Source organism: Rhea pennata, chromosome 3, assembly GCF_028389875.1.
Source record: "Rhea pennata isolate bPtePen1 chromosome 3, bPtePen1.pri, whole genome shotgun sequence".
Lineage (NCBI taxonomy): Eukaryota > Metazoa > Chordata > Aves > Rheiformes > Rheidae > Rhea > Rhea pennata.
The window spans coordinates 13,001,609-13,145,787 of NC_084665.1; the positions used below are offsets into that span (position 1 = coordinate 13,001,609).

The 144,179-nt window shown below is 38.1% G+C and overlaps 2 protein-coding genes across 8 annotated transcripts in view; one reads left to right on the plus strand and one right to left on the minus strand.

The window, feature by feature from the left end:
- Positions 1-7,133: 7,133 nt before the first annotated feature.
- ENAH (ENAH actin regulator) lies at positions 7,134-108,907 on the minus strand. 7 transcript variants are annotated; one of them, XM_062571592.1, is made up of 15 exons: positions 108,580-108,907; positions 57,886-58,051; positions 56,196-56,373; positions 43,793-43,877; positions 27,678-27,997; positions 25,688-25,798; positions 23,566-23,870; positions 23,169-23,302; positions 22,744-22,798; positions 22,563-22,611; positions 18,665-18,731; positions 16,667-16,729; positions 12,215-12,293; positions 9,448-9,505; positions 7,134-8,044 (listed from the first exon to the last, which is right to left on the minus strand). In XM_062571592.1, exons 1-15 carry the CDS (start codon positions 108,582-108,584, stop codon positions 8,007-8,009), a joined length of 1,713 nt encoding a protein of 570 aa, XP_062427576.1. In that variant the 5' UTR covers positions 108,585-108,907; the 3' UTR covers positions 7,134-8,006. The 7 variants fall into 7 exon arrangements, with proteins under 7 accessions (XP_062427576.1, XP_062427573.1, XP_062427578.1 ...); XM_062571589.1 differs by having other exon boundaries at positions 25,688-26,488; XM_062571594.1 differs by lacking the exon at positions 25,688-25,798.
- A 33,285-nt stretch (positions 108,908-142,192) lies between these two features.
- SRP9 (signal recognition particle 9) overlaps positions 142,193-144,179 on the plus strand; it is an 8,541-nt gene continuing 6,554 nt past the window's right edge. Inside the window, exon 1 of the mRNA XM_062571596.1 lies at positions 142,193-142,316. Coding sequence (XP_062427580.1) covers positions 142,245-142,316 — 72 coding nt within the window. The 5' untranslated portion in view covers positions 142,193-142,244. The remainder of the gene's footprint in view (positions 142,317-144,179) is intronic.

The following is a 144,179-nucleotide window of genomic DNA, read 5'->3' on the forward strand; positions in this document are numbered from 1 at the left end:
ACAACATTATGACTCAAAATACAACAAATAACTCCAAATAGAGAAACTGAATATTTTCAGTTTGCAAATTGACATTAAAAAAATCCTTTTTTAAAGAAGGCTTTATTTTTATTTAAGGAGAACTTGAAAACTGTCTCTAGTGTATAACCCTTATGTTCACCTTTCATGCAGTTTGAACTCTGCATCACATTTGCAGGAGTGTGACCTTGTGAGGACTTGGTGTGCCAATTTGTCATTGGATCACAACTACTTGCTTGAGACTGCAGAATATTTGAGAGCAGAACTCAAGTTTTCGAAGGATATTTTTATGCAGGAATCAAGACATGACAACTAAAGCAGACCTGGGGGCACAGTCAAGCTGCCTCTCTGAATGACTCAATCACTCATTAACCAGCCATGTTAGAGAGAGATGCTGTTCTACTTTGCCATACTGTTTTAATTCTTCTTAATAAAAATTATTTTTATAAAAAATAAAAAGCATATTGTTTCTTTTTACTCTTGGAATAAGGCCTCCCAGTAATCAGATAAAAGCTGAACTTCTGCATACCTAGCTAATTACAGCCTCCCTTCAGATGCACAGTACTTAGGCACAGCAGCTCTGATGCATCTGAATTCCTAGTATCCGACAGGATTGCACTCATCAGCTAGCATAATGCCCACTGCTACTGAGCACTGTGGTCATCTCTTCCCTATGCACACTCAAATCACATTAACAGTGTTAATTTCTTTTTTTTTTTTTGACTAATTCCTACTTAAAGAACAAATCTTTAGCAAGAAGAACAAATAAACTGGCTTCTGTTTATCTTCCACAGCTGAGAGAGAGAATTCTACAAATAGCAAAGGTTCTCACCTTTTTATATACTAGTGTTATCTCTGACAACCCCAAAACTCTGGTAAACATTTGAATGAAAGAAATACAGTTCAAGCTAAATCCTTAACATAGTCCTTCTTTTCCTCTTCTGAACAGTTCACAACATCCACTCACAAACACCAGCTGACAAAAGCTTGAATTTACACACACAGCTAAAGACTTACACAGCAGGTTAAGAGTTGAAAAACTGAATCCAGATGATGGCTAGCACATAGTCCCAAAGCCTTACTGACCAGATTCTTCAACACCACAGGGCATAAGGATCAAAGACATTCCTCACTATTTCTTACCAAATTTAAAAGTTTTCTACTTTCACTGGCAAAAAGCTTAAAATTCCCCATGAAGATAGGCGGTTTTGATGATTAATACTGAAAGACTAAGCTTTGCCCTTCAGATCAGGTCAAAAGGAGAGTTGCACTAAAGCAGACTGTTCTAGTAGCTTAAAAGATAATCTGTTAACAAAATCAGTGTATGTGCCAACAGCCCTTTAGGAATGCCAGAGTCCTCCTAGCATCCTGCACTACCAGCTAGTCCTTAGGACTATACTTCTGCAATCAGAAGTCATTCTGAAGAAAGGAAAGGATTTTAACTTACCCCATGAAATCCCATGATGGAAGAACTTCATAAGGACTGGAGTTCTCCTGTGCTTCTTACACTTTAGCAGGTTGCCAGCCTGTGGGACTGAGAGGGGTGGAGAGCTTTTTTTCATTAGTAAAGCAAAGGTTACTGGGCAGAGATCATAAGGCACGTTCTTGGCCACCTTTGTTTCAAATAGGAGTCTCATTCACTGGCAGAGATGAACTCCCAGCCAAAGAGCCAAATACAATAGTGTTTCTCATCTGCTGCAGCCTCAGAGCTTCATGGTAGCAACAGACTTCTCTAGATCCAATGTCCCAGCAAAATGAGAGAAGGAAAGTGAGAGCATTGCACAAACCCCAAGACACTACAGAATCTCTGTAAATATTCATTTTGCAGCATAGAGGAAGCAAAAAAAGGTATTCAATCTCTCAAGTTAACAAAATATATTACCTTTCAAGAGCGACTTGAGTCTTCATTTTTTGGAGACACGTTTGTGATACTTATCCTGATTTATGGCAGGAGGAGGAGTGCCTGCATTCCTCCTTTCTTCAGGGACTCATTTCAGTACATGGGACTGGGGAGTGACACAAAGAAAGGCCTTTCACAAAGTTTTGTCTGGTGGTCCTGCAGCATCACAGAACTTACTCTTGAAATACGTAGAGCCCCACTGGTTTTACATAGGAGTCTGTGTACTGCCAGCTGGGAGAAAAAGTGTCAAGCAGGACAATCCTTAACAACCAGGTCATGTTCGTCTGTTGTAGGCCTACAGTGTTGGAAAAGCAGCCAGAAGATCTCCCAGAAAGCCACCTCCACTGGTTATTTAAATTTGCAGATTACAAGTGTACAGCCTCAGTGTGAAAGCTCTGAGTTTCCAGGGCTCTTACAGGCCTACTCACCTCTAGCTGCATCCTTCCCTGTGGGTGTCTCCTACAGGGAGACTCCGAACTTCAAGCATAATAATCCCCAAACTCCCTTCTACTTTGAGTCTTCTTGCACCCTCTTCCTCACTAGTGTTTTCTCTGGCTGTGTTGCAGACTAACTCCTAGAGCCTCTGTAAAGAAAACCAAGATATAATTCAGCACACTGATAGTATAGTTAGCATGGATCACTTTTATTGCTAAACTGGCAGTTACTCAAGGAGTAGGGACTTGTGTGGGTCCAGTTGACTGATGATATTGATAAAAAAATTACTCTTAGGATTTAATATGATAAACATCAGATGATCATGGGATATCACTTCCAGTTTCACTTGCTTGAGTATTTGCTGAAGAGACCTGCAGCAGTAGAGGCAAGAGAAAGTATCACTCTGACAACAGCTCTAATATAGATTAGAAAGGAAGGAAGGAAGCCCTACATAACAAAAATGATGGTAAAAATAGCTTATCAGCAGAAGAAACTATCAGCTTGCTTCATTTTATGAAGATCATTAATCCTTAACTGAAAGGCATGGCTTACTCTCAGTCTTCAATAACCTTAGCCTATCCCCAAATTCTATTAGTTTACTAGCAACAAAGAGCCAAAGCAGCAACACGATTCACCCCTAGTAGCTCCTCATTATCTCTGTCATTTAACAGTTTATCAAGATAGCACACCAGATGCAGAATATTCACTGAGTAAAATTCAGGATACCATGCTCAAAATAAACCACAGAAAAGGCATTTCTGTATGATCAGGAGTACATCAGTCACCAAAACAGACGTTATTTTACAAAAATAGAGCTTATTTACAAAGCTCTTTGACTTTCAGCATCACTGCGATGACCAATCATCTGAAGAAAAAGGAATGAAAGTGCTGATTACCAGATAACATGCAGATACTATTTAAGGTTTTGCTGAGCCTTCTTAAGATGTGGGACTACATAGCCATTTCCATATCTGAGGCAATTACACTAAGTTATATTAATATGTTCTTATTACAATTTTAAACCTAAATCAAGACTAATACATCTTCTGATACTACCTATCAACTTCAACAGTCTTAGATAACCATTCTCTAAGAATTGAGGTGATTACTTAATTCCTGCAGGCATTCATATGGACTTACTTAAAGAAATACTCTTTAATATATAAGAGCAATACATACTGTGACTGTTGTTATCCGCTTCTCTCTTCATTAAGGCTCTCCTGGATCGTATGTAAATTAAGATTACTTAATCCTCAATATTTCCCCTTAAGACAAATGATTTACACAAAATTTAGTTTGTTCTTTAAGTACTATGCACTGGCCCAGTTTCACTGAATTTATTTGCTCTTTTTCTTTTCACCTACTCTCCAGCAAAACCAAAAAACATCAAAATCAAACAAATCAAAAAAAAAAAAATCAAAACTCCCCAAACCCAAACAAAAACAACCAAAAAAACCCAGCACACCCCCCCCCACACACACACACAGTGACAGACTACATTTAAAATAATAACTAGGAAAATTTACAGACTCTCAAGAACTGTTTCAGGTGCACAGCCAGTGCTGGAAACCTTTTACCTGCTCCCCATCAGACTGGGGATGGATGTTCACCTTCTGAAAACAGAGAGCATCTTACCCTGATTTTGCATCCTTTTTACATGCTTCGTTGTAAAAGACAGTCTGGCAAGCAATATTCAGCATTGCAATTGAGACTATTTAAACATTTTCAGAAGAGAATATTTAATGTTTTGACATTCACAAGTCTGATCAGCCATAGATGCCACTTTCCTACTTTTGTAATATACAATCTTAAAAAAAAAGATATCTTATCTCTCGACACATCAAGAGACAGACCCCAGCTCCCCCAGAGCCAGAGAACAGGGAACAAAGTTCACCGGCAGCGGAGAGGCTAGGCATCTTCCTGGGCATTTTGAAGCACAGCTTCAAGCATTGCTTTGTAATGTGGGTCAAATGTTGTGAACTGATACCTGGTCACTTCGGCTAGAGTCAAAATGATTCAGTATGGTGCTGGTTCACATCATTACTTTGCAGGCTACAGAAACTGGCATGCATTAACCACAGTAGTCTGGTTGGTTACATTGACGTTTCTCATTGCAGTAACAGTTTTTGATAGCCACTGGTTAAGAGCTGCCACAGTTTATACGTGATCATGCAATCGTTGTACACCGAAGCACAAGAAACTGTCATAGTGAACACAAACGGACTGCCTCTTTGATGACTGCGCAGAAACATCAAGCCTATAAAAGCAAGGCAAGTGAGCAAGAAACGGGAGTACAAAACAATATAGATTAAGATGCACTGGGCAAATTAGAAGAGGATTAAAAAAAAAAGTCTTAAAAAAACAACAGTAGGGAAGCACAGCTTTCAGGATTCTAATGTCAAGAATATTTAAATTGCTATTTTCAATATTCTGCTTGAAATAAAACTGAGCAAAACTGTTCTTAGTGTACAGAAAGCTACATCAATCACTTATGGTAGGTTTTCTTTGTAAGGTGAGTACTTAATTTTTTCTATCAAATCTTCCAAAGAAAAACAAAACATGAGTGATGAAATCAAGGATTAAGAAGTTATCACATTCATTAAAACTTTCTTAGAATTTTAGCAGCAAACTTGGGAGATTCTTCTATGAAGTTTCATAAATAAATGGTGGCAACATGTATATATTGCAATTTTATTTCATTCGCTCAAACAAAATGTTAGCATGTAAGAAATTTAAAAGGACACAATATGGTAAAAATAGCAGAGAATGAACTGAGAAACTAAAAAGAAGGTAAATCTAAATGCATGAAAATTCAACATTCATTAGTGATCATCTTCAGTTTTGATTGACACTTGATGCTTGATAACTTTTTAAAACAATGAACTGGAAATCATTATGACTGTCTGAAGAGATTTCAGCACCAGCACTAAGATTTTTACATTCAGTTTGTTCGCAGTTGACTTGTTAGCCACTTGTATATAGTACAGACTTATCACAGATCAGATCACAGTGTTGAGGAAAGCAGTGCTTTCCCGGAATTAGAAAGGATCCCCCAGACTGTACTCAGCTTAAGACATCCATTGTACAAAAGCACAGAACCACCACAATATGGTTTTTAAAGAACTTAAGTTACCAGTAAGCAAAATAATCTTAGCTCCTGTAGCTCATTTTAAATACTGAAATCTCTGGAAATGGTGCAACTGTCAGTATGACAGGAAATGTTTACAGTAATCTTTAATTCAATCAGACTATTTTGGAAAGAACCAATTCAGCAATTTAAGATTACAGAAAGTATGTATGTAGAAGCAGCACAAAAGAAGACATCCGATCCATTTTCTTTTAAACAGAAATCATGTTAATTTTAGACCAAGGCACAAAACGTTTAGTGCATAAGCCAGTTCCTTGCACAATCTAGTAGTTCATCATTTAATTTTGGACCACTGATACCCATCACACTATTCCACTATACTACTCCTGAACTTTCCTAACAAACAAATAAAATATGATTTCTGACGAGGGTAAACTTCCTTACAGCTGAAAATGCTTTTGTAAAACAAAAAGTTACATTAACGAAGATGAAAATGCCTCCTCTTATTTTGAGAAAAAACAGTACTTTACAAGCTTACTACAGATTTTCTTAATGCCTTCAACAAATGCATGCAGAAAAATGGTTTTTGTTTTTGTTTTTTTTAGAAAGGATTAATAAATTCAATTAGGCAGTATTTCCACTGTAGTCTTACCTTGGACTTTGGATCTATAGAAACAGGAAATATTAACTGAAGAAAAAATTCTGATTCAAGCCTTTCTGAAGCAGTAAGTGCTGTTTTGCTTTGGTGTTCAGCACTTAAGAGGGTATGTTATTGAAAGCATTTGTTCTACAAATGGAGCTGCATATATTTTTAAGCTGAAACATTAAACTCTTCAAAAGTCATAAGTAAACTTTCCTTTTGGATCAGCACAGATCACAAAGCAAACATGGCACTGTTACAGCTCAGAAAAATTGACAGTGCAAAGGAAAAGGGAAGATTTTCATCCACATTTTTTCCAAAGCACTACAGATCCGATTTACCAGATTTCTATCTGCTGAATTGTACTGCATCAAAAAAATTTCTACTAGTGTTAAATACGAAAACCCCAGGAAGAAGGGTTTCTTCTCCCTTGAAAATGATTCTCAAATTACTGACCAAAGCCAATTGCAAACCACTGTTATTTTTCAGGATTTGGGTTGTTTGTGGGGTTAGGGCTTTTTTGTTTTTTGATTTTTTTTTTGGGGGGGGGGGGAGGGGGAAGAGGGGAGGAGGGAGGGTGGTAGATTGGTTGGTGGGGGAAAAGGGGACAATTACTGCGACCTGATGCTCCATCATTCTAATGTAACTGCTGTCCTGTTTCATCAGGCAATCAAAAAAGGACTCTCAGAAAACAGTGAAGCAAGGGGGTATGGTAGAAATGTGGACAGTGCACTTACACAGGTGCATCTTCAGTAATTTGAAAGTCCAGATGTTTGTTTTCTCAATTAAACTTGCATGAGATTTTCAGAATTTTTATGAAAGTATTAGTGAATTTCAAATATAAAACTGAACAAAAATGATACAAAAAGGATTAAGTACCTGGTTCCATTAACATGGTTACTGATAAAAGTCACGTTTTCCTCATTATTACACATGCATGTAATATGAAGAAAAAGTGTAGAAAGTAATAAAAATGTGTCACCTTTCCCCTCCCTTATCCCACATTTTTCTGGGCATAAATTAAGCCTTAAAAATGAAAAGGCTACTTAATATTTGTGACATGCAGTTTTTCTTTTAATTAAAAAGCTGACTCTGTTGTGTTACATTACAAAAATGTCCACATGCATAAATCTATAAAAAGCCCAAAAATCTACTGTAAATCTACAACATACTAATGATTTACATTTGACTGCTGATTCGCATTATGTAGAAGTCTTAGATTTGGTAAAGCATTATAACAATGTAGGAAGGCATCTACATCTTTAATCTCTGGACTGTGTTTGCTTTTTTTCTCTCCTATAAAATTGCATGAAGGCTAACTAGAGAGGCTTCCTATCATAAATTCCAAAATCTTGATATGTCATCACTGTCTACATCACTCACTTACAAACATTGCCCTTCAAAAGCACACATTTCTAATTGTTCCACATTTTGTGATCTGAACTTATACCTGTCTGATCTTTTAAATTGTTCACGAAAATATCAGATATGATAGGAAGACAAACCTGAGATACATTAGAAATACAACAGTATAACTTGCTAAATCCTTCATTAATAAAGAAAACCTCTCTGAAAAGCCTTCCCAAACTTTTCTGTTTTTTTTAAACAACAAATTCTGAAACATGTGCAATTTTATCTTGACATGAGAGTATTTCAAAGCACTGTGATCTTGTCTGATAGGTGTAGGAATTTCTGCATATTCGTTACAGTAACTTTAAGACTCTTTTCTACCCTGCTGTAAAGGTCAGAAAAAAGCTGCAAACTAGGAGGGAAATAGCATATCACCAGAGTGATGCATCTGAAGCTTTTCAGAAGATGTTTCTCCCTCCTTCCAAGTGTCTGTCTCCATTTTCTTCTAACAGCTCACAAAATGTAGTCGGTTTTATATCAAGTTAAAGAGTCACATCAGCTTAGTACTAGTCTTTCTATGCAGTATTCGACTTGCTCAGTTCTTGCCTGATAGCTGGGGGTTGGGGGGGGGGAAAAAGGGGGGGGGAGAGAGGGGGAGAGAGAGGGAATAACAAATCAAACATCCTAAATCAAGAAAGAAAGCCATAATACACAGGTAACCTTTTAAAGAAAACTCATACCCCTAAAAACTATCTTATAAAAGGAATAAGCTATATGTAAGATAGCTTGATGCAATTTAACACCATGTCATTCTCAAACAGGCAGCATCTCTTTTCCTATAGTAAAGTTTGTTTTTAGTTCCACATCTCCAGTAAATCCAATACCTTACTTGATGACAATCATTACCCACTGAGATACCAGTATTCCTTCTGTTGGTGTGGGTTTTTTTCTTTCTTTCTTTCTCTCTCTCTTTTTTTTTTTTTTTTTTTTTTTTTAATAAAGAGTCTCAGGGCCTTACATTGTTTGCATCATGATATTCTAAAGGGCTGTGGCGCACAGCACAGTCCAAATACTAAAAAGAAAGAAAAAAGAAGAAAAACCGTGCTTAGCATTGTGTTCTCTGTAACGCAGGGCCAGCTGACTCCTCCTACCAGATCAGCTGCATCATCAGCTATTTTACCAGTAGCAGTAACAGTTTTAACAAGGCCTTTTTTCATACTTCATTCTGGCCTCTTTCCACAAAGATTAAAAAAGAAAAAAAGAAAGAAAAAACCTACACACAAAACACATATGACATGGTTTCTTCCCTAAGGACCTTCTCCCCTACCCCCCCCCCCCACCCCGAAAAAAAGCACACCAAAGTAGCAGTAAACAAGACAACCAAACCACCATACACATATATCTATATATAATATGAGTATGTGTGTTTTATTAACTTCTGATTCTTGGACCTTTATGATTCTTTTTTTCTTAATAATTTCCCATATTTACAGAAGATCATTTTATGTTAAAATGAAGAAGATTATGTTAACAGGAAAACCAATAATTGTGAAAAATCTTTTTCTTCAAATCTTATGTTTAAGATAAAATATGAGAAGACTGAAAACTGGAAGCAACAAGCATAGTCTGAACACTAATAATTTAGAAATATGCATCCTAACAGCTCTGAATTAATCACGAAAATAACCCACCTACAACCACATGATATTAAGAATAATTACAAATCATTCAACAGGCACACAGCCAACCACTTTTAGAAGACACTACAATGCACTATCAAAGAAAAAAAACACTCACTGTCCATATAGACAACATTAGAGGAAATAAAACTTATTTACACAAGCACATCAACTAGAATGGGTTTGACACAAACAAAAATTTGATGACAAGCAAAACTTCTATCAGTCTGTCATTCTTAGATTAGAAATTTTAAATTTACATTTTTTTGTGCATCTTCAGCTACTTAAAAATTACTTACTCTATGACTCAAAAAAATGCAAACAAATTGATACTTACCATCAATGAGTTCTTCCTTTAATTTTGTTAACTCCTTCCTCATTTCATCTAAAATATCCTATGGTGTCAGAGTGCAAGCAATAAATTAATTTTGCAACATTTAGTTTTCAACTAAGAAGTCCAAAATTACTTTAACCTTTAAATAACCTTTAACCCTTTTGAAATTTAAAATCCACCTTTTATCTTCAAAATGAATCCCCAAGATCTAGAATATCCTTACTGCAGGCACAATTTAAAAAAAGATAAATATCACTATAGAAGTCCCATAAATTGATTCCTGCAGTATTTATTACAGGTGAAGGGACATACTTAAGTTAGAACACTGCACTAAGGCGATTGTTAAATACAGAAGACAGAGCCACACAGACAAATAAGTGGAATTTGACCTAATGGAAACGACCAAGTTAAATGCTCTCACGCATACACTATTTTCTACAGCCTTTTCTATCACTGACTTGGTATTTTAGATTTTTTTTTTTCAAAAAAAAGTATTTAAAATCAAAGCAGAGAAAAGTATCATTCGTTCCTCTAAAGCATACTGTCAAATCCCAGCACAAGTGTAATCAGTGGGAGCAATAAACTCATTCAGAAGATTGTGTTCTTGATAATAACATTCAGCTTTTTTTTTTTTTTTTTTTAGCTTTTCAGTTCAGTTGCTGTTAGAACATTAATGTGCAGGTTATCTGCTCTACTATTAGATTCTCTCCCCTCCCTTTTTTTGATAAGGGCATCTATCAAAGTCTAAGTGACCTCTCTCAAATTATACTCCTGCTTGACAGAGCAGGAACAGAGCAATGCTCCCCTCAGAGCAGGGATCTGCAAGACGTTACTGCGAAGCGCGCCGACTAGGAACGGGCAGCATGTCCCACACGTCACAGCAGCCGCCTGTTTTGTCCTAAACCGAGACAACCCACGCAGAGGGCGAGGCTTAGCCTGCAGGAAGCTTGAGATAGCTGAGTTTTGTGTGCTTATAGGAGCTACACAGAATTCAATTCCAAAGAACCACAAACAACATAGTAAAAATCATCCACACAGGCATCTGTGAGTTGTAGCATCACTACCAAAAAACTTCCTGAGATCACAGAAAGTGTAGTATCTCCTCAACAGATACTAGAATCCCAAGCTTGGAGCCTGAGCTGGCAGGTAAAGCCCAGGCCTGCAGGCTAGCTGCCCAACCCCAACAAGCACAAGGCTTTCTTGCAGAATTAAAGTACTCGTCTCATTTTTAAAAATGCAAAGGCATTGTAGAGACTTGGATGGAAGTCAATGGAAAAGATACAGTTCATCCAATGAGCAAGAATATGCTGCATTATCTGTGTTGATATTCTCTGCAATAAAGTAACTGGGACATTGAAAAGGCCACATGTACCCCCAAAACAGTCTGCAGAAGCCAAATATATCTTTCTGCATAACAGCACAAAAATGAAAGAATGCACTGAGTGTGCGTGTAGGTCTTTCTCCCCTCTGAAAGCAATAGAGATTGGAAAATAGAAAATTGCCTTATTTCGTAGAGCATTCAAAAGTTTCCAGGGCAATAATTGTGGAATAATCAGGAATAGTTTTTCTGATCCAGAAAGAATATATGTAAATAAGCCATCAGAAACACTTATTGTGATGACAAAAAGCAATTAAGTATCAGTGATATCAATATTGCTTTTGGCCATCATATTTTCTTGGTGTAGGTTTCCCTCTCATTTCCTGAACACCCTACATATTAGTAGGGGGAGCATGAAGCGTGATAGGAAGGGAAAAAAACAGCAGTATTATCTGAGATGGAGAACATAAAAACACCTTACTCAAGCACTCCAGGATCAACATCATCTCAATGTCCCAGATATCAACTACTTTCAAAAGCATACCTTGAGACACTACAATCACCCAGATTTATCATCAAGACCCTATTATAACCTCACCAAAGGCAGACTTTTTAGTAGCCTGGAAGAGAGCAATGAATTGTATACATTTGCTAATGAGGGATTCCTTCCCTTCTAGCAAGGAAGGTCAAGTCTCTAAGTATCAGTGATGCTGCTAACTGAAATCTCCTGCCTTGATACAAGTGACAGGAGACCTGTTCCCGAGCCTGTTGGCACACAGATTATGGCACACTTGCCAGTTCTGTATAGGTAATTGTTACTAAAAAAAAGTTTCATAGCATGCTATAACATTTTTTTCTACTCTAAAGGCTTCCTACTTCACACAAATATCTACTCTACTGATAGCCAGTGCATCTCCAGAAAAGGTGGATTCATCATATCATTGGATGCTGTTTTGCCACCAAACTCATTACCACAAGTGTCCAAGTCTGATTTATTTTTATGTGTGTGTGTATGTATATACATATGTATATATATGTGTGTGTGTGTGTGTATATGTGTGTGTGTGTGTATATATATATATATATATATATATATATATATATATATATATATAGTGATTCTTATTCTGCTGGAACGGCTCTGTTGGATATTTGTTTGTTTTGGGAGAGAGGAGAAGGAAAAGCTTTCAAACAATAACTTCCAAATTCCATTCATGGTACTGTCTTTTGTATGTTGTATAATACAAAAGCAGGAGCAAGGATCGAGGAGAATGTAACGGGGCTGCGTAGGCAGATATAGCTCCTAACAATATTGAAATAAATTTGAGGAGAAATTACTGATAACTACTAAATAAGTATCTAAGTTTAGAACTAGTTAATAAAACAGTTCAAAACAGGTATTTGACAGCTACAAGTTCTAATGGTTTTTCATTCAAAGTATTATATATGTACCTGCTTCAATCTGTCATAATCTAGACCTTCTGACTGTACTCCGTTGGCACTGGGTTGCCCTGTTGGTGTAGATTTTGGTCTGTAGTAGAAAAACAAATTAATGAATTACTGGTCACTTGTTATTACAGTATACACAGACTTCTCCAATTTGCTAACATTCATCAAAATTATATTAAAGAATCAGAATGTTAATTAAAAAAAAAGTCGGACCCAAAATACCACACAGAATGAAAACCAACAACCAAGAACATTTTCCACACCCTGAAAATATTAATTACCATGAGATATTAGTTCAAAACAAGAACTATTCAGCCAAGAGACGTATTTCAGTCAGTGGTTTCTAATATTTTTCATAAAGTTCACAGAAAATTAAACTCCTTCAAATGTCAAATATTTTCCCTCTTAAACTACTCGCTCATTTTAAAAGAGGTTTTCTCAAAGAAATATTCCTTCTGACTAATGACTACACTCATCCTGCAACTAAAAAATGTTGAAGAATCATCCTGGGAGATGTTCAAAACTTGATGGAGCAGGACGTTGGAATAGTCTGCCCTAGAGGTCCCTTCCAATGCAAATTATTCCATGAATTCTTTCCTAAAGCTACTGAAAGCATAAATATTGTAACAATAGCAAGATTTATAGATAACACTCGAGTGGAAGTTCTAATGTTTGGGACTACATAGTGTTCAACGTTTTGGTTACATAATACTCTAAGACACCTAAGATGTTCTTACAAACAAATTGGTTTGCACTTCTTAAAAACTTCCCAGAATAAGAATGTTTTCAATCTTCTCATTTCTCTCTTCTGGCCTTTGCCATATATTTAACGCGTAACTCTGTCTCATATACTTACTATACTTCCACAGGACTTACATATGCACAGCTATAAGCACAGAGAGAAGCTAAACACTAAGAACTGGAAGGCAAAAATGGTTCTCTAAAGCACGGAAGGATGGGTGGTGTGTAACAGAGTAAAAGGGGATAGTAACTCGTATGAAAAATATTCTGGAGAATGAAACTCTTGATAGCATCCATGCCAGTTATGCGGCACCTACGTTAGATACACATCTAACTTACAAAACTCCATGCACATTTGAGACTAAAAGATAAATGCCAGGTAACATACACCACGCACTGCAAGCTCTGCAGGCCCAGAAATAAAGTTGGTTCACAGAGGCCTTCAAAAACATAGTATCATTTCAAAGGGCTCTAAGAGGAGGCTGACACTCATAAGAATTTATCTGATCACCTAGCTCTAAATCACTTACCCACCATGGTTCAAAACATCCACATTATGTTCTTAATTACTCTTCACACCTTGCATAACATTCTTTCTCTCAGTGTTTCAACAAAATGTTAGAACAACAAAAAACTGTTTATAAAACTGCTGTCAGTTCATTCCAAGATAAATTCCTCTTACATAAGAATTTGAGTGAGAAACAAAATTTTGGGCAGGCTTTTTGTTCAGTGATGCTGCATGCAGGAACAAAGAAGTGTGACCCAGTTTATTTCACCTGCTATCCTACCCTTCCTTAAGTTAACATGCCACAATAATTCTAACAGAGGGGAAACGCTACATTTTCTTTCTAGATGTTTTTTTTACCTTAAGTTGTGTGTTCTTACTTAAGATGGGAGGTGACCAGGAATAGGAAAAGGGTAAACCAGCTGGAATGGTACAACTTTGTGATTTATGTTCTTTCAAATATATATGATAAAACTGTTTTTATTCGGAATAAATCAGAACATGTGAGGAATATAGGTAGGTCTATCACTTGAATTTTTCTGTTTATTTTGATATTTTCAATTTAGCTAACAAAAGCTGTGCTTTCCCTCAAAGAATAATGACCTCTCCCATTTTTAAAAAAGGCACAAAATACATTATCTTCAGATTTAATCCATCTTTCCTTACAAGACTGCAGTTCGTTCAGGAAGAAATTAAGATCTGTCCAATTACACTATATGTTCAGTACTAGCTGGAGTTTATAGAAGGGGTTTATAAATTGACAGATCTATTTTCTTATTTTCTGAGGGGGAAAAAACACCTGAAATGTGACTTTTAACAGGAAGGAGACAGATTAAACTGTCTCTTTGATACTACAAAAACTTTCTTAGGTTTGTACTCTCAGGCAGATACTTCTACCTATTTCTCAGCATGAAAAATATTAAGAAACAGCATGGGACACAAGTGTTGCATATTTTCTTTTCCATCCAACCTATGCAGGTCACATTTGCCTCACCTGAAAGCCTGGCAACTTTCTAATACACATTTATAGCTACCAAGTAATTCTGGTGACAAAATATTTTAAATTAGCACACCTGAATCCATTCCTCCTTTTTAAAAGGCAAGAACTCCAGTGCAGGTGGTAGAAACCATTCTTTTAAATATTTCACAATTATTTCCAGGCACAGACAAATTAATTTTGTCAAGTCTAGCGGCAGCAATTTAGGAAAAAACTGCCAGCAGATAAGCATGCAAAACAGTCAGCCACCAGGAATGTATAACTGTGCCTTTGGTGCTGGACTTTGCATCAAGGCAGACAGGTGCAGGAACATCCTGTATTCTAGGAGCTCTGTTAGGCACCTGGGATCAGAAGTACTGTATTGCTAGAGCTTTTTAGACAATTTAAATACAAGTTCTGAAAGTGATATTACTAACATCATTTGACCTGAAACACACTGAAATGAAATATACAATCCACTGATTTTAAGATAGAACACAAAAATATTGAATAATTTAATAGTGGAAGCAGCTGGAAAATAGAGTTCACCCTGCAACCCACAGAAGAACTAGAGTATGTGCTAATGCTATGAAGACAAACCACAATTTGGGATCCTCTATAAGAAACATTTAGACACTGATCTACTAGTTCCTTATGAAATGCCATGAAAGAATTATTTGCTCAAAAACGTATAAAGCTGTGAGCTTCAACAATTATTGCTTCATCAAACGTCTCATATTAAAAATGCTATTTGCAGTTCTCCCCTGAAAGTATAAACACTGACTTCTTTCTAAGCAAAGCACCAAGAGTTTTTCCAGAGTCTCCATACCGAGTTTCACTCTGATCACTTCCATTAACTATCACTTTGGTCCCATACACTATGGCATTATGGCATTTACCCAACGTGATTTAAAAAAGGGATTGATCTCCAAAAGGTGATTCCTCATAAGTTGTAAGAGGAACCAGCTATATGCTGTAATGGAACAATTCAAAGAAGTATACACTTAATGTCTTAATAAAAAGAACTTACACTTTAAAGAACTGATCTCTACAAATAGGCTGATACTTCTTTCTTTTGTTTCAGATCTTTAAAATAAGATCATATGCTATATTCTCCATCAGAATAATTATCTGTCAAAGTTCAACAGGAAAGCATCTTTATTATAAACTCTACCACTTCGTCTTAAGAATCTATTCAACTTTTTCTTTCAGATATGTCTTCCAAGAAATACTTCTTTCGGACAAATCCAAAAGACTGTAATCTGCAGACTGGGGAACGTCTTATCTCTGTCAAATCTAGCTTTCTCCCTTGCTAAATTGTTCTTTTTTTCTTCTTCAGTTTGCTCAGAAAAAAAAAAAGAATAAAGGTGACTGTAGCTGCCATTAAAGAGGTCAGCTATTGAAAAAGCCAGTATAACCACCCAGCCATGAGGTCCTGAGATGGCTGCAGAGCTCTCCCCATGTGGTTTTTCATAGCATTGCCTACTAGGACAGTGAGGCAATGTTGATACTCCCATAAACAGCTTAAATCAAACATGCAATATACAGATTTTATTCGTGCCAACATGCAAAATACACCACCCAAGATAAGCAGCTAATAGGGGAACTTTTTATACAAAAGAATAAGTAGTCACCACAGTGTGTGCTTTGATATAAAACAAAGCTAGAATTTGAAAGTCCTTTTCAAATCTGAAGGCTTTGAATGTCAGTATTTTGACTACCGCTAGAGTGAAACTGAAACCTGCAGCTTAAAATACAGCATTAATCCTAACTTTGCAAATTTGTCCAAAACCAAAAACTTAAATTCCGTATTTAATAAGTCCTTTTTTTTTTCTTTTGCATTTTTAAATTAGGCTTGTTATCTTGTGACAAAAGTGAAAACTCAACTGGACAGATAATTGCCTTTCCTGTGTGTCTAAACTTAAACCTTTGAAGGTCTACTTCTCAAGACACTGTAGATGGTTCAGTAATTCTTGGCAGATCTGAGAGGTATTTGTACCTTTGCAGGTGGTGATGATCAAAAATCCAGTATTTAATACCAATTCAATGCTAGTTTTTAAACCATCTCAGATTGCCAGTGGAACCATATGCTCTTAACCACTCCAAAAACAGGCTCAACTGGACAAATAAAATGTTAGGAGGAACCTGATCACCTGTGTGTGGTGATTACTAATCCACGTAGAAAAAGTCCAACCCTGGACTGGTTATTACAGAGTCTCAAACAGGATGATACCTGTTCAATGAATCATAGAACCTGTTTTCAGAAACAATCAGATTTTTCCATGGAGATTCCCGTCTATGAAGGGGAGGAAACACTACCTTAACAAGCTACAATAGAGCTTAATTATATTCAATTCTAGAACCTTAAATACATTAATACTTTAGTTTCACCAATTATGTTCTGAGAATTCTATTGTGAATGTATCAGGAAATACTAAAAGCCAGGAGCTCCAGTCTTTTAAAGTCTATGCTGCAAGAGAAAGGTCTTTTAAATAGGACAGTAGTTATTTTAAAATATTTGAACATTCATTCTGAACAACATGCCCTTTACCGTGTCCTTGTTTGGAAGCTCTAAAGAGATTTTTGCTTACTTGCTTACATGCTTTTCTAAAGCATGCTTTAATTCCCCAAAATGACTCATATCCTCTCTGCACAGGTCAGAGGCAGGTTCTCTAGGCTTAGCAGACGAAAGATCTCCCCTGACTGATGAATAATGAGCAAGCCTCAATGTCTGTACTTTTTACAAAACCTTTGTTAAGCACCTCAGTACCTCCAAATTTAACCAGCTGAAATAGTATCAGTGAAATATGTCTATGAAAAATCATGGGTGCAGAGACAGGCAGAACCAAGGCTTAAGGACAACCTAGACTCCACAAAGGAGTCTGATAGGGAAAGCTGCCCGTTATTTATCCCTTCACTTTTCCTTCAATTGCTTCTACACAGGAGATCGATATCCAAATGGTCAGTTCAGTGAATATGAAATCTGAAGCCCACTTCAGGATTCTCTATATAAATTATTTCTTTGACAAATTTCTGCTCAATGCCACATATTAATACCTTGATCTGCCTGAAAACAGAGACCTCTATTAACGCATGTAAGATCTACTTGGTGGAGAAGGTAGAGAAGGATAAGGGGGGAAAAAAAAAGGTCAAGACTGGTAAAGCAGAATTTTCCTAAGAACTTTGCCAAAATGACATTAACAGAGAGGATACGACCATCAATGTCACTAGGTTTTTGATGGGGGTTTGGGGTAAAAATCAGTTAGAATCCAAGCTAGAGAAATTTTAAGCTACTGACCTGGTTATTTTTGAAACTAAGAAAAGGATACCAATATGCTGATGCTGTTCTGTGCTACATTTCAAGAGTGGAAGAGCTCAACCACAAGTAATGCCACTTGCAGAATAGTTATTTTCTTCTCTAATCAAACCTCACATAGCTGTTCCCAAAATATCAGAATTTTAATGCAAATTCAGTTATTTCAAACAAATTATTCTCAAAATTATTATTATTATTGTTATTTTATCTTTCAAGAAATTCAGATAACTTGTTCAGATTATCACAGGTAAGATAAGAATCACTAACTCTGTATGCAGAATATACAGGAATTCTAAAATGAACCGTAAGCCTTCTCCTTAATATAAATGGTAATTAAATATACCTCAAAATGAAAAAAATTGATAAAGCACTTATTTTGTGCCTTTGTATTATCTACTAAAATTCTGGTTGGCAGGTTACACGTCCTTCATTGCGCTAACTAATCTTTGCTTTAATATTTCTTTAGGATGGACAACTTTGGATTGGTTGGAAAAATGTCACAGAACTGAGTTTCACCAAGATGGCTTGAATATCTACATATACATTCTATATTTAGCATAGTAATACAAAGGAGAAGAGACTTTTAAGTTTAAAGAAATATGTATTGAGAGAATTAAATACTGCTGTAGCCAAAAATACATAACAATTATTTAAGTTATACACCAATAATGAAAGATTCTTTTTGCTTTGTACTTTTATTATCAAAATTTCATTTACTAGTCCTCTTCAAAAAACAAATTCATTCTTAATAAAATCTGCCAAAAAGTTTCACAACAGCACTTTAAAATCATAAAGTTAAAATTTTGCTTTTACAACTGTTTAGATAATTTTGCTATTTTAGGCCAGTATCTTTAGCAGCATGAACATCAGCAGCAAACATGTGGAAAAGACACCTAATAATACTAAAGGGAGTACCTGGAGATAACAGGTGACTTGCTTCCATTCACTGTATTTGTTCTTTCCCAAGGTTTTCTCGTTAATTCTGTCAAACAACAAAAAGATTAAGAACTTTTCTATTCATTGTATAATTACGTGAGGAAACTTGAAGTACCTGGAAACTTAAGTCAGCTTTTTTTATTATTATTTTTTTTAATTAACACAACCTTGCATTAGGCTCTTTCATAGTAAACCAACCACCTCTTGTAGTATTCATCTTACTTTTAGTCATGTATAAATGATAATTCATATTGTGATAGCATCTAGAAATCTCAGATTTTCATAAACACCATTCGAATCTTAAACCAGCCAGGAAAAGGTCTGCTTACACCTTTGTATTTTATTTCTTCAGTTGCAAACTACAGAATTCTGAAACAATAATCAGAGAGTCAACTTCAAGCAGTGGGGGGTATGTTTTTAAACTGCTAAAGAACTATGTAAAAATAATTTGATGTCAATTTCCATGAAGCAACAGTAGGGATGACATGACTTCATGCAACTAAAATATTTCTCAGCAACAAAGTATTTGTTTTCCAAAGTTCTGGCCCCAAAATGATGCTTCTAAAGCTGACATATATCACTTCCCCTTTCAAAACAATACAGACTGAAGACTAAAGGTAAACAGCACTTGGATCCAAAAGGGATTCTAGTTTACTTACTGCAGCATGATACTAGACAAAATTTTATTATGTGTCTCTTCTCCTGTTTAGTTAGTTTATAATCTGAAGGGTAAGCACTGTAGAAGGCAACTTTGGGGCCTGGTTTATACAGGTAAGTTTAATTTGTATTCAAGTTTAAAAATAAATCCAAACCCACCTTTACGCTCATGCCTCACTTTCCACTGTGGAACATGTTTTCAGTTCCGCTTAGAATCTCCTCCAAGAAGCTCTAACTCAGAATCTTGAGTTTATTACAGCAATCTCAAGTCAGGTGTGAAAACTACCTTTATTGCGTACCTTTGTCTGTCAACTAAAGGCGGACATAAATCATTGCCAAAATAGAGCAAATAATTCAGTTTAGGACTGTTCATTTTGTGTACTTGCATGGTGAATGAATTCTTTTCCTTCTTGTGGTCTCACCTAGTCCTTCCTCATGACATACCTATCGCCACAAAGGTGATTATCATTCCTTATGGATCAGATTTTCATTCCTTACAACCTGCATAATCTAAAATATTCTTTTTATACTGCAAATTGTTACTTATTTTTCCCCCTCAGGGCTTACTTTATTTATGACTGATTGTATTTGCCTTTATTTCTATTTTTTGGTTTTGTCCCCTTTTTATTGCCCAGCTCTAAGTTGAGTAAGCTGAGAGGTAGAAATGTTTTCAGAACCTCACAGTAAACAAGAAGTTCTCTGACATGCAGCAAGATACAGAGATGAATTCCAGAAGTTTACCAGCACATCCTATGACCCAACGAATTTCATGTTTCCAGTGCTAGTAGCTGCTAGTGCCAGTGCCGCCATGCAGCAGGTCTCAGGCTTTATTACAATAATTTGCTACACCACGCTTCAAAATTTTTCCAGCCTTAGAGTTTTATTTTAAGCATGATTTTAGCCGTATTTGCAAAATTATTTAAGAACTTATTACTATCATTGCAATTTACTCAAGGATCCCATGACTATCATCTAGCTGAAACAGCAAAATCCTGCAGGAGTTAGTTGTCTGTTACCTATCCCATGGTTTTGAGCTTGCTTTGGTTATAGTATTACCTAACATGTTTTAATTTAGATTTTACTTAGCTTTATACAATTACAGAATCAGTAAGGTTGGAAGGGACCCCTGGAGATCACCTAGTCCAACCTCCCTGCCCAAGCAGGGTCACCTAGAGCATGTTAAGACAGGATCATGTCCAGGTGGGTTTTGAATATCTCCAGAGAAGGAGACTCCACAACCTCTCTGGGCAACCTGTTCCAGTGCTCTGTCACTCTCACAGTGAAGAAATTCCTCCTCATATTCAGGCAGAACTTCCTGTGTTTCAGTTTATGCCCATTGCCTCTTGTCCTATCGCATGGCTTACCTACTTCTTTCCCCTTTTTCTCTGTACATTATACAGAGAAGGACTAATAAGTCTTAAATAATCACGATGTAACTCCCGCAGTAAGTCACTGGGGCAGAAAAAGAGTGCAGTCCCTTAGAAGAGTTGAAATACATAAAAATAAGCCTAAGCAGCCCTAAGCCCAAGCAGGAAGAAATGCACCCACAATATCATACTCCTTCTGGCAAAGGACTTGGAACACTGATGATTCACCCTTCCTACATGCTATTATGGCAAGTGTAACACTGAAGTAGAGGTACAACGCTAACAAGTTTGCATAAAACAATTTTAATTATATTTCTAATTAGAATCAGCCTTAATTACACAAATTGGACTACATGTAATATACTGTGAACAAAAGTAACTGCTCAATATTTTAGCAGCTTGATTAAAATAAAGCAATTAGGCAAATAAGGGATTTACTATTTATAAGGTGTGTTCTTTTCGTTGCCAAAGTTGTGCCCATAACACTAGAAGTGCTTTCATGATAGATTCACCATCCAGACTGCTCAGCATACTTTTACAAAACCAACCACCTCTAGCCTGACCTCAGAAATAATCCTATGCAACTCTGAAATACAGCATAGTTTGCAGCTAACCACTTCTCATTCAAAGATACAGAATTCAAAAGAGAATGCTACTCTATGAATATATCAAGCAGGACTGAGAAAGGATTCATCTTCATTTCAGTGTTTGTATACATCAGACTCACTATCTGAATCCTAACAATTCTGCTCTTACTCGGTAAGTCCAGACCAGCCAATTTTGATCAGTTCTTCTCAAATCTCTAGAAAGTTAACCCAAAAAAACAAATTTCTTCCTTATGTGTACTACCTCTTATTACATTCCTACTTTGACAGCAACCTGACTAGTTTTTTTCCATTCCTGGTCTATCACATCCTCAGACAATTGGTTCCTCCAAAAGGTAACTCGTAATACCAAGATCATCTCTGTGATTTTGAAACTAAGTAAACTCAGAAGATAATGTAAAACAGGTTTTCCATCTTTTTAAAGTCATTTATTGCCTTGCAGTCTAATTTCTCCAGGCTATCTACTATATCTCAATGTTCGCAGTTTTTTCCATTATTTCCATCAAGACACATTTGGCTCCCATCTCTCCTTTTCATTCAGCAGTCTGCAGAGTGCAGATTACATGGCACATCCTCAGCCTCATACAGAAGTATGCACACAGGGTGAGGTAGTCAGGGATGCTAAAGCTGTAAGGAAGGTACTACTAAAGATGAGGAAAAAAGTCCCTCATTCAAGTCCTTGTAATACAAGCATTTACTGTATGAATATACATACTGACAATGCATCTTCACCAACTACTGAGTTTGATATAAATGTCTGTTACAGTCACATATCAGCAGAAGACCTATGCTTGAAGAATTTCTACTCCATATACTTACAAATTGGAATAGACACTTGTATTTGAGTAAACTCTACTGAAGTACCTACAGATGATAGTTTTCTATGCCAGCCCTGAAGGAAAACAAACTACTGTTCCAATTCATGTCCTGCAATAACTGAAACACAATGTGCTTTCACATTCCCTGCCAATCACTTTCTATGCATTAACCCCACAGATTCAACACTGGATTTTCCTACACTATTACTATAGCAATACTATACTAGTATTCTAATGAGAGTTCTTTCATCTGCTTTCTTCCAAGACACTTCTGAACCAGGAACCATTTGAAAGCAAAATGCCAGGTTGTAACGATGGGATAAGAGCCAAACTCCAAAATTCAGCACAGCTGACCGAGATTCATCATCAGATTTCAGCATTAATATAAATGGATTTACAGAGTCATAGCTCACAAACCTATGCTACTTACCAGGTGTGCTTGTTGAAGAAACCTTAGAAGCTGAAGACTCTGATTCTTCCTGATTAAAAGGGAGGAAAGGAGAAAAGGAGAGAGAGAGAAAAAAAACAATAACAACATATCATTTGCACCATTAGAATCATCTGCATGAACTACTATTGAATAATTTTAAACAGATAACTAGTCAACTCACAGTTTTATCTTCTTTCTGCTCTGGTTCTGTTGATCCCTTTTCAGCAATTCTTCTCCTATAAGCAGAGAAAAAGGTTATCAAGTTCATGCCTTAAGATGGGAAGTTGCTGTTCAGCGCAATTAAGAATATACTCATCTCAATATCTAGACAATAGAAAATTAGTATTAAAAAAAAGTTAGTGTAAAAGAAAGTTATTGTTAAAATACACTTCCAAGGACAAAGCCCTACTGTATCCTCTACTGCTGCACAAAGACTTGCACAAAAGTACTCAATTATACTTTAGCGAAAATGGCTATGGACAAGGCATTATTGACTTCCCAGAACAACATGAGCAAGCAGATGCCAGCTGGAGGGAGATGTTAAAAAAACAACAACAACACACATACCTCTACGTTAACCATGCTGGCTATAATACAGCTACTTACCTTCTGGCCAGCAGGGCACTCATTTCTTCCATTAATCCACTGCCTCCCAAGGGAAGCGGCCCATTTCCACGGCCGCCATCAGTTTTAGATGAAGCAGAGCTTCCTCCTCCACTTGAGCTGGAGGAGTCTTCACCCTTTGTAACACACAAAACAGTATATATGCAAATAAATGTATAACTGACTTAATCAAAGAAACTAAATTCATATACTAGAAAAAAAGAATCACATAAAGAATGTGATGGGATAGTAGTACATCTTTTAATGCTTTAATAAAGAATTAAGTCTACGCAAAATGTCTTTTATACTGCTATTTACCTTAAATAAAAAAATTACAACCAGTTCAGGGGCACAGAATTTATAAATATGAACCAGAAAGGAAAAGAACAGTTGCATTTACCCGTGACACTTTCCTAAGTTTGGCTCCAGCAAGTGCAGCAGCTAGTCCAGTTAAAGGGCGATTTTCTTCAGACATAAATCCCACAGAAAATCCAGAGGCAGGGAGGGGTGGGGCAGGAGGTGGAAGAGGAACAGGAGGAACTTGGCTAGGAAGTGGAGGAGGTGGTGGCGGCGGTGGTGGCCCTGAGGGTGGAAGTGGAGGTGGTGGTGGTGGGCCAGGAGGAGGTGGGACTGCTACTGAAGACTGAGCTGGGCCAGGGGGCAATGGGGGTGGGGGAGGAGGTGCAGGTGGTCCTTGGACAACACCTAACATCAAAGAGAAAAAAAAGAGACTACATTAATGATTTAGAATAGAAAGATATTTCCATATAAATACTGGCTCTTTTTTTTCAGTGTATGAAAAGTTTACTAGCATTAACTTTTGCCTTTCTACAGGCAAGAAACACCATTGCAGTTTTCAGCAGGGGAGAACATTCTTAAAGGCTATGGACATTCATCACATGCTATGGGAGAACAGAAACTGCAGAGATATTTGAATACAATAACCCTCCCATCAGGTTCTATGCTGCAGCTAAGAAGAATGTGACACAGAGAAACAGGCAAAGCTTTCAGAGAGAGTCACGTGAAGTACGAGTATCATAGTGCATAAGAGAAAACTGTAAGTCAAAACCTCACTGAACAAAAGAGAATTCTCACCGTAAAACAAGCATTTAAAAACAGTCAAACATGTGAACACTTGCAATGCTGGAGTTCCAACACCAATTGCTAAGCTTGTATAAAAAACATCATTTGGAAACATTTCAGGAATCAATTTTAATAATCAAATAAAAACATTAATTAGTGAGTTAGAAGACTGACATATTTAAGCTAACGAGGACAAGCTCTTCCAGCCTTAGATTTATGATTCCTTTAATTCTTTAAATTCACATTGACATGCAATATAAAGCATTTTTTTGAAGAAAAGAGTATTCTCATTACTGCAGCTTAGAAGTGTTTATATGATAGGAACAGTTTAAGAAATTGTATCTAAAGAACATTCCCACACCCACCCACCCACCTGTGACTACAGAACAGCCTTGAGCTCCTAAAAGTGGTGAGAAACCACCTTAAGCTCTCTCTAACGGTCTGGACTTCACACACAAGTCTTCCTGGTATTCTATTATGCTAATGCCACTGTGTAAAAGGTAAAAGCATTTTAAACTCTTGTGGTCATTCAGTGTCCATGTGCATACTCCTATTCCGTAACAAAAATGGGATCACTTACTCTACTTCCACTCAGAGCAGCTCGCACCTCAATGCACCATATGAGTGTATACACACGATCTACTCTGCATGGCTTGAGCACTAGGAATTTATATTCTACCTTATCCCCTAGAAACCCTTTGCAAGCCCATACCCTTAATAGAGCTAGTTCACGCTAATATACAAAGAACTAAATCTATTAAATCAACATAAAACAGATGATTCATATAAAGATATTTACATCCATGTAAAATACACTTATAAAACATTGGTAGAGTCTCCATTAGGATTGCATTTGCTTAACCAAAGTTTTTTCTAAAACATTTTAAACTTAACTGGTAGAATACCACAGGAAGACTCAGTCTTAAATACGCGTGCATAATACCCATACATTGAAATATAAGCACAATCCAGAAAGAAATGCTGTAGTAGTTACATACTGCTTTCTAAACTTTAAACCACATTCATGAGTATCAAAGTCATTCAGGTTATTCCTCACTAAGGTCATTCACACATCCAAAGCTGCATATACACTCTTTCCCTCTGGCTGCCATTAGGAAACCATTGATGCTGCCTATGAATACAGTGTTTCAAATAACAGTGCAAGATTTATCAAGCATATATCTGACGAGCTCTGCTCTTGATAAATGAGAACTTAATAAATTAGACTTTTACTTATGACAGATTGCCATGAAAACCAACTCTTCTCTTTTAAGTTTCTCTTACCATAGTTCCGAAACTGTATTTCATTGTGGTATTAAGATCACTGCAACTTTTGAAGCATTTTATTAATTCTTCAGGGGCAGTTAAGGGGTTTGATACAAATTGTTTTTGACTGAATTCCTGATTAGTGAATTAGTAGCAATAACAGAAAGCCTTACCCTGCTGGGTCGTAGGTTCAATCGGCTGAGAGGCTGCCTGCAAGACTGGCTCAGAAGCAGAGGAGTCTCCCAGCACAGAGTTTAGAGAGTTCTCAACAGAGGCAGGGGTAGCTGCAGAGGGAGAAGGGAGAACACTAGGCTTGGATGAGGGAGTCGAGGCATTAGGGGAGTTTGGAGAAGGAGAAGCTTGAGGTCCAGAGAATGAGAGAGGTGGAAAGGAAGGCAGCGGCGGAGGAGGGGGTGGCGGAGGCGGAGTTGGACCTGAGGTAGAAGGCGAAGGAACTGGATGAGTCACGCTTTCAGGAAGCCCATTTGGAGCAGTAGGAGACGTGGGCATTTGGGGCACTGGATTCGAAGCAGACACTGGGAGGACAGGTCTTGGACCAGTAGCTTTGCCTGGTGGACTACTTATCATTACTGGAGGAGATGGGGGAAGGGGTGCAAAACTGGGCGCAGACCAGGCAACAGGCTTCGTATTTGGGGGCAAAGTTGCTGGGGCATTCACAGGAGAAGGGGGCCGAGAACTTTTGTTCAACTGACGAGGAACTGTAGCATAATGGGGAAGAACAGGGTGGAAAGCTGAGCCTAAAGATGTAGCAAAACGTGATGCAGAGTGCCTTAGAGGCGGTGTAGGGGGAGTGGAAGTCGGTGGTGCAGAAGTCACTACAGCATACTCCGGTGTGGCCTCTGCCATTGGTGCTGAGACTGCTTTTGCATATGATGGAGGAGGTGCTGAAGGAGGCTGGCAACTGGAGTACTCAGGAAGTGGAGTGCTATACGGGGAGTTGTCGAAAGATGGAGCTGGACAGAAGATGGAAAGCAGCAGCAAAGGCAGGATAAAAAAAGGAGAAAGAGAAAAAGGGAGCTAATGAAGCAACAAAACCAGCATTCAAATAAAATGTATAAATGTAGACTACAGTTAGTACCAGAGGATTAGGCACAAGTGAAAATACTGTTAGGAAAGTTTTACATATTATCAACAGCTGCTTTTAATTTCACCAACTATTTCTGTGCCAACATTTGAATTTACAAGTATGTTCTGGAATAATTTTTTTTTTCAAATCCCATTTATGAGATTGATTAGATACAGGATTGATTAATCAGTCCTTTATCAGCTTTTATCTTACTGTTTGGTTGCAAATTGCAAGCAAGTGTAGTGATCTTAACATTTGTTTCAGTTCTAATAAAACTTATAACATAGGCAGCAAGGAAATATCATCTTTCTCTTCCCCAGAAAAAACTCCATCACAAACTGGAAAGTACATGGAATAAAACCATCAACAAAATCCTTCTCTCTAAAGTGACTGATCTTGCATAGCATACCTCATCTTTTTCCACAAACTGACTTCTTTTGTGGATTGAGTTTGTTACTAAAGAACAAACAAGAAGTGCTTGACTAACGTTTCATTATATTATGAAAGTGAGAAAGCCCTGGAGTTTATCTAGATACACCTTATATACAAACACATCAGTACATTTTACTGAAACGTTACTACAAACATAAATTAAGCACGACTTGAGACAAAAGGTATTCCTCTTGCTATGAATTTGCCTTACGTAGCTACATACCCTTTATATTTAAGAACTCTCAAACTTAAATCTTTCCCTTTTCCAAGTTACAAAAACAGAATACATTTTATATAATGGAGAAAACAATGACAAAGTATTTAGAAATTTTAAATTATCATATTTCAAACAATATTGGACGTGCCCAATAAGCTCCAAATTCTTCATGCAAGCATAAGATACAGCAGCGCAGTAAGCAAATAATTTTAAATGTTTTCTTTCATAGTAAATGGAAAATTATGACAAAAAAGTCAAAGATCTCAGACTTCTTGCCATAAAAGAGGAACTAATTCCAGCAAACAGGAAATACTGACTCTTGTTGCACACGTATATTCACTGCCCATGCTCTTTCTATCCCATTCCATCACCCAAACACATAAAACAGAATCTGGTACTTAAATACACTCATTTTTGAAATTCTTACCAGCATTTGAAAACCTTCTCTCTCTCTCCCATTCCAATTGTTCCCTTTCCAACTGTTCTTGCCGCTCTCTTTCTTGCCTTTCCCTTTCAAGTCGTTCAAGTCTTTCTCGATCCTGCCTCTCCTTTTCCTGTCTCTCCCTTTCCAGGCGTTCTTGCCGTTCCCTTTCTTGCCGTTCTCTCTCCAGTTGCTCCTGTTCTAGGCGTTCTCTTTCAAGTCTTTCCCTTTCTAGTCTCTCTCTCTCCAGCCTCTCCCGTTCCATTCGCTCACGATCCAGCCTTTCCCGTTCCAGCTCCTTCTGCCTTTGTTGCTCTTGCAACTGTCTACAATCATGAAAACAAGGGAAAGATTAAGCTGCAAAGTGAGAACCAAAAATATATCAAATAACTGTTAGGAGGAGAAGAAAAGAAAAAAAGAAAGAAGGAAGGAAGGAAGAAAAGAAAAAAACTGATCAAAAATCTTTGCACCAGTGAGAACAAAAGCACAGCATTTGCACCTACATAAAATTCTTATTTCTACATGTTACTTTTGTGAGTTGGATAATAGGTTTATTATGTTTACAGTAAAAAGAATCATATATCCAGTTTCCTCTTAACTAATTTAACATTCTGAGAGACAGCTTTCAAGAGGTAAGAATAGAAAGCTGCTGATGATAATTCACTAACTGATGTAATCTTCTATGTTTAGGATATGGAGTTACATTTGTTCTTTGCAAGGTATTTTATACCTGAGGTAGTGAATACAAGAACAGTGAATTTGCATTATCACAAATATTCATCCAAAAAAAAAAAAAACCCACATTACATATTCCAGTAAACTAGTTAGCTATTTTTTATCATAATTTTACAGAAACATCTGAATGTGTACTTACAGCTATGTAACACTAGCCTGGAAATTAATAGACCTTCAGCTAGCTCACTCCTATTCTTGCTCAACAAATACTGGCAGAAATGGAAACACCAGCCCAGCTTTAATGTACTGTCACTATTCCAAGTCCATTCTCTTTCATACCAATGTTTTCCTTAAAACAAACAAACAAAAAAACCTGAATAAAATTGGTAATTGCTGCAAGCAACTACCTTCCAGTTATGTACAGCAAAAAGACAACTTTTCCCTGCTGAAACTGTTACCCAATGCGCTCAGAAACTGCAGAATAATTCTGCTACTCTATCAGGTTTTCCTTTTGCTAAAGGCTGTGAGAGAGAGTAGGAGCTAAGTTATAGTGGAAGTTCCTAAGGTACTGGGGTTGCAATATAACTTGTTAGCTACTTTATTTTTTGCCTCTAAATTCCATCAAAAAGTCCTTTAACTTAAAAATACCTACTTGGAACCAGTACAGGATTTTTCTAAAACTAAAATGTAAGTTGCATTTTCTAAATCTAACTGCTTGTTTGGGGATGACAAGTCCCTCAAATATTTACGAACATGTTCCTAAGGCCTGCTTTTCTCCTTTTCAGAGAGCTATAAAGACACAGATGATCACACCTACTACAGAAAAGAAGCCCACTTTAAAAAACATACCGAAAGATTCACATGCTTTAGCCTTAGTCTGAAGGGCGAAAGTACTTTGGCTGACAATTAATACCAAACTGTACTGGCTGTCTACTAAGATATAGACAAAAGTCAATGAGACAGAAATACCAGATATCCAGTTTCATCTAGACAGGACCTGAATAAAAAAAAAAAAAATCTTATGATTAAATTAATACTGAGTGATTTTGTATTTAACAGGGACATTTAACATCTTATTTTTGTAAGATATTGCTCATTTTCCACTTCTTCAGCACATGAAGGAATGAATACAGATTTTTAAATGTACAAAAAAAAATCTGTGAACAAATTGAGCACTTGACTGGTGATACAAATCTTCTACCAAGAGAGGGCAGCAAAATACCTTGTGAACTCTTCCTGTTTATGTTATATGAAGTTCCCATTAAGTTCCCAGTAATACATATGGGAAAAAATACACCATCCTTAACAGTAACTTAACAACTTAAAATTATTCTCATTATATCTCTCTGAATCCTCCCCTCTTCATTTAGACAATACCTTACTTCAGTAAAACAAATAAAAAGCTTGTTCTTTGCGCTTACCTCTTTAACAAAGAGGTAAGAAAAGACACCTAAATTTTTGCTGTAGCTTAAATAATTTTTATAAAGCTTTCAGACAGAAAAACAGAAGTGGCACAGGTCAAAAGGAATTGCATTGCTTCAATACAACATAATGAGCAAGGATGAGCTTAGTAAACTAAAAAAGAACTACAGCTTAAAAGTGCAGCACTTGTAGTTAAAAAGATTAAGCACTCACTCCGACTATGTAAAAAATTGGATAAAAATGTTTTTACTAAAACTCCGTATTTTTGTTTAGTTAACATTTGATAACAAATCAAAAACTTTGTCAGGTCAGTCTACACATCAATTTAAGTACTTTCTGAAATGTAAAGACTTTGGTTACTTCTAGAACACTGCATGAGCACCATAAAACACTGCATGAAAATTCTCACCCTTAGTAGGTATATTTATCTAATTTTGTCTCAGTAAAGATTATTAGCTGTTACAAGCTAAACATTACACTTGACGAGCATATGTTGAAATATAAACTTGTGTGGACAAGGCAAGTTTAGAACAAGTCTGGAAAAAGCTGGAAGCCTGGAAACTCCTAGAGTTTCAAGAAAAGTTCTTCTATTCTGTGCTAAAGTTTATAAGATGACAATAGTTTGTGTATCATCTAAATTATTTAGGTTTATAGGTTCTGGAATGCAGCCAAAGGCACAGTTTTACAGAAAAATTATTTCCTGTCGTTAAGACAAGATAAAATGGTCTATATTTCTCAACAGTAAACATAGTGCAATATCATTTACTAAAATATTACAATGAATAACTATTTGATAGTTACTAGATAACTAGACTATTAGCAATGAGTAATTAGTTGACAGAAATCATTTATTAGATTTCATAATTGAAATGCAAAATAGAGCTTTTTCTTATTACCTGACAAATTATCAGATACTGTTCTTCCAACTATCCTCTTGACTAGAAAGGTATTCTATTCTCTGTTTCCAGGTAGAATCTTTGGGAAGGTTATTTTTACTGCAGTAAGGGTCAAATCTGACTGGCTATTTCACTGTTAATTTATTAGTGGGTAAAGTATTCTATTTAACTACCAGGATACATCTTCAGATGAAGCTAAAGAAGTGCTGCAAGTGTCCCAGAACACTATCCTGTAATGAAATGTTAATTATACTGATACAAAGTGATTACAATTATTTTTAAAGTGCAAATTATTAGAAAATAAGAGATAATTTACATTGAATAGTTGAGATTGTGCTATAAAACTGAATAGCATGTCAGTCATCTGCAATGTACCTAATTACATCTTGTTTTAGATTCAAAAAATTAGCTTGTGATTTTCTACTAGCTTTATCCTGCATCCTACTCATGAAACATTTTGGGTTTTTTTTAATTAGCTTCATAACAAAAGTATCTTCAGGGAATTCAGTTTTAGATTTTTTTTTAATTAATTTAAACTAAGTACTTCCCCTAAGGAGGTATGAGGAAGTATGGTCAGAAGATTATCAGAGAAGCATACTTACAATACTATTTTGCAGCTTTGACCTCCTACCAGCATTAATCCTGCAGTTCTTTGGGAAACTACGAGTCAGGGTGTAACTAAATTCTTGAAATATCACAAGGAAAAAAAAAAAAAAAAAAAACACACCAACAAGGAGTAAGTTCACACTGCTGCATCACTGCTGAAAAAAATACATTCTGCAGAGTGAAAATGTTTAGAATATTTCCTAAATGAAAACTGCGAAACAGAATTGCTGCTAATTTACCCAAGTACATACACAACCCTCTTGGTTTGTACTGAAACACACCAGGGAATATAAATCAAGTAAATAGTGCTACTATCTCAGCTCTTATTTTAAATAAAATGAGCAAATACCTCATATGCACTTAGATCGCTTTCTATCTCTCCTTCAGTAAGTAGCATTACTACATCTAACATATCACCACACACGGCAACTACACAATTTCCAAACAAACATTATCCAATACCTTGAGATCTGAATTTTTGACAAAAACAGGTAGTTTAAGCTTCTGCTCCTAGAGGTGAATGATTGGTAGGGATCATCTGGGCACTGTCTATCAGAGAGCAGACTTTCTGGGGAGCATTTCTCATATTTAAGTCAAGATCTCGGTCACCTGCCAGAAGAGTTACTGAAAGCATCTCCCTTTGCGGACACTCTCTTTCCACCAGAGGAAGTATGCCTGAGCCCTACAGTGATCCCCATCCTGTCAAACACCAGAGCTCTTGTCACAAGAGCACCAAGAAGGGAAAGGAAAGGGAGGAGAAGGAGGGAAAAAAACACCATACAGGTTAATAAATCCACTGTTGAAACTGTTTGTGAAAGCAAACGGCTGTCCGCTCTGCCAGCTCACCTAGTTTCCGCACACAGCAGTTTTTCTGTTCATTCACATAAATCTTTATGATCCTTTTAGGAAAAATTTTAATAGCTCCATCTCATGCCCCAGAGCAGAACAAGGCAGTGTTAGAATCTCAGAAAACTGTGCTGAGAAGATATTACATCAACCTGAATAGCAGAATTCAGCCGTGAACCCAAAGGGCTTCTTATCATGAAGTCAGGGACATTGAAAGAAGAGGTATTTCCAAGAACGGTACAGACAGAAGTATCTTTGTATTACACCCAAATTCAACAGGCACTGGGTTCAATGACATTCAAAGACGAACAGAAATTGGTTTGAAATATTTAATTTTAAACCTCACCATAGAAATCAAGGATGCAAGACAAAGTCTGCAGAAAGCAAGATACCTTGAGGACCCGACCTGACTGAAGTAATTGCAGTATTGAGAGAACAGGTCAACTGCATACAGATAATACAATGTATTTGACAGCTATTAGTGATAATTTATGAACACAGCAATAATTCCATATTCCATTTTTTGTCTGAATAGCTCTTGGTGTCAAAGCTGGTCACTAAATCACTCAGGATGAGGAACAGGAATACCATCTCTGTTTGGGTTGCTTAAAGCTTCAACAACAAAAAAGGAAAATAAATAAAAACTGCTAGTCAGATGAAAGTATTGAAAGAGATCCCCCCCAAACATAGCTTGATGCATTAAAAAAAGTTGTTGAATTGTAATTCAACAACCTTTTAGATCATGAAATAAGTTCTGTTGAGGAGAATTTTCCAGGTCTACATCCCAGACTTCTGAGTTTGTTTGTTTTTTAAATACAGTTCCTTGTTTGTGCAATTACCTATTGTAAAACCAAAAGGGGGGGGGAGGAGAGTAGCAGCGGGTTGACTATATCACTGACTTTAAAACACAGCAGTACTGTATGCTGTATTTAGTTATTCTGAAACCTAGTGTTAAGACAATCTGCATAAGAATCCTAACATGATCAACAGAAATATCCAATCATGTGTGCATCCTGCATTCTGTGCCTGCCTAGTTTTCAAAAGTGTAAATTTTATACCCCAATATAAACAAGAAATTAAGGAGGAATGCTATTATTTCAAATTTCAAAGCCAGTCAGCACCAAAAAACTTAGATGCACCAAAGCAATGCAGTTGCTCAAAACATGTTGATGATCTGGCTCTTAAACTTCAAATATGTTTACTGCTGTAAAAAGTTGCATTGCAACAACTAGTACTATGAGGACGTCAGTGGTACTCAGCCCTGCAGCCTCAGCCTGGTCTTTCAGGACTCTGAGCTTCTGCACTGGCTCCTCTAACTCTGCCTCAATATAATGAGCACAACATACAAGACAGCGATGTTTGGAGTTTTATTCCGAAACGCTGAAAGCCCAAGCACATGGCCATGGATGCCATTACCTAATCCAACAGGCGCTGCCTACTAGAAAACATCTCACATGATTGTTCTCTTCCTCCCACCACTGAGTCACTGCAGCAAGTAAAGCAGTTGGCTGCAAACAGGCTACACAAGACTTCGCTGAGCTAGATGCCACTAACACCAGATGCATAAGTGACCTCAGCTGCTAACTGAAGCCTTTTGTAGTCTACAGAAAAGCAGCTACCTAGCAACTAAAAATAACTACATACAACCTATGACCAATGCTAGCTACACACAGATAAGCCAATTTCATTGTTACAACTAATCATAGAAAGAGATCAAGAAGCGAGTGCTTTAACATGTTGATTATTTTGAACTAAGCTACTAGTTTAATAGGTTAATCCTCTAATCTTCTTTTGCACAAATCCACAAAAGCAAAAGGTGTTTCTGCTGTGGCCATTCAAATTTGCAAGAACTTACCCGAATAATAAAAAAAGAACATTAAATTTGCTTTTCCCTGTTCAATATTAAATATTTATTCAACATTCCAAAATTCAGCATTTGCCCCCAGTGCTCACTCTTCAGTATGGTCAAGAGAATCCATTGAATATATATCTCAATGTCTACACATTAGAGCTTATGTACTGTGGGATGAACACACCTCACCCAAATTTCATACAACTTATTTACAAAGGAAAAAGATGCTCTTGATCACATCAATACAGCTTGCAAGTTTCCACCACAAACACAGTGAGCCTCCACTGCGAGCCTTCACGGAGCAAACAAAACGCATCCGCGGTGCACTAACAGCATACCTCAGCACAAACAGCTCGGATTTTTAGCCTGTTCCCCAACCAACTCTGCTCATCTTCCCAACCTCTGAGATAAACTTCACTTTTCCTAATCCAGACTGAACTCCTGTTACACACCCTCACTAAACAAACCCTTGGCAAGTTAGCTATGGCTTTTACGGAACTGCATGGTGGTTTTGCAGTTTTTCTGAGCGCAAGGTGGTCTGGACAACCTTTACTTGAGTGTGGTGCATACTGTTACAGAGAAATCCAGGTCAGGGCTACTCAGAGTGCAAGAAACAGATTCTTAGAAAATCTGTTACTCAGCCATGGATACTGCAAAGTTTGCCTGCTCAAAGCGAGGATGTTCATATAGTGAGTTTATATTTATGTTCCTGGAACTGACAATCATTTCTGATTTTCAGCAGTGGTGGACTTCTAGTTCTTTGAAGTAGTGAGAGATGAGGCTGTTCCAATTATGGAATTTAAGAGTTTGTATCAAGGAACACTTCAAACTTTGTATTACGGAAAATTAAGACAGCATTTTAGTTGTATGTTGTGTCCTGATTTTAAAACACTAAGTTAATCTGGAAGTCATTATATCATAGTCATTTCTTAAGTTTAAGAAGCTTTCCCCTAAAGTTGATCATCATCATATGTAACAATGCCACCGGCAAGCTGATTTTTCTGTACGCTAGGATTAAGTTATCTGAAACACTAGTATTTGGCTTAGTTTTTCCTCCCTTAAAAATGTCTAAAACAGGGCCCCAGCTCTATATTTGCATCTCATTTTTATTGTCCAAATCTGCAACGTTCTTCCTGTATAAATTCACCTTTGTATCGATGCATCTCGACATGCATCATCAGCAAGGCTCATTTGGTATCCATTTGCTTCAGCGAGACACCAAACAAGATCTGATTGGTCCCAATTCAATGTAGGAAGAACTGCCCGTCCTTATCCTCCTCACACTTCCATACTAATCCTCTTCTCTTCCCCCTTAACCAGTAACTTCCCATGTGGTATCTGTCAAATTCCTCACTAAAGGTCCATGAGCACTGGATCAACTATCTCTTCTTAAAAGAGAACATTATCTGGCCAGTTTGCTGTGCTGCACTTTATCTCACATGATTAATCATTCTTTTCTTCAAAAGTAGATCTAAAGCTTTTCACATTACCAAGGTCAAACTAATAGGCTTTTATTTCCTTGATCAAAAGGGATTTAAGGACTAACAACAAGCTTTTATGTTACAAGCTCAAAGCGCATTAGTTGGAAATAGGAGAATAAGAGAACAAACTAGGTTTTATCAGTCAATCAAAAACTGGTAACTAACCACTGCGATAAAGACATAAAAAGGCAACTATAAACCTGAAGGTTATTAAGATACAGGGTTTCCAATAAAGAAAGGGATCTATCAATGCTCTTTGATTAAACCTCAACCAGAAACATTACATATTTCTCTTGTTTTGGATGCCTTGAGTTGTATTTTTAAGGTGGAATAGGCGCATAGAATAACCAGTAGTATGATCAGAGAAATGCATCATCTCTGATTTGAAAAAATAAATTTGCTATGTTTAACATACTAATATAAAGTAGAAACAATTGTTGCCTATGAACAAGACTAGATGAAAAAGAGCTACTAAACTAGACAATGAACATACAAATACTAATGTGAATAAATTGTCTAGAAATTACTTTTAGACTAAGAAAAGTTGTAGAAGATTGCAGCACTGGCAGGAAATGTACCTGGTCTTAAGACAGAGCATCATAAGAGTATGTGTGTAATTGTTTATTTAACTGTACAGCTACAAGAGGACCAGAGCTGAACCTGAAACTACTTCCAGGCCTCCAACCCAAATCCAAACCACATGGCTTTTGACTTAGAATATTAACACAAAGCTGATGGGTGCAGAGGAAACATCTAGACATTTTTTCTTTTAGGTTTCTTGGCCTTGATCTTGTTAACCTCTTTTGCAAATCAACAAGGCAACACCTGAACTTAGCTGGCAGAAACAAGACTGCAGAAAGTCATCTGTGCTCTTCAGATTTTAGGAAAATTAAGAACCCTAATATTAGAAAAAATCTGCCTTTGTGGACAAATCCCTCTCAGTGTGTTATTATAGTAAGTACAGTAGGGACAGAACTAATTCCATGAAACAGATCCACAATAACAAAAAAATCTTGAGAAACGTAAATAGTTTCTGATCCCGAGTTCATATTCTATATTAAACAGAAAAATGCACAGAACTGAAAATTCTCTAGAAAGAATAAGATTTCAAAGAGATTTTCAAAAAACAGCAAAGATGCTTGTCAGAACCATCCTTCAAGCAACACACATCATTAGATTGCAGCAGCTGAGGCAGCAGTTTAGCAAATGTAATGAGAAGATTGCTTAATTGAAGACAGAGCACAGTCCTACCTCTCCTCAATCTGCTAAACACTTTTGTTACCTAACAGCTACAGTTATTCTGTACTGTAAACATATTTCCATTACCTCTACATAAAGCCAGTTATTAAGTCCCTGAAAGCCAGACTTGACAGAACTAAAGAAATCTTTAGTGTGAATAGAAAGCAGCCATACATGAAAAGGAAATGAAAGGAGAGGCACAAAAACAAAACTTGGAAAAATATATTTTCATACCACAACTCTTTGTTTTGCAGAAACTCTGTAAGGAAGAAAAAAAAAATGCAATACTGATGGGCCTTTTGCCTCTCCTCCTCTTTTTCCAAAGAAAGATGTTGTTTTGTCACACGTTTTATTATGCAAGGCAGAGTCTGGGAAGACTGGAGTTCCAAATGGCTCTGGGCTGTCTTATGAAACTACCTCAGCAAGCTCAACTTGAAATCTAAATTCTGCTGGTTTAACTCTGGCCTGATGGAAACCCCTAGATTGGGCATGAAAACAAAAACAAAACAAAAACACACACCTTTGATTTCATCTAAACTGTATCTCAGGGATGTAAATGACATGCAGAGTTTGTAATATCCATGACAGAGAATACAATCATATTACAGGATTCTACTGACTACTGCTACATCCTAAATTAAAAAGCTAACTAACATATAATCTGAGGTAGGCATGTGAATATATCTATTTGCTTGGTGACAATTTAATCAATTCATATGCCTTAAGAAACACTACTGCCTCAAAATAAGTACTCAAACAGCAAAATTTCAAAACTAAAGGAGAACTGGAAACAGCACATCTGGCTATCAGCTAGGGAAAGGTCACAGGCTATGGTATATTAGAAGAAAGTAGGCTACCAGAGGAAAAACAATAATAATAATAATGGGCAAACCTTCCTTTACACTAACTAAATTGCTATTGAATTGCAGGATAAGAACTTTATTTTTCTTTCACTATTTCCAAATGTAGTTTTAAAACAGCTCAAGAATTACATGAAACATATACTGAACTACTGAAAAATATAAATTCTTCTAAGGTAGTTATAATTTAAGATAAGCAGAAACTAAAAAATACTTTTAATCTTTAAAATAGAATTCATTCCTTTAAGCCTTTCAATAAATGATAAAAAGCCTCTGAGCTAGCACTAACGAAAACTAAGATACCATGAAAACTACACCATATAGCAATACTGTTTTCTAGCACAGCCACACACCATGTTTTAGTCATTCTACTACAAATTTCAATTCAATCCCTGAAAGCAAACTTGAAGTATTTAACAATGGGCGGTCGGGGGGGGAAGTATTCTATTACTGAGTTTTGAGGTCGTTAACATTTTTGAGTACTTACGACAGAAGCCGGTCAACTTTTGGTCCATTACGTCCTTGAAGGGCAACAGGAGGCTTATATACTTTCATTACTCCTTACAATCTACACTTTCTCTGTTTGTGGTGCTCTTGGTCTCTTTATTTATGAAGCAGTGATGATTTTGAAGTTATTTATAAACTTTAACTCAACAAATCCAAGTGTCATACTAGATACCAATTCAGTGACTCATATTCCTGACAATGTATTTAACACGGCTGGAAGAGAAGGTAAATTTACATGCACGAGTAGCACACAGAAGCATGCTGTGAACTAATCATATATTTGAAAACGGTATTTGACATTAAGCAACTCCAAAGCTATTAGAAGATGCATATGTCAACTGAAGTTGCTCATGAACAATCAGTGGAATTTATAAACACTGCTTGACTGCCACTCTGACAAAATGGAAAGTAATCCATATACTATAAAAAAGCTTAATTTTTGAGGATCAAAATCAAAAGCTGAAGTAGTATATTTTTTATTATGTTTTAAGGCTGATTTCCTTAATTTGTACTCATTTACATATAATAGAAAGTTTCAGTTATCTTCAAGTACTCCGTAGTTATTTTTGTAAGGAAAGTACACACCATGTTTCATGAAAAAAAGGTAATAAAGTTATCAACTGGCTAGACTGACTGATTTCACTGACCACTTGATTCATAAGCTTTGCATTATAAAAAAACCCTCAGTGTTCTGCATGGTACTTCTAGTCTTAGTGGCTTTACAGATTGCCATTCAATGCACTGTAAACAGACAACTAACAGGCTCAGCAGTAAAATGAACAAAGTAATAATTTTTACTTTTGTTTGCTTTACATTCTGAATAGAAGTGTAAATCTTCTCTAAAAGAGAAGAATCTTTGAGCCACAATAAGACACTTTTGTTGACAAACTAACTCAATTCTTCAGTCCCAATTTCTCCATGGTCCTTGAACACTACTTGTGAGAATGGCGGAAAATTTCACATCAGTAGACGATCTTTGTTAAGTATGTCATTCTTCACCGGTCATTCTTTTGGCAAAGATTTGTGAGGAAACCTCTTTCTCTCTGTGCATAGAAAAACCCTAAAGCTACAAGCCACATAATTCAACTTTGACATTAGTCCTGCTTTAAGCAGGAGGATGGACTAGATGACCTTCACAGGGTCCCTCCCCCCACCCTTTAAAAATGATTTTAAGTCTGAGAAAAATCATTTTACATAAAAATTATTTTCCTAAACTACTTTAACGTAGGCTTCAGTCAAGCACCACCACATTCAGGTTCGTTTTAGAGAAGGGATCTGAGCATGCAGTAAAGATGCTTGATTCTGGTTGTCTTAAAAAAAATCCCCCTCCATGAAGCATACAAGCAATGGAGTTAGCAAAGCTCATCTTTCTATTGATTCATCACAAATCCCTCCACATTCCTTCATACCACCAACAACCTTTATTCTCTCCTTTGGCACTCCCTTATCTTATTATGCTCACCAGGGGTCATTTCTGCTCCAACCACCTTTACCTTTTATATTGAGATTAGAAATGTCATTTACTTGTAGATATGTTAGAAGAAATATATACATACATATACCTCTGATTTCCCAAATATTTAGTATTCTCTAAATTAGGGTAATAAGATTATTATTTTCATTATGATATGCCAGTCCAGAAGTTGACAGCTGCTAAAAACACAAAAGTTTACAATGCAGTTCAGCTGTATGCCAAAACAATATAGCTGTGATGATAAAAAGCATTTGAAAGTATTTGAAATGTTTATCAAGATACAGGTTTTGCCTAAGTATAATGACACAAGAGCAATATACTTTCCAAAGACAATCTAGCTGCCAACACAAGCGAACGCTAATTCCAGTGCACCCTCCCTTTTATTTTTTAAGGGAAAAGTGAATAGTAAAACAAGAACAGTACTAGACTTCAGAGAACACATTAGATGCAAACAAGTAGAGCACACTGATCAAACAAAAAGTGAAACCATAAGAACACCATCAGATATGCCCTCTGTGCGTAAAGGATTCCAAGAGAGACTTTCACAGCTCTTAATATGCGGCACCACTTTTTCTGAACCAACGTTTCCCTGAGAAGTTTTTCAACATTATAAATTTCAATTAATACAGCTTTTTAAAGGAACAGAACAAAAATAAAATACCATTACTGTAGAAAGAAAAATACCTCAGTGTAAAAAAGCTTTTCAAAAGAGATGTGATAAAAAGATCATTTAAAAAAAAATCCCACTGTCATGGCAGCAGGCTCCCATGTCAACACATTAAACTCAAATTTGTAATGAGTTTCTTGCTCTTTGCTTTTAAAGAAGGTAATTTTAGATAAAATGATCCCTGCTCAGAATTAAGAAGTGTCAGAAATGTGGAAAAGACAGACAGACAGACATGACTCACTTTGATGTCAATATTTTGTTCAACATGTATTTCTGACTTATCAAACATGTATTATGAATTATTTTCAAATTATCAACCTGGTTCTGCTCACTGCTGCATAAATTAGTTAAATATAAAATAGCACAATGCTTTAATGCCATTGTCAATTAGACCTAGTGTATTAAAATATTTTTACAGTACCAACACACTTAACGGTTGTCAGTAAAAACTGGAAATCTGGACCACTTAATATCTATTCAAGAATCTTGTTCCCTGAAACTTTCCAGCATCCCTTCTGGAAAAGAATAGGTAATCTCTTGGGAGCATTTTGATAGTAAAGTAATCCAAGACTGCTTGCACAGGGAGTATGGTTGAGACAACCCAAGGAGAGTTTGCTCTTTTCATTCAGTTCAGTTCTCTACCACTATCCTAGATGATCATGCAGATTCATACACCTGTACCCTAGACACTTCACCTACAGCATTCACCCTTACATCATATTTATTATATATACAAATATATATATATATATATATTTGTGTGTATATATATATACACACAAATATATATATACATATATATATATGTGTATATATATATATATATGTATATATGCATATTTATACTTACACAAAAACGCATACATAGACATGCATGGGACAGGGTTCAGGGTCTCCATGTCAGGGAGACTGAGCTTAGCCTGGAGGAGTGCCACAAAAAAGTGGCTTATATTAAGGCCTTTTGATGATATCAAGCACGCTCCTGTAGCAGCCTTTAACCAGAATGTTAAAGCATAAGCACAGAGCAAATATGTGATGTAATAAAATTGTAACCAGCAGAAAAATTTGTACAAAGTACTCCCTGAAAAGTATGCATAGAAAAAGAACGAGCAAAGGAGAAGAGGTGCTAGCTTTGTGGATCTACCACCTAGAATCCATCTCTGCGCAGAAACGAAATAAATATCTTGACCCTGTGTGTCTATTGATCGCCTGCACACCGGCAAAACCCAGTTTTGGGACAATAATTTGGCGATCCCAATGGGACTTGCCATAAGGTCTTGCCCAGACCAGCTTGCTGTTTGCAACGGCAGATGGATCAGATTGAGTTCCAGCGCACATCAATCTATTGACTGGGGACTCCTCCGGCCTTCCTCCGAAGTCGGGACGACAAAATACTCAAAGGTACAATGCCAACCAGAGGTATTTGTACCAGGGCGAAAGGGGCTGAATCTTTGCTTTGGTGAGTATAAAATTTACTTACAAACTGATTTACTCCTGCAGAAGATAAAGTTGCATATAGACACTCGGCAAGCGTTGCCTTAATTGACCAGTGGGGTCAGAGCTGAGTGTGCACAATGGGACTATTGGTATAGGTATAAGTGACTGGTATTTCTAGATAACTGATATGGGATCAGGCCAATTCCCGATTACCCCACCCCAGCCCTGTAGCCCTTTGGGGTATATTTTGAAACACTGGGATATCTTTGGAGGAGATCCAATGACTAAAGAAAGGATGAGAAGATATTGTAATCAATATGTGTAAGTTGGAATGTGACGAGCAATGACCAGAAAATGGGACCTTGAACTGTATTATAATTAATACTGTTTTGCTGCCGAGAGGGGAAGTGGGATGAGGTACCCTATGGGGAGCCTTTTATGTCACTACATTTCTTTTGAATTTCTGGTTTCCTAAATAAAGTGACAAATGCAGAGGAACCTGTAATGGTTGCAATAGAAAAGAAAGAAGATAACAGAGGTTAAGTTGTACTAACAGAAAAATTCTGAATAGAGAAGAATAAGAGGATGAGCAACTACTGATGATGCCCCCTTCTTGCGGAAATCCATGTCAGCTGAGGAGGTGCATCCCCCCCCTCTCTCTTTAGGAAATGAAGATTCCTGCCCTATTTCTGGCCAAACTAGGAAACAGCAACAACCTGTTACACAGGCTCCTTTGAGGCAGGCTGTGGGATGAGAATCACACAGAATCACAGAATGGTTGAAGTTGGAAGGGACCTCCGGAGATCATCTAGTCCAAACTCCCTGCTCAAACAGGGTCACCTACAACACAGTGCTCAGGATCGCATCCAGACAGGTTTTGAATATCTCCAGAGAAGCCAGTGCTCTGTCACTCTCACAGGGAAGAAATTCCTCCTCATGTTCAGCTGGAACTGCCTGCGGTTCAGTTCGTGCCTGCTGCCTCTTGCCCTGTCGCATGGCACTACTGAAGAGAGTTTAGCCTCATCCCCTTCACACCCTCCCTTCAGGTACTTACACACCTTGATAAGATCCCCCCTCTTTTTTTCTCTTCTTCAGGTTAAACACACCCAGCTCTCACAGCCTCTCCCTGTAAGCAAGATGCTCCAGTCCTCCGATCATCTTCACAGCCCTACACTGGACTCTCTCCAGTAGATCCATGTCTCTCTTGGACTGGGGAGCCCAGAACTGGAAGCAGGACTCCAGATGAGGCCTCCCCACGGCTGAGTAGAGGGGTAGGATCACCTCCCTCAACCTGCTGGCAACACTCTTCCTAATGCACCCCAGGAGACCATTGGCCTTCTTGGCCACAAGGGCACATTGCTGGCTCATGGTCAACTTGTCGTCCACCAGCACTCCCAGGGCCTTCTCTGCAGAGCTGCTCTCCAGCAGGTCAGCCCCCAGCTTGTCCTGGTGCCTGGGGTTATTCCTCCCCAAGTGCAGGACTCTGCACTTGCTCTTGTTGAACCTCCTGAGATTTCTCTCTGCCCAACTCTCCCACCTGCCCAGATCTCTCTGAAAACACATACATAACCAAAACTGCTACAACTGAAAGTTGAACTACTAAAAGGAAGTATATATATTTGTATGCTGAAAATGGAATTTTTTTTGCTAAAAAGACTAATACAATATAAAGGAGAACAAATTTTCCCATATAATGTTTTCATCTAGAGCATCCACATTCAATGAGAAAATCTGTTGTTCTTCTTGACAATTTAGTTCTCGGCTTCTGAAGACTAGAGGAAAATTTTCCTCCTTGCTTGCTGTTCCTTCTTCCTTCTTTATAAGCAGCTGTCAAGCTGAAGATGCAACAGAGTGACTGCAAACCAATTAGTCTGGTTGAAAACAACAGCACTGAAATCTTCAAATCTTTCCATCTGATCTTCAACTCTTTCATGACTGGCTGATAGCAAGCAGCCCTGCATTGTTCAAATGGGCATAGATCAAGAATCTACAATCAAAGTTTTTGCACAGGAAAGATGCAATAATGAAACCTTCAAATATACAAATGCCATCTTAGTGCAAGACAGTACATGCAAGTCCTTGAATTTTAGTTTATCATTGTTTAATGAAGAGTTACTACTTTTTTTTAAGTGAACAGGTGTTCACTTCCAGCACCATACCTTCTCTGGATTTCCAATTCTTCTTGTGATGGACCATTTTGTACTTGAGAGGGAAGCTGTGAATTTTGTCGAGGCAATGTTGGACCTGAAAGAAGAAAGACCATAAATTAACCACTTGAACATTTACTTTGCAAAAAAAGCACAAAACTAAAGAAACAGGATAGTCACCACATAATGTTATTGAAACTGTCTATTTCTGCTTAAAGCCAAACAAGCTCAACAACATAATACAGCAAATAAAAACTACAACAAATGTTACCTTACATATTTGCAAAATGGAATTATTTCACATGAATGAAAAGGTTTCACAGAAACGCAAAATAAATTTCATATAGGACAAGACAAAAAAAAAAAGGCTTTGAAAAGCACTCCCAGTTGGAGATTTTCTTAAAACAATAAACAAATACTCTTTGAGGAACAGAAAAGGCTCAAAAAAAATTAAAACACTCACCTAAATAGAATACTGGAAAATGGAAAAGAACAGGAGAAAAGAAAATATCAGAAGCTTATCACCATACCAAGAGTAGGAAGATTAAAAAGTCTGTTTCCACAGGTCAGGCCAAACTCAGATTTTAGCTTGTAAACTTGTACTAAAGAATGTCTTTGAACACAATACTTGCTTATCCCACAAAGGAACAGGGCCATCTAACAAACAAGGAACAAAACATGCACAAAGGGTGCATTCTGCTAAATATCAGAGATGTAAAAGAGAACAGGCAAATTAATCTGACTTCTGACTGATGAGCAATTCTGTATTACACATCTTCCAAATAATTGAATATGCTGTATTGTTCTTCTAAATACAAAAATATTTCTATTTTAATCACCAATCTTTTTACAGAACAAAAATATTTTAAAAGAATTAATAGAAGTGAAGGACAGAGAAATCTGGAATGAAATACTATATACATCGTGGACACTTTGTTTATATAAAACTAGACAATAAAAAAGGAAATTTAGACCACAGCTACAGGTAAGATTCTTGATTTTATGAGCAAAGACAGAGATGTTTAAACACAAGAAAACTCCAGGTCTGAAGAGGTCCCAAAGCCAAAGCAGAACAGTAGTTTCTTGCCCACATTCCATCAATGTTAGAGAGTGGAAGAGCTGTAATGAGATCTCACTCATTTCAAATATCAAAATGTAGCTGTTTGCTGCCTGAACTTGTGAAAGTCATCCAAAAACATGAAAAGACTGTGTGATATACTGGAGGTGTCTAGGACAGATATCTACCTCAGATTCAGCAAATTAGTGTCCTGTTTAAATCTTATTAAAAAAACATTCATTTACTCAAAATGGCATAGTATTTGTTTTCACTGTGGTCAAAAACAGTGATTCCTGAAAATCCTAAGACTATATACTGACTTTCTACCTTACAGCTAAAGAGTAACTTAAGAACTTACTTGTAATAGAAAAAAACAGGACGTGCATTACAAGGGTTACGCCTTCCTTGTGTATTCTTTTCTGTAAGCATTAGCTTCTCACGTCTAAACAAGCTATGCTGCTCTGGATGCACTTTTGCTTGTAGCATGTCCAAGAGATACTGACAGATAAATTTATATTTTTAATATAAATCTTTAACTGTGATCATAGTTAATACTAAAGTTATTACTAAATAGAAAAATCCGTCAGGAGCAGTAGCTTATCTGGACTATTGTTCTAACTTTGGAGGTCATAAGCAACTCCTCTCCACGGCAGAGGTGAGGCTTTGGAGCCCATCAGGTAAGGACTGCAGCTCCCCAGCAGCCAGGGAAGCAGTCTGCCTCCTCACGGCCCGAACCACGCGGCAGCCCTTCGTGGCTTTCAGAGTCAGCCACAGTCTAGGAGCAGCTCCTTTCCTACCCAAAGGCGCTGCCTGCCCTGCCTAGTACGCTCCATTCCCCCAGATCTCCCACTTCTCATCACAGAGCATGTTTAATCTAAGCACAAAGAACAAAGAATCAGAAAATTTTTTTGGTCGTACTATGGCCATTTACCAACTAGAATCCTTTTGTACTGAAAACTGCAGTAGAAATGAAAACTTAAAACTTTCCCCTATTTAATCCATAAGAGTAATGAACAGTCTTTTTGAACAAAATATTATCAGGAGATCTCTGGATACCATTAGACAGTAGCTCAATTTGAACTGCCACTCTACAACCCTTCAGGCCATGTTTCCATTCTCTTCTTGCTACCGCCAGTCCTCATTTAAATATAATGAGCCAATTCATAGAACAGATCCTCCCAAAACCCAGGGAACCAGCTTCACTCGTACCGGCTGCTCAAACCAGCGTGCCACACGGTCCCGAAACACAATTCACAGAAGACTGAGGAAGGGACAGAAGGGAAGTGCAGCAATCTAGACTTTGACCGACTTTAAAGGGGGCCATGAAACAATACCTCCCACGCTTCCCAAACGGGTTACAGAACTGCTTTCTAGGCAGCAGGAGAATTCGGGACTTCTGAAAATACTAAAAATAACCACCACCTGGCATCACTTCACTATATTCTCTATAACTTTTGCAGAATACCACTACCAGAAAGCCAATCCAGCACAACTTAGCCAACCTGCTCCAGTAAGTTATGGTGCTTCCTTCATACCTATACATGCAAGCAAGCAAAATACCACAGCCCATTAATAATATAGCTGTTCTAGTATTCCTAAAATATTTTTGCTATATCAAAATGCAACCTAAACATACAAAATGCTTTCAAGAAAGAAATAACTGAAATATGTCATTCGGCCTGTTCTCTGACCAATTCCTCTCCCCGAGCACAGACTCTTAATGCAGTGTCTACTGTCTTGATGGTTAAGGTAAAGGTGCATATCAAATGGAAACGTATGACTTATTCTAAAAATTAAGCTGTTACATCAAGCCAACACCATCACTTCATTGCTAAAATGCAACTGTCTGGACAGAGGAAGAGATGCTATAATAAATAAATGAGCAAGAATTAACTCATAAAAAAGCATTCTTAGTCTTATGAACACCTCAAGAACTTCAGAAACATCAAGCTCCAAGTTATTCACAGACACTGTGCAAAAAAGTCTGATCTATCTAAAGATCATTTTACCTTCAGAAAACAGTGCAAGCCAAGTTAGAGAGAAGGTTGAATGGTCTATTCATTCTAGGTTTTGTTTAAGAAAAAGCTAACATTTTTCTTTTTCTAAGGAAAGTACAGATTGTGTATTCCTTGTTGTATCTTGAGACACAGGGAAGGAGATATTAATTTCTTCAGCAGCCATTCCTGTTTTTCAGCTTATTCTTACCTTAGCATGACCTTCTTCTATGATAGTTTAACCAATTACATATATAGAGCTGGACTGGAAAACAATCCATTTAAAATATCCTAGGGGAAAAACCCTGCAAGAAGTGACTTCACCAGTTAGATCAAATATTTGTTCTGTTCTTCATGCAGCCACACAGATAACTCTTCTGGTGTAGCACAGAACAGCAACAGGCTGCTGGAGGCTACTTGAGCCAAATTAAGTATCCCCAGCGTAACATTTTAAAACAAAAACTGGAGCTATAGTTTACCAAGTTCCTGAAGTTCATTTTAACCACAAATTGACTTAACTCTATAGCACCCTCCATTCAAGGGCTGCATTCACTGATCCTAGTTCCATACCTTATGAAAGTACAATTAGCAAGCTGCAGACAAACACATGGCTTCTCCTTCCTCCATGGCCTTAAGTTCATCAGCTGCTTCACTCTGCAATCACATTGTCTGCTTGGAGTTTCACATCAAACTCTTCCCCCCCTCTTCTTTTAATGTCACCTGGTTTACGTTAGTAGTGTTGACACAGCACCTGACTGATACCAAAGACACCACATTCCTATGAAATAATGACCCTAAAAAAACCCAGAGTATCTACTGTTCAACATGGAAATAATATACGTACTATGAGCTATACAACTACCTACAATGTACATTTTCATTTAGCTTGACAGGCTTGCTTGGAAGCTGGTAATGTAATGACCAGTGAAGCGTCTTTTGGGAGCCATTAGCAGCCAGACTGCCATAAGTTTTCCTCATAACACTACTTCCTATGGTTTGAGAAAGCAAACCAACAAGAATACTCTTGCAGCTATTGTACTGTTCAAAACACAACATTAAAATAAAGAAATACTTTTTTAAATGTTAGTAACCTTAAACAAACGTCGTCAATTATATCACATTTGAGAACTCCAGTTTGAGAGACAAAGTTCAATTTTCCCCCTGAGAAACAGTTTATAAGCAACTCAGTATTTAACAATCGTGTTTCATTTCTGACTAAATTAGTATCAAAGCTAAGCAGCATTCCAATTGCACAATGTTATATTCAAATCAAAGAGTGAATGACTGAAAGCAGAGAGAAAATTGATTTATACAGGCACTCAAGCTATACAGAGAAGACTATCCAGCTTTTAGAAAATTAGCCTAGAATAATATTGAGAAATTAAAACACCACCATGCTTTCTGTCTTTAAATCAGAATCGAGAGCTCAGACTTGCAAAAAAAGATTATTTTTAAATAGAAAACTTCAAAATTCACAGGCTAAAGATGCATCACAGAATCGGTAAGGTTGGAGGGGACCTCTGGAGGTCATCTAGTCCAACCTCCCTCCTCAAGCAGGGTCACCTAGAGCATGCTAGACAGGGTTGCATCCAGGCAGGCCTTGAATATCTCCAGAGGAGACTCCACAAACTCTCTGTTCCAGTGCTCAGACAACTCTTACAGGAAAGAAATTCCCCCTCACGTTCAGGCGGAACTTCCTGTAGTTCAATTTTTGCCCATTGCTTCTTGTCCTGTCACACAGGACAACTGAAAAGAGTTTGTCCCCGTCCCCTTGACACCCTCCCTTCAGGTACTTGTACACATTGGTGAGATCCCCCCTCAGCCTTCTCTCCCCCAGGCTGAAGAGGCCCAGCTCTCGCAGCCGTTCCCCAGAGGGCAGGTGCTCCAGCCCTCTGATCATCTTCCTAGCCCTGCGCTGGACTCTCTGCAGTAGATCCACGTCTCTCTTCACTGGGGAGCCCAGAACCGGACACGTTAATAGAATGGTAACAGTATGCTGCATTTTGTTCTGAAAGTAAAGGCTTTTCATCTCACTCCACAAGTACCATGGAACATTTTTAGCCGATCAACTTAAAAATAAGGGCCCCCAAATAACAGAAACATTCATTAAAATGCACTTGAATTTGAGTAGAAACAAGCCTGCTACCATTGCCAACACGGACACAGCGCAGCCCAGGGAGCAGTGCTGCGGTTCTACGTTTGGCTCAGGCACCAGCTTGCGGGGTGACCTTGAGCAAGCTCACAGCTTCCCCCCTCTACCAATCCTTCACCCAAAGGGGAAATGGAGACAAAGGTTCTACAGAAGAGTTTTTTGGTTGTTTTTTTTTTTTTTTTTTTTTTTTTTTTTTTTTAAGGTCTTCAATAAAAAACAAGTACCAAAAGTTAAATATAATCAGTATCATCCACTGCAAATATTTTGTTATTTCCTTCCCCCACATTCAATCAAAAATTGTGAATAGCAGTATTAGAGCACTGTCACTTTTCAGGTACAGTACTAAAAGTAGTTAGCCTTTACAGCATGGCTGTCTCAATACTTCCACAGTTATGCTCAATGCTTGTATGACAATAAATCTGCTTTGTAAACAGGGTAATATAGCTCCAACTTCTACTGGAAATATTTTTAAGACAACAGTTTGAAGAGCAAAACATATTAATATGCCCCAATGTTTATTAAACAAAACTTTACCTACAAAATTAATACATTATACTTCTGTGATTGCTGCGCAGTTAGGCCAACTGTCAAACTTTAATGCAATTCTTTGAGTTCACCCCAACTTTAATACTTTCACTTGATTCAACACTAATCTTTGAGAATGACATAAATCAGAAACACTACACAGGCAATACTCAGAAACAAGTATAACTGAAAACTTAGCAATTCTCCCCCCATCTCTAAATACAGTTATTAAAGTTAATGATGCTTTCAAAAAAACTTGCACAAAATTAAAACCAAACAGGAACATTTTGTCTAATAAACAGTTAATCAAAGCTTCTTTTAGATTAGTATTTTGGCACATGGATCAGGACTAGTTGGAAATAAATAGCTATTACAGAATTTAGTAACTACGAAGTTTTTCTTTACTCAATCACACATTTAAAACAAAAAGAAGTCTTACAAGCAAAAATTGAGATATTATCCCATTTCCAACACTACAAGTAACGCTACATCCAATCATTACTATTCTGACAGGAGTGCTGACAGTCTCCTCCAGACAGCTGTCAGAGTACAGGTACACCATCATCACTTCATTGCAGCAGCATCAGTTTTCCCCTCAAAACAAATCCTAAGCGTGATGTGAAGTACAACAGGATGAGGAGAAGCACTTGAAATCCCCTCGCACTTTTCTATGTGTATTTCTCATTTCAGTCTCATACAGTCTCGACACATAACCCCATTAGGCAACTCCAGTTTTCACTGCAATTTGCATTTCCCAAAGATACTAAATTATTCAGTCTATGATATGAATAAGCGCATTCCCCTATCAGCAAGGATTTAATGAACTATCTTCACTGTAAGAGAAAGGACTGCAAATCAATATACTTTCTGAAGCTCTGGATAAAGCAGGCACCTTATCTCAAAGATGTGATTATTTAATAATCGAACAGCCTAAACTCAAGCATTTCTAACAATTTCAGAGAAATTTAACCTCAAGTTTGTTTCGAAGATTAGACTAACAGAATAAACAGGACCTAGAAATAAAAATCTAAGTTTCTTTTTCCTGCTCTCCATTTACCTGGAATTAGAGTAATTTAAGATGAATATTAGAAAGGTGTTTTGTTTGCCTCATTCTAAGCTGTTCCTGTCCTCATCTTTCTATTCAGAGCATCCCAAGCCCACTTTAAGAAACAAACATTAACAACTGTTAAAGACATTTTAAATATCAGTATGAATCCTCCATGCATGCAATTATGTTAAAGAGTCAAAACAGGCTTAGTTACAGATGCATAAGATCTTTCAGTTATTCTTGCGATACTTTCACGTTCTGCAATCAACAACTCAAAGAACCTCCCTAAATGCAAATTATAAATTTAAAAATCTCCCCCCCCCTCTTTTTTAACCCTCTCAGCAAGGCTTTCCTGGGACTGAAGACACGTCAGACCAAACACTGGACGGCTCCAGCTGAGCTGGAAGGTTGGTTTTGCACATTCAGTACAGTAACCCTGTGTTCCACGCCTCTCCCAGCACATGCTTCCCTTACTTGCCCTTTTTCCTTTAAAGGAAAAATCCACTTTCTTAAAGATCAGAGAAAATTTTCTCAACTATCTAGTTTCCCTTCATGGAGGTTTTTCCAGAGTCACTTTAATTGTCACACTGAACTCAACCTAACGCGGGTAAGAAAGCTTGCCTTGTAACGCGATGCAAAAACCTTCACAGAAAGAGGTCATCTTTACTCAAGACCATTAAGACCAATTACTGAATATCCAGACCACATGGAACGCGAAAAAGTCAGATTATTATCTTCAAACGAGTTCTCAAAGTGGGGACACATTCTTGTCATCCGATTAAGGGGCAGGAACTTCTGACCATCTCAGACTATTATTTCATGAAATGAGAAAATCTTTCAAAATTTTCCAAAGTGAGGGCCAAAAAGTTTAGACAGATGTATTGCAAAGAAATCCAAACAGTATGGAGTAGAAATTTGTAGTTCTAGTAGTCTGGTTAACCTTAAAATTCATGATTCAAGTGCAGTCCTGAATGAAGTCTCTTCTGTTCTGGATTTGCCAGCAGTCTATAATCTGCTCAACCAGCTAGCAATAAAAAAAGGTCTAGCTAAACAGCTAACTGCTAACACAGTCATTCAAGCCACAACGAAGCGAAAACCCTTTGACTTCTCTATTAATTTAAATAAACTGAGTTCAAGCAGAAGAGAAATTATGATGATCATGTAATATCACAGCACTGTAGATCAGCTAGGGAGGGGAAAAACTTGTTTTAAACGAACAGTGCATTTCAAACAATTTCACTGACAAGGCAGACATCACTTTAGAGGCCTTTGAGACAAATATGTACTCTTTTAAAAAAAGAAAACTGCCAGTCATATTAAAGCCTTTATTCTACTACAACTTCAAACACTATTCTGCATTCTGAACTTATTAAAATGACAAAAAGCCTGTCACTATATACTCAATGGGTACGTACATCAAACATTTTTGATCTTGCTTTTGTAGATCCACTAGAGGGAGATCCTAAATTAAACAATGTCAAATTATGGCAGTATGGAACAGGTAAAGATCCCAATTGCAAGTGGAAATCGACAGCATTTTTCAAATACATGCAAGAGATGGGGACTTCATTAGCGTGTATGTGCGGAATATAAAAGAGCTGTAATATCTGACTTGTAAACCAAAAGAATGTCAACAAAATAATCTTTACTATTCCTCAGAAGTAATTTAGAATTCTGTGAACCTTGACAAAGTTTTAAATTCACCTATAGCTTTATAAATTTCAGAACAGTATGTTAAACTAAGATTAAAATTGTTTTTCCTTTTATGAATAAAATACAACTAATAAATTAGTCTGCTTATTTTAAAAGTTACCAAAATTAGAAAATGTAGCAGAAAATAAGGATATTGGAAGAATCTTCAATTGTAAGCCTTTCCTGAATAATAAGTGAAGTTATCTATATTGGATTTCTCCGTTTTACTAGAGTTTGAGATTTTAAATGCTGTTTTAAACAGGCCAAGAAATGTTACAGTTTACATAATTACAGACAAATTATACTCTTTAAATATGGATTTCAGAAACAGTATCATCAGACCACATGAAACTGCATATATTTGTTTCTTCGGATTTAGCTGATAGATTTTTTCAAAATTACAATGATGAACATACAGTGTATTGATCTTCACACATCAGCACAAATTCCTATGGTAACATACAGTTCCCTAGGACTTTTAACAAACCTTACAGGCAAATTTGTTTTTAAAACAGAAGGGTTCAGTACAGGGCAGTTTCAGCACATTTCCTCAATTGAACAGCTAATATTAGACCTTCTGAGCCAGCGGCCTGTTGACTTAAATATTTAGTGACATCAGAGATGCTGGAAAAAAGAATTCTTGAAAGGCCCTGCACATTAAGTTCGTGTAGTTAGAGAGTACATAAATCCCTACATGAGACGACTAAACAGAATGAGGCTTTTCAAGACCTGAAACACATGGAAATCTTGAATTCCACAGAAGCTAAGCACCAGAGTTTTGTTTTCAAGTTGAATGAATGCAATTTGTATACAGGTTAAACTTCACAGCATGATGGGAAAGTATCACAGCCTGTTCTCACAGCCAGAGCAAATTTAAAGTGAATCTTCAACGAAACACAACAGGACCCGTAGGTCAAACAAGTTATTTACAATAGTTCATATCCCAGGGCATATGTAATTCACTGAAACCATTTAGCGCCTAGGATCGATGTCTAGCTGCAATTTCTGTAAATTATACCGACTGCAGAGACCGGAAAAGAAACTCATTAAACTGAGCAAGGAGCCCAATAAGTGTGTTTCTGAAGCATAAGCCGTTCAGTGTTCTCTTTCCACTGTTGAAGTGGTCACATTCAGAAAGATATTTGATAACCTTTTTTTTTTTTTGTTTGTTTGTTTGTTTTTAATTCTTAGGGTGACAAGGGCCAGAAATATTAGTATGTAGACCATATACTGACAAACCTCCCAGCTGATAAAAATGAGGAAAAGCAGTTGATAGTATTTGAATGCAGATACAGTATGAAGACTTATCTTTGGAAATGATACTGGGCTTACAAGAGGTTCCACATATGTCTGCAAGACATTTTTACATGCAGTAGTGCAAAACTGCTCATTTTCAGACATCTGAAGTCAAATGACTGATAACATTAAGCTTTGTTTTTATTTATCTTAACAGAAATCAGAGTACCTATATATCTGTGATACAGGTAAGCATCTGAAACATCATCCTGAGGCAGCCACCACGTTTCTTGGCCCACAGAGGTAATGGAAGAACCGCATTTCCTCCTAGGCTGATGGCACCTACCAATCACTGGTAATTCAATTAATGTATTTTGACTTATTTACTGCTACAAAGTTCAATCACAAGAAGGAAAAAAATAAGTAGTCTTCTTACAATTCAGAGAGCCTAAACGTTAAAAGCAGTCACTTTCAAACATTATTATGCAACTTACTCACATCTTTGTCAGATCTACATCTAACTGCCATTAAGGGTAAAATATGGCACTCCAGCCAGTAACTGGGACATGTTATTATGGTCATACTTGGTTTCCATTTTATAAACTACAAAAAAAATCCATCTTTGAACTTAAAGGGGAGGGGAGTGTAGGTCAAAACAGACCAAAACAACAAACATCAGGGTTTAACTGGTGTTAAATTGAAGGAAGCAGAGAAGTATACTGAAATACCACTTCCGGCACCAACAGAAAGTACTCTAACAGAGTGAATTGGACAAATTCAATGACTGGGGCAAACAGAAGACTAGATTCCAAATACAACGATTTTAGCGCATTGCGAAGCTCATCTTTCCCTCTCTAACTCTCCACCTACTTAAAAGATTACTTAAGTGATGTAATAAGAAAGGAGTTATTTAATTTTGAGTTCTTTGCTCTCATGAAATTACACTGGTGGACTAATGTGTTTATGACTTTTTGGTATTCTTAAATTTACATTCCAAAAAATCCCCATAAAATGGTTTTAATTTGTCCATGTCTAAATAATGAATTTTTACAAACTGAAGTCTTCGTTCACTAGAATTTCTCTTATCAAAGAACATAAAAACATACTTAGTTAGTTTGACTATACTTTGTATAAAGCATAATTGTGATAATCAATGAAATGAAAAAAACAGGCACATTAATTAAAATATAAGCACTGTCATGTCTGTACATGTCGTATCAGCATTTGTATTAGCTGAATTTTAATGACAGAATAAATTTAGAAGAGAAAATATATATGCACACACATTTATATCATACATACACAAAATATATATACACACACTGTGTATGTAAAATATACTGTGTGTGTATACTACACACACACTATACACACACACAGAGGAGCGGAAAACTACATAAAGCTCTAAGCCTGAGGTGATTACCATAAATCAGACCTAATCAGATTTTATATCAAATGATTAGAAATTAATGCTTATTATGTTCAAGTGCTGGCTGCTGAGATAAACATTTGGAGTACATGAAATGTTTACAATCAAGTAACCCTTGGGGAAAGAAGAATTGAGGGGTTAAGAGGACAAAATTCCATGGAAGAGTGAGATACTCGACTGGATTATTTTAACTGGCAAGGACACCTTATTCTTTTAACTATCTTTTATTTTTTGGCCAAGTATACTGCATAACAGCATAAGCATTGCAGAAGGTGTCACCCTTCATTTCCTAGACAGCTTATTTTGAAAAGTTAAGTTCTGAAACAAGCATCAAAATGGAGAGACTAGATAAAAATCACCCTTTACTGTTGTAGAGTCATCTCTAGTAAGGTTATCCACAGGCTCTCTTCTACATAGCAGAAACAAAATTAGCATCTCCTGTTACAGAGGCAATTTTTAAAGTTTAATGAGGACAAAAGAATTCTCTTTGGTTACAGGAACACAAAAGCTTATTGGAATTTGTGCAAGTTAAAAACTCCCTGTCTGCGTGTCACAGCATTACCCCCATTCAGTTTGGGCTAATGTCTATCTGCAGTACATTACGGACCCCATCTGAGGACTGAAAGCCACCAAGTTCTCCACCAGTGATTGAGTACTGTGTATTATCCTGCTTGCTATCTAAAAGAGCACAAATGAAATGGAGAATGGAGTATCTGTTGTCTAAATTCTATGTGATCATTTGAATACGACTCCTGGCTCCATGGTGTCCAAGTGAGAAAACCACTGCTAAAAAGAAGATTATAAATTCTAAAATTTGGGAAAGAAAAAAAAAAACTTTCATTTTATCTGTTGTTTCATAACAAACCACTACTCATTGAGAAGAAAAGATATCAATATACATTGAGAACACTTTGCCCAAAGGATTTGTCTAAAAATCCTGCAAAGTACTCTGATTAAGTTTTCAGCATTTCTTGGTCATGGATGTGCATGTGCATTTTAAAAGCAAAAGTCAGGAAGCTTCTACATATGACAGATGAAATGAAAAAAAAATAAAACAGATTTGCTTGTTAGGAACTGTAATTATACAGATGGCAGTCAGTTGAAAGTCACAACTGAGCAGCAGCACTTAGTTAGACAAAATAGCCTAATCATTTAAGCAGCTAGAGGCTGAAGATCACAGCATCATTAGAAACAATACTTAACTATCTCATCTTTTTGCATAAACATTTACAATTTTTCATCTTTATATTCAATCTTCCAATGAAAATTAAAATACCCTTACCAGCTTCCTGTGAATTTAATACTTCTAAGGCATGCATCATGGCACTTGCGAAGACATTGGCATCTTCTTTGCTGCCAAAATTAAGACCATACACCTGTCTAGCATCACGCCACTGGTGGAAGGTTTGTGTAGCTTGATTGTACTTCAGTCCTTTTGGAATGGCACAATTTATTACCACCTACGATTAAAAAAAAAAAATCTTAATTACCTTTAAAGTTACTGTTTCATCACCAGTTTCACCTTAGTTGTGTGGGTTCATTTCATTCTCACAACATACAAGGTCATAATATTCAAGTAAATAGTTTTTTTTTTTTTTAATTCTAATATTGTACAAAATCAGTTATGAGAACAGACAAGGGGAAAATGCAATACTTCTGAACTTCACTGCATCATTTGAGATGAGAATGTTTAAACTGCGAAGTTCGACAACAGCAATTTATTAATATTAATGACTTCTAATAACAAAGTACTTATGAAGTAAATATACTGAAGATGAATATGTGGTTAGATTTCAGGAACTGTCTTACTTTTCTATTAACAGCAGAGAATACTCATTAGAATTATTTTTTTTTTAATCAAATTACCACCTCCCCACTACCGCTGCTGCACCCCTTGGTTGACACAGTTTTCAGCAGCAGTTTATGTGGACCTCTATTGTGCACCACAAGGTTATCAGCATCTTGCAGAATTATTATACCTCAGACAAAAGGTGATAAATTCTAGGTAGCTGGACAATCATTTATTAAAAGCTATCCACTAAGAGGATCTCACAGCACCTTGGATAAATATATCCTCTCACCTTTTGCCATGGAATAATCGGGGGGGGAAGGGGGGGGAGGTCCTCAGACAAATGCATGGAGACCGTACATTACTTTGAATAAGGAATTAGTGACAGATCAAATCACATGGGAGATTAACAATCTATGCTTCAGGTACATGATAAAACCCAAAAACATACACAAAACCACTCAAGAACAGATCAAAAGAAATTTGGAAGAGAGTAAGTTATAAGTTTACCTGGACAAGTGTAGATCTCTAACCCGCATCAAGTATCACAAGACAGAGTATATATCAAGATAAAAGGATGAGTTTGCCATTTAATCAAAATCTATTAATTTTTTCATCAGGGAAATTAAGATGCAACCATTGTTGCTCCCTTTCCAGGCTCTCAAAGCAGTACATCATCAATATTACAAAATGCCAGAAGCTCATTTCACAAAAATCATGCATCCAACTTTTTATAATACAGAAAGAACTGCAGAAGACTGTTGGCATCTTAAAGATAGTAGAGAAGGCCTTCAAGAGATAGAGAAGTTGGTACCTATGTGGATTGCAGGTAACAGCACAGAGCAAGGTACAACAGAAGTTTTTAGGCTGAGACTTTGGCTTACAGAGGGACAGCTGAATTGTATGTAATGTCTATTGTCTTTCCTCCTCTAGTCTATGTATCTGTCTGTAGGAAAGAACGATGAAGAGTGCACAAGGAATGTCTTCTGAAGGTTTGTAAAGTGATTAGCAGCTTATAGGGGAAAAAAGTCAAAATAAAATTTTGCTAGTTCAAATAAAAAAAAAAGAATTAAATTCACTAATTACAGTTCCCATCCTCTTACTGAAAATGTATTTAATGTTAAAAACAAATCAGTAAAATAGCTAAAGTTTCCAATTAAAAAACTTTCAGAGACTCACTTACCTGATGATCCTGAATCTTTCTGCCCACTACTCTAAAAGTGTTGTTGCCTGTGTGATGATATATATGAACTCTGCTGAATCCAGTTGATCCACCAGCTGGTACCCATTTCTTATTGGCGTCATCGTAGACCATTACTGCAGCTCGTGCTTGGCAGATACTCTGCTCACTGTTAAAATTGAAGTATTTTAGATCAGAACATAGAACTACTTATAAAGCAAAATGCAATCATTTGTTAATTTATTTATTTGAAATGTTAAAGTCACCTTCAAGGAAATTCACCTTTTATAAATACAAAATTGCAAGCACTTTGGCATTTCACTTACAGATGTATGTTCTGAAAAGTTTTTGTCAAAACACATGACTTTTGATGGAGGAGATTGTGGTTTCCCTCACCACCAACCATGAATTTTAGTTAAATTCTAAAACTATACAGAAAGTTTTCTGCAAAGACTGAAGAACAAAGAATCTATGGTTGCACTAGCTTTACACAATTTACATTTTCCAGGGGGCGATTTATTCTACGAGACATGAGGATAGGAAGGCCCTTGCTCCTTTTAACATCTGTAGGAAAACACACACCACATATTCAGCGACAAAGCTCAGCACAGAAAAAGCTTATCTGCTCACAAACGAAATGCTTTTTGTTTCTGACGCTTTACATCAATTTGTATCTAGAATTTACATGATCTCGCTCAGAAAAGATTCTATTGATTACTATAAGCCTCAGTTTTATCAGGAGACTTTACTGCTATCATCAGTTAGCCTACAGTAGTTATCAGGAGAGTAAGGTACAGTCTCAGATTAAAAGGAAGCATATCACAAGTGTCATCATATCCAAGAAATCCAAGAAAGCAGAACATACCTGAAACATACTATTAGGAGAGGAAGAGGATGGGACTACACAAATTGTCTTTACTGGAAATGTCCAGATGCAGACCAAAAATAAAAATAGAAAGGAATGGTTTCTTATCAGTAAGTAAAGTTCTCTGAACATACCAACCACTCCAACAGATGCAACATTACAGAAGGCACGTAAGATGCCTGGCTTGCAAGGAATGTGGCCTGCCATTTGGAGAACAGGAAAGAAGGATGAAGGGACTGCTTTTGTAATTTATATTTAAAAAAAAAAAAAAAAAAAAAAAAAGTGTAAGTAGTGAAAAAATTATTCATAACATACAAAGGTGGAGAAAGAAGATTTTCTTTTTTCTTTTTTCTTTTTTTTTTAAGATCAAGTTTGTATTTCCATCTCCTAGCAGAAGAAAATACAGCAGTGTATCCAGCTGCTTTTGTTAACTTTCAGTGGCACTGTAACTGCCAGAGAAAGCACTCAACACTAGAACGACTTTCAAGGCAAGGCGAGAAGAGAGAATACAGAGATCGTGCCTCTTACGGAAGCAAGATCAGATCAGGAAATATATTCTCAATTCTGAAGTCACACACATTCTAGTCTCACCACCTATTTATCAACCATATCAGGATGGAATAACTACCTCTAATTATCCCTTCTCATTCCTAACCAGAAATTAGTTCAATGTAAGTATCATAAAGTTATAATATTTGTATCTTCCTGTCTACAATTAAGACCTCAAGGACCACATCTGATCCAACGAGACAGGTTAGATACAAAGGCCCTTGCCCTTTTGAAAATAGTTAGCTGGAAATCTTAGGTGTTTTACCATCCCATTAAAAAAAAACACGCCACAGGTCAATACAAAAGCTTCCTCATCAGTGAAAGCCATGCAAGAACATACCATATTTCTCCAGGTACAGTATTTTGGAACACAACCATCCTGCACAAATCCAAGCCTAGACACGTTCTTGTTTGTTCTTAGGGGACAGAACACGCACAGACACTAGTAGCTTTATAGAAAGCGTAACACTATTACGGAAAACTTGGAAAACATCTGAACCTGAAACAGGAATTTGTCTGAATAGACATTCAGCACACACATGCTAAATCATAGGTGAGAGGACCTAGATACTGATTTGGAAGCAAAGCCATGCAGTTTGTAGAGTTCTTGCCTAAAATGAATTCATCTCAGATCTGCAATCACATGGCAGTGTGATTAAAAAAAAAAAAAAAAGAGGTAATTTAGAGTTCTATTAAAAATTGAGAATATGAGTACAAGCTAATATGCTAAAATTACAGTGATGATAAAACTGCAGAATGATTGAGTACAATGATCAGAAGACTTGATTAGTAGAATTAGAACAGGTGATCAAATTCAGACTCTTATTCAGAGCTCTCTTATTCTTTATCTTGTCACAGACCAACAGGCTAAAGCATTAACAAAAGCTCATCTTTTCAGGTTCTTATTGAACAATAAGGAAAAAAGAATTACAAATTTTACAAGTATTTGCTGTTGGCACCATTTGTAAGCACAAGCAAGCTGACCTTGTGTACCATTTCAAGTTTTTCTTTAACCAGCTTTAAACTATTTTTAGTTGCATTTCATAGGTTCTTTATGCCTTATAGCCAGAGCTACTAGAAAAAGTCTAGACCTCAAATAGTTCATACTCTATTTAAAATAAAAGCTTTTTTTTAAACAAAAAAAAAAAAAAGAAAAGAAAAGAAAAAGCATTGGATTGTTTTTACCCATCTACAGATACAAGATGATTTAAATAGTCCAAAAAATAACAACTATAATTTCCAGATGACCTACTCAATCATTACACAATAAATCTTTTGACCTTATCTCATACAAATCCTAGAACTAAAATCTTAATGTTCCAGATACGTAATTTTCTTATGTGGGTGCCAATCCGAAGGTGACATACTCCACTCCTGCTAAAGGTCTCCATCACCTATCACTTTGCTTACCAGACTACAGTAGTATGATAGAAAAATTAAACTATGATTATCAGATATGTTATACTATCACAGTCTGTTAGCCTTTTTCAATGGTTCAATAATCCCACGTTACTAATGCAGGGAATATGAATACAATTTCCTTCTCTTGGCAAAACTTCTGTACTCTAAAGTGATTACTTATTTTGAGAAAAAGCATGAAGACATGAATTTTAACAAACAAGAATCTTTAGAAGTGCTCTCAAATACTGACATGATAGTTCAATATTTTAATAGAGATATTACATTTATATTATTAATTACCATTTCACAATTAGATACTATAAAATAACTATCCAAGTCTCAAAGTTTTGTGTTTCCTTTTTTAATATCAAAAGATGTACATCTGAACTCCACTAAATTTAAAGGGCTATATCACACTAAGCATCAATGTTGTTAACCCATGACAATTTCATTGAAAGGCCTAACAAAAAAAACACCAAAAAACAAAAACCCCAAGGTTCAGTCTTTTCTTGATCCACTTCTTTCTAGGAAAAATGCTGAATTTAACACACAGACTTACTAGTAGCTGGCCCAGCACCTGCTGCATTCTTCTGCTGTATATGAACTCAACCATCAGTTCAAAGGTGCACAAGCCAGCCAAACAAGAACAGTGTTTCATCAGTATTCCTTGCTCTCCCGGTTTACTCCATTTCCCTGCTGTGCTTCCAAAGGAGACAGGTCTTCGCTGATCTCAGTATTTAGAAATAAAATCTTCACTGTCCCCAACTTCTTATTCTCACGTCCCTCAGAATGCAGCAACAGACAGTAAGATGTTAGAAGATCATTTAATATCCACTTTGGCCTGATTACCAAATGCATTTTTTCAGACAGATTACTCAGCACTACTCAGGAAAAAAACAAAAACAAAAAAACACTCTACTGTACTATCTGCTACAACATGACTGCTACGAAAAAGATTCTTCACCTCTTTCCCCTGCCATTAGGCCTTAAGAAGCATCCTACAAATTTTACTTGCTCATCTGCAATTTTTCCTTTTTCTGTACGGTGTAAAAATTCTAGGAATCGTTATGCTTGGATTAGTCCACGCTTTCCCAATACAAGAGCTCACCAGGGGACAGGGAGGATAGGGGATAAAGAGATTCATCTCCAGCTTCAAACCCTACTGCCAAAACACACAGCTATCATAGAACCACAGAACGGTTATGGTTAGAAGGGTCCTCTGGAGATCATGTAGTCCAAACCCCCTGCTCAAGCAGGGTCACCTACAACATGGTGCTCTGGATCGCATCCAGGCAGGTTTTGAAAATCTCCAGAGAAGGAGACTCCACAACCTCTCTGGGCAACCTGTGCCAGTGCTCTGTCACTCTCACAGGGAAGAAATTCCTCCTCATGTTCAGCTGGAACTGCCTGCGGTTCAGTTTGTGCCTGCTGCCTCTTGCCCTGTCGCATGGCACTACTGAAAAGAGTTTAGCCTCATCCCCTTCACACCCTCCCTTCAGGTACTTACACACCTTGATAAGATCCCCCACACACCCTTTTCTTCTCTTCTTCAGGCTAAACACGCCCAGCTCTCACAGCCTCTCCCCGTAAGCAAGATGCTCCAGTCCTCCGATCATCTTCACAGCCCTACGCTGGACTCTCTCCAGTAGATCCATGTCTCTCTTGGACTGGGGAGCCCAGAACTGGACACAGGACTCCAGATGAGGCCTCCCCACGGCTGAGTAGAGGGGCAGGATCACCCCCCTCCACCTGCTGGCAACAGCCTTCCCAATGCACCCCAGGAGACCAGTGGCCTTCCTGGCCACAAGGGCACATTGCTGGCTCATGGTCAACTTGTCATCCACCAGCACTCCCAGGTCCTTCTCTGCAGAGCTGCTCTCCAGCAGGCCAGCCCCCAGCTTGTACTGGTGCCTGGGGTTATTCCTCCCTAGGTGCAGGACCCTGCACTTGCCCTTGTTGAACCTCATGAGGTTCCTCTCCGTCCAGCTCTCCAGCCTGTCCAGGTCTCTCTGAATGGCAGCACAGCCCTCAGGTGTGTCAGCCACTCCTCCCAGTTTTGTATTACCAAGAACCCAAGGAACTGATTATCAACTTATTCAGAATTCGTGAGTTGAGGAATTATAGAAAGAAACTAAATACTAAGAAAAAAATAGAGATTATCTATTCCTAAGTAAACAAACCGAAGTTAGTAGATCAAGCTATATCCAAAAAAGGGAAGATTCAGAAAAAGGAAGGTTTATGCAAAACAGCACTTTGCAAATTTCATGAAGCAAAGCATGCATGTTCTCTGCCCAAAATGTAAAGCTTGACCAAAAACTAAATAAACGTGTTAGAAGGAGATGTTCCTTAGATGTAGATATAAGACTCCAACTGTTAAAGTCTACCTATCACTATTCTGGATAGGTCCACCTACCTTACAAGGCCAAAGATAGATTCCCCCCCCTTTTGGGGGGGAGGGGGTGGGGGTGGGGTGTCCAGCATTCAAAATGCTCACAGAAAAAAACAACATAGTAGTAATGAATCATAAGCACAAGGTTATTTATATGGGAGATTGTACTTCCCTCCTCCAGTGATGAGATCATACAGAAAGCTCAGAAACCACAGCAAACTCAACCCTAACAGACACAATTCTTTAGCTCAAATGGAATGTGTTCATTCTTTCACATCCCAAGTCCTTAAGTTCAATGCAGAGTTACACCACTACACAATCTGCCATTCTAAGCCTCTCTCTCTCTCTTTCTCTCTCTCTCTCTCTCTTTTTCTTTTTTTTTTTTTTTTTTTTAAGTGGATGGTTCTTTTTCTTCTACTAAAAGATAGATTCTTTTACTAAAAAAGGATAAAACAACTTAGACAATCAAATACAAGAGGAGAAGTGCAGGACTGTAGCCATAGAGAAAATAATTCAAATAGACTAGCAAGTGCAAGGAAAACCTAAGACTGAATACATTCTCAAACCTTAGCATTTCTGTCCGTGATCTAGCAACTAGGATTTTCAAAGATGTATGATGCTACTGCTTCTTCTGGTCATTCAGGTTATTTTGAACAGAAAATACCAATGACTGATACTTACTCAATTTACAGAAATTTAACAAGATATTCTTAAATGTGTAGTCTTTGGGCTACAGAGAGGAGTGGGAAGAGAGACTAAGATTCATCAAATGCCTGCTTTGGATTTTCAAACTGCGTGGCACAAAGCTAGAAAGAAACTCTAAATATTTCTAATACTAATGTCTTAAAATACACATTTTCAGAAAACACCAGAATCCTGGTTCAGATACCAACTTCGTCATTTTGGTGGCATTTTGTTACATGATTTTTCTCTGCTTGTCCCTGAAACTGTATATCAGAATTAAAACATGGGTTCTCCATTTCACTATAAAAAACACACTTAGTACTGTATCACTACTTTTAATAACTAAAATAAACACTTCAGAGAAAAGCTAGAAGTTTATACAAACACATCACTTGATATCCTCTGGCTCATTTGGCTTAACTCATTAAGTTATTTGCTAACATCTTAAAGTTAACGTAAAAGGTTTCCAACATCCTCAGATAAGCTGCACATGTTATTGAGAATCGGACTGAACGTGATCAATTGTGCAGATTAATTCTTTCGTTTGGAAGCAGGGGAACCGTTCGAGTTTGTTGTCACTGGGTTTGGAGGGTCAGGGGCAAAGAGGGAAAGATGGGGAGAGCTTTAGGTCACTTAAATTTTAACTCACACTCCACCACTCCAATTCTATCCCTTCTCAGAGCTTCTCTTTAGCACTGGTAAAAGTAGATCTCCGAGGGAGTTGAGTATAACAGCTCTGTCTCCTCTTGCTAACCAGACTGGGACATACGCCACCAATAGGACAGCATGCAACAACATATTCCATTTGGGCTCAGCAAAGATTAGCATACAATAAATTACAACAAATTATTTTTCTCTCTAATTTATCAGTTGAAAAACAGGGACTTCAACTTTGTGTTACTGAAGTCTAGCTAAATGATGATGTTGTATGGAAACATTAGGTACTTCATGCAGCATATGTCATGCTCTGTTACTTGCATCCACCTTCAAATTAAGCAGCTTTTCCCTATCCAATGCTTCAGCTAACACAGTATCTATTTTCTATTCAGATTTTGGACTAAGATGAATTTGAGAACATCTAAGGTATACAATGAGTATGATATTCATACAAATTATTCTACTGAAAATATGACACAAGGACCAGTGTGACTGTTGATTTCCTACAGTAGGATCACAGAATCATTGAGGTTGGAAGGGACCTCAGAGATCTAGCTCAACCCCCAATCCAGGCAGGTTTTGAAAATCTCCAGAGAAGGAGACTCCACAACCTCTCTGGGCAACCTGTGCCAGTGCTCTGTCACTCTCACAGGGAAGAAATTCCTCCTCATGTTCAGCTGGAACTGCCTGCGGTTCAGTTCGTGCCTGCTGCCTCTTGCCCTGTCGCATGGCACTACTGAAAAGAGTTTAGCCTCATCCCCTTCACACCCTCCCTTCAGGTACTTACACACCTTGATAAGATCCCCCACACACCCTTTTCTTCCCTTCTTCAGGCTAAACACGCCCAGCTCTCACAGCCTCTCCCTGTAAGCAAGATGCTCCAGTCCTCCGATCGTCTTCATAGCCCTATGCTGGACTCTCTCCAGTAGATCCATGTCTCTCTTGGACTGGGGAGCCCAGAACTGGACACAGGACTCCAGATGAGGCCTCCCCACGGCTGAGTAGAGGGGCAGGATCACCTCCCTCCACCTGCTGGCAACAGCCTTCCCAATGCACCCCAGGAGACCAGTGGCCTTCCTGGCCACAAGGGCACATTGCTGGCTCATGGTCAACTTGTCATCCACCAGCACTCCCAGGTCCTTCTCTGCAGAGCTGCTCTCCAGAAGGTCAGCCCCCAGCTTGTACTGGTGCCTGGGGTTATTCCTCCCTAGGTGCAGGACCCTGCACTTGCCCTTGTTGAACCTCATGAGGTTCCTCTCCGCCCAGCTCTCCAGCCTGTCCAGGTCTCTCTGAATGGCAGCACAGCCCTCAGGTGTATCAGCCACTCCTCCCAGCCTGCTATCATCAGCAAACTTGCTGAGGAGGCACTCTGACCCCTCATCCAGGTCACTGATGAAGAAGCTGAACAGGATGGGACCCAGTCCTGAGCCCTGGGGGACGCCACTAGCTACAGGCCTCCAACTAGTCTCTGCACTGCTGATGACAACCCTCTGAGCTCTGCCATCCAACCAGTTCTCAATCCACCTCACTGTCCACTTGTCTAACCCACACTTCCTGAGCTTACCTAGGAGGATGTGATGGAAGACAGTGTCAAAAGCCTTGCTGAAGTCACTGTGGACAACATCCACTGCTCTCCCCTCATCTACCCAGCCAATCATGCCATCATAGAAGACTATCAGGTTGGTTAAGCAGGATTTCCCCTTGGTGAATCCATGCTAGCTACTCCTGATCACCTTCTTTTCCTCTACATACTTAAACATGACATCCAGAACGAGCTGTTCCATCACCTTTCCAGGTATGGAGGTGAGGCTGAGTGGTCTGTAATTTCCTGGGTCCTCCTTCTTGCCCTTTTTGAAGACTGGAGTGACACTGGCTTTCTTCCAGTCCTCAGGCACCTCTCCTGTTCTCCACAACCTTTCAAAGATGATGGAGGGCAATCTAGCAATAATATCCACCAGCTCCCTCAGCACTCATGGGTGCATCCCATCAGGGCCTATGGATTTGTGGATGTCAAGTTTGCCTAAAAGATCTCTAACTTGATCCTCCTCAACCAAAGGAGAGTCTTCTTTTCTCCAATCTTTCTCAGTTTGGGTCTAAGATTCCTGAAGGCTGCCCTTAGCAGTAAAGACTGAAGCAAAGAAGGCATTCAGTAATTCTGCCTTCTCTGTATCTTTCATCACCAGCGCACCTGCCCCACTGAACAGCAGGCCCACATTTTTCCTAGTCTTTCTTTTGCTTCTATTGATAGAAAATTGCTTTTTACTGCATGTATAAAATTGTTTAACATTAAGAGCTGTCTGCTCTTGTAGTAAGAGTGTAATTTACAGAATAAACTTCCCTTCTTGCTAAAAAATTGTTATTCTTTCACAATTTTGCAGACCTGGCAGCACTCAATTCCATGGCAGCAGAGATATCAAAAAAGTGAAGAAAACCATTGCAGGACATTCAGGCAGAAAAAAGTTGTTATTCAGAATAACAGCTTTATCGCAAATGAAAGTATGTATTTTTCACATGGAATTACTAACTTATGATCTGGGATTAAGTGTTATTGCACGTACCATACTACATGTATTGACCATTTTACAAAATGGACCTACAGTCACATTTTGAGTTGTCAATTCAATACTGTGTTTGGGTCTGTCATATGCTGATTCACATTAAAATTATCTTATTCTTTTTAAGAAATGCTATTTAAATTTGAAAAACACATGCTAGAGTCAGTGAAATGCTTTAGAATATTATTCTAGATTTTGAGCAAGTTTTTAAAACTTTTAAGATTAAAATCTCACTATAAGTGGTTCTTCAAATGGACAATAATACTTTGAGAAAGCATGTAATATCCTGGAACAGACACCTGAAAAATGGGAATAAAGTGTTCTAGCCACAGAAACCACAGAAAGGTGGTCTATGTCAATGAAATGTTTTAGCTAAGAAACTGTTGCTTAACCAGTATAGTAAGTCACTTAAAAGACGTTTTGATTCCCTAGAAAAGGCATCAGTTTTCAAACAATAACAGAAATTGCAACTGTTTAATACACAATGAAGATTTGTGTTTCAGTAGCCAAAGGGAATAACCATTTGCTGTCTTGTTTTTAAAAGCAGAAAAATAGCATCTTTAACTTTTATCATATGCAGTATGCATTGCCTTCCATAACACCTGAGATGCTCAATACTATATTCTAAAAAAGTGATTCAACTCAGGACTTGCATAGCTTCATTTTGCATCATATACCTAATACTCAAAGAAAAAAAAAAGAAAAAAAAAATTGCTTTTCTTTATTACTGCATTATGTAGACACTTATTTGGGTCTTCTTGGTGTCTGTTTAAAAAGACAGAAGAATAATTTTGCTATAGTTTTTACTTCGGGTTCAAGATTTTCTTTATAAATTATTTGGATTCAAAAATATGTAGTACTGGAATACATTACTTATGATCAAAAAGTGTGCTCATTCTTGACATTTTAAATGCTTCTTAAATTGAATGTGAGGTTTTAAATTGCAGTGAAGAATTTACCTTGAGCTCGAGTTTGCCCAAACTTTAATCTGAAAAGACTACCATGTTTACTTAAAATTCAAAATTATGAGATGAATAAAAGCTTGAGCATATTAGAAGTTTATTCAATAGATTTGATTCTGGTCTTGTATGTAAACCTAGTGATATTAGCACAGAATGTCTGTGAAGTTAAGTCTTCATCATCTTCCTTTGGTGGAAGATTTCAATGAAGCACCTGGCTGAGTTAAAAGTGCAAAATTTTTTTTGTCTCCCGTCCCTCTCCCCCCCCTGAATTTTCTAGTATTTTCAGCCTACAAAGAATCATGAAAATGTTTTAGTAAATGGTTTCAACAGATGCTTTGGAAAACATCTGAACTAAACGTTGCCTGGATATTTCCGTACAATGGATTTGCAGTGGGTAGAAGGAAAGACTCTTACTAGCTATTCTTTTTATATTAGTAAAATAAAAAACTTAATAAAAAAGGCTTAGACAGATAGAACCATGAAACAGGATAATTCAGTTTACACTTCCTCCATGCATTCATCTAGATTCTTTTTTTCTTTTATCCTCTTACATACGATGTTCTCTTAGATATGGCATTTTCAGTAAATTTTTCCTGAAAAAATGTTACAATCAAATCCATTTTTTCATTCATTCTTCAAGCATATTTCTCAAGGGCGTTTCCTACTTTAATTACACTAAAAGGTTATGCAGGATCTGTGTACTCATTTAAATAAATTAAGTTTCCTCAAAGCAGGTTTGATACAACAGCATGGCAAACCAGAGGTTCTGCCATAAGACAACTAATCATACTACCTAGACAGCAATTTTGTTCAGGTCAAAGGGAGATGGAGCAGCTAGCATGATCTGTCATCCATCTCAAGACAGATTTTCATCAATCATATAAAATATTTAATTCAGATGCACACACAGTGCACTATAATTGAAGGAAGCTAACAGGCATCCAATCAATACCTTTACCGAATAGAAACAATAATGGAAGATTTAACAGTTCAAAATCTTTTAAGTTAAAAGATCTGAAGGACCAGGGTCAAAATCTGACCAGACACATTGCTTCCTTTCTATATATTATTATTTTTGATAGTGTGCTTTTTCATTGCTTCAAGTCCATGCAGCTGAGCCCATTATACAGTGGGAAACCTTCAGATGGGCAAGAAAAACATCATCTTTAGCAACTAGATTGACAGCTGATGATTTCCCATGAAGACCCATTTAAAAATGCATTTCTTTTCTTCTACAGATATTTTAACAAAAAAAGTGACCTTAATATGTTATTTCTTCAGCTTTCAACACATGGTGAAAATCACAGCTTTCAAAAGTCCAGATTCCCAGGGCAATCTGAGTTCTTGAACACACACACTGCAATAGAATCTGCCTTTACATTACCATTACTGTGGATCATGTAACTTATTTTACTTACAGACAAAGAATGCCCAGCTCCTCCTAGGATGATAAAACAGCAGTAATTTTACACTACTTGGTTAATATAATGGATATCTCTATTATAGAGCACTACATAAAGTGAAAATGGCTAGTCTTAGATCGAAGTATTATAGGCCCAGGGTTAATATATGAATATATGTATTAATATATGTAATTCACATCTCATTACAAAAAAAAAAAAGTCTTGTATAAAGGATCTTTCTAAAAATTCAGAAAATACACTTTTATTTTTTTAAAAAAGGTAAAATGTAATCAAGCGCTTGTTTTTAAAGCTTGTTAATGTTCACCCTATTTTTCATCAAGGAAAAAGTGGGTCCACTGTAAAATGAGGCAGAGTATCCAGTAACAAAGGACACAGAGGCTACGCTTATCTCAGCCTTCTTTGCCTCAGTCTCCACTGAAGTTTTACCCAAGCTTCCCAGGCCCACATGCCTAGTGGGGGAGTTTATGGGAGTGGAGAATCACCCACAATAGAGGAGGATTTAGTTAGGGACTGTATTGGCAAAATGGGGATACAGAAGTCCATTAAATTGGACTCCCGCAATGGTGGAGGTAGCTAGCAGGCGACATTGTGAGGCCACTAACATCTTTAAAAAGTCGTGATGGTTAAAAGAAGATCCTGATAACAGGAAGAAGGCAGATGTCATGGCCCTCTTCAAGTAGGGTGAGAACAAAGATCCAGGGAAACTCAGGCCAGTCAGCTCAGCCTCTGTTAGGTTATAGGGCAAGTACCCCCAGAAGCAATGTCCAGCCATCTGGAAGTCGAGAAATGCCTAAGGACAGCTAGAAAAGATTTTCCAATGGCAAACCATACATTATCTCAATTGGTTAGAGCATGGTGCTGATAATGCCAAGGTCGTGGGTTTGATCCCCGCAAGGGCCACCTCGCTTGAGGGTTGGACTAGATGATCTCCAGAGGTCCCTTCCAACCTTACCAATTCTGTGTATGATTCTATGACCAACTAGACTGATTTCTATGGTGTGATGACTTGCTCTACAGATAGGGGGAAAGCAAGTGTCGTTTAACTTGACTTTAGCAAGTCCCACAGTATTCAAAGTCAAATTGAAGAACCATGGAATCAATGTATCGACTACAATGAGGAAAAATTGGCCAGACTCTCAGGTAAGCAGCTTGTGGTCTAACAGATATGACATTTCTTGAGGTAAACATTGGAGCTGAAACTGTTTAATGTCTTCATTAATGATCAAGCCACTGGGATGGAATGCAACCTCAGCAAGTCTGCAGACAACTATCCCCAAATCGTGACAGACTGGTATGCTGGACAGCAAAGCTACTGTTCAGAAGAATGTCTGCAGGTTGGCAGAAATGGGCTGATCGGAACCTCAAAATTCAAAGCCAAGCCCAAAAACTTGCATTTGCATGAAATAACCATCAGGCTGTAGAAAGTGATTACTCCCCTCTATTCAGCACTTCTGAGACTGTATCTAGAATACAGTGTCCAGCTTCAGACGCTCCAGGACAAAGATTTTGACAAATTGGAGCAGGTCTAACAGAGAGCTATCACAGGGGCTAGAGTATAAGATATATGAGAAAAGGCTAGGACAGTTGTGTCTGTTCAGTCTTAAGAGATGCTAAGGCAGAAATCTAACTGCCATTCTTGACTACCCCGTAGGTCGTTACAGAGAATGCTGAGTCAGACTAATCTCAAAAGTGCACAAGAGAAAGATGAGCGGTAACAATTAAAAGCTACAGAAAAGGAACTTTCAAGCAGATATAAGGAAAAAAAAATCACCAAGAGAGCAGTTCAGCACTGGACCAGGTCGCCTAGAGACACTGTGGAATCTCCATCTCTGGAGACTTCAAAATTCAACTGGACAAGGTCACAAGCAACCTGATTTAGCTTACAGGATGGCCCTCTGTTTTTGAGCAGAGGGCTGGACAACATGAACTCCTAGAACTTGCACTCTGCCTAAATTATTTTGTCTCTACAAAAAATTAAGTTCCTCAGAGAAGGCCCAACTGATTTGCAGATATCTAAGTACCACCTTATTTATCACAGCTCCCTCCTTGGCATCTTATTCTGTTGGAATGTTCTTCCCAAAAGTAATAGCATGCATTCACACTTGAAGTTTGAACCAGCCCCTTCTTCTTTAGTTTATACATAGCAGAAAATTAGTATATAGGATCTTTAATGCTCAGTATCCAAAAGTAACAGATTTAAATAAAGTATGCATTTTATCATCAACCTGTACTACAAAATAAGTGTCTGAACATTTAAAATAGTGTTTTACTAAACTGTTTTAGATTATTATGATTAGTAGAGAATAACTGACTGAATCTGAAAGGGAAACAAAATACTACAGTTCTCAACTATGGACAGAACAAGTGAGAACAAAACAAAAGCCACTGCACTCAAGAATTTAGTGAGTAAGGATGCAAGGGAAAGGAAATCCCTTTATACTTTCTTTTCTAGACCAAGTTCTTCCAGGTCTTAGCAATTAGTAGCTCTTCCTAAACTTCTGATAATTATTTCTGCTCTTCAAGAAGAGAGGGAAAAAAAGTCCATTAAATTATTAAAAGTATAATGAAGTGATAGACACAAATCTGGGCACATTACTTCAAGTGAGACACAGCTAATCAAAAGTAAAGTGAAAAGATTACTCCAAACATCTTATATACAATATTTATATAATTCTAACATGCCCCTGCCTTAAAAAAACCATACACACACAAAAGGTGCAAACAAGAAGGGAAATAAATCATTATTCCCACTGGAGTAAAGTAAGAAAAATTCGGTCAGTATTTGGGGAGAAGAGGAGAAACTGGGGTTACTGTCAGAGAAGACAGGGATTGCATTTGCATCCCTTGGCTCCTGCAGGAAGTCATGCTTAAATTGTCCTGTGAAATAGTAAACCTAGGTTTTCAAACCTTTCACAGAGGCTCCTTGAACTCTGTCCTCTACAATGCTTGAAACACTTCATGCTAGGTACCTTTACACAACTTCCTTTGGTACCTTTAAATAGAAAGTTGATTACGTAGAACTTGGAACAGAGTCCTTAAACACACCAGCTCAGTATATCCTCCTGGTCTGACAGAGATCACCTTGGATTACTTGTAAGTACCATTTTCTCCATCAGTTCTAATGTAGTTGCATCTACTCATCTTTTACTAGATTGAGTACATAAATGCCATTGACCAAGACTTTGTTGGTAGGGCTTTCACACTAACTGTAAGGCTCGTAGTTCTAACAGGTTTGTTTGGTGTAATTCATATCAGATTTTTCTACTTCTCATCTTCTATATGCTTAGAAAACAATTGTTCGTGAGCTGTTCCAGTAGCTTTCTTGTACTGAAGTTATGTTGATTACTATAATTTCTCCTTTCTCTCCTTTAATTGCAAAGGAATTCTGTAACTGTTACCCTCTGAGACTGTTTGTGTCTTCAGGGATAGGTCTCTAAAGGTTCTTTAAAAGTTCAGTGATTGTTGTGGCTAGCACTCTTCTGGGTGAATTATATTAGGTCCTTCTGACTTAGGTTAACCTAATTTATCTCTAACTTTATTCACTGTTTTTATTAATAATCTGCCTTTTCATGATCCAGTTTAAGTTCATACTTAACCAACCTAAAGAGAGTTAAACCTTGTCCCCCAAAGAACTGAATAGTCCACAGTGATTTTAATAAACTGAAGATACAGTCCAAAAAATAAAAAATAAAATTAAAAAATACAGTCTAATAAATACAAATGCATGAACCCATACGTACAAATCCAAATCTGGGAATAATAAGATAAGCATCAATTGTATAGCGACCATGTAACATTTCTGCTCAGTTTCTAGTGCACTATGGATCAGTACTGTGATGCTGCCACTACAGAAGATAAATATCTACAGTTTCTAGAAATCTTCTACGATACACTGAGGAGAACGTTAAGACTGCAGCATTCAGTTTGGTACACTATGAAAGAAAGCAAGTTAGAGCGGGTGCAAGTGGGAGCTACACCACACACAAGCCAGTACAGAATACAACCCAAGAAAGTGAGCTGCTGTAGCCTGAAAAGTAAGTTACTGGAAGAGAAGAGAAAGGGGTCACAGATGCCTTACAATTAGCAAATGTTGTTTTAAAGAAACAGTTGTTCTCCATCCCCAGTAAAAAGGGGCAAGAAAAAACCTTAACCAGTTACAAGAAAATAAGTTATGGTTAAATATTAGAACAAATTCATTGGAGCTGTATTTATGCTCCAGAACATTTAGTAAAGGAGCTGCTAGAGTTTCTTTTTCAAAAGATTAGATGAGCACTTGTCAAGGCTCATCTCAGTATTCATCTCTTTGCTCCAAGGGAAGACTGATTAAATCAGTCCAGCTTTACCGAAAGCCAAAGCTCTTTGCCACTCCTCCCTCTGACCTCGTCCAAAACCTTCCCTTTTCATCTCTGCTTGCTGCAGCTCCCCTGCTCTTGTACTTCCTCTCTCCATCCCTCCCTCAGAACTGTATCTTCCTGCCTCAGCAACGCGTTTTGCTTCACGCACTCTGCAGTTCTTGGTTAACACAGTCGATTCCTCAAATTCCCTCGCCCCACACAGTACCATCCTCACCACTTCTCGTCTTCCAGATCTCATCCACCTTTTCCATCATGCCACCCCCGCTACCGAACAGTGCACAGAGCAGTTGCGTCTACACCGCGCTATCCCCAACCAGCTCTGAATCAAGCCACCACGGGTCAAGCAGCCCTTCCGGGCCCAGCTCACAAGGAAACGGCGTGCCTCAATTGGCAAGGAGCATATTCTCACCCGCCAGACGCCTCACCTCACCGGCTTGGAAATGCCGGATAAAACAAGGCCCATTCCAAAACACTGCTCTCTTCCTGTAGGCTTCAAACGCACCCACTCATGGCCAGACAGAAGAAAAAAGAACTGCAAAACCTGACAACGAAGTAGTCTGTATTTTCACACAGAAGGATCTCAGATGACCCAGAATTTACTTAACTATGTTCACAAGAAATCCACAGAAGATTTCAAAACTGAACAAACTTCCTATTAGCCTTACAATTGGCGGTTTCTCCAATTTTCAGTATTTACTAGACACTGCAGAAGAAAGGTGTCAGCATGCCTTTTTACAACCCTGAGAGGCTGAAAATTAATTTTTGTGACAAAAAGCTCCTGCATCTCCAATCAAAATATATATATATATATATATATATGTATATATATATATATATATATATATATATCCTGGCTTTGTCACCATACACATAAATGAATTATACAGTACTCAAAAATACTGAGCCTAGTAAATCAGCACAGATGCATCTTGCTCACCTTGTAGGTTATCTTCCACAAAATAAAACCGCAGTTTGAACTGCAGTGCCTGGTAAGCGCCTGCTCTCCTTCATACCACACAACCCAACTGGCACAGCAAATACCTCCAAAGTACAGCAAGAGTATCCAACTCAAAATGATTTAATTTCCAAGCAATTAAGCTAGATGACACTTACCAAACATTACGGATGTGCTTATGACTGCAACAAAGATTCTTCCTAAAGGCTACTAATACTTTCTGAAAACATTACAAAATTAAATGAAGATCAACCTTGCTAGTTTCAAGTTACTGACAAAACAAAACAAAAAATCCTTATTTTTACAGGCAACTGCAAAAATGGAGAAGCAGCCATCACATTAGTGATCCTTACATACTGGAAAGGTATACCATATCTAGCAAAAAGTTTTCTTTTCCTATTTTCCACAGTAAGCAGCAATGACAAACACAAAGCAACGCCTCAATTTTTTAAAAAGTCAATCTTTAAATATATTGCTCTCTAAAATAACTGCACAGCTAAAAGCATAGTCTACTGCCTTATTTATTCTAGTTCTCCATCTCAGACTTCTTTAGAAAGCAATACACATGTTAAAGAAGATGCAACAACTTTCTCTACTTGAAAAGAATTAAGACAAATCAACTTTTTAACTTGGCAATTCATCACCGAAGCACAGCAAACTTAAAGCAATCATGCCAGTTCCTTATCCCACTCGTATTATAAAAATATGCACACTTCACAATTTTAGATTTGATATTGAATTAGCACATAAATCACCTAAAAAACACTGAGGAAAATATTAGAAGGGAGGCTAATTTATGCTCCTAAATTAGCAAATTGTAGAAATCTCTTTAATCTAAAAATTGAGGCTCAATTAATGCAAAACAGCACCTTACTATTTTCAACACTTATTTCCTAGACAGCTAAAAGTGAAAAATGCCACAGCAAAATTATCTGTCAGTCAGCTAAACAAACTATTCCTACACTTTCCAAAGAAAGACACAGTCAAAGTCTTGCTTCTTGCACCCCCCCACAAGCATGTAATATTAGCATATGAACTGTTAAAATCTCTTAGCAACTCTCCACTACAAAATACTTCAAATATAAACACACCTCTTGACAACCTTGTCCATACTTCCTGATAAAGAGTGTTCCAGGATAAGGCAGAGTTCCTAGCCTTATTTAAGCAACACTAACAACAAACTGAATTCTTAAGCAATCCAAGACCAGCTGAAGTGTAGTAAGCAAACAGAAAACTGCTTTGGCTTCAATCACTTTCTAGTACAGGAAGATCTAGTGAGTATTTTCATGTTATGCATTCAGTACAGATATTCATGATAACCCATATATGTCCACAAATCCTACTCCTGTTTTCAGCATGGGAATTCATGCACAAATCCACCACTATTCAGGGAGGTAAGTTATACACTTATTTCAGAAGCCCTTCTTCCAGATTTGACTTCAAATCAGTTAAGATTTTGTTCTCTGACCTGAAGAAACTTCTGATTCTTCCCTCACTAAATTCCTTAGTCCCTTCAGCATATTTTACTAATGCACCTCCCTCAAGGTGCAAGAGCTTGTCTTCTTCAAATTCAAAGCCTTAGGTATAAACCCACTTTCATACACTCTATTTAATACAATTTAGATTAATCCATAATCATTTAGACTTGTGATTATTTTCCTCTGAATAACCTTCGTAGAAATGTTATTTAACAAAATATAAGAATTTTAGCCTTTTCTAAAATCTGAAGCTTGTCTTCATCAGTTAATGATTTTGAAGACAATGTAATAGATGTGATTTTGTTCTAAAGATTCTGCTATTGTTTCAATGGTAATCAGGCTTCATTTAAAAAGGAAAATCTTTTTTTCCGGGTGCTGTTGGAGGGATTCACACAATTTTGTCCTGTAATATAGCTGTTACATTAGAAGGAACCAAGCTACTTTTATCTAAATAAGGCTGTTAAAAAAAAAAAAAAAAAAAAAAAAAAAAAAAAAAAAAAAAAAAAAAACAAGAGTGAGCAGCAGTATCTATAAAGTCCTTTAAAAAAGGGCATCAGTGCAGATGTGTGCTCTAAACACTTGTTTGAAGGCTTTTTTTCTATATGTGTACAAGAGCTAGTATGAATTGAAATTTGAATTGTCCTTTCAATGAGTAAAACCAAAAAAAAAAAAATTCCAACAGATCTTGCCTTTCTTGTAAATAAGATTATAATATAAACTCTACAGAAATGGTTACCCTGTAAGAAAACAAAGAGCACTCTGACTCCAGGGCAGGAAAGGAACACCTAAGGAACTACTAAAACATGATGTATGCTCAGAAAAGTTTTAAAATTGACCAACATCTTTATCCACAGCCTTTCCAGAGAACAGCTTCTTAATATTTCAAAACATTTTGCAAAGTAATTATTTTGGAAGATTTAAATACTTTATTTCCTCCCTTCTGGTTAAATAAAAAGTTTAAAGGGCATTTTGTTTATTAGCTTCTTAAACACTGTCATTTACACTTAGACCTACCTTCTCACTAAAAAAGTAGTTACAAAATTAAAACACACACACACACACCCCACTGCTTACCTGGGCTTCCTGGCCTTAACTCCTATAGATTCAGCTGTCTCTCCAATTGCTGTCTTGAGACAAACCTCAGATTTATGACTGCAAAGTTAACTTCATTTCACATTCAGAATATTAAGCTCAAATGTTTGAGTCCGCTGAACAGTAAGATCTGCAGTAACACAGAGATACATCCGTGTTCTATTGAAGAACTCCTGTAATAAGACCTACAGACACGTTACGATACCTACTTCTACCTTCAAAGTTTGAAGCAAACTGCATCACACCTACTGGTGATAGCAGCAAAAGAATATTGTACTTCAAGAGTCCTTTCAATTTTAAATGTTTACAGACAGGATAATTCACACCTTTGTTAAGTGTATCTGCATGAACAAGCATAAACCCAAATCTCTGCATGAAAGTTTCTGTTTGGTCACAATACTTAACTCCAGAGGGGGTTGACTCTGTGGACCACATTGCAAAAGCGTGTCTATGCACATACACTCTCTTTCTATTTATATATACACACACACACACACAAAATAGCATGTGTAAGAGCATACATGTACACGCATTTATTTGGTTTTGGTTGGTTTTTTTTCGTTCGTTTGTTTCCCAAACAACCATATATGAGTGCTATTTGGGAAGACCCTTAAAGCAGTGGGGGGTTTGTTAGTTTGTTTCTTTGCCTGTGGGTTTGGGGGTTTTCTTTCATTTGGGGGGGTGGTGAGTGTCTTGTTTAAAGGCTCCCCACCCCTGCCAAGGCAGAGATAAAGCTAGTTACTGGCTTCTCTAACTAGAAAAGCAAGAACAAAGTTCTAATAAGATCTAATAAGAGTGCATTCAATACATTACCATCAAAACTGGAACAAGTGTTTAGAAACTCCTTTCCAATACTATAAGTTAGATGTCAAATATTCTATCTTCTCTTATTTCAGCTGTGTTACACACTAGAAATGCTTAATTTCACATTTAAAGCATACTGTTTAAACCAAAAGTAATGAATAGGTTAGTCCTATTTTGTACGTAATTCTTCTGCTAATCCTTTCTTTAGTTCACTTTTAGTGATTTATTACGTAAGACAGTATCTTCTCATTAAATTGAAAATATAAATTCAGTCCAAAAAGAGACCAATGCAAACAGCCCAAATAAAACACCAGCTGTAGCCAAATAAGGCTTTTATTCTAGGGTTTTAATATTAAGAGTGCTAAAAATACAGCAGTAGGACAAAAAAATACTGACTTATACTAATCAATACTTTCCAGCAGCAAACAAAAGAGAAGTTGGTTGTAAGCTACAAAGTGGAAAAAAAGTGGCATATTTTAAATGACTGCTATGTATTCTGCAGTGATTCCTGCTAATAAAGCATTCCGTGCAGTAACTACAGAACAAGGCATGTTAGAGGCTTAGCTTTTGCTCACACTAGAAAATTAAGATTCCTTATCAACCTATCTGTTGTTTTAGTTTTGTCTGTATCCATGTTTTACTTTGTCTTAAAAGTGCCATAAAGCTTTATCTAAACAAGGATTTTCACTAGTTCAGCTAATATAAAAATACTAATTAAAGTAAAAAAGCAGCACAGCCAGCTGTGCCCAGCACAGCTCTTTCATCGTACAGGAAGGCTATTACAGAGCAATCAATTTAACAGGGCTTTCAGAAGTTCTAGAACAACCACCAACCATTAGGTTATCTTTCCTCTGCAGATGTAACTTCATTGCAAAAACCACTTTTGTCAGGCAACCTTACATTATTTCAGTGAGAATTTCAATTTAGAACTGTATTCTCTGTAGGAGTCATTTAGGCACTAAGACACTTTTAAAGCTCCTTGCTACAGGACAGGGTTCTACCAGTCACAGCTTTTACTACTAGGTTGTTTTTCTCTGGTGGCATAACACCCTTCTAAGAAGGGCATTCTGAATTTTCATCTTTAAATCACACAAGGACCGCTTTGCATCCCCCCTCTGACAGAAGCTTTGGGAATCCCAGTCTCTAAACCTCGGCCTCCCAGGTGGCTCGTCCTGTTTACTCACATCGATGCATTAGCAGGTCCTGCTGCACGTAAAGTTTGGAGGAAGGAAGAGGGCAAGTTGTGTGTTTGAAAAACAAACAAAACTTGCCCTCAGGCTACAGCCATGTGCAACTACACTGTAATGCACACATCAGTTTGGGAACAACAGCTGCAGACTTAGCAAGACTTGGTTATCTTCAGCTGTTACCTGCCCCACGCAAGCTCCCTTAGCTAAGCAATGCACACGACAAGGGGGTTAACCCGACTTTGCATTTTTCAGACTAGCTAAATACCTCATATTCCAGAATATATTACAAGATCAGATGCTAATCTAAGACCAGGTGAGCACACTACACTACCATTCTAACACTCTTATTGTGGGGAAATGGATAAAACAGAAGAAACAGTTTTTACATCTGTTTTATGTCACACGTGGGTATATCCTACAATCAGAGCTCACTTAGCTGGTCACTGATATTTTATGATCCACTTTCCATTTAGGTATACATAACTGTTCAACTCCACTTCTTATCATGTCATTTCACCATAGATTTTTAAAAGATCCAGATAACATAACATTAAATTGAAAGTCAACAATGTACTTTACACATCTGAGTACGCATAAAATGAAATGGTGATGCCTCTATAAAACACTGACAAATTTATTATAGACTTTTAAAAAAATGATGTCAGTTAAACTTTTTTCCTCCTACATTAGCACATCAGTTGCTTTTCAAATAACTTAACCATTAGCTTTCAAAAGCAAAAAAGTAAACTGACTGTATGTGAAGGAATGAGAACGAAGAAAAACATTCATGGCCTGTATGAAGTACCGAAGGGCTCTAAGTCATTTGTTTTGGAATAAAGTGCCCAAAGAGTATCAACCAGGGCTGCTGAGGTAAAGCCTCTCAAGACTTGCATCACGGTTTCTCAAAACACCACATGTACCAGTAAGTGCAGATAAATCACATTTTTCAAGTTCTACTTTCTTCTGAATAAATCTACCAAGATACCAGTTAGGATAATGCAACTTCCGTGCTCCTCACCCTCACATAAGTTACATCCGAAGTGCTTCATGGCCTTTTACAAAACTAAAATTAAGACAAACAGGCACATACCACGAACAAAGGGAATACGGGGTTCAAATGACCAGAAGAGAACCAACAAAGCAGAAAACTACAGAAAGGTTGTTCCAGACAGTAGGAGAAAAGATGCTCCAAATATAACTGGGGCTAGCTGCCCTGTCAGCAGAACTCAATGGATTATCCAGGGTCAAAATTCTGATTTAGAAATCCATTACTTCAGCTTTTAATTCTAATGATCAAAGGCTGCCAGTGACCTAGGCAGACTGATCAAATCCAGGCCTTGTTAAAAACAGTAGTTTGGATGTCAGCAGCTGTTTTCCTTACAGTAGCTGGTGATACTAACAGCATGGTCTGTACTCAAAGTGGGATGCTTAAAGTCTATTTAAACATACAGATATAGCAACACAACTCTGCCAGCAGTGACATCAGACAGTGTTCTTTAACAATAAATATGTGTCGAAGTAGTGACACACAAAGATGTTTACAAGTTTCGATAGCAAGAACTTTATTTATTTATTAAGAAAAAAAGCTTAAGTATTGCTTTAGCTTTGATGAAATCAGTCCTGACAAGATATTAAGATGGGCACTCTTGCAGATAACACAATTAATCCCTTTTGTTCTTCCCACAAAACCTACAAAACTTTAGCAGTCACCTGAAAGAAAATTCTAACTTTGTCTCAATGCTATTCACTGAAATGCTGCTCAAATGCTAGAAAAGCCTTCATAGAGGTGAAGCAGCATCCAAACTACACAGGAAAACTATTCCATCAAGTGAAGAACTTCAGTTTTTGAAGAAGACCTGGAAATAAAAATAAAAAAAAAAAAAAAAAAAAAAAAAAACAAAACAAAACAAAAAACGCTCTCATTTGTCAACATAAGTCAGAAATTATAAAAAGTTAAAAAAAAAGAACTTGCAAGAGATGAACATAATAGACTCCATTAAGTAGCCTGCATTCAGACTGTAAGATCTAGAAACGTTAACACAGCTGAGCCAAGATAACTCAAATAGTATCATTGCTGCCAACTTAGCAAGAATTTGCTATTGAGATGTAATTCTATCCCCAAAACAAAACATGAAAAGTGTTTATAAAAACTTATATTCCCAGTTCCTTGTGGAATATAAGATTCAGCACTCTACATTCTTTTCTGTGATGAGTCTATTAATGAAATTATCTTTGCAAAATAAAGTTATAACTGCTAGTGGTCATACAGGAACTGTCTGTAATAATTTGGCTCAAGTAATGCAGACACATGAAGAACACACAAAGAAGCATCTTACTGTTAAGAAGAACAAGAGCTCACATAAAAAGAGACTGGTACTACCCTCTATCATTACCCAACCTACTCTGGGGGAAAAAAAAGAGAGAGAGAGAGAGAGAGAGAAGTAAAGAAAACAAGCACTGTGCATTAAGTACGTTTTTGATATCTAAAACATTATCATGTAAACATTTAGTAAGAGAGATTCACATAAAATCAAAAGGGTAAAGAACAATTAACTTCCAACTTGTTTTCTAAAGAATACCCTTTGGCCTGAAAAATACCAACTACAGACATACAAACTGTAAAGCACTTGGCAAGACAACAGTGCACCAAGAGACGTGTGTGTGTGTGCGTGTATACACACACACATATATATATGGGTGTGTTATAAAAAAGCAAAACAGACAATACAGAGGAAAAAATGGGAACATACTAAAGACATCACCCATAAGCAAGACTGAATAACAAGAATTCATCTAACAGTAATAAAAATGAAGTACTAGAAAAGATTACTTAGAAATGTTGTGAAATCTTATCACAGAAGATTCTGAAAAAATAGACATGTCAAGGTAAGTTTGACTCTTGCCTTTCAATTCTGTACTTCAGGAGCGTCCCTGCATATTCATAGCCTTGAGCCTTGCAACAGCTGGAGTGTACTTTCAGTTCCAAGCTGCAAGCACCCCTTATTGACATCTTTGCAGGACCAGATACTCCGGTATGGAACATTCCACCAGTCAATGATGCAAGTCCATGAGTTTACCACTGAGGTATCAGAGTAGTGGATGAATCACGCTCTACAAGAGACGGACACCAGCCCTGTGCAAAGTAAGGTCAAGATCTAGCAGGTATTAGCTGTCCTGCAGTATTTAATAGCTGTTGGTTATACTGTTTGCAGACCAGCAGGGTACAGTTTCATAAGGCACAGAGTAAAAGCCAATATGCCATCTGAACCTGGCTCAGGTGTCTCCATACCATGGCTCCAAGAGTCTGAAAGACCCAAGAAGCAGACATAACTTCACTGGGATCTGAAGCTACAGTTGAACTAATATGCCCTTACAGCGTCAGTAGGTGGCCCAAAACACTGCACTGCATCATTTGAGTCTCTGCATCACATTTTCTACCACAGACCTCAACATCAGTGGCAGTAGAAAGACAGATGACCAGAATATCCTGACTTCCTTTGACACCTGAGAAACCAATATAAAAGGGTTCAACTGAACAAGAACTTAAACAGTCACACACACATTAATTGCTTAGGGAATAAGGGGGGGAGGAGAGGACGGGGACTTCAGAAAGCACAGATGGAATCCAGAAAAACCTGTCAACATGCTTAAAAACCACATAGCTTTATATCTTCAGAAGTATTCCTACTGTTGTCTCTCACATTTCAATTGATTTAATATTTGATGCATCTGCCCAGGAATAGCAGTCCCTCACTGCAATCATGTCTGGAAACTTTTCTGGTAAATTATGAGCTTGCACTTGAGTAATCTTGAATCCCAGGAAAACAAATTATAGAACGAGCTCCTTATGCTTAAAGAAAGTAGAATACTCTGCTACCTTAGACATGCTACTGCTACAATAAGATATACTGAAAACTTTCAGGGGAGGGAAGAAAAAACAAAAAAAAAAGAAAAAAGAGAGAGAGGGACACAGACACTGTACTGGCAACATAATGCTGCTAATTAAGTATCCTCCATATTCTCATGGTAAGGCTAAAATTTACATCTTCAAGGTCAGATAGCAGCATATTAGTCTTAAAGATTTAGGACAAGTTATCAAAGATATGTGTTATTATGTAACCACTGAAACTTGGAATATACAAGTATATTTGTATAATCCCTTCCTTTTGGAGAAAAAACAAGTATTAATCTTTCCTTTACCTTCAGAAGAGATGCTTGTATTACTGTTCAGAAAATAAGATATTCCACGTGACATTATAGTATTTTCTTATGGATGCCCTCACAGATGACTGGAGACAGGGAAAGGAGAAGACTGAAGATGAACAAGCATGATCTGCCCTAGTCATTTCTAGAATCCATTAGCCTTTAGCAAAAACAAACAAACAAGATGACCCAACCCTCCACCACACTTGAATGGTCTGAGATTCTTAGTTACAATTCCTGCCAATTTTTGATATATAGTCAAACTGATAATTTTGTTCTCAGATTATCCCACTTAAGTTTCAGCTGTTTCAAATGACAAAAGCCTCCTGTGAAACTTTCATCTATGGCTACTCAAATGATCAGTTCTAGCAGGTTAAGAAGATGTAAGTTTTTGCATTAAATACTCTGGATCACTATCTGCTTCTTTTAAAGTTACCAAAATTCCACAGTCCATACAGCTTCTTTTCACATGTAGTGCATGGTCAACTTTGCTACTAAACTGCTCAAAATGCTCTCTTATGTTTGAGTTCTTCTGGCCAGGATCCTAGGCTTCCAGAATAAATATCTGCCAGTACTTGGCAATTTCAACTATGGCAATTTGATACCTTACCAGAGGTTCAGCACAACTACAAAAGCATACATGCATTAGCCTCCCAAATGCTACAGTTCACATTTAAGTTTAATTTAACTTCAGTTGCCAGTAACTTCAGTTGATTATCCTCTAGCTATTACTATTGCAATAGCTATTTTAAGCAACAACCAATGCTCAAGCAAACCAACTTACCACTATCCTTGAGAAATCATGCATCAGTTCTCCTCTGAAATCCTAAAGTATTGGATAAATCCTAATGTCTTGCAACAGCTCTGATAATTAGGAGTCCAACAACTGACCACCAAGTAACTATTAACTAGCTCTTCCAAAAAAAAAAAAAAAAAAAAAAAAAAAAGAGAGAGAAGAAAAGAAAGAAAGAAAGAAAAAAAAAGTTCCTACCATTTTTGGTCTATGGTAATTGGTCTTGATTTTTAAGTCTGCTTTATGCTCTTCAAAGCTACAGTCACTGTGATTCACCTTGCATACTTGGTGCATATAATACATACAAGCACCTAGCAACACAAGGATAAAAAGGAAGTGTGGAACCTGTTCTTTTATTTTTGGTAATAGTCTGTTTGCAAAAAGCTAGAGGATAAAGCTGAAGAGGAAAGTTTGCATAGAAATTCTTTATCCCAAAATCTGGTAGATACTATCCATGTCAACCTTTTGTATACAAAGTCAAGTTTTCAGAAATAATGGCTAATCTAAGTTTACACACACTTAAAACTTGCATGCATCAGCAGCACCTGCAGTCATCAAGATGCATAATGCAAGTGTATACTGTCGAAAGCTTCAACTACAACATAAACAGAAAGCTTGTATTTTCAACAAATTGAAGAAAATAGTCAGAAGGTGCACGAGGTCCATTTTCAGAATATCTGCGCAAATCATTGCCCTGTGCATATCATTTGACTCGAAGCCGTTTGAAAGATAATAGATCCTTGGTTTTAGCATACTGTTTTTTTTTTTAATCTAGATCACTGAATGGCATTACACAAGTTTGCATGAGCAAAGCCGTAACAGAGGAAAAAACCTCTTATTTAAAGAAATACACAAAAAGATTCTCTATTTTGAAAAAAGCACTTAAAATACTTTTTGATATTATAATGTTGCTTGTTATTCTGAATTAGTCTCCGGTGTTAAAAATTATACCAACTTGACCAAGCAAAACTGGCATACCTAAAGGGTTGGGTCTGAGGGTGTTTAAAATAATGCCATAAATTCCTCTAGTTTAAAAAAGCTGTACTCCATTTCTGATGTCTCTGAACCTTCTTTATAATTAGAAGCCAATGTAAGTATTGTTTTCTATTGTTTTACTATATTTGGTACAGTTTTAAAAAGGTGTCTATTCAAATAGTGAATTATTGAAGAACCTACTCAGACTTTTTCCAACAGTTATGCCAAGCAGCCTGGCTGTGGCAGAATTCAATGGAAAGCACCCTCTAGACCCATTCTCTGGATGGTAAGAAGTTTGCCAACAGCTAAGAACTCCTACAAAGAAGAATTTCAATATACCAGCACTTTCTCTAAACAGAAAACTATAGTAGTAAGTATGAAATTACTATGTATTGTAAACTGTAGTTTACCTGAAATCACTATGATTAAGTTTAACTAGCAATTCTAGAAGCTTGATTTTTATTGGAAGCGTATTTTAACTCCTTTGTTAACATTTTTTTTTTAAATCAATGCATAATCTTGGTCATGCCAACTACTGTTGTTCTCCACAAGATTTGAGAGACAATGACTGCCACAATCATGTCCACCCTCCATCAATACTCAGTATTAGTACTCCAGTGATAAAAATACAACCCAAAATGGTTCAGTAATACATGAAGTTGCTATAAGTAGAACTCCATTACCAATACAATTTTAGTATGAATTTTGATTTACTGTATTTTTTTTATATTTCATTCTAGGTTATGATATTATACATGTCTATGAAAAAGATCATAACATGTATTTCTCTAAAAAAGCACATTCATTTCTAAACAAAGCAAGGAAAACCCCCAAAACTTGAACCTAAAACACCCAAGTATACACTCAAGTAATTTTTTCTGTTAGCTATCATATAAAAATAATGAATATGAAAAAAAAGTTGAATACAAATTAGACATATTTTAATTGGCTCGAACAGATAATTTATAAGTTTACAAAAATTCTTAAAGGAAAGAAAAGGCAGTTTTTATTTATTAAAAAAGTCATTCACCCTAAAATGCAGTTCTGCTCAAGATATTTATAAAAAGTATCTTGTTGCATATACTTTTATATATGCATATAAAAGTATATTCTTTTTCAGCATACATTCTCGCTAGCTGCTACCTCTTCCTAATTCTGGTAAGCAAGTAAGGCTATTCCTGCATGATTCACTGTTCCAGAACATCCAGTAGAGCATATTTTGACCTGAATTTGAATTATACAACCTCCACTTTTTTCAGAAGTAGCTTTACAGGCGTAAATAAAGACTACTTTTGACCCTGAAATGGGAACTTAACTGAATTTTGAATGAACTAGAACACAACTGTTTGCCTAGCCTCAGCTATGCTCTTCACAGCTAACAACTGTCAGACAAAAATAAGAATTTTACTGTAAGTAAAAACACCTTATGTATATAGATTAGATGCAATTTCTTTTTTTAAACCATATTTAGTAATCTACAAAACAAAGCAGGAAGAGTTACTGAGCTTCTTGCCTACACTTCAGTGTTACTGTTACCTCTCAAATACCCAAAACCTAGCAACAAAATCACCACCTTCCCAGCACTGAAGTACTATTCCTGTTTATGGCAACAGAGGATGTAAGAGACAAATCAAGCCAAAAAACTTCATTAATGCCACAGTTAGAGTTTTAAACATTCAGAAATTCATGTTAAAATACCTAGAATCCTAACTGTCATAATATATGAACTATGCCAACCCATGAAAGCAAGCTACACAAATAGCAATAGTTACCATTTAGTTTACAAAATCAGCAAGAGGAATAATTTCAAGCATTTTGTTAGATTTTTAACAGTGATAATATTACACACTGATTATTACATAACTGTGAAAATTATACACATTATTGGATTTTTGAGGCATTTTTCTTAAAAAAGAAAACATAAAGGGTCAAGTAAAAGAATATTTTATCAAAATCACACTATACAGTGTGCTGTCACCGTAACTATCTTCTGTGGGCATCATTATCTGTCCAGCTTGGTTTTACAACTCTTACAATTATGAGATAAAGGAAATGAATGCTAAAAAGTCAACTGATATTACTACACTATAAAAATCTACTGTTTTTTCCTGATATTAAAAAACTATGAATTTTAAGTTTAGAGAAGATTTAGTATCAGCATTTCTTGGATTATAGGTACTTAACTTGCAAACTGAGTATTACTGTATGACAGGATTTCTACTTCAGTTTTCTATGTTTTGTTCTAAACACAGTTTCTTAGTTAAAATAAATAGTTAAAAATAAAAAAGGCAAAACTATACTGATTTTCAATGAGTAATGAACAAAGCAGCTTTGCTCCTGCAAACAGAAATCATTCACAGCAGTTGTATAAAGTTGAAAGTTTGGGCTTTTCCCTCCTGTCATTGAAATTATATAATACATACGGCCTCTCTGCTACATACACAAAGAATACTTATATACAAAAGGTTTCATAAATATACTCCAAACTGCTGGAAGGATCATTCAAGTAGGCTGTCAAAAAATAGCCAAAACGTTTTAAAAGACTTTTTTCTTACCAGTGTGGACCCTTAGTTGCTAAAGGGAATAAATCAGACAATTCAAACAGTTCCTTCCAAACTATTTAATCTGCACATCCACTTAATCCATACTGAGTGAAAGTAACAATAGCTGTTTGGCCTTACAAATTGCATGATATCCCGGCCTTTTTGTTTCACTAGCAAAGAAATGAATTCAATGCGTTGTACTACAGATCATAACACAGACCGTCCAACAGAATTAGAACACATAATGAGGGGAGATAAAGTGAAACTAGTTGCAAAATTGGAAGTTTTGATTTCATTTAATAGTACCATCTACCTACCTCTACAGGTGGAAAAAAAGAGATAGTGAATTTCCAGAATTTGTTGCTGGAGGAAGTTACGAAGGCAAGGAGTATCAGGAGGCTAAAAAGGGATTAGAAGAATTCATGGGCAATATGCTCTTAAAAAAAATGCTAGAAAGAATCAAAAGGCATATCCATAACATCTCTAATTCAACAACAGCTTCTAGGATGCAGGGAGAGTAAAAGTGATGACTAGGTGGCTGGAGACTCACTTTCCAGAAAGGTGCCCCACGTTGCTACTCTCAGGGACAGAGCACTGGGCTACATCAATTATTGGTTGACCCCCATAGGGCATTTTTTTTCATTTTTAAATGTCACTATAATATTGAAATCTCTCTGCTTCACACAAAACTTAACCCCTCCACAGGGAATCCTACAACACTGAAACATGTTTTGGTTGAATTATACATCCTGTTTTCTTTGATTTGTTATCAGAGGAGTTGTATCTAAGATAGGAAGCAAAGTCTTTTAGATGAGGAGTTTTTTCCTATTGTTTAAAACAGTCAGAAGGAAGTCCATTTTTAAATGAAAAAACAGCCGCACTGCCCAAAAACATCAACAGTGGGAAAACCCTAGTAAGCTCTTTTGTTTTCATTTAAATCTCTGCCATTATTTTTAAATATAACAGCTTTCTAACCTATTTGCATGATTTAAAAGTAATATATTACTACACTAGATATATTCTTATTTAATATCTCATAACAAACCAACTAACCTAGATCAAAGCCCTGAAACCACTGTTTTCTAGTTATCACACATCAGAAAACCATGGCTACATGCCTCTAATAGTATGTTATCAAAGAAATTTAAAAACAAGACAACGTAAAGTACAGTGTAGACTTGTACTGAATTTTAGACAACAAGCAGATTTGTGAATACCATGACAAAGTTGTGGGGAATTCAGTGTTCAGATTGTACACTATATAATAAAGAAAAGATGATATCTTCTGCAACAGACAGCAGCAAAGCAGTACACATTTGGCTTAGCGACTTTTTTGTATTTACAGGCTAGATGTTAACAATCTTTTCCTCATTACTAACACACAGTTTTAAGTTCGGTGATATGGAATTATCCAAGATGAATGCTTGTACTTCCAAAAGCCTCTAGACTGAAAAGGAAAACTAAATACAGCGAACTTCATATGTTTCTAGAGATATTGTCTATAGCCATCCAGAGAATTTAAAGGTAAAACCAACCACATTAAGTCATGGTGTCCCAGATCTCAGCTACCTACAGCTATGAAAACAACAGCAAGTTTGCCAAGACTGTCACCTCGGGCTACTCAAGAACTACCCAGCAGTGCAGCAGGTCTGTCTAGACAACGCGCAAAGGGAAAACCAGCTCCTGCCCCGGCTTCAGCTGCAGCGCTGACAATAGATGCGGTGCATTCCACAGATCAAACAGAGCTGCAAACAAGCCTAACATTTTTCACCCTGGTCACATGAAGTGCACAGGCTACGTCACTGAAGTCTTTCCCAAACTGGATTTGAAGAGATACAGAACTCCTGCTAGGGTCTTCTGTACCCTGAAGCCATTTTTAAAAATGGCTTTTTAAATTAAACTCTCTGAAGACAAGTTTAAGCAAATCAACTCTAAACTGGTTTGAGCTGACAGTCTCACCTAAACTGCAAATCAAGACATTTTAAAACCAGGAAAGAGTAGCACTGTAGACAGGAACCCAGTCTGTAAACAAGAGACATCAAGAAATAAATAAATTAAATTTAGGCTTGATATTTCAGCTGATATTTCTTCAGCTAACTCCAATCACACATTCACAAGCTACTGTTTTGCATACTTTTAATTGACATTCCATAAAACAGTGTTCTTTTAAATACTCTGTTCAATTAACTTAAGACAAGAATAGCAGCACTAGACATGTGCAGTTTTAGGCAAAAAATAGTTCCGATTCTGCTTCTGATTTCCACAAAACTAGGTTTGCAATAAATAAGCTGCAATTTTAACAAATGCTAGACATCACTCATCAGCATTTACTGAGGCACAGGCAAAGCACAGATCAGGTAGTGGTATCAGATAGCTTCATAAACACTGTTCATCTTGGCTGGACATAATTCAGTTCCAAAACTACTGAGCTAAAATACAGAAGTAGAACAGACATACGCATTGACACAAGAAAAAAAGATCACTAAGAAGCAAGTTTTCTTTATATTATTTCTTGGTAGCTCCTCCATGACCTGTGAGCTACAAAGCCAAACCAGCCTCAAGTATGTTCTCCAGAGCATCGCACTTACAGATGCTTGTAACCTGGAATAATCATCTGGAAAGTACACTTGGCAGGTCGAGCTAAGAGAAGGACATTATCTGCCAAGTGAAAAAAAAACAAAGTAGTTGTGCCATTAAGAATTCTGCTAACAGTTTTAAAATGCAAGTACCTATTTCAAATCTGAATTTGTCCCTTTGGTCAGCCTGCCAATTAGAAGGTACAGTTGGGAGTGAAGAGTAGCACTCATTTTTGAGGCAAAAGTGATGCTACTGCTAAGGAAAATTATCACTTACTTCACACCTCTGGATTTTACTTAGGATAGTAAGTTAATTTTTTCTGTACATGCATTAGCTAGAGCTGGATAAAAAGACTGAGTAGCCATCATACACTCCGCTTCCCTTTTTGATCTACTCTTCTTTGTTTTCAAAGGAGTGTTAAGCGTAACATCTGATAGGGAGATAAGCAGCATAAAGTTACTCATTTGAATCTGAAGATATTCAGCAGTACACAGTAGGTAAAAGAACTCCAAGAAATGACTAACTACAAATAGTAGCTTGTACTAGCACCTATATTCCCTTATTTCTGCCACGTAGCAACACAAAGGAAAACAAAACTAAAAGCTTTACATGTTTTTCTTCAAGCTGTTTAGCAAAAAAAGAACTTTAGCACAGACACGCTGAAGGCTGAAGAAAATGGCAGGGAAAAAAAAGCAGCTTCAACAAGAAAAAAAATAGATTACTTGACATACCAACAATTTAATGAAAATTCAGCACATTCCCAAAAGCAAGTAATCCATGATTACCAGTTTAATGGCTTATTCACTCACTCTCTAAAGTACCACTAGCTACACAGAAAATTAACATTCAGTAATACCGCACAGCAGCATTTTTAACACTTGGCTGCTACGAAACACAAATAAGCCACATACAAAGACAGCAAACGGCACCTATCTTTTCAGGTAACATTTTGCTGGACGCAGAAGCTATGAGTACTGCTAATTACATCACAGGGGAATTAACTCTGACAGTGCAAAACAAAGGAACTTTAATTATAGAATTATTTTTTCAAGTAAAATATTTTACTCTAGAAACAATTAGTGTGTAACGTATGAAAAGAATACACTGACTAGAAGTCTCAGAATATTCTCTAACATATTAGACTTCATTTAGATTATTGCTAAGACAATACACCATACTCTAATAAAATTCTGAAGTTTCCCCTGGAAGTTTGAGCAAGTTCAAGCAGTTTTGATTCAGCACAGAACTACTTTCCATTGCAGTACATAAAATCCTTTCAATTTGATCCAGACTGTTATCAGAAGTATGCAACAAATGGGTATGGAGAAGAAAGATCGGAAGTGTACTGTAGTTACATTACTGTACAAGAGCAGAGCTGAAGGTATTTTTTTTTTCTTTTTAAAAACACAAAACCCAACCTTGTTCCCTCTTTTAAGTTTTTTTCAGTATGCTATAACCTGACACAACATCCTACCCCATTAATTGCTAGACTCAGTTGGATCCCAAAAAGCTAATCTTTTTCCACTTGATACCTCAAATATCATCATGGAATCTAATATTCTTGCTAGTCATTATAGAGAAACAGTAGATGCCATATGATAGCTTGGTTCTCGACAGTATTTTATATGGTATTGTATGGTATAAAAACAGGTCTAAACAAAAATTTCTATACAGGAAGGAGAAAGCAGTTTTGAAAACTATGCTAAGATAGCATCTACCAATGCTACACTCAGACCAAATACATCATATGCAGTTTTGCAGGGCCTGTGCTGCATTAGAAACAGAGAAATGGAACAGAGCATGCCTACTATATTCAGAGAAGACACCAACCTGGAAGTAGATGCAAACGTAGAGAAGGACAAACTAAGAATTCTGAGTAATAGAGGCATACTGGAAACAGGATGCAAACAGAGAAAAGATCAATCTTCATTTAGAAGTATTCTAGTGAAAAATTGTAGGATAGTACATGAGAGTGGATGACAAGTCTTGTCTCAAGTAGTACTCTTCAAAAAGAAGTCTGTAACAGAAGATCTTAAACACAAACAAAAAATAGCCCCCAACAAAACACTAATGAAATTGTTCGGTTTAATCTAGAAAAGACTTACGGGAAGCATCAGCCTTGACATATACTAGAGGCAGCTTCAAAAAGAATAAACTGCTCTCTATGTCCACAGTTAGTGTCACTTAGTATAACTGGTTTAACTTGCAGATAAATTTAAATCAGATAGTGAGACAAAAACTCCAAAGATAATTAAAAAAAGGAGCAAGTTTCCTGGTAAAGGCAATACCACCTCAGACCACAGAGATGTATTCAACAGAAATGCCTGAATTACAGCCTCCAGGAAAAACATGTCATCCCACAGACTTCTCCCTGGCATCATTTTTCCCCAGAGAGCCCCTACAAGATATCACAGAGAACATGGAACATTATTATGAAAAACAACTTCTTGCTACCCTCTGATGGTACCACAACATCTTCCTCCTTAATAACCAGATCTGCATCTGTCGTTTAGCCAAAACAGATACAAGCAACACATCTTAACGTATAGAGCCGAACCTTTTATATTCTTAAAGTAGTCGTCTAAACAGACCATCTCATTACAGAAGTCAGGTGAATGTTACCTGGCAAGAGATGCCTGAACTCTGTTTATAAAGTTGATGGATTTCAGGTAAATAGTAAAGTAGAGATCAAGATACATTAATTCAAAGTATCTCCATAAAAAGCTACACAGTTTGCCCCATACAAAGGCTGGGAAGAACAAGCTAAGTGTTAAGGTTCTTCCCAGTATTATCATAAACATTGACAAATAAATATTGATGCATCTTGTTTGAATGAAGTTAGTAACTGATTAGATGCAGAGCACAGAGCAGAGCTTATTTCCTCTAGCTTCAATTTATCTCTGGTAAGTACAGTGTCCCAATCACCATTTCCAGTTTCCTGCATGTGTACGGTCTACAAATAGGATGAGAACTACTAAGAGTTACTCTTATTTCAGATAGCACAGGCTGCTGCGATTCTAGACATTCCAAATCTCTTGATAACCTATGCGTATTTCAGATGTCATGCCATACTATATTTGGCTCATTATTTCCATTTTTAATGAAAAGAGAAATTACACTACAATATACCAAAAAAAAAAAAAAAAAAAAACACACACTTTCAAAAACTTTCAGAGTGAAAAAACATTAAGAGTTAAGAATTACCAAAATTCTGGTTGCTTGTATATGAAAGGAAGAAGTCAGTTATAAAATATTTCTAAAAAAGCCTTAGTTATATAATTACTCCTCTTCTCACATACCTCTTTTCAGACAGTACCTCTGGCTTCAGATGGATGGGCTAATGACCGAGTGAAAAACTAGTCAGTATTTGCTTTCTCTCCCTTATTCAACGGGCAGTGACTTTTTATTGTGTTAATCAAACTTTGTTCTGAATATCAAATTCAGAATTTCCTCACCTGTTTATGCAGTGTCAAACATAGCATTTGAGAACCTCAAATTTGTTTATTTTTATGAAGCTGCTAAAAGTTGGAAGTTAAAAGGGGAAACAGATGTGAAGTTCATTCCTCCAACGACAACTTGAAGCGCAATGTGTGCGCTGTCTTCTAATCTTGATCATTCGGTCCAAAATAATCTTGAATCCTTTGTCTTCAGTAGCCATACAACACGCTATGTTCTGAAGGATTAAGGTATATGCTGAATAGTTTCATGTTTAAAGATTAGGCCGCAGTGTCAAATCAGTCAATAAGGAAATGAGTTGGGACATAACTATTCACAACTTTGAACAACTTTACCAACACCAAAGGACAGAAACCCCTTGACAAAGAAAAGCAGCCCATTCTTACAAAACACACTCAGCCGAGACCATGACACCACCCTCTCTTCTACTGCTTTCCTACCTCATTCATTACAGACTTTACAACCTCTACAACACAAGCCAATACAAAAACAAAACCAAAAACTCACTCCACACTCCACCTCGCAACTTATTTTTTTCTGCAAACCAAAATCCATCCTGGGGGCAGAGGGAAGGACGATCACTTACAGTTACTGTAACTGACATTCTTTTGACCTACTTCTGTGTGTAATATATACATATAGGTATTCATGACCAAGAGCTGTGATTAAGCGCGCATAAGAAATGCGTTATTTTCAACAGCTGAAATAAACATCAGACTAATTATATCAAGTCTACAAGATTTGTCCTAACTTCAGGACTTTGGGTAAGAGGATACTAAAAGCTGACTATTCGGTAACACCCCTATTTAAAAGCAACATAGCACCTGAGCTACAAGAAAATATCAGAATATTATGTATTGTCCATGCATCAACTGCCTTCAGATGGCAACCACTGGAAATGAATTGTTGAGTTGCTTTACTTCTGGATCCTTTTGTTCATTTGGGATTCTTATGCCATTCTACTGTGATGTACAATATAATCAATCTTTCAAAAAAAAAAGAGGAAGAAAAAATTGAAAGTAGCCAAAAGTAGCAAAGGAAAAAGGCTAAATACTGTTTGTTCTTTGTTGTTATTTTTTTCTCTCAATTGTTTCCCCTCTCCATTCTGAAGTTGACTTGGACAATTTCTGTGGAATTTTTCTCAGCCTTCACTGGCTGTAAGCAAAATCATAACTGTTATCAGACTGAAACAGAGGAAAAAGGGGCTAGGGTGGGCTATGTGACAAAAGAAATTAAGAGATTTCCAGCAACATGACAGCTGAATCTAAGTAAAAATAGAAAAAAGTGGAGGGATATTTTAGATACCTGGCGGGGGGGGGGGAAGAGATTAGCATTTAAGCATTTAACTTTTCAAATACTGTTTATTCTACAACCAGAATGTTTTTAGGACACCCAGTTTCTACTTTGAGTTCCTTTAAGATTTATTTAAGCAGCCCAGCAAAGCACTACTTGCAACTTACATCTCAATTTTCTCAGTTTCCTGTGGAGGTTCTAGGATTGTTCAATTTCACACAATAAAATACAGTAACTTAGTTGCATTAAGATTTCAGATAAAATTCTTAGTTTCACATTGAAACTACTTCTCCACACATAGACGCATGCTCAAGAAGATCAGACAGTTTTAGGAATTCCTACTGTTTCTTGTACCAAAAGACAACATTAAAATGTGTGATCATAATATTAAAGAGCCATAGGCAGTACTTTTATTCTCTCCAAACAGTTCTGAAACAGAAGCAAGGATTCACCTTTCTAAAAAAGAAACCAAAAACCCCCAAACATTCCCCTCCATGTCTTTACATCCCTTTTCTGCGATAGAGCTCAGTTTTGATCCCTCCAGACGCAGAATGTCCAAGTTGCTTTTAGCCGTCTCAAGTGCTCTTTATGTACTCAAAGAAACAGATTTTATTTTTTCTGCCCTGGAACATGCACGTGAAAATCAGAAACGGGCTCTGCATTAAGCAGTAGGTTATGTGAAAATGGTATTATATTTATATACTTTAAAAGTTGCTTGTTCTTTTAATAACACTTTATATTTTTGATGCATTTCCTTGGCAAAACAAGAGCAAGAAAACTGCATGACAAGATGTTTCTAATCTTTCTTAATTTCCCTTTGACTCTTCTACTTCCACTCTATTAAACAGCCACTCGCTCTATTAAACAGCCACACACAACAGTAGGTTTACAATAAGATTAGCAAAATAGCTACATACAAGTCTGCCTCAGACTGAGGATTGTAAGAAACGTTAGAAAACGCCACATTCCAATTCCAAGAGTAGAAAAAAACGACAAATATTTCACCTGCTAATTTCAGCATCTAACTCAATTTCAGGTTAAATTTTGTAAGCTAGATTTCAAAATCCAGAATAGAATTCACAGTATTGCTTAAAATAAAATTACTATACAAAATAACCCTCCTGTCACATAAGATACAATGGATGCATTTTATTCTTGAAAGCAGTGTTAAAACCCTGCAACTTTCAAGTTTCTGTATTTCAGTCATCTAAATATTCTTTGAAGCAAAGATCAAATTAACGTCCTTCTAGCTTACAAGTATTATTTTTGCCTTCTTATCCGCTATGGAACTCAATTTTGATTATGAAATACTGCCTTACCAGATGTTGTTACTTGTCCATTACTTAATTACTGGTTTCACAGTCAGAGAACACAGTTTTCCCAAACACACACACACTAAACATTTATTCCAGAATCCATCTAGAATGGATATAAAGAGTATGGGTATTGGGACTGGTTGTTTTTGTTGTTTCAGTTGGGGGTAGGAGTAGGTCGTAAATAAATAAAAACATCATTTTATTAGTCATTAAAAATTAACCAGATCTGTTGGTTCAAAGTTTTAACAAGTGCCACCTGAACTAACTTTTTCTGCATTAAAGATTTTCAGAATTCATAACCTAAGAGTTTTCTATACAAGAAATTTCTCCCTTTTGAAGTCTTAACATGTTGCTTGGCAATATCATCCCACCTCCAGGAACATAACTACAACCCCTTTTTGTCTGGCTAGAAGTCTGATTATATTGCACAGGTGTCCTATACATCTGAAAACAAAGAAAGGCTATGCAAGTACGTTCATGTAACCACAGTTACAGCAAGTATCAGAATAGAAACTAAAACATACACTCCATACTAGAGTCCTACAGGAAGTCAAAACCATACCCTCCTGTTCAAGTATAAAATGAACATGCAGAGATATGTGCAGGGAATACAAATTTAATTTATCCTGTACTAAGTGACAGTCTGTTTGTTGCATAGCAACAGGAATCTACTGCAGAAAAACAATATGGAACTTTTTTTTTTTTTTTTAACTTGCCAAGCTACAATTAAACCCCAGTCTTTCTGAAAAAGAAAACACTCACAGCATAAACAATTACCCTTATCATTGCTCTAACCAAGGATATGAGATCTATCATTTATTTTGTTCTAGGTTAAAAAGATTCTGCACATTTAAGTGCTTGGGGTATATGGTACTTCTGAGAGAAGATTCATTGCTACAATGCACTTATTTATGTCCACTAATAGGGAATATCTTAATTCAATAGTAACATCCATGACAAAGTTCTTCAGATGCATAACACTTCAATTCTTAAGTGCACAATGCTTTCGTCATTTTATGCCTGATTGTCAGACTACACACTACAGAAAAATATAAAGCTCAAAAAAAATCTAGAAGCAAAGTCTGTAGGACAGATTATTTCTGAATAGTTTGCTTTCATCTCCTTCAATTTTTCCAAAAAAATTAAAAATGTGCTTCAGCTCACACTTTTTTTTGAATCAGAGCCTGTTAAGAATTTTGAAGCTCACGTTTGAGAACTCTGGACAAACTGTTCCTCTTCATGAGACAAAAGTTTCTTGATAAGCCAACATGAATTGCAGAAAGATCCCTCCTTCCCTCTTCCCCAAGGATGGGAAAATTATAGTCACTCTTACTTATGTTTTTCATTTCTCCAGTACAGAGCGAGTGCTACAAAAGAGGTTTCTATTTTTATTTTACTCTCCTTTTGCAACCATAGACTTTATATTGTTAAGATGGGTCAACAATTATCTTTAACTACTCAACTGCCAGTAAAATAATATATCATGAATCTGAAAAAAAAAAAGAAAGAAAAAAGAAAAGAAACACTGAATTTTTGTTTATTTTAAACATCCTCCTCATTCTCAGAAAAGGCAATGCTAAACTCCCTGAGAATCACAACTAAAATACCAAATGATTGGGCTTTGGGGTAAATCTTCTCCCTACACCCACCCCAACGGCAAGTATACTTCAAGATAGGGAGCTAAGTTCAATTTAGAAGGAAAAACGCAAGATATGAAGTGCGTGGATGTTGAATATGGAGACTGCCACAATACAAGTCATCTAACCTGAAATGCTTCCTAGAAGTTACGCTATAACAGTTCAGTCTTCATCCTTACAATGTTTACAAAACAAGTACATGAAAAGCATGATAAATTAAAGAAAACAAAATTATGAAGGCAGAACATACCATGAACGTACAAGCTTACAAATACTTTTCAATTCAAAATAGTGAGGAATTTTCCCTAAAATAGAATCACTTGATCTCCCCTTGTATTCATAACTAGGAAGCCACAGAACAGAGTTGTTAGAAATCAGACACCTGTCTGAAGGTGAAAACGATGTGTCAAATACAGGAAATCCTAAACAAGTCAACTCCTTCACAGGCGGCACCATGCAGAGGTTAACAGCATGTACCAGGAAGCGCGCTTTGTTCATTGCTTGGGCAGGGAAGAGTGCGAGGGGTGCGAGTTGCACATTTTGCCTCCACTTTTTCAAGTAAAGGATAATACATGAATTGAAGGCGAGATATTCAAAGTGCTCAGAGCGGGCTTGACTGTACACTCTTCTATCGTGTGATGACTAACTAGGGACTTCCAACAAGGCAAAAATTAAATCCTACTATTAAGTATTATTAAGCATTAGTCATGTCTGAAGATGCAACCCTTCTAACAAGATCCACCGTTGTTTGCATCTTACATATTTACCTATACACAGCTGCACTAGTGGCCATCACAGCCCCTCCAGAACAATCCCACAGCTGGACTCCTCAAACAAGGCACTCCCCTGAGCACTTTTGCCAATGATTTCCAAGAGTCAGATACTTCAAAAGAATATATACCTTCACACTTTACATAGGAAGAGTAACATCTGAAAACTATTTTCACAGCTTCTCTACAATGCAATCTTCCCTTTCTTTATGCAGGCATCATGCTCAGATTAATATAAAAAGAAATGATCGTTTTAACAATATCCTGAAACTACTGTTTTGAAGCATCTAATTCATTTTTAAAGTAAGAATTCTACCAAATATTGTTACTAGGTCAGATATGAAAGTGATGAGCTACCTATTTAAAAATGTGTGTCTGTCTGTATCTGGAAAGTGCCTGCAACAATCCAAGCAGTACAAAGTCTCCACATGGTGTCTCCAAAGAATTTAATAACTTTCTCAAGAATAACTTTCTCAAAAACTAAAAGCTTGCCTATGCCCTGTTCCCCAGCACGGTACATGATCTAATAAGAGATATTACCCCTCCTTATAAAACTGTTGCCTTTTTTACATCCTTAGAGTAACACAGCTAAAACAACAGTTTCATAAGCTACAAGACAACCTTTGTGTTAATCTTATTGCTACCTATTTGGGTACTTAGCCATTTTTGGAAACACTAGCAAATACAGAACCACAAAACCGTTGTATTACTGAATAAAAAGTGCAGCAAATAACCAATATACAGGAGTATCCACTGGTTTTAAAATTTATTTTTACAGAACATCAAATTAGGAAGTCCAAGGTGCACTAATCTTCCAAACTTTTTAATATAAAAAAAAAAAAGACTTTTCTAAGACAGCAGCAAAATAAAAAATGAAGCCCTAGAGTCCATGTACACTGATGTACAAGCCTCCTCTCCTTATCACTTAGTTTTAAGTTCAAATGTGTAAGTTTGGCAATACTAATTTTGAAAAAGATTCATACATGTTGCAGTTAACTAAGTTGATTGCTAAAATAAAGGCTGCTATACTCATCACATTATACTGTGGAAACTAGAACAAATAATGGTTCTACTACATTCCTTGAGATTACAACGGAACATATACAAGTTACAATATGTTTAATATACTTCTTGTTTGCACTTGATGCTCAAGTGTCCTCTCGCAATCTCAAGTCAAAATTTCCATCTAAAACCCACTACTGCATTTCAGGTCAGTTGAACTACATCACTGACCTGTTTAATCATGCTACTACTCTTGCATGTGGAATACAGTTAAATCCAGGAAGTTTCTTTCCTTTTTTTCTGTTTCTTTTCTGCCAAAACACACCCTGTTGTTTAGTTGTAGTTTAACTGCATTTAGTGCTAATTTAACTAATGAAGACCTAGTATTTACAGTTTATCTGCAATACTGCTTCAGTAGTATTAAAGTTGAGACGAACTGAAACAGCCAACAGCAACATAATTGACTTTCCACATTGACCTAGAGTATAGAACACAATCACTGCTAAGGGAAGTTTTTTCCTCCTTAGTATCAGTTATGTCTAAATAGTGCCCATTTCCTTTCTAGGGAGTCTTGTTTGACTATGTGTACGAAGAGTTCAACTTGAAGTATTAGGAACACCTAGAGCTAGGAGCAGGAAGCTATCATCACAATAATTATCTTCAGATTTGCTGTTGTTCTGAGTATTAGATATGTATTGAAAATCAGTGGTTCTACGCAAACATTTCCATCTGAATCACTAACGTCTGCCGAAGTATTATGTACTGCCCATCAGCACAAATACATAAAAAAAAAAAACAGCACAGAAGAGGAAATAAAAGATGTACATGCTCCTATGTGTGCACACTGTCTGTAAGAGACTCCACTCTTTAAAAAGCAAAGAGGAGGAAAAACAATTTTTTATAGAATAGAAAAATATACCAAGAAAACATGTTTTCAAGATAACTATCAGCAATATTCTTCATTATAGCCCATTAGCAACATAAATGTCTATATTTGTTGGGGAAAAAAAAAATCTTGCCTTGGCTATAATTTGAAGTTTGCTGCCTGAATAAATACTTGTTATTTAACAGTAGCTATTTCTATAGCTAACAAATTTAAGAAGCAATACTATCAAGATTCCAGGCCCAGAGTTATTCAGGGTACACACCGACATCAGATTTGCTAAGTCAGTCAGAAAGTTGAACGTAACCTAAATGTACCGATTGCCTCTTCCCATCAATGACAGTAAAAATACTGTAAATACAACAGTATTGAAAGTTATGTTGAAAAAGTATGAGACAGAACAGAATCCTAATCATCTTCCCACTTAGTGTTTGCATTTTCAGCCCCACACAGTTAGAAAAATGCGACTTAAATAAAAACCCCTAAAAGATCTAGAGCAATACCAGTGGATATGACCCTATACCAAAACATACATTGGTCTATACAGCTGAAATATAAAATTATTTAGCAGTAGTTCCTCAGCTGTTATGAGACCACACTAAAAGGTCCCCTTAACTATTTGAAAATGAATCATTTAATTCAAAAGCCTGGTATCAGTGCAAGATAACCTACAAAAAAAGTGAGAAATGACAACAGTCAAGGGAATAAAAAAAGTGAGAATGCAACTGTATTTTATTATATTGTTTTAAGGAAAGTGACCTCTTTACATATATATAAAAACATGAATTATATATATATAGAAATATTTATATAAATGTTGATTTCTTCTTGAAAGAAAATTAGAATATTTCTCTAGCCATTATAAAGTTGCAACTAAGGGATAATAGATTTTAGCTATATCACTGACTACTCTTGGTTTTTCAGCATTCTGCTAAATTTATGGGTTGTTAAAACATTTTTTTTTTTTAACTAGGTGGCTAGTATGCTGAAATCATACAACAGTCAGATCTCACCTTTGTAACGGAATTTGCAATAAGTATAAATTATTTCATAATTCAATTCAGCAAACTGAAAAGAAATTTCAAATTTGGGAAGAATAACAGCAGAATGAGAGACTGTGAAACAAAATCTTTTCAGTTTTGTTTGTGCTGCAAAGTAGGAGTTTATATAGTTACTTCTGGCAGCATACCAGTCCAGCAAAGTAGCATTTTTGTATCATCATCTAGAGTGCAATTAGTTTTCAGTTCTCTCCCCCATGCTTTACTGGGTGCCAGTGCTGAGGAGAGAGGAGAGAGAAAACAAACAAACAAAAACACAGACACACGCACACACTCCACCCAAAATACCCACATGCATCACCAGAGGACAAGCATACTAGTTTGGGACTTCATTTGGACTAAACTGAAATAGGTTTTACTATTCTTTCTTTATATAAGCCAGCTTTGCCTGAAGAATTTTCAGCATATGCAACTAAAGAGAGCAGATTTTTTGCCTGAATATTTATTGTTTTCTTTTAATCAATTCTGTCTAAAAATTATTTATGCAAGAATAAGAGAATCTTATTTTAACTCCTTGCATTTATTTGTGCATCGATTCTCAAAACATACTTATTACTAGCAGTTCAACTGGAAAGACTAATCCAAAGACATTTGACAATTCATCTAACATGGCACTGAACAGTCCCCTTTTCCCCACGGGGCTGTCTAGTGGTTGGGTACTAAAACAGACCAGTGCAGAAGGAATGTTACATTTTCTCACAGGAATCAGGTCCTTAAGTTGTCCATAAATGTCCACAGAACTGTAACATAAGGAGCATTAGATGCATGACACTACATCAAAAGGTGATGAGCATAATTTCCACTTTTTTTTTTATTTTTTTAAGAACTATTTAAACATTCGCTGGGAAACAGCTACAGTGAATGTAATGAGTGACAGAAGGGGGGCTTATAAATTTTTATAAAAATAAATTTATTAGAAGTATTTAAAAGAAAACCAAACATCTTCCAATAAATCTGTATTTGTGTAGAGCTTTTTAAAACAAGGCAGAACTACTTGAAACTCAGTCACTTATACATGTGGTTTTATTTTTTAAATTAGAAAATCTAAAAGTTAAAATAAGGTGCTACAGCCATTTCTATAAGAGGAAAAAAGATTCTGTATATTCAATAGAAAAAAGTTACCTACCTATATGTATCTCATCATTTTTCAAATTTATGAAAATACATGGAAGTTAAGGTAGGAGAGGGACACAGCATGGCTTTTCATCTGGCAGGTTTTAGTCCTGACAGATACAAAAGTGGTTTTGCTCCCATATTAGTCTGAAGAGAGATGCCAACAGCTGAAGAACACAAGGTAGCTTTACACAATTCACAAGGACTGGCATGGCAGGGAAAGGAAAGGGAGGGAAGGAGGAAGATAAATGCCATAAAAAGCTTTTTAAGTATACTTAAGTTGTTCAGCTAGGGCTGTAGTACTTTGGTCTCTGCTACATTTTCTTCTAGCCTCTTCTAAAATTAAATTTTTGAATCAAATTACAAAATGCACATATTTGTTTTCTCTTAGCACTACCGCACTCTTAAAGCCTAAAGATGTCTAATGTTTTGAGAGTCTGCACATTTATTTCTACAATGCTGAGCGGAAGCAGGCACGAACTGTCAAGAGCAATTCCAGATGAAAGGTCAAAGTAAAGAAGAAATTAATACCTGTTTTACAAAGTATATTTTGCTCTCTAGTAATGAAAGCATGTGACTCTATCCAGTGGTTCAGTAACTCACTTTTGTAACAGTTCTGCATGAAATGCACTGGCATGGCGAAGCAGAGCCCTCCTTACAAAGTATTCCATATGCCTAAGGCAGGGCTGAGATATTTCACTTATGCCCTGCCTAAGCGTATTAGGAAAGCATCCACTGAAACAGGTGCTGAAAGAATTCCTCTCCTTTTTATGGAAGTGTAGAAAAAGAGCTTTCACACTATAATGGTCTGAAGTAGGAAGCTAACTAACTTGGCCTTGTTTTCTGAACTCCAACAGTAAATGTGCAGCCCTGAATTAGAGTCAAGGAAAACTTGTATAGACTCTCAGAGAGCATTCCTGAATTACACATACTCCTAGACCGTTTCTAATTTTTAGAAGCTGACAGCATAATTGGTCAGATGGTCAAAAATAGCTCTTTCTAAACAATCTGTATTCCAACTCACACACGCTCCATTCACACAGTCATCTTTTAAAGACTTAAACTTTTACTATCAAATCAATTCACTAAATTCTCTCCAGAGACCCTGAGAGCAAAACAGTTGTCAGATTCCATATCAGGTGGGCAGAACCAACCAGTCCAAGAATTACTTGCAACTGTCACAAATAAAGTGCTAGCTAAAGTCTGCACTTCTATCAGACAGATGACTAAGTCCATCTGTTAGTTTACTTAAGAACAAGAAAAATAACCTGAATTCTTGTACCCACCTGAAAAAGAAAAAAAGGGGGGTTGGAAATCTGCCTATACTTCCAATTTTACTTAAGATATGAGCATTTTTAGGCACTGTATTGTTTGCAGTTGTGTGTACCCAGTCTAATTTAACTGCCTGCTTGCACTCCTAACATTTTGTCAAATATTTAACTAAATTAAGCTTTCTACTTCAAATGTTATTTGTATAAGTATTAGGAGCTAAAACAAAAGCAAAACTCCAGAGTGTTATCCTATATATTGATGTATCATGTATTAAAACATGGTAATAGCATCTCAACAGCCGCATTGAAATGAATGGCTGCTTCTACTCTGATATTTTACCTTAAATAGCTATAGTTATTGCAGAAGACTGATACTACTGTCAGTAAAAGCATAATGTTCTTGCACTTCTCTTTTCTAGAAACCCTAAGACATGCGTGTGGGATCCTTCAAGAATTCCTAGTGCTAAGGAAGGTACACGTATAATTGTTACTGTCTTGGGCTTCCACTAATGCATTAGGGAAAAAAAGATTATATATATATATATATATATATATATATATATATATATATATATATATATATATATGTATGATGCCAGATATCTTAACACAGTATTTAAAATATAATAAAGATTTACTAATCAAGGCAAAAAATAAACTCACTAACTTCTAAAAAATAACATGAATTATGCTCTAAAGCAACATATTTGAGCAGAAAAAGCTACTGAATGTAAGTAAATAGGACTTTTAATGTGGTTTAAAGAGACCACAAAATTTTGAAATCACAAACGAGGATGTGGCATGATTTTCAAAAAAAAAAATCAGTAATTTAGTTGCTTGCCCTATCTAAATTTAGAATCAGCATCCACATGTATAATATGTGGTAGTCACCCATTATGAATACAAACAAATATACTGGGCTCAGTAAGTATAGAATTCAGAATTCTCAAAAATACTGTTTCTTTTCCAGTTCTTGCAACTTGGGTAAAGAAGTTAGAATAAGTAGCCTGGTTTCTGACTAGCACACTAATGAAAAACTATTCTTTCCACATACAAAGAAATGAATGTAGAAGTCCTAAGAGAAAACTGTACAACTTGATTTAAAAAACAAACAAAAAAAAACATCTTGGAAAGCTCGTTCATTTTTACTGGAGTTCACATAGGGAAGAACCAGATACTAAAACAGAAACAAAAAAACACTTAGTAGTATCCTGTTAACAATCACTGTAGAACCCAAGTCTAGCAGTAGAGTTGTAAGACATTGAGCAGCTTCTGTAACACAGATCCCAACATATTCTTCAAAAAAATCTGCTTACACATGTTCTTCTGATATAAATACAAAAAGAAGTTATGGTATTACTAGAACAAGGACACTAAATTGTGCTATCATCTATATTTTAGCTACTTTTTCTCACCACATCCAGTTGGCTCGTAAATGAAAATCTCACTGCATAGACCCAGTTCCTGGATACCTATTATGGGATAAGTGCATTCAGGCATCTATATTAAGAACAGTACTCAGTCAGTTAACTACAATACAGGAAAAGCAACAGGTGTTCCTTGGAATCAACTGTTTACCTAAGGGGGAGGGAGGAAGAGAGATGCACACAGGCCCTATTCATCTTGTCTGCTGAAAGAAGTAACTTCATACATAGGCTAGACATTTAAATTGGGACATTTAAGATTCAAAGTTTATTTGCAACCTACAATGCCTAATACACACTACCCAAATATCATGTAATTTTCATTCAAATTCAAAAACAGACCACTACCTGAATTAATTGTTGTGGTCAATTTGTACTGCTGATACTTGTGTGTTACTGAATTGTTAGGAATTTTTAATAATATTTAGATACTCTTTACAATAGCACTTAGTTTTATCTGACAAAAGGAAAACTAGTTGGCTATTTAGTAACTGATCAGCTAACCATCCCAGACAAGGGGTAAGATCTTAAGAAGAGGTCATCGAAATTATTGCAGCCTTGGAATGGCCTAAGAACGGTTTCTAACGCATGTGTGTGTTTGGAAGGGCATTATAGAAACAGAAGGCTATTTTTTTCAACTTATTTCAGAATGACTTACAGTATTTATTCTTTTTTGTATTCATCAGAGCACAAACCATATACTGACCTAGAAAACAGTTTTAACACCACTTGCATATAGACAAATTATGTATTAAACATTGACTGGTCATTTATTTTATCCACCTCCTCACTCCTCCCCCACCATTGTGACTTGCCTCGACTAGTAAATACCCATTAAAAGGCACTGCCTTGACATATTACAGTGTGAAGATACTGGTTTAAACATGTTTCAGATACACCATCAATCTTGGTCTAAACAAGTCCAAAGAGAGCGTGTTCAGTGAAAGCTTGCCCTTGTATTGATGCCGGACCAATTAAGTAAAACTGTGTCAATTTAATAGCGTCTATATAGAGAGAAAATACTGCTTAACCACATCATTTTCTTAACTTGTTTAATTTAATTGGTACTATTTGCTGCCTTTTTTTTTTTCTTCACAAGGCTTGGAAGCACAGTGCTTGAAGTCAGATTTCTTTGAATTACCCAATGGCCACTCAGAGCAACTACTCAGCTTGACATTACATTTCTCTCTCAACAGCTTGACATTCTGCATAAGCAGGGAGAAATTTCAGATGTGTTATAAGGTCATTTGCCCATATACACCTATTGTTTAAAGTCAACTATTCAAACATGTAAATAGGCAACCTAAGGGCAGCTCCAACTTAGACACTTTCCTGTTACACTACTTAAGAGAAATATTTGCGCTCTGAAGCTGGCAGAAGTCCTAGCACACATGTATCAGCAAAAGGACACTTTTGCTGGTATAACTTACCTCACTCAGTCATACAATACAAATAAAGTACTTTTTGCCAGTATAAGAGCACAATTTATACAAGAAGAGTTTCTCAAAATATTTATACTAACTTTTTCTGGATTAACAGCATTCATTGTGTTAAAGACCATCAAAATAATATTTAAAAACAAATTTAAAGAATCTATGAACCGTAAGCTTTTTAAGCTGAAACTTTTTACTCTTGCAGCGCATCTGACTTCTACACAGCAAAATGAATAAGTGAAAATAAGTTACTATAATATAAAACAAAACTCAAAATAACACAGTACATAAATACCTATGGTCTAAGAAAAACAGAGTGAAATTCAGGACTAGATTTTAAATAGAAAAGCAGAGAGAAAATCCCCACACTTCCCACTGTAAAGTTACTGCTTGCATTTAAGGTGCACACACACACACACACAAACCCCTAAAACACAGTTCAAAAATGTAATTAGAATTTTACTCGAATTTTATAGAGGCTTGACACTTTTTTGCAGCAAAGGACTTCGCTGATTTTCATCATACAAATCTTATTGCATTATACTCCGAAGGACCTTACAGCTTTTGATCATTAATCTTTAACACAAAGAAGATTCAAATCCAACCGCAAGTAAGACAGTATCTTTGAGGGGAAGGACGGTAACTCACTCACTTTCCCCAATTGTTTGGCTAAAGCATAGGCCTACCCAGAGCACAACATCCCCCCGCCCCCAAATATATCAGCATTCAGGCTCGCGAGCCACATTTCTCACGAAGCCTTGCACCAATCCAGAAAGACGATTAGAGAAACAAAATAGGCACTAAAGAGAAACGGGGCGGGGGGAGGTACGGGGACGGGCCACGGACGCCGAAAATTATCTTCAAATGAATGAGACCGCATCAAGCTCAAGTCCCTCGTTCAAAGACAGAGGGAAACGTAGCTCTGCCTTCCCCCCAGGCCCCTAAAAAGGAAGTCAGCAGCGTCCACCTCAGCGTTCACATCTGAAATCTCCAAAGGCAACACTTTCACGGCTGCCGAGAGGGGGGGGGGGAATTCCTCCTCCCTCCCCCCCCCGCGCCCGACTTCTATTTATTGATTACACAGGGAAAAGCCCAGCTGCTGCTGCAATGCAACACCCGCTCGTTAAGAGGCGAGGCAAGGGAAAAAAAAAAAAAACAGAGAGAGAAAGAAAGAAAGGAAGAAAGGAAGGAAGGGAGCGCGAGAAAGCGGGCCGGCGCTCCCCCCTCGCGCCGCGGCGGGGCACACCTCCGCGGGGATCCCAGCCGCAGCAGGGGGGTGACCGCAGCGGGCGCGCCGGGAGCTCCGCGCCGCCGCCGCCGCCCCCCTCCCGCCGCAGGGCCCCACTTCCCCCCGCCCCGACGATCAACTTCGCCGCCGCGGGGGCCGGGGCCGGGGCCGGCCGGGCCGCCCCTCCCCTCCCCCACCCGCCGCTAACAATGGGCCCCTCCCCCACCGCGGGGCTCCCTGCGCGCGCCGAGCCCCCCCTCCCCCCCCCGGAGACCGTTAGGGACAGGAGGGGGGAAGGAGACGTTGACCGCTCCCCCCCTCCCCGCGCGCCGTCCGTGCCTTCCCCGGCGCCGGCCCCTCACCTCATGGTGCTGCCCGGCGTCGGGGAGCCGCTCCCGCTTCCTCGCTCGCTCCGCTCGTTCCGCCGCTCTCCGCCTCGCAGGGGCCGGCGCGTCAACGGACAGCGAGACCCCCGGCCGCCAGCGCCTCCCTGCCCGTCTCCTCGCCGCCTCAGCCGCCGGGCCGGGCCAGACCACCGCGGGGAGCCGGGGGGGCGGGGAGGGGCAGGCCGAGGTGGGGGAGAAGGGGCGGGGAAGAGCGAACCACCGCGCGGGAAGGGCGGGGGGAAAGACAGACAGAGAATGGGCAGGACCGGGGATAGCGCGAGGGAGGCTCGAGACACCGGCTGGGCTGCGGGGCGGGGGGGAGGGGGGAGCGGACGGGGGGCGCCGCGGCGCGCGGGGGACGCGCGCGGGGGGGAGGAGCGGGCAGCGGAGGCCCCGCCCCCCGCGCGCCACCTCCCCGCCACCCCCCAACCCCCCCCCCAGCGCGGCGTCACCCCCCGGAGCGGAGCGCGCGCGGGGGGCGGGGCGCAGAGGGTCGCCCCGCGGCGACCGTTGGCGGCGGGGACGAGCGTTACGGCCGGCGGCCTAACGGGACGGGCGGGAGGGTCCCACCGCCGCCCGACGCGCTCTGCTTGCCCCGGAGCCCCCGCGCCGCTGCCCCCGCCGGGCGGGTACGCGGCGGGAAGGGCAGGGCGGGCTGCGTGTGTCGCTGCGCCGAGGCCGGGCCTGCCGGGAGGCCACGGCCCTGCCCCGTGCGCTCGGGAAGCGACAGCAGTTGCCCGAGGAGGCCTGTGCCTCGCTGCGGGCGCGCCTTGGTGCCCGGGTCCGGCCTTGCGGAGGGCAGGCTCCCGTGTCCCTACCGTCCCGCAAGCGCAGTCGAAGCGTTTTCCAGAGATCGGGGCTTGCTAGCAGCACTTCCGAACGCTTCTGCCACCAGACTGCGTTGTTTTCCCCACAGCGTGTTTCTGCCCCGCTTTCTGGATGGTGTCCGTACTTCGCAGGTAATCGGCACATGAGTAAAGTGGTAGAATTGGATTCTTCGTTTCTAGGCAAATACATAATCAATGTAGCCCACTAAATGAACTCCACAGGTAAATTACTGTTCTCTTCCAGTTGCCTTTCTCTGCTCTTGGAAGCATGAGGCCTAGATGCGTTTTTAGAAAAAAGGGAATGTTTTTTCAGCTTCATGCACATTTGCCATTACATCTTTCACTAACCCCGTGTCAGCACTAAATACAGATTTATGTTTTGCTTTTAGTACTCCCAGTGGATCAAACACATGGTATACATAACTTAACCTAGTTCATATGCAGCTAATTTCTGTCAAACACTGAATACTTGTTCTCTCTGGTCTCAAGTTAATGTAAATGATGAGCAAGTATCTTTGCAGTCTTCACAGATATGATGGCATCTCAGTGCTTTTGCATCTCTGATTTCTTTTTTTTCCTTAAAATTTGCCATTGTTTTCTAGGGTTTAGATATTTAAAATTTACAGCATTTTAGAAATAAATGTACATATCCTTCCTTTATAAATTTCTAGAATTTAGAAATAAAAATGGAATACGATTTTAGAAATTTTATATATATACATACATACCTTATTTATAAATTTCTGATCTAGGTTTCACAGATTTAATTATTTACTCTGAATCTCATTTATTCAACACTGCGTATCTCTTTGATCAGCATGGTATCTGAGATAGGGTCAACCACTGTCAGTTAATGGTTTCAGTAATACAATGAGAGAAGAGCTAGTCAATAAAAAAATGACCAGTTAGAAAATACTAATTCTAAAAAGGGGATAGGCTCTGAAACAGACGCCAATGAGTACCAATTTAGTAAGAAAATTAACATGTTTTTACTGGCATAGGGATGATGTCAATGAAAATGTTGCTGTAGAGGTGAATCACAAAATGCAGATGAGTAATCAGAAGAAAAGCAGCATCATACTCTTAACAATTAAGTGGGTACCTTTGACAATAACGTAAATGCAATCTGAAATGAGAGACTTAATTGAATCTAATAAATACATTTATCTTAATAGCTTCCATTGAATACTCAAGACCCTAATGACTGACAATGGACTTCAGTTCTTAAAGAATCACAAATTCTACGCAAAAAAGATCGGAGCTTACTGTCACCAGAATATCTTCCAAATAAGAGGTTTGGAAAGAAAGCCATTCAGACTATGAAAAATATTTTAAAGACAGCCCAATATAAAAATTAAGATCTATATGTAACTGAACTGACTCTCAGTAGAAGGAATGGCACAGAGAGTAAGAGGAACAAGGATTGTGTTCTAAGACTCCGGTTATTCTATATTAGACAAAAATCAGAATGTTAATGTGACTCTTCTGATATGACTGTTCAGCATATTAGTCAAGCCTAAAAGAACTTTGACAAAAACAAGTATATAAAAAACATATGAAAGTATGCCTGGGCAACAAGTCTGTCTAAGAGGGAATGAAAATAGCCAGAAGGTTTTACTTCAGCAAAAAACTATTATCAATACTTGTGTTATATTGCCTGATATTTTCAGCCAAATCAGATACAATCATAGCTTGATTTCTCAAGACATACTGTGGGGTACAAGAGAATCTGTAAAAATGCCAAAAAAATCATTTTGCATGCTGGCATCACAGATGTCACTGAGTGCAAAGTCATTCTGGACACTAGTTTAGCTAAAAATTTCATTGAATTAATCTGTAACAAAATATTAAATCTGCAATAACTCATATTAGCATTACATGAAAAGGCGAGAAGCCAAAATGATATAGGGCAGAAATCAATTATAAATGTTAAGTGTCTTTTTTTTTCCACCAGGTCAATTTAGCACTGTTATTGTCAAGAAATTAAAGTAGTCTAGCAGAAGAAAAAGTTTGTACCGTGTATGCATTATGATACTGAATTATGCATTGAGTAACCTGTAATATCCTGTAACTGGCCTGCATGTTCTCAAGCTGTAATCGTTAGATATGTCCGAGTCACTCTGTGCAATTCTGCCATTATCTTTCTAGCTGATGGGATCCTGGAGTGGCGTAGCATTGGTGACACTGCCCTCCATACTGCCTCGCACCTTTCTCCCCTCTTCTTGCAATGACAAACAGAATGCGGTGAAAAGCTTTCGTAGGTGATGGTGTCACACTAATAAGCTGGGGCCAATGACAACTTACGATGCAATGCAGAGCCATCTAAAGATTCTTGTAATTCAAAGTTAGTGTCCTCCTTCCTCAGGATCCAAGCAGTTCAGAATACCAAAAGTGACTTTGCATCCCTCTCTCTCGCTTTTTGTGCTGCTGAGCTGCAAGTGAGGTTGGAGTTCAGATGTTTCCCAAAAGCTAAGCTAATTCAGGTTGCGTGGTATGATGTGCCCCCTCTGCAAATACCCTAGCTAGTGAAGACTTCTTAAATACTAGAGAAATGGTTCACCCAGATATAAAACCGAAGAAAAATGTGTTTCTGTTTAGTATCAGCCAGATGCAAGAGGCTTGGCAGTCTACTCCTGAGCAAACCCAGCTGAGTCCATCTTGTATCATCAGCATGGATCACTCTTAATATAGGGTCATGAGGGGGATGCATGACTAATGTTCTGGAGACACTGGGGGAATCCCAAAGCTTCAGAAGACAGTGTAGTCCATCCTCTTGCAGTGAGGTATTCCTGTTTTCTCTGAAAAAGTCTTCCATTTTGCAGTCTTTGTTGTTTTGGAAAGTCTGTATTTAAGACAGAAAAGTAGGTAGCTGAGATTTTCACATCTTACTATAATCAGTGTCCCAGGACAGCAGCAGTTATACAAGATCACTTTTGTTGTCTTTAATGCTCTGAAAATAGCATAATGCAGGATACGTAGTCAGAGAAGTTTTTAGAGTGGTGGGAAGTGGTTTTTCTGGTGTGGGTTTTTTTTTTTTTTTTTTTTTTTGAAGGTTATTTTTACTTAATGTGTCTAGAGTTTGTTTTTTGCATATGTAGAAAGAGATTTTTTTTCACTTGGTTGGATTCTTTTCTGTAGAATAGTAACATAGAAAGAAAACACAATTTAAAGTATAATAGAAGTGAGAGAATTGCCACAAAAAGCAGTTTCAGAGAGAAAGCTGATGCTTTCTTTGGTGATAGTGAAGGGCTTTCCAAAAATAAATGGCAGACTGAAAAAAAGACTCTGTCAGTATGTTCCTATTAACATCTAAGATTATCAAAACAGAAATGAATTAAGTAATTTAATCTATTATTTTCATCACTGATTATGTTAATTTAATTCACAAATACATATTTTGATCTGCACCAGACACAGAGCTGATGTCTGTACCAATTCCATGAGGTCATGGTTAGTTGAACAAGATGACGTTCAGACTGTTATATAGATAGTTAAAATATACTGGCTAGTATAATTCTCCTTGTCCTCTTCTTTCCTTCCCTCACCCTCAAGTCACTTTCAATTTCAGGTTGCCATGAGTCAGCCAACTGCTGGACCGTTGCATAGCACACTATTAAAGGAAATGTTTTGAACCAAGAACTCTTCAGCTTTATTTTATTTACGAAATTATGCAGAATTCCTCACCCGTCCTCAGGATGGAGGGGTTACTATCTGTAAAGATCTTTAAGAATGCTAAAAAACCACTTACAATTAATGGAATGACTCAACAGAAAAATACAGGAATAGTCAGCGAGGTCTTTACTTAATGGAATAATATTTTGTTTTGTTTTAGAAAGGCAAAATAACATCCCCAGAAAAGGAAGCAAGTTTCCTTTTGCCATCAAATGCAATCCTTTGACTCCTGAATGTGAAGCTCAGCCTTCCTACCAGCATACCCTGCCCCTTGTTTTACAAGAAAACAATATATAGATCTTCCATCAGGCACCTCCAAAGAGGAAAGAAAACAACAGCTGAAACTTTCCACTAAATGTCTTTTCACCAAGGTTCCTAGTAGTGCCCCTGATACTGTCAAATAGCATAAGAAAATCTAACCACAAACCTCTGTAGACATGAATCTGGAGTACGGTATGTGTCTTTCAGTCTGTTCCCAATAGACTCAAATATTTAAGCAAAGATTCTTTAAATAAAAAGGGATTGTTTTTTCCCCCTAGGATTGTCATGAAAAGAATCTGTATTGTGCTGTAGGCTATTCTGTGAGGGCTGAAGTCTCTTTTTGTGTAACTACTGTCTATCAAATGTAAATCAATTCATTGTGTACTAAGTGTAAAAATGCTTTTCTGGCAGTCAGATAAATTATGATTGTTGTTTTGACCCTTGTCTTTCATTCACCTCTGTTCGGTTGCTGACTTTTGTGGTTTCTGAGACATGTTGATTTAGGACCGCTGTGATACACCAATCTTACTTTCCATCTAATTTTATACTCTTATCCCCTAATGGTCTTATTTGCCACCAGTCTGCATTCTTCTTATGCATTACCAATAAAATTTATTCATTATGTTCTTTGCTCTCCCATGCTAATGTCTTAGAACAAATTGTACTCTGCTGCTTTATCTTATGCTGGAGAAAAGTCCAGGCACAAAGTTGGCTCAGAATTTGGATAAGACTATTTCAAGCTGTTTTTTTCTTACAACTCCATATGAGTTGCAAGTTCCTCAATCACAGCCAAGGATTTGGTCCATTATTAATTGGATTTGGTCCATTATTATTTAATTATTATTAATAATTGTTAAGTACTTACAGTGCACTTGGAGCTTAAAAGAAATAGAGGCTTCTTGCCTAAAAGAGCTATTACTCTAAGGGGATGTCTACACTGCAGTCTCTGATACCCAAGCTAGCTTTAAAATACTGAGCTCAGTTAACTGGTTTTAGCTGTCTGGTGCATTCTTGCCGAGACAGCACTGAGCTCTGCACACAGCTGCACATCTTGCTTCTTGGCCCCAACACCAGCAGAGATTTGACTTCACCAGATCGTAGTTTATTGTACCATATCCCTTCTTTTCTGTCAGTTTAGGCAGAGGGACGCCAAAGGAGCCGCTTTAGACTCCTTTCAGCTGGAAGGCTATACGAAGTCTCACCACCTGATTTGAAGCTACCTTGCTCTTTGCAAGTTATTCTTAATAGACAAAAAAAGCCATGGCAAAATGTGTTATGGAACCTTGGGAATATTCTACTCTGAATCCACTGGGAATGTGTTCAGTCTTTTGACCATCCTTCTCTTTTCTCTCTTCTATTTTAGATGACTGACAATACTCTTACTATTGCTGGGTAGTTTCCATTGACTGCGAAGTTGGAATAACTTACAATAAAAGTGCTGTCCCACTTATAGATGAATGACAGCACTTTTACTACAGCTGGTTAGTTTCCACTGACTGCAAAGTTGGAATAACTTGCAATAAAAATAATGTCCAGATTATAGATGAATGATAACACTTTTTCTATTGTGGCTTAGCATTTGTTGACTGCAAAGTTGGAAGTAATTTAAAATACAAATATTGTTCAAATAAAAGTAGAAACTTAAGAGATGATAAGGTAGAAACTTAAAAAGATGATGAGAACCTCTTCACTGCTTTCCAGCATTGCAGAGTTTGCTTTCTGGCAATAGCTATAGCCAACTCCATAATTTGGATTTCAAATATAGTAAGTGATAAATCATGCATAAGACCCAAAATATACAACGCAGCAGTTGCAAAAATATTCTTCTTCAGTATTTTAGAAAGAACATCACAAAAATGTTTGCCAAATGAATTAATATTTCTAAAAAAAAAGACGTGGATAAATGAACTCCTAAGAGATTACAACACTAACACATGCCATTATTATTACTATAACTAGTTAGCAACAATTTTAAAACTAAGATATACTCAGTAAAATCAATGAGAAGGAATTCCTTTCAACTAGTCCTAAGTCACACTTTCAAGACTATGGATCTGTATCTCGGCAGTTAACCAGCCTTTCTGTTGAGTATTCCCTGCTTCCCTCTTAGTTCCTCTCCCCTGTTTCAACAATCACATAAACAGTGATGGACATTTTCCTGCTCCTTCCAGCCTTAGACACAACAGAACTGTCTGATACCATATTTCCTATTTCACATGTTGTTGTCTAAACAACCTATGCTGATTGTTTGCCATTGACTATATGGTTCAGTCAGAAATTTAGACACTGCAGTCAACTGACTGGTTTCTGAGCATACTTCGTAACAGAAAGTAATGTTGGAGAGCCTATATTCAAAAAATAAAGGCTTTCATAGGAATATGTTTTTTTCACATGCTTGCTGAATGCAGGAGGTTTTATCTGGCTAGTAAGAAAGCATTGCCCTTCTCTCAGAAAATGTCAAAGTAAAGAAACTAGAAAATGACCAATAAAGGAACATTCCTCACTAGACTGTTTCCAGTATTTTGTTTAAGGAACAACTTCATATTATCTGTAATACATTTCACTGTCAGGAAGTTCTTGTAAAATTTTCCTTGTTTCTTTTATAGCCTATTATGCTCAGATAAATCCTTCCTTCCCTGTGTTGCAGCCCCTGAAGAGCTGTAAACTTTATCATGTGTTTCTTCAGACATCAGCTATTCCTAGAACATCAACTACTTGAAGTCACTAAAGAAGATTTTTCAATGTCCCTTTAACTCAGTTGCTCTACAGCCTCCACTACCACTTTGTTGCTTTGTTGTAAACTCCTAGTACTGGGTGCACATAACTGATCTCTTTATTCAAGGTGCAGCCAATTGCTCTTTGCTCCTGAGTATACAGACAGAAATCACATTTCACTAGAATATTTCCACTAGGAGTGTTGTCACTCTAAAAGATTTTGTGGATATATAACGAAAACAGGTAGCACCAACTGTGTGAAGAAAGACTATTTATAACAAAGCCCTTAGGGATGCTCAGATAATCATTTTATTTAATTTTCATGATTGGCTGAACATTTCTAACACTCTAATTGTGAATAAAGGTTGCCTTGTGTAGTGAAATGACTTTTATAACAATGAACCATTCATTCTGCTGTGACTACGTTAGTGGGTGGAGGGGAAGTGCCAGCTTTATAAAGTTTGAAATTATTATTATTAAAACAACCTTACAACTTGGGTACTGGCATATCTGCAAAGAACTAAAAAGCCTTCCATCTCGCAGCTGCTGGTGGTTCAGAGCCACCCTAAGTTGGTAACAACCATAATCATGGGCATCTGATAGGGATGGTAAATTCATAAAATAATGAGTAATACAATCTGATGTGATATAGAGAGAACATGCACAGACAAAATATGCTGGAAAGATGAGAAGCTCATCCCATTCCACAAGAGGTGACTAATGCAGAACTAAATGAGAAAAGATGCAAGATTTGCAAGTTCCTAGAACCTGGCAGCAAGGAGAATCCTTGTATGCTCCTTTGAAGCAATGGCTGAGAACAAGAGCAGGACATGAACTGTTACTTTAGTAAAAAGATAGTGAGGTTATAATGATACAAACAACGTTAAAACACTATAGGAGTCAATTACCATTTTTTTCTGGAGAAAAGAATGATGTACACATGGGCCTGCAAACACGTGTAATTTTTTTAAGATACACCACGTAATGCTATTTCATAGACCATTATTCTAAGTTTGATCCCAGGAAAATGTAATGTCAAAGTCATTCTGCATGTGTGGATGTGGGCTTTGCATTTATTATTTTAACTTACGTTTTAAAAACAAATAAAGGCCAGCTATTTATTCTGATGAAGTTGCTACGCATCACCTTTTCATCTCTTAGCTTCATCATGGAAGCTCAAAAGAAGTTCCGAGAGACATGATAAAAGGTTCAGTTGACAAAAATCATCATTCACTTCAAGCCCTTTTGTGCATTCTGGAATAGATAGCATGTTTGGAGGACAGCTGAAAAGGGGGATGTGGCTCTCCTCCCACCGAAGTGCAGAAATTCCTTGTTAAAATGGTCCATTAGGGTTTACTATGCCTGTGATACCGTAGAGCAAGCTGGAAGCTGCCACAGGCTCTGCTTGGGAAGGGGGAAGACTAGCTAAAGTACGGAAGATGTGCTAGCCCAAAGAATCCCAGGTACATTTTATATATGAGTCATATTTGGTCAAAACTTGAAGCTTCGAAACTAGAATAAAATGAGACTAAAAAAATGATGCTATGGAATCTATGCCTGGGACCTGCAGGGAATAATATGAAATTTCACCCTAGTAAACAACTGTTACTGGTGGTACTCATATGTTAACTGAAAAGAGACATTCTGTTCTCCATTTACATGCGGATCTCTGAGCAGAGCCTGAAGCAGTTTATTTCCTCAGTAAGATCAAGCTCCATGGACTGCAGGAGGGTCTCAGACACTGCACTTCCCTTTGGGCATTTGAATGATCTTATTCTATCAAGTTTTTCATTTGTACTATTTTCAGGGAAATTTTGGAACAGATCTTCAAGCTCCTAAAAACGAGCAGATTTTCCTTATGATCTCTGCAGTATGGTCTCACCCATGACAACATCGCTCCAATTTACATGCTACAACAATATGCGAGCACGTGGCTTTCTGTGTAAGGCAGACCTTCAGCCCACCAAGTCAGAGGCAACTGACCCATGTAAGCTCTGACCTGACAGCAATGTATTTCTTTTTTCCATTGGTTTCAAACATAACAGCTTACAGTTGCATTTACATGAATCTCTTTTATATTAATTACATCTATTTTTAATGCTATAATTAACATCCCTTTGCACAGAAAAAGTAGTGTGAAATGCATTAATTAATTACATTAAATAAGCACACAAGAGACTGCCTTGGAGTTTTTGTTCCTCCTCTAAGATTTTTATGAAGTGAGTTGTAATTCACAAAATTGCTGAGCTTAAAAAACATGTCTCCTTCAATTTTTCTGACTTTCACCTTTTGCAGGCCTCGCTGGTCTCTGTGAGGGCTCTCAAGTAGCCACAAGCATATTACCACTCCTATATGCTACTATGTAAATTTGCTAAATCGTTTACGAATAGGTTTTCCTCAAAAGCTAAGAACTTTCCGTAACCTAGTTTTTACCTATCGAGTTCTGTAGACATACTCTCCTGAGATTCTGACCTCGCTGGTTTAATGATTTCTATGCAGCTACTGCATGCTAACAGCAGCTACATGAACGAGGAATGACTGGGTGTAAGAATCAGGGAAAGGCTTGCCTAAGTATATTCAGAGGATGTGAATGCAGACACAGAACATCCACAAGGCAAGGCAAAGAGATTTGGCTTATTTCACTGTCTGTTACAGCATCTTCATCACCTCTTCTCCTGTTACTATACCAAAAAGAAAAAAAAAAAAAAGAAGAAGAAAACCCAGATGCTCTGTTTAATAAATCTATTGTTACAGTTACGAAATTGGATAAGGCAGCTTTAGAAGGGAACAGAAACTACAGAGTAATTGAACAGCATTGGTCATTAGTAGAGGAAGGCAGAAAGGAACGCTTCACTGGGAACAGCTGTCTTCCAGGTCCTACAACAATTCATCAGACTGCCAAGATTTCCGAATTCTTCACCTTAAAAAGAGAAAACTTTGTTTCACCTTACCTTGATTTCACTCTAATGGGAGTATCACACAGAATTCTGCTTTGCTACTTTCTAAGTTTCCAGTATTGTTAGCACAATGGCAATAACTGATGAAGAATCTGTGTGTTCACAAAAAAATGGATCATTTGCAAAGCTGACTGAGAATCTTGGTATGAGGGAGGGTAAGAAACTACAATCACATGAAACACAAACTATAATCCATGTTCAAAATACATGGCTAAGAGAGTTCACACAGAAGGTGGAAAGGCAGGTTTGATAATGCTCTTGTTTTGTGTTCTCTCTCTTCGCTGCCTGTTAAGCTTGTCTTGTGATGGAAAGAACAATCTTGGCACTCTTTGGTTTCATGTCTGTCATTGCCATGACACTGCCATACGTTCCCTTCAGCATTGTATATGTCTTCTTTTACCTCTCAGCAGCAGCAACATCAGTTACTCAACAGGAAATGTCTGGAAACAAGCCTTTCATTTGAGGAGTCTGCCAAAAATGAAAACACTTTCAGAAATAGACAACTGATCTCATAAACAGAAATAAATCTAAAATTAATTGAAACCAAAATCTCATGTCTCCTCCTGTACAGCTCTCTGGGCATTTGGAATCCTAAACTGTAGTCTCAATTTTAAAACTAATTTAGACTTGCCGTGTGAAAAGAATCCTCAAATTCAAATTTTGGTGGAGCATGTTGAAAAAAGTTCTACACTTAGATATAAATATACAATTTCAGGCTCATCTGTACTCATAAGTTGTTTCCTAGAAACAAAATCTTATCATTTTGGTTCAATTAGATTGTGTATTTAATTAGTTCTCTAATATTTCTCTGGAAGCAAATCATCAAACAGAAGAGGCATCTGCACAGTTCTAATTGACTTAAATAGAAATAATGAATGCACAATCTTTGGGCTGATTTGACACCTGGATTATTTCTCACTGAGCAAAATAATACATCTGTCCACAAGCAAATTTTGGGAAGAGACAGAGTGGTAATTTCATCAACAAAACATTAGGAAAAAAAGGAGGGCTAGAATTACATACGCTTATTAGGTAGAGCCTCTACTGCAACTATCTTTACCTAATCCACTGACAAGGCTTCACTCTGAAGACTGAAAAGAAACAGCAACAGTTTTTTTCAGAGATTTCTGTTACAGCAGGATTCAAAAAAAAAAAAAAAAAAAAAAAGACCAGTACCTTGGACCAGTCTTATAGAATACAGACCGTTAACTTTACAAAATGAATCTTGTGTACCTGGAATTTCATGTACAAAACACAAACCTCCTGAATGATTCCCACAAGGATTCATTTACCAGGCTTCATTATGTGAAAAGGGTATAAAGCAACCAAAGACCTGAAACGGCTGCTTGGCAGTATATTGTTTAGCAGCTGCTAGCGTGATTTACAACTATGCATTTTCTGCTCCTGTTTCTTTAGCTCAGTCCTGAATTATAAATGAACAACCGGATCCTGGGATTCTTCATCTATTTGAAAATAAATTTAGCCTGATTGTGGGTCAGTTTTCTAATGCAATAAGTCACTGAATTCTTTATAAGGAATATGCATTATTTGCAGAGGAAAAACCCTAACTCAGACTCTTAAGACCTTTCGGTCTCATTCGCAAGAGTAGAGAACACTAGAGGCAAAAAACAGTCCACACAATTACATGTAAGCTAGTTTGATGCAGTTCAAGTAATTGGATGGTTAGGCAATTCACAGTGTTTTGCAAAAACAAATATTTAAGTAACTAAAAGGTGACTAGTATGCTTTGGCTTGAGCTGAATGAACATATGCAGTAAATTTGTCTACTGATGTATGTATTTGACAATACATGCAATCTGCAGAGTGACATTCAGTCCTCCTGACAATATGGCTCTTTCTGTCTGCTTAACAATCCTGGTCCATAGTTGTTATTAAATAATACACGCAAATGCTGCAATCCCATCCCAGAAACAAATCATAAATAATTACTGAGCATTTTGCTTAATAGATGATGCAAACTCCTGCCTCAGGGGCTTGCAGTCTACCTCAATAATGGGCTGAAAATACTGCAAATAATACACAATGCCAGAAAGTAGGGGGAATCTGGCACCACTGAATATTAAAAGCTTGAGAGAAGACATTTGTATGGAGGAGGGGGAGACAGAACTTTGAAGTTCAAAGCCATGAGGACATTAAAAAGCCATATAAGTTTTACTTGCATACATAAGCAATCCTAGCATCTATTGGAGGGACTATCACCTGTGTGCGTGTAGTCACTCCTTACCGCATTTCTAGCTTTCTTGTAGGGGCACCTGCATTTTTTAAATTTTCTCTTTAACAGGCACACATCTAGACAGGTCCTACTAATCTAAGACATTATATTGTGTTTTGTGGTTGTAGGTCACATCGGAGTAGTAGAGATATACACCCTAATGAAAGGTTATTGCAATAGCATGAGACCGAGAGCCCAGGCCCTCGGATGGAGGATGATTGCTGCTGGGCCGCTCTAAAACTCCGGCATGCAGCTGTGCTTGTCCCTGTAGGCCAGTCCCACGGGCTAGGGCAGGCCAGGGAAGGTGTCTGCACTGGCCCTTTTCCTTCAGTTTTGGACTTCTAGTGTTGGCAGACCACAACCACCAAAATAGTACTTGGCCTGTCAACCAAAGGTACAAGGAAGGTTCTTCAGCTCTCTGCTTGTATTACAGGCTGGAATTAGGCTGATTTAGCCTTATTTTTTGTAAATAAGGCACCAGTAACTGCCAGCAACATTCCTCTCATTTTATCTGAACGCATAAGAATTATTTTTAGTAAGAACTGGTTCGCCCTGAAAGAAAGCTATTCTCTAAAAAAAGCTTTGTACACTTAAGACATATGGGACAGAAGGAAGCCTGCTTCTAGCATTACAGTTTTTTCCACAGTTACAGGAAAAACCCTGCCATTGCCCTTTTTAGCAAACAGAAAAGATAAATGGATTGCTTCTAAATTGAAAATAATAGATGTGTCTTGTGTCATTCTTGACAACCTCTTCCAAAGTCTCATTAGCTCCTTGGGTTTGCACAATTCCTATCTATCTCCTTTTATAACAAAGTTACACAGATATAACTCCACTGAAATAACAGTTATATAGTATAATAGAATGGGAGATACTGCTATCACTTCTTATTACAAAAATTAATTGATTTACTTTAATTGAAACACATGCTTTACAGCAGCAGCAACATCAGGCAGTTCCCCTTTCTGACAGGCTTGCAAGCACTAGGGACATTGCTTCGGGTCATACTCCATATTCTTGTACACAGACTTAGTGAATGGAATGTATGATATGCTTACTAAGCTACTTTGGATAAACATGGAAAAAATCTAGTGGTGTAGTTGTCACAGACCAGAATGGTTTCATGTGCTATGTGATTTGAAGGGAGATTCCTTTGCTATGTGTCATCTACCTTTTGTACATTGCTTTTGCCAGTATTTCATAGCCATTAATTCTTTAGATGCCCACACAGAGATTCTTATATACATATATACATAAAAAAAAAAAATGTGCATTCTTACGTGATGTCACATTTTATTCCACAAACAGCTTTACTGCTCTTTACCATGTTTGGAAACAAAGGGAAAGGGATGCCAATGACGTATGCTTCAACGATTTCCCTTTCCTGCTTGGAAAACACAGCTCCTCTACTTCACACACATATACATTTCATGTACACATACGTAGCCTTGGGCTCTCAGGATAGCAAGAAAAAAACTCTCTTATGTGCCGTATGTAAATCAAGACAGCCACAGTCACATGCTAAAAGAGCCATTGGCCAAATCTTGGCAGTGGATAAATCTGTGAGGTGAATTCAGGAAAAAAAAATGGTCATGAAACTTAATCTTCTAAGCAATGATCCTGCAATCATAAGGATCTTTGAGCAGGTTGGGTTCTGTGTCAAGCATGAATTAATTGTTGACATAACTGATACACCAACAAACAGAATCTTAGATGGTAAGGTCTTTGGGAAAAGAACTGTGTGTGTCTGTTCAACACCTATCACTAGGAAACTTCACTACTGATTGCATTTCCTTGCACAACTGTCATGCACACATTATGCTTCAATTATTCTTAATTCATTAATTAAGGAGGTACCTTTTGCTGTTCATATGACAAGCCTTCCAATTTGGCCAGTCTCCTGAAAGTTGTTTTGTGCACATTAAGTCAAGTATGGACAGACTTGGATTAAAATTGGGATACCTGACAAAGAGGTGAATAGAAGAACATGAGGAGCATCCCCATGACACGGTACCAGCGAGCAAGGGGAAACTAGGACTAATACATAGAACTTGGAAGCAGGGGTGTCTAGGATGAGGACTGGGAGAAAGGGCTGCTGGCAGCTGGAACATGGCAATGGTGATGACTAATACGTGAAAGGAGACCATGAAACAGGGACTGAGACAATGTGAGGTGAGGGCAGGAAGGAGAGAAATTGGCATTGAGTAGAACAGTTCAAAGCTGCATTAAGTAAGAGTTGAATATGTCCTGGATACATTCTCTCTGAGTCTCAGATAGAATGCAGAATTTCTGGCTTTCAATATTTTTCTATTTTTCCTATTGAGATCCACCAAAAATGTAAATGCCTTGTCTCCTTGCAGCCCACACAGAGGGGGATACACTTCTACCTAGTAAGAAAGGTACCTTTCCTACTATGCATAAGAAAGTACAGATCCTACTGTGTGGATCTGTAGATCTGGAATTCCAATCCTAATGAAACAGAGGGAACTAAATATGGTAACATACATCAACTTACTTTACTTATAAAGCTAAGAAGTTCTTATATTAAAAAAATAGTTTGAAAGTACTTTGATTATATAGTAAAAGCATTCAGAAGATAGGAAGTGCAAGAATTAATGTTGACTTTGCAACCATTGCTCATCTGTTTTGACCACTTGCCTTATTATGCAGCCTTTAATTCTGTCATATCATGCCATAGTTCCTCCAAGTTGTCTGGTCCATAGTAATTACTTCAACTTTTTATTAGTATTAGTGGTAGTATTTGCACCCTAGGATGGTGGGAGTTGTGTAAGCACAGAAGTGATCTAATCTCTTCTTTTACAACTTTTCAATCTAAACAATCTGGACACTAATTCAATAGCTAGAACTTTTCACTGCAATGAAATGGAATTTCACCAATCCCCAGCTTCTCTCTCTAGTCTTCCTTCTCTTCCTCCTTTTATTTTTCCTTCACTCTTCAAGCTTTTTGTTTCTTTTTTTTTTTGTTTTTTTCCCCAAGTTTTTGATAAAAATGAGAGCATTTTATATTTTTTTCTCTTCTGTGTCCATGTTTTCCTTTCTACCTCCTCCATTTCTGTGCTTCTTTTCCACACTTAACTCACTTTTCTTCATTTTTATTTCCTTCTTCTGTCACAAGAATTGAAGCACGAGCCTGGATCTTGCATTATCTCTGTAATGATCTGAACCTGTTACATATTCAGACCACCTCTATAGCCATAAGAGCTAAAATTTGATTTAAACAAATTTTAAACAAATTTTTTTTGGGCAACCTTCCAACTATGATATCAGTTTTATGTCATTTGCCTGAATTTGCCGACAACCTGAAAGAATGATCTCAAGAGAAGTATTCTCCTGCTTACAAGGGCCAAAAATGGTACATCGCAGTTAGTAATTAGCTAGTTCCCAGCTGATTATTTTGGGGGTTGGAATGGTGCAAAGGGAGAGAATGAAGCACGCCAGGAGCTGAGAGCTAGAAACCTTTGAAAGAAAGAATTAAAGGGGGAATAATGGAAAAGCAAAAGAAAAACTAAGGAGGAAGAGGAGGAACGTAAGAATCCCGAGACAGAAGTAGCAGTAGCCTAGAGGACAGAAGATTTTCTCAGTGTGACAGAGAACACGAAAATAGGTACTGATCAAATTTTAGTTGTGACATAGTTTTAAATCTATAAATAAATCTCCTGCTGATACCAGTATGGGATCTAATGATAACTGGAGAGATTATAATGAAACACAATAGCCTGCCTTCTCTTTTCCTTGACAGCTCTGTTCTCTCGTCTTCCTTATCCATCCCCATTTTCTCTCCCTCGGCCTGCCCAGCTCCTACTGAAGTTACTAGAAGTTTTGCCATGGACTTCAGGAGGAGCACAGTTGGGCTCCATTTGAGGATTACTGTAAATGGAGGCCAGTCTTGGCAATGTGCTCACTGAAGAGCCAGTTCCACTTCAGGATGTAGGGATGCTTCACTGACAGTGTTAATGCACTGCAGAGCAATAAAGCTACTGGGTTCTGGCATATCATGGAGCAAGATGATAAAAATTACAGAATCCACAATATTATGCTACCCACAGTTTTCCATTGCCCCTAATTATAGTTATGTTGCTAAACCTATATAATTTGATTTTCAACAGCACACCAAAAAGGCAGGAGCTCAGCAGTTCCCAGAGCAATTGCACACAATTTACTGGACAAATATATTCTGCTTGTAGTCAGGCTTAAGGTGACTAAAAAATTAAGAAATTAGATGTCCAAACATTGGGAGTCCAGCTGGACTAGAAGACAAGAACTAACGTCAGTTAGTTAGGGCTGTCATACCTGTATCTTTGAACTCCAAAATGTTTAAAGTTGATGATTGCTTTTTAGCTCTGATGGCAGCTGGTAGATTCAGTCAAGACCACAGTGTTCTTGCACTCTTATTCCAAGAGCAATTCTCATATCTTCAGAGAACAATAAAAGGTGCAAGCACTACTGATATGGCATTTGTGCCTCATGCATGTGACAATAAAAGCACACACCTTTTTCTTTTTATCCTTGTTATTTGTCCCACCTGATTTATCTATTGCCATTTTAAAAGTGGTTTAATAGCTATGTCCACTGGCTGTTCAGCATGTCTTTTCTGCTCTTACTGCATAGTTAGTGGCAAAACAGCATTAACTGTCACTAGGATCTGGTCTGAAAACAGTAAGTCGTTTCACAGAAGATGCTAAACTGCATTAGATGGTAACAGCTCGCAATCAAAACCAGTTCAGACAGCACTGCAACTAGTGACACAAGAGGCAGAAGTCTCCATTTCCTATCACCAATTCCTTAACTAAGCCAGTTCCTAGCTCTATTTTTTCCCTCCTTTTTTAATTTGCAGAAAACAGACTGTCGCCTGAAGTGCGATGCTGAATTGTAGCTCTCCAATAAATTATCATTTTATTCATCTCGTGAATTCTTGTTCAGATCTTAAAGCATTTAACCCTACTCTTATTCCTATGTATACATTTCTGTTTATTTAGCTATTCAAGCCCTTAACCTCTTTCTTGCCTAATACACTGTTGCCGTGCAGTTCTCGTACACCAGGGAGCTGACGCCTCCCCTCACACCGACAGATGAGTATTGCTGGGGTAGCATCAAGAGTTACCACCCTCAGCTGCTCCATCCTTCTAACGGAGGCTTTTGCCTGATGTCAGGGCACACAGGAGGAAACCTCTGCTTCCACCTCCGTGGAGGAATCCGTGCCAATCCAATATAAAATCTAACCAAGGTGAATTTAAGCAGGCAGCCAGGCTTTTCATGAAGACACTGAGCTGTGCTGGTGACAACCTCTAGCAAAGCGGCAGTGTCGGAAGCCTGGGGCAGCAACTTCTGTAGCTGCTGCAGCAACACTCACTAGCGCTCATCTCTCGACACTGAGTAACGCTCACGGCGTTACTGGGACTGGGCTTCCTCTGACTAAAGTGAAAAACAGCAAGGGACATGATTTCAGTTTGTTACTGTTTTTCTTTTGCTTTCAAAGGCATCATGATTAAAAACTGGATTCTAATTATCTGCCTCTTTTTTTTTTTCAAACAATGCCTAACTAATTCCCTTCAGTGCTTTTCCTAAGATCAGGACCAAAGCTGTCTTTAACATACGTTTTAGATTCCTAACCAGTCATATAAGAGCAGTGACCCAAGATGAATCAGTTCTATTGTGCTCTCATTCTGTGTTCAATAAGAAAATGAAAATGAAAAGGCGCATAATAATGAAATGCCAAATCCTACAAGGTGCCGAGAATTACAGCCCATTCTCTGAACTTGCACTCTGACCCCTGCTTACACTTATCCACTAAACCACACTAAGCACCACATGGTATTATAGAAACCAATAAAATACAATGAAAACAATACATTCAGACAGACAAAACTAATGAAAGGGTTGCCACTTCTGGAAAGCAATGTATTCAAAAGAAGACAATCTCTTGAAGTGCGATATGTGTTAACATAATATATTTGCATGCTTAGATTTTCAAAACTGCAAAATACAGACATTTATAGGTATATGTTTCAAATTTAAAATAACTTCTCTGGAAAGAGCAGATGATTTCTTCAACTGACATACTTAAGGGAAAAAAATGTTCATTATTTATGCATTTACTCAAGCAGGGGAATTTTACATGACTAAACTTCACTTCATTGGATGCACATTGGTTTAAATTTGCTCAAAATCCATCCCAACATTCACTTTTAGATCACAGTCTTCATAGGAACTGATTTACCACGATGCTTAAATCCAGATGCACTACAAATAAGCCAAGGAAGGCAAATAAGCATCTTGGCATAAAACAAATGAGCTGAGGGAAAAGGAATGTGAAAAAAGAAAGAACTAAGGGAAAGAAATAATAATAATAATAATAATAAAACCCTGCCAGGGAGAAGAATGCACTTTCAAATCCCTTACACTACCCTGCTTGGATTTCCTCTTGTTCCACCTTCCCCCAGCCCCTGCTGCTGCTTTTTTTTTAAAAAAAAAAAAAAAAAAAAACACTGCCTTCTGGACCACCTTTCCTGCTCTCATCCACCAGCTCTCTGCTTTTTCACTCAGAGTCCTTTTTAGATGACTTCTCTTTGACAACTCCTCTAAACTATTTAGAGCGCCTGAATGAGAAAAGTTCAGAAGCCCTAAAGAGCTTTGTGCATCGCCTGCTACATGAGCTGCATGAGTACACTTTTAGCCCCCAGCAAACTCAAAGAAAAACAGAGTAGGACCTTAAAATGAGAGATCCTTGACAGCAGACTCTTCAACATCCTTCTGTTTGGCTGTATCAGTTTGATTAAAGTGCTGTGAAGACTATAAATGAGTATGAGTGAAGGAAAATTGAATTGCTTGTTTGATACCTGTGCTGGCAAGAAACTATGGCCAAGAATTAGATGAACTACCCTTTAAGGAATTTGGGACTAAAGCTGGTTCCGGGTTGGAACCAGCTCCTGTTACTCGACGAGCAGCCCAACAAAGAGAAACCTTTCTTCCTCCACAAGCTTGCCTTAATGGGGACTAATTAACCTGGTGTTACGTCAAAGATTTACCATATTTATCAGGTCTAGCTCAGTTCTTTTTTATCACTAATTAAGAACATTTCAAAGATAACTTGTCTCATTTTCATCCTTGTTCATGTAGTTTGGCTTGGGTTCAATGCTAAAAGACCTAAGAGAACTTAGTTCCCTTAGATCATGCACAAGATACTCAAGAGTTTTACCAAGTAGCACTGACTGACTGTAAAGACAGCCAGAGCCGTGTATATCACCATTATACTCCTCTGCTCTTCATCTTGCTCTATTTGTTTCGTATCACAGTCCTCAGAGCCTGAGTTTGTATTCACTCATTTCTTCAAATGTCTTCCCAGATGCTGAAATCCCGCTTCTGTTATTGTAGTTTCTTTCCGATTTGTCTTGATCCCTTGTGCAGAGACAGGACTTTACTGTTCCTTAGCTCAGCACTCTCCTGGCTGAATTCCAGCTCAGGTAATTATATCCAGGTCTCTCTAAAACATCTCCGCTCAAGCTGCATTTGGAGAAGTTATTCTTCACTTTCTTCTCCAAACTGCTTCATAATGTCAGGGATGCTGAGAAGCTATGGGATGTGTTTCTCAAACAGCTCTCAGCATTATGAGTGAACCAACACTTTCTGAAAGGTGACTGAAAGCACTCCTAGGACAGCAGCTTCCTTTTTTTTTTTTTTTTTTTTTTTTTCATTTGAACACTATTTTACATGTACAGTTGTCATACAAAGTAGAAGCTGAAGGACAACAATTTGGTCCAGATTAATCTGTTATTGCCATTTGAATGTGGAGACTTCTCCTCCTAAATAACTATTCTGAATCCAGCCTAGATTTGTTATATAATCAATAGCTGTTCTGTGGCTTATATTATTTGAGCACAAGATGCTCACAAAAATAGATTTCTCACTAACTGGCAGCAATATCAATACAGAGGCTAAAGATGAAAAAACAGAAAGCACTGTTTAGAGAAGTAATGCCTCTGCATCTGTCATGAGGCAAACTACAAAGCAACAATAACAGAAAACTTAGTTTTGCAGTGCTCATGCTGAATCTACTTGCTAAGTAGCAGTTCTCTGATTCTGATGCTTCTCCAGCACTAGACTAAACACAACTTGGAGTATCCTTTCCAATGACTGAGGAATCAGATAGAATCATAACAGGTCTCAAACATTTAAGAGAGAAAATAAATTATCTTCCTTCTTAATTGAGAAGCATGAACTATAAACTTAGCTAAATTATAGAAAAAAAAGAGTAAAATCAAAACAGAGAAAACTAATTAATCTACTTGCTAGATGCTGCTCATTTCCTCCAGGATATGGGCACAAGTACTGGCTGAAAGCACTTACGCAAACTGAGGAACATTTAACTGCTCACTGTAACGCAGTTTTTCCACGGCACAGAAACGGATATTCACACTTCAAGTGAGTAAATTGTAATAAATTCTCACTCCCTCACCTTGGAGGAACTTGAGCTGTTGCTATCAGTTCGAGGTAGTTAGCTGTCCCCTAGGCTGGCAAAAAGTACTACACCGAGGAAACCTTGGGAAGACAATGAACCAGGAGAGGGCTATGCTCCCAAGAAGTTTAAGAAATGCTTTCCTAGTCTAAACTGGAAGACTTTATTCTCTCCATGAGCCATCTACTCAGAGAAGCATTACCAGGGAACAAACTGATCTAATTGGCCCTGCTTCCAACAGGCAACCTACAGAAGTCCCTTCAAACCTAAGTTATTCTGTGGTTATTCTCCAGGCTCCATACTAGAATGATAGGCTATTCCTGGAAAGAAGGCAGTTATGCCTGCTCTGCACCCACAGGGGAATCCTTTGCTCTGGGGAAATTCCTGCTAGGGAAAAACAAAAAACAAACAAGTACTTGATACAAGAGAAATACAGACTATATTCAATATTTGTTATTTTCCTCCTTTCCGCAACTCTTCTGAATGTTAAAAGCTACCAGGTCCAGCTCAGCTTTAGTGAAAAAAATAATTCAAGTTTTCACCCAGTTAGGCCATGACTTAACTTGGATCAGTTGCTGAATCAGGTTCTCCAGAGCAGTCACAGATTTCACCTGATGGTGTAAACCTGGCTGAGATGGCCTCTGCACTTGTCCCAGATGGGGCTGAGGGGACGGAGCCAAGGGAGAAAGGGAAGGTGAGGAGGCACAAGGAGAGGGAAGGACCAGTGGTCTGGAGAAGCAGAAGTCTGGAAGCTTAGCAAATCTTACTCTACTGGAGGGTAATGTTAGTACAGCCCCTGTGTCGTTTTGATGACAGGACTTGGCTAGAGCAAAAATAGCTGGCTCCAGGTTTAGCTCCTTCCCCTTCTGCTAAACAGTGCTTTCATACAAGAAGAAATACACCTCACTGTACTCAATAACATTTTTATCCTCCCTCCCCTGCAGTTCAGTGGTATGTAAGCAGTAATAAATCTGTTTTTAAAGTATTGTTGACTGCTTTGGAACTTAAGCAGTAAAGGAAATAAAGTAAGCACATAAGCATGTATGCCTTACACAGTTAAATGTGGCTTCCAATGCTAGATACAACAAAAGCCTTGTTGACTAAGGAACTAAACAAAGCAGTTACGCACTTCTGAAAAGCTGGATGTTTTATATCACGTGAATTTTCTGCAATCTTTATAAGTGGAAGTCAGGGAGCGTACATGCATGCACAAGACAAACTATAAGACTAATCTTATTTTAGGTTTCTTACTAGAATTAAAGCATTGTGAACTCCAAACAAAAGAAGAGTAATGTTTACAAGATACTGTTACCATTCAAACAGATACATACATGTATCACAGAAACATGCTTTTAAAAAGCTGTAGTGCTCAGCTTATAGTGGAAATGGAAAGAAAAATTGAAAGAGACAGTATGAATTTATAAGAAGATACAAGGAGAGATTCGAAGTATAGCAGCTCTGTAATGATATCCATGTAGAACAGATACATTGTACCAACTCAGATGAGTTTGATGATGATGATGATGCCACTACATGAATAGCTAATAAGAAATGTAATTTGTATTATTTCATGCTGCTATATTTTCAAAAGGGTGGTACTGCATTAGGATTTGGCTTCATAAACTTCAGAATCTTTTTTTTTCCCTGTTTGAAAACTCCAAACTTCAAACAGGTTTTGATGCCAGTTAGGAGGTAACTAAAAGTTGCTTTATCGTAGCTAGCTCAGGATTTTCATATTAATTAGTATGGACAAAGATGTATAGTATAAAAATTGCAACAGTTTGAACTTCTACAGTACTCATCACCCAAATATTTCAATTTTATTTCAACCTTATCAATATTACTGGGTTCATTTGCATTCAGCAATGATTTCTATCTTATTAAAGGCACATCTTATTAATGGCAAAGGCACTGCTACTATGGATCAAATTTCAACAGCATTGCCAGTCTTCAGCTCTACCAGGTGTTTACATGCTGGATGAGCTCATCATGATATAATCCTTACCTTACATTTGTCACTTAGTAAAAGAGGCTTGAACTGCTCACATACATTTTTGTGAATTCTGTAACAACCTTTTATTCTCAAAATTAATTAAGGCAACTCTACATTTTCTTTAACAAAATTTTCAGAGAAACAAAGTGCATGCTTGACCTTGCATTTTTCAAGGAGTTTGTTTTTGGTTACATGATTGTTAACATTTGTAGATGACTGAAAATGTTCTGAGTCAAACTTTAAAAAATGTGGAAATAGCCATTAGTGAGCAAGAGGTGCCTGTGAAGATAATAGAGGATATAGTGAGGGATATTAAGAGAGTGCTGTGATTCAGCTGGGAAAGATCAAAGAGAGACAGATAACAGCCAGGGGACATCAGAGAAGCGTGAAAAGATATAGGAAAGGCTAAGGACACAGGAATGGGCTGTGTAGTACTGTAAGACATCAGGGAAGTTGAACAAGATATGTATGTCAAGGTTTCACAGTGATACAGAAAAGCAGAGGAGGCCTCACCATGACAGAGCTGCCCGAGAAAGCCTCACAATACCATAAGATGCCAGAATAGGTGACAAGGAAAACCAGAGAAGGCTGACAACAGCTGGGGACACAACAGACAGTCGGCTAACACAAAGGCACATTACTAAATGCAATCACATCAAGAAAGGCTACAACTGCTGGGTATAACCGCAAGGATGTTTGGAATAATAAAGTCACACAGTGTCCAGATTTAATGGAGAACAACAGATGCTGCTGGAGATCAGGGACTGTTAAAGGAAAATGCAGAAGCAATTAGAAATATGCCAGGGAAAAACATATTATACTAAGAAACAGAAAAAGTCCTGAGTAACTAATGACAATCATTGCTCAACAGCATGAGGGAGAATCTGAAAAGCTTTCAGTGAAAAGCTCCCAGCCCTAGGAACCTTTCCCTGAGCTGCTGCCGAGCTTGAAAAAGGTTGTAGCATGTTAGGGAACAACAGAGCAAAACTAAGATGCCAGAAACAGTGAGGCAGGTTGTGAGCTGAATGATAAATGCACAAACTGCTGGTCTCCATAAAGGGCCACAGTGACAGAAAACATTAGAGATGGCTGTTCTACTTCTGGACGAACGCAAGTTGAATGTAACGCTGTGTAGGTTGAACAGTGTGAAGAAACATTGCAGAAGGCCATGAAAACCTTTAGGTCTGTTCAGTGGAGGAGAGATCCAGATGAAGGCAGTGAATTACTGGGGTGATTCGCTATGCAGCCACATAGAAACCAAGGCAAGGCTGTGATCTCCCAAGGGCCCAAGATACTAGGAAGAAGCTCAAGAAAGAACGCAGATTGTCAGAGGGCCTGAAGAATCCTGCATCTAAACTAGGGACAACAGAAAAGCTGCGAGATCTGTCAGGAAACACAGGGGAAGGTCACAGGCTGAAACAACTTAAGATGTCTGGTTTCACCATTTGACTAACAGGAGAAGGATGTGATCCAAGATAATCCTGTGTGCTTCTCTTCTGGAGAGCAGGACAGAATACCTTTCAGTATTGTCTTAAAGCAATGAACGCTTCCTGCCGAATAACGAATGCCATGTATGGAAAATAGTTATCTAGCCTATGTCATTGTATGTATCTAAACTGGGCCTTGGAAACGCATGAGAGCAGGAGAGGAAAATAATCTCTTTGGGACTAAGGAAACTCTTTAGGGGCTAAGTTGTGCTTGCCTCTATGTGCTTGTGGAGAACATAAAGGGAGCCCATTTGTCCCTCACAGCACATTTACGCTGGTCTTCCACTGAAAGTTTATAAAATACTGATAGAGTATATTGAAAATATGTTTTATTCATGCAACATCTAACTCCAGAGCACTGGTCATAAATAATGTGCCAAATGTATTTACAATTTGCAGTGCCAACTGGCTCTGGAGTGATGTCCTTGCTGGAGTCTGGGCAGAACTAGGACCTCAGCCCCTATCTGGCAGCCCAGTTTTGGTGAGATGGTTGCTGTTTGAAGCTTGCTCTTTGCTGCATGTCTTCCCCAGGGAGCGACACTCAGCGCTAGCACTTCAGCAGCCCATCTCCTCCCTCCCTCTAGCACAGCTCAGCCTCAGGAGAGGCCGCCTGCAGTCTATGTTGCGGAGGGGAAGAAGGCAAAGAGTTATTTTTTGCAAGATCTGCTGTGGAGGGCAGCAAACAATAAGAAGGTTTCCAACCCCTTTTCTTTGCTTGCCTTAGGTCAAGTCTCCTTGTTTCTGTATCAGGCTCTTGTTCAGCTTCCATTAGCGCTTCCTCATCAACATCGTTAACAATGGTTTCCTCACTGAGGGTATCACTAGGATTATACTTACTGCCAGAATCCTCTGGCACAAAATCACTGTCTGAGTCAGAGCAGAGAAATAATTAACCCTCATGATACTTCTCTGAGGAATGAACAGAATATCTAATAAGATTCATGGGGCCCTGAATTGATCCTGCTCCTAAGGAGAAGAGCTTACACACACTGAAGTTTGTGCTGCCACTAAGGAGTAAGGAGGTTGCTATGTCAATGCTGGAAAAGCCTTCACTTCCCCTACAAGTGGCCTGTGTTACATTAATTGTGTTAGTTACCTTACATGTCTATACAGCTAACCACTTGTTTACACTCTGGTCCGGGATTAGATCATGGTTTCACTACCCCAAAAAAAAACTATCAGTGACAGTGAATTCTCAGTTACTCTGAAACTAATGAAGCTGGAGCAAGACAGGATAAGACGTTCTTACTCTGAATTACCAGCACCTGATTTGCACACAGCCTTCAAATACTCCTGATCATAATCTCAGTCTGTAAGACTAGACTTAGGGTTCAGTCTACAACTCCATAAACTCCTGGAAAATCTGTCCTGCATATGGAGAACAGTGATGCCTCACAGAAGAGAAATAAACATTAAGATTTATACAAATTAGCATGTTTTCACTGTTTTTAACTCTAAAGAGAATTTCCCTTCCCTCCAAAAAATAATCAGTTATTTCAGTGGCAGGCATTTCCAAGCAAAGCTAATTAGCTTTCCTGGTCCAGAAGGATCCCTTCCCGTAAGCTGATAATATGTCTCAGTGGGGTTGAAGAAGGATAGTACCATCCTAGCTGGCTGGGAGCAATCTCTAGAGAAGTAGATATGATACTGTTCTCTATCCGCAGAAAACAGCAGTCTGCTAGGATCTGCAAGCCTCAAAATCCTTTGCACTTCTGCTGGGAATTTAGTTCAAAGCAGCTGCATGTGCATTTTGCATAGCGAATGATATGCTGGCAAATCTTCCTCATAATTCTTGTTTCTAAATCAACAAGAGTAAACTATATACAAGGGAAGTTAGCTTTAGGGCACTCAGATTTACCCTAACTATTTTAAAGGAAAAGTAAAAACAACCATAAGAGAAAAATACAGGATTTGAAGTACGTATGCTCAGGCGCTCTGCCCTGCCTCATCTCTTTGTGCTGCACAAGGAGGTTGGCCGTATCCTTACAAGCAGGGATTCATCTGGTATCAGGGTTCGTCAGAAAACACGCAGAAACCATTCCTCATTCCTGTTGCTCCCATCCAGAAGTAGAGAGGAGGAAAGAAGATACGAAAGGAGTGCCAGCATCAGGCTGTGAATTTCCTGAAGGCCCCTCATCCTTCTCCATGCCTTAAAAAGAGCAGAGCAGTAAATGTTTCCTCATACATTCACATCCCTTGCCTGTATTGTTGGTATCTGAACAATTTCTAAAATTCCCTCTCATGTGAAAGGAGGGGAAATTTCATCATTTACTTGTAAAGGAGAGAGATTACTTGAGCCTTTGACTTCCTTCTAATTGATAATGACAAAAAGAGTTCAGTAAAAGTTGCAAAGGGAAAAACACCTCAGCAAGAATGTGACTGTTAGGACACATTTCAAATCTTGTTAGTAGTGATCCCTTCAAAAGAAAGTCACAGGCTTAGCATGTAATTTATACAGATATTCTCCCTTCCCACACACTATCTAGATCTCCTTTCATATTTTTAACATATTCCAAGTTTTATGAAAGATGCTAAACTTTCAGATTTGAAGTTAAAATCCAATCAAAGGGCCAGATCAACACTTGCAACACCTGTGACAAGGATTTCTACAGCAACACCATACTCTGGAAGTAAGGGAGCACTTCCCAGCACAGATCTCAGCCTTCAGATATGCTTTAGGTGGGCCTGCAAGCCTTACAGCTATACCAGCTCTGTAACAGACATCTTTTATAGGAAGCTGCCATACTGCAGACATCAGAGGAACAACGTGTGCCTGCAGTCGTTTCAGGAATTGGAAATAGAATGCAAATGCTTAGAATCCACTTTAATAACTACCTTTTTAATTTGAACTCTACCTGCACCAATCTTTGATCAAGAACAAACTGTCCAACAGTAGAGCACAAGGAGTCTGCAAAGGCATTAGTCTCCTGTGCTCTCTAGATAATAGCTGGTCTACATCAAGCTTTTCTACTGATACAACTATGGGAATGGATAGATGGTAGAACAGTTGCATTCTTGTGGCTTCAGAAGTTCTCCCTGCCAGCTGAGCTGCCAACAGGCCTGTGTGCGCAGTGCGGGGCAGCGCGCAGGCATCCTCTTCAGCATGCAGCTGAGGGGAGGGAAGCAGTTGCTGATTCAGATCCGCTCCTCCCGCTCAGCCCGTCCTACTTCTTCTTGTGGAAACTACCACCTCTTCAGAACTGCCTCCGGAGTGGCTCATGTGGGCCCCCCTTAACCTACTTTGGTCAACCTGAGCCAGAATTAACTTAAATGGATTAAGTAGGAGGCTTTTGCTAACCCAGTTCATTTGAAGTGGGTTAAAGGGCCCTCACACAAGCATCTCTGCAAACAGATCGTGAGAGAGCATTAATTCCTGGAAAAGGCAATGACAAGCAGCTGGGGCTAGCAACCTCTTTTACTGATACAGCTAAATCAAGAGTCACTTGAATGAGGCCAGACAGCTTTGAGGATGGGCATGAACTTACTTTACAAACAGCAGGAGAAGTTACTGCTTCCCACCAGCTGCATGTTACTGCTCTCACAACAGATCTAGGGAATGGGAAGCGTGACCTTTATTCTTTCTCTTCAGTAAGAAGTCAGTGGGATTTGCCCACTGGGGAAGGTTCAAGCTTTCACATTGCATCCAACTAGGAAACGCTCACATCTTCCTTTGCACAGGTTGAACTGAGAGCGAAGTAACTTGCATCTAAGGAAGGAGACATGTAGCTGGGGCCTGCAGCACCTCTACCACCACAGGCACGTTTGGAAGATGCCCTTCATCCTCAAGAGGAGGAAAGCCTCAGAGAAACAGCTTTGAACTAGGATGCATTACCTTGCAACCAGGGTTGGCTTTAAAGTATGAACAACTACTGTTTCAATGGGCAATAGCTAGTTGAGCCTCTGACTGTGTCTAAGCCCTGAATGATTTAGAAGTCAATTTAGTTAAAAGTACCTAAAGCTCCTTTAGCAACAGATGCAGTTAGAGTGGTCTAGAGGACTTTGAGAGGTATCAATATAAGCATCCAATATAGCTTGCCCATTCTGGTTGTTTGTACTCTTTATGTCAGCCATGGCAGAATGAACATCACAGGTAAACAAGCCTTAAGTCATGCCTATAAAATAAAAAGCTTTTCTATTTACAGAAAAATGTAAGAAATTAATGCACCTCCAGTTTGTGCCAGCAGATGAGCTAACCAATCTTTAGTATGCTCAGAAATTTCACATAATGTTGATACAAAATCTGTGAGCAGTTAATACTAACAGTATCTGTCTGCTTCCGAAGCGTTGCAAATGCTGTTTCGTGAGCTGGCTACCAGATGTGTTATTCTTTTCCCTGAAGGCCATCTTGAGGACTGCTATTTCATTCTCAAGTCTCAACAGCCAATGTTATGACAATATAGAGTCTGCTCTCTAACATATGTCCCTTGCATGACAGCACATTCATTTGAACACATCATTACGCTGAAGGGACTAAACTGACCACTTAACAGGAAAGGATACATCTTTCTAGCTATCAAAACCAAACAGCTTAACAAGAACGTTATCACAACAGTCTCTAAAAATGAAAGGACGATTTCTATTAAGGTCACATTAGCAATATGGTTTCACATAGGGATAGCTGGCTTGCTAGCGCAGTGGCTATTCACATATACATATGTAAACTCCTTAAAGTACAGTAAGATTAGATTACACCATATTAAATGATGGTATTTTCTAGTGGTTATAGCAAACTAGGAAACAAGTCTACTTTAGGAAAGTCAGAGAGGTTATGTCTGAAATGCAGGGCAAATGTGCATCATGGTGTGCTCAAGGCTCCCGGCTCCCCAGCTCTGTAGGTCACAGATCTGTACGGAGTGTGATTCCTTTCACGGGAACAAGGGCCTTGGGGAAAAGGAGAGTAACACACACCCAGGTCTCACCTGGACATGAAGCTGTCACTTGGCTGGGACTGGCCCCTGGGTTTGTAGCCTGCACGGGGCCCCAGAATATTGCCGTCCACATGTAGCCTTAATCTTCATTAACTATATTTTAGTACCTTTAGTTTAGTTTTACTGACATTTAATTACCTTCTTAGGACACTACGAGTCTGAATCACTTAGTAAGATGATTAGTCCCTCATGCGCAAGAAAAATGGAAAATTAAGATTGATGTAATCAATTATATATGGTTCTGCCTGGCTAAACCATTAGCCAAGCTGTTTAAAGCATAAAGCCCTTAGAAAAGAACAGTATGTTTTGTTCTCCTTCAGAAACTACAGAGTGAAAAAAACTACGGCTGTTTGGCATGTTATAACCCATCCAGGAGCATGAACTGCTTCTGACTGCAGACTCAGTTCTCAGGGGTACTTTGATTCAGAACCTAGTAAGATGTCAAAGACATCTCAGCTTATTGTACTAAAGATCTGTCTGCATCTTGTTGCACATAAATACCCTTTCAAAAAATAACCCTGTGTAATTAAAGTTTGCATCAGCACAAATCCAAAGCTGTTTCAGACCATGCTCACACAAGAATGGAATGCATAATCACCATGACCATGCTTCCCCCTTAATTTCACTGAGGGTTGGGTTGAAGCTATTTTGAAAGAAGTAACTATATCTCCTTCTTTAAGCATTAAGCATTTCTGGCAGTAATAACTGCCTTGAAACTAACCCCTCATTAGCACCCTTTTAGACCTGTATAACTGCACTGACTTTACGTTGCTCCTAGTCCAGGAACAGGATTATCATCTCAGCACAAAATTCTGCTCTTAGTTAAACTGTTATAAATAATAATAATAAAAAAATCCTCTGAAATAAATGGAATGATTCTGGATTTACAACAATGTAAACTGATATGAGAGTTTGGCCTATCATCTCCCATCACATCCATAATTTAGCATGATAATGCACAATGTTTTACACAAAGCTACTTTTAGCTTCAAAGACCAGCCTGCTTTACCCAGCAGCAGTATGTCACATGACAGAAAACTATTTTAATGAATTTAATACTTTTATCTGAATTCCTTACCCACAAAAGAAAAATAAATTTGCACACAGGAATAAGGCACCTGCCTTAGACTGAACAAAACCCAGGAAACCAACTATCTAAGTCTGAGTAATACTGAGCAGATGCAACTTCCATGAACTTTGGAGTTGCAAGAACTCAAAATCTCACTATGATATTTTAAGACATAATGCAAGGTCTTTTTTCTACTGTTTTCTTTCAGTTTGTCATTTATGCAGAGGAAAGCACTAGACAAAAAAATACAGAAATTACTATGTGGAATACAGATGCCTGAACATAACTATACAGAGCAGAACTTGCAGTGGCAATGCATGTAGAAGCTTGATCAAAGAAAGATCATTAATCATGCACATACAGGTTAGATGGGGGGGGGGAAAGGCCTGAGGAAAAACCGCATTAAAAATCTTCTTCATCACACAAGTACTTATATTATTGCTTCATAGCTTTTTATGGCCTTAAATCCAAGCTAAAAAAGGCATTATCTTAGGTGGTCTAGGGAATATAGCAAGGAGAGAAAAGGGTAAATGAGGCTGTATAGCATTCCAAATTTCACATGCTAGTGATAAAAGAACCATTAGACTTCTGGAATGATTTCTTGCATGGAAGAAAGCAGGAACTCAAGAAAAGCAAGATAAATGTATATGTTTTAGCAGAATTCTCACTAAGTACTAAATTATTATTGGCCAAATACCAAAAACTCCACACAGTGATAAACAACTGTTCATTTTATTTCACTAAACAAAACCCCCATTCAGAGTTTCCTACTACCACTGCATTCACTGGAACTTACTTGAAAAATACAGTCTTAGACACACACAAAATACGACTTACAGACGAATAATTGTGATGGTCTAAGTTACCTTGCTAAGTTTACATGTCAAGAAAATGTTCTGTTCTCCCAGTAAGATGAAAACAGCATAGCGAAGTATCACATTCGCTACAGGCATCAGACATTCACTGAGGTTCAGAAATAGCCTCTCTCTTTAACTGCCCAGCTTTCAGCAACGGGACTTGCTTTCAGGGAAGCCAGTGGTTTGGGTTCACATACATCCTTCTCCCCCCCTCCCCCATTTTGGTGGCAAGCCAGCAAAAACAGAAGGAATTCCCATATCCTGTCTTGCCACCAAAAAAGGTACTTTTCCAACAATAGTGTAAGCACAATATGTAAGGGCACAGTAAACTGGATAAATGAAATGATCTTGGTTAAAAAATGTGCTACTAAAAAACAATGCTGCTTTTAAACCAAATCAGTTCATAAATGTTATGCATATTACAAGGCTTGCACACCTCACACCTTTTACTTTAAGGTATTTACATTGCTTCGATGGCTGTTAAATGCTACCAAAAGCAAATTCCTACTCTGCAGTTATAAAAACCTCAAAACATAACAGTAGAGAAGCTCCCTCCAGCTTAGGTTCCATGTTTGGGATAACTGTGTTAGGCTCTGTCAATACATCTAACACCCTTGATTAGAGCTGCTGAGTATCAGCCTCTCTGAAAGACAAATCTTATGTTTCTGAAACCACATTTTTAGAAACAGAAGCATCTAAACTCTGTGACCAGCTTTGGAAAGAAAAAAAAAGTCTTAAGTCTTTCCACTATTCATAGCTGTCACTCACTGCTGCAAAGCCTTTTAACGGAACTGTCTGGACCACGTAACACCCACAAATTGCAATTTGTTAAAGTTTGGCAGCTTAATCAGGGCAGACTTTTTCAAAGTCGATCCCCACAGTAACAATTATTTTCTGCTTTACTGACTCAGGGAAATTCATTCTACTTTTTCCTCTCCTACCTCCCATCCACCCTTTTATTTCTAGGCCATGTTTCTTCATTCTCCCTAGCATCTGTTGAGCCTTTTGTGGTCACCAAAATTACAGCTAGTATTTCCTCATGTTGCTAGTGGAGACTCGAGTAGCTCTGCGTAATTTGTCCCTTTACAGGCAGATCTGCCCCTAACTTTTCAGTTTATTTGTTTGGCCACACTCCTGAGGTTTGCTCAGTTCAGTAAACGTAATCTGAAACTGTGAGCCAGATCGGGGCTCCTGGCTTTTAAGTACATCCCCCTAAAACAGGCAGCGTAGAACTGCAAGTTTTACGTGTTTCATGTAATCACGGCACTTTTATCGGCTTTGTAACACAGTCAGAACTTAGCAGTCTGACTAGCTGTAATCCTTGTGCAATTATGGAGCAAAAATCACAGATCAGTGAAGGAAATATTTAAAAAATAATTAAAAAAACATTTTTCATTTCTCTTTTGAAATGAATTTTACTTAGTTTTATGCAATCACACACACGTAAGAAAAGCAGGATTTCCCCCAGATCTTTACAATTTTATAATTTTTAGTCTCTTGCAGAAGGCAGCCACTTTGATTTCACCTTCGGGCCTGGGCCCCAGCCCCTCACGAGTCAAGCCCTGGTAAGAGCCGCGGCCTCGCAGCAACCCGCACAAGACAGCGAGCTGCTTTTAAACGTGCTTTTTTTGTTGCTTTTTTTGTTTTTTTCCCTCTACACAGCACCAAGTTCCAACGTAACCACCGGCCTTACACCCCGGGAAAACGCGAGCGACGCTCAGGTCTAAGGTTCAGAGCATTTCGGCCTGCCCTAACCTCGGCGGCGCCGCTCGCCCGCCGGCGCCGCTCCGCAGCCGTTGGCTGGCCGCCCGCAGCCGTTGGCTCGCGCGCCCCCGGCGCCCGCCGCGGGACTCGAACCCGCGAACCCCGCGCGGCGGCCGAGGGGGCCCCCGCGCGCCGGCGGGGCGGGGCGGGGCGGGGCGAGGGGGCGGCCCGCCGCCGGCTGCGCCCCGCCCCCCCGGCGGGGTCGCGGTCACAGACGCGGTCGCCACGCGCCCCGCCATCGTCGCGCGCCCTTCCCGCGGCGGGGCCAGTATCGCCTTTGCGATTGGGCGGCCGATCCTCGCCGGCCAATGGGAGGCACTTACGTAACGTGACGCAGCACCCGCCTTCGGCGCCATCTTGCCGCTGGTCGCGGGGAGCTGAGCGGGTAGCGGTACCGGCTGCGCCATGCCGCACTACCAGACCTGGGAGGAGTTCACGCGCGCCGCCGAGAAGCTCTACCTCGCCGACCCCATGAAGGTGCGGCGGGGGCAGCTCCGGGACCGGCGGCGGGCCGGGCCGGGCCTCGGCCTTCCCCCCGCCGCGGGCCCGGTGTGTGTGGGCGGGGGGGCGGCCGCGGCTCCCGGGTGACGCGCCGTATAACGGCTGGGGCTCCGGCGCTGTCGCTTCGCCGCCTGCTCAGGGAGGCGTCCCCGTGGGCCTGGTCCTTCTGGACTGCGAGGCCTGCTGCAGCACCGGGGCTTTAATGGTCTGTAGTGGAGAGGGTCTGTTTCTTAGCAAGGTTGTGACCTTAGGCGCTCCCATAACATGGCTTCTCGGCTGTAACTGCCGAGAGGGGAGCGGGGCTCTTAGTAAATGAGGCTGCGGCTTTGTGGAAGATGGCTGTGTTCACTAAGGGGGTCCTGTGTTAAACGATTAGAAGAGCTGCTTTTTTTTTTTTTTTCTTCCCCCTCGGTTTAGTGTAGTAACCTTAAAGGGAGAAAAGAAGCAGTGACCAAGAAGAAGGGGGAAGGACTCCAGAAAACCTGAAGTCAGTTGCTGATGTAATAGCTTACCTTTCTTTTCGAAGAAACAGAACAAAATTCTCATTTAATACTGCTGACAATGATTTTAAGAGACAGTGTTTCAAGCAGTGTTACCAGTGACCTGAATCAGCTTCAAGAAGCTAATTTCAAATAAGTTGTACATTTGCCTGTTCACATCCTGCCAGAGTATTGGGAATTGTGACTAAAAGATTTCAGCTGAATGAAGAATATGTTGAGGACTAGTTTAAGTTTATTATATGACTTTATAAAAGCATGAGGATATTTCACTTTTGAATTTGTCTTCCTAAAGAGTAAAATAAAACGTACATTTGTTCTTACCATGCAGTAAGCAGCAAGACACTTATGCAAATGGAAGGTGTTTGTTTTCTAAAAAATAATTTCTTTAGTCATTTTTTTTCATAGAATCAGTAAAGTTGGAAGGGACTTCTGGAGATAATCTAGTCCACTCCCCCTGCTCAAGCAGGGTCACTTGAGCATGTTAGACAGGGTTGCATCTAGGCAGGCCTTGAATATCTCCAGAGAAGGAGACTCCACAACCTCTCCAGGCAACCTGTTCCAGTGCTCTGTCACTCTCACAGAGAAGAAATTCCCCCTCACGGTCAGGTGGAACTTCCTGTGCTTCAGTTTCTGCCCATTGCCTCTTGTCCTGTCACATGGGACAACTGAAAAGAGTTTGTCCCCATCCCCTTGACACCCTCCCTTCAGGTGCTTGTACACATTGATAAGATCCCCCCTCAGTCTTCTCTCCCCCAGGCTGAAGAGGCCCAGCTCTCGCAGCCATTCCTCATAGGGCAGATGCTCCAGCCCTCTGATCATCTTTGTAGCCCTATGCTGGACTCTCTCCAGGAGCTCCATGTCTCTCTTGTACTGGGGAGCCCAGAACTGGACACAGGACTCCAGATGAGGCCTCCCCAGGGCTGAGCAGAGTGGCAGGATCACCTCCCTCCACCTGCTGGCAACACTCTTCCTAATGCAGCCCAGGAGACCAGTAGCCTTTCTGGCTGCAAGGGCACGTTGCTGGCTCATAGTCAACTTGGTACATGACTATTGCTTTCTAATAGCCCCTTTGAGGAGTGTAACTCATGCAAAAACTTAGAACAGCTTAGATCTTAAGGTCTTGAGTCTTGGTCATAGGTCTTGGTTCAGTGTTCTCAAAAGCACATACTTTTTTTTTCCCCTAGATAATCTGGTTGAGACTAGAAACAATAGATATGGAATCTCTGAGTCTGGTTCTGCATTCAGTAGCAAGCATTTTGTGATCAGTCTGTTGTCTTGGAGTTTGTTGTTTGTTTTTTATTGTGATTTTGAGAACTTTGATTTGAGAGTCCGGAAGGAC

Excerpts from the sequence above, each read along its gene's own strand:
- ENAH (XM_062571589.1), bottom strand. Across the intron at positions 22,799-23,168 it reads AGTGCCCTGCTGGCCAGAAG|GAGAAGAATTGCTGAAAAGG; the intron begins GTAAGTAGCTGT and ends CTCTGCTTATAG. Across the intron at positions 12,294-16,666 it reads TTCTATGATTCATTGAACAG|ACCAAAATCTACACCAACAG; the intron begins GTATCATCCTGT and ends TTTCTACTACAG.